The 144,179-nt window shown below is 46.1% G+C and overlaps 4 protein-coding genes across 4 annotated transcripts; all 4 read left to right on the forward strand.

The window, feature by feature from the left end:
- Positions 1–16,973: 16,973 nt before the first annotated feature.
- On the forward strand, positions 16,974–59,262 carry mast3a (microtubule associated serine/threonine kinase 3a). The gene is given in 28 exon segments (XM_079243567.1): positions 16,974–17,387; positions 20,441–20,526; positions 25,347–25,419; positions 27,450–27,470; positions 27,582–27,651; positions 30,367–30,524; positions 32,146–32,221; positions 32,302–32,511; positions 33,027–33,128; positions 34,756–34,888; positions 35,182–35,267; positions 35,347–35,432; positions 35,515–35,723; positions 37,686–37,824; positions 37,903–38,035; positions 38,104–38,269; positions 40,832–40,933; positions 41,029–41,154; positions 41,240–41,352; positions 42,642–42,823; positions 42,948–43,069; positions 43,147–43,335; positions 43,405–43,622; positions 46,520–46,642; positions 46,719–46,855; positions 57,111–57,147; positions 57,149–57,293; positions 57,365–59,262. Coding segments are annotated over 28 exon segments (4,140 nt in total). The 5' UTR covers positions 16,974–17,301; the 3' UTR covers positions 58,177–59,262.
- Positions 59,263–61,242: 1,980 nt separating this feature from the next.
- Positions 61,243–96,643, forward strand: pik3r2 (phosphoinositide-3-kinase, regulatory subunit 2 (beta)). The gene is made up of 16 exons (XM_079243572.1): positions 61,243–61,421; positions 71,923–72,699; positions 85,320–85,412; positions 86,598–86,669; positions 86,882–87,031; positions 87,099–87,309; positions 87,382–87,467; positions 87,540–87,642; positions 87,723–87,821; positions 87,901–88,081; positions 88,727–88,846; positions 88,930–89,072; positions 91,765–91,941; positions 92,017–92,088; positions 96,102–96,272; positions 96,440–96,643. The coding sequence occupies exons 2-16, from the start codon at positions 72,384–72,386 to the stop codon at positions 96,639–96,641; spliced, it is 2,196 nt and encodes a 731-aa protein (XP_079099698.1). The 5' UTR covers positions 61,243–61,421; positions 71,923–72,383; the 3' UTR covers positions 96,642–96,643.
- Positions 96,644–99,901: 3,258 nt separating this feature from the next.
- LOC306758291 (uncharacterized protein) lies at positions 99,902–100,826 on the forward strand (the record flags this gene model as incomplete). Its single annotated transcript, XM_079243574.1, has 2 exons — positions 99,902–99,958; positions 100,430–100,826. The coding sequence occupies exons 1-2, from the start codon at positions 99,909–99,911 to the stop codon at positions 100,824–100,826; spliced, it is 447 nt and encodes a 148-aa protein (XP_079099700.1). The 5' UTR covers positions 99,902–99,908.
- Positions 100,827–127,256: 26,430 nt separating this feature from the next.
- LOC306758290 (gamma-interferon-inducible lysosomal thiol reductase-like) lies at positions 127,257–130,647 on the forward strand. Its single transcript, XM_079243573.1, has 7 exons — positions 127,257–127,428; positions 128,443–128,631; positions 128,702–128,776; positions 128,884–128,970; positions 129,063–129,215; positions 130,310–130,378; positions 130,512–130,647. Exons 1-7 carry the CDS (start codon positions 127,288–127,290, stop codon positions 130,575–130,577), a joined length of 780 nt encoding a protein of 259 aa, XP_079099699.1. The 5' UTR covers positions 127,257–127,287; the 3' UTR covers positions 130,578–130,647.
- The last annotated feature ends 13,532 nt before the right edge of the window (positions 130,648–144,179 follow it).

The following is a 144,179-nucleotide window of genomic DNA, read 5'->3' on the forward strand; positions in this document are numbered from 1 at the left end:
ATGTTTATTTCTGCTGTAAACATGTTTATATCTGCTGTAAAAATGTTTATTTCTGCTGTAAACATGTTTATATCTGCTGTAAAAATGTTTATTTCTGCTGTAAACATGTTTATATCTGCTGTTAACATGTTTATTTCTGCTGTAAACATGTTTATTTCTGCAGTAAACATGTTTATATCGGCTGTAAACATACTTATATCTGCTGTAAACATGTTTATACCTGCTGTAAACATGTTTATATCTGCTGTAAACATGCTTATATCTGCTGTAAACATATTTATATCTGCTGTAAACATGTTTATATCTGCTGTAAACATGTTTATATCTGCTGTAAAAATGTTTATTTCTGCTGTAAACATGTTTATATCTGCTGTAAAAATGTTTATTTCTGCTGTAAACATGTTTATATCTGCTGTTAACATGTTTATTTCTGCAGTAAACATGTTTATATCGGCTGTAAACATGCTTATATCTGCTGTAAACATATTTATATCTGCTGTAAACATGTTTATTTCTGCTGTAAACATGTTTATATCTGCTGTAAAAATGTTTATTTCTGCTGTAAACATGTTTATATCTGCTGTAAACATGTTTATTTCTGCAGTAAACATGTTTATATCTGCTGTAAACATGTTTATTTCTGCTGTAAACATGTTTATTTCTGCTGTAAACATGTTTATATCTGCTGTAAACATATTTATATCTGCTGTAAACATGTTTATTTCTGCAGTAAACATGTTTATATCTGCTGTAAACATATGTATATCTGCTGTAAACATGTTTATATCTGCTGTAAACATGTTTATATCTGCTGTAAACATGTTTATTTCTGCTGTAAACATGTTTATTTCTGCTGTAAACATATTTATATCTGCTGTAAACATGTTTATTTCTGCAGTAAACATGTTTATATCTGCTGTTAACATGTTTATTTCTGCAGTAAACATGTTTATATCGGCTGTAAACATACTTTTATCTGCTGTAAACATGTTTATACCTGCTGTAAACATGTTTATATCTGCTGTAAACATGCTTATATCTGCTGTAAACATATTTATATCTGCTGTAAACATGTTTATTTCTGCTGTAAACATGTTTATATCTGCTGTAAAAATGTTTATTTCTGCTGTAAACATGTTTATATCTGCTGTAAAAATGTTTATTTCTGCTGTAAACATGTTTATTTCTGCTGTAAACATATTTATATCTGCTGTAAACATGTTTATTTCTGCAGTAAACATGTTTATATCTGCTGTTAACATGTTTATTTCTGCTGTAAACATGTTTATATCTGCTGTAAACATGTTTATTTCTGCTGTAAACATGTTTATATCTGCTGTAAACATATTTATATCTGCTGTAAACATGTTTATTTCTGCTGTAAACATGCTTATATCTGCTGTAAACATATTTATATCTGCTGTAAACATGTTTATTTCTGCTGTAAACATGTTTATATCTGCTGTAAAAATGTTTATTTCTGCTGTAAACATGTTTATTTCTGCTGTAAACATGTTTATTTCTGCTGTAAACATGCTTATATCTGCTGTAAACATGTTTATTTCTGCTGTAAACATATTTATATCTGCTGTTAACATGTTTATTTCTGCAGTAAACATGTTTATATCGGCTGTAAACATACTTATATCTGCTGTAAACATGTTGATTTCTGCAGTAAACATGTTTATATCTGCTGTAAACATGCTTATATCTGCTGTAAACATATTTATATCTGCTGTAAACATGTTTATTTCTGCTGTAAACATGTTTATATCTGCTGTAAAAATGTTTATTTCTGCTGTAAACATGTTTATATCTGCTGTAAAAATGTTTATTTCTGCTGTAAACATGTTTATATCTGCTGTAAACATGTTTATTTCTGCTGTAAACATGTTTATTTCTGCTGTAAACATGCTTATATCTGCTGTAAACATATTTATATCTGCTGTAAACATGTTTATATCTGCTGTAAACATGTTTATTTCTGCTGTAAACATGTTTATATCTGCTGTAAACATGTTTATTTCTGCTGTAAACATGTTTATATCTGCTGTAAACATGTTTATTTCTGCAGTAAACATGTTTATATCGGCTGTAAACATACTTATATCTGCTGTAAACATGTTTATACCTGCTGTAAATATGTTTATATCTGCTGTAAACATGCTTATATCTGCTGTAAACATATTTATATCTGCTGTAAACATGTTTATTTCTGCTGTAAACATGTTTATATCTGCTGTAAAAATGTTTATATCTGCTGTAAACATGTTTATTTCTGCTGTAAACATGTTTATTTCTGCTGTAAACATATTTATATCTGCTGTAAACATGTTTATTTCTGCTGTAAACATATTTATATCTGCTGTAAACATGTTTATTTCTGCAGTAAACATGTTTATATCGGCTGTAAACATACTTATATCTGCTGTAAACATGTTTATACCTGCTGTAAACATGTTTATATATGTTGTAAACATGCTTATATCTGCTGTAAACATATTTATATCTGCTGTAAACATGTTTATATCTGCTGTAAACATGTTTATATCTGCTGTAAAAATGTTTATTTCTGCTGTAAACATGTTTATATCTGCTGTAAAAATGTTTATTTCTGCTGTAAACATGTTTATATCTGCTGTTAACATGTTTATTTCTGCAGTAAACATGTTTATATCGGCTGTAAACATACTTATATCGGCTGTAAACATACTTATATCTGCTGTAAACATGTGTATACCTGCTGTAAACATGTTTATATCTGCTGTAAACATGCTTATATCTGCTGTAAACATATTTATATCTGCTGTAAACATGTTTATATCTGCTGTAAACATGTTTATATCTGCTGTAAAAATGTTTATTTCTGCTGTAAACATGTTTATATCTGCTGTAAAAATGTTTATTTCTGCTGTAAACATGTTTATATCTGCTGTAAAAATGTTTATTTCTGCTGTAAACATGTTTATATCTGCTGTTAACATGTTTATTTCTGCTGTAAACATGTTTATTTCTGCAGTAAACATGTTTATATCGGCTGTAAACATACTTATATCTGCTGTAAACATGTTTATACCTGCTGTAAACATGTTTATATCTGCTGTAAACATGCTTATATCTGCTGTAAACATATTTATATCTGCTGTAAACATGTTTATATCTGCTGTAAACATGTTTATATCTGCTGTAAAAATGTTTATTTCTGCTGTAAACATGTTTATATCTGCTGTAAAAATGTTTATTTCTGCTGTAAACATGTTTATATCTGCTGTTAACATGTTTATTTCTGCAGTAAACATGTTTATATCGGCTGTAAACATGCTTATATCTGCTGTAAACATATTTATATCTGCTGTAAACATGTTTATTTCTGCTGTAAACATGTTTATATCTGCTGTAAAAATGTTTATTTCTGCTGTAAACATGTTTATATCTGCTGTAAACATGTTTATTTCTGCAGTAAACATGTTTATATCTGCTGTAAACATGTTTATTTCTGCTGTAAACATGTTTATTTCTGCTGTAAACATGTTTATATCTGCTGTAAACATATTTATATCTGCTGTAAACATGTTTATTTCTGCAGTAAACATGTTTATATCTGCTGTAAACATATGTATATCTGCTGTAAACATGTTTATATCTGCTGTAAACATGTTTATATCTGCTGTAAACATGTTTATTTCTGCTGTAAACATGTTTATTTCTGCTGTAAACATATTTATATCTGCTGTAAACATGTTTATTTCTGCAGTAAACATGTTTATATCTGCTGTTAACATGTTTATTTCTGCAGTAAACATGTTTATATCGGCTGTAAACATACTTTTATCTGCTGTAAACATGTTTATACCTGCTGTAAACATGTTTATATCTGCTGTAAACATGCTTATATCTGCTGTAAACATATTTATATCTGCTGTAAACATGTTTATTTCTGCTGTAAACATGTTTATATCTGCTGTAAAAATGTTTATTTCTGCTGTAAACATGTTTATATCTGCTGTAAAAATGTTTATTTCTGCTGTAAACATGTTTATTTCTGCTGTAAACATATTTATATCTGCTGTAAACATGTTTATTTCTGCAGTAAACATGTTTATATCTGCTGTTAACATGTTTATTTCTGCTGTAAACATGTTTATATCTGCTGTAAACATGTTTATTTCTGCTGTAAACATGTTTATATCTGCTGTAAACATATTTATATCTGCTGTAAACATGTTTATTTCTGCTGTAAACATGCTTATATCTGCTGTAAACATATTTATATCTGCTGTAAACATGTTTATTTCTGCTGTAAACATGTTTATATCTGCTGTAAAAATGTTTATTTCTGCTGTAAACATGTTTATTTCTGCTGTAAACATGTTTATTTCTGCTGTAAACATGCTTATATCTGCTGTAAACATGTTTATTTCTGCTGTAAACATATTTATATCTGCTGTTAACATGTTTATTTCTGCAGTAAACATGTTTATATCGGCTGTAAACATACTTATATCTGCTGTAAACATGTTGATTTCTGCAGTAAACATGTTTATATCTGCTGTAAACATGCTTATATCTGCTGTAAACATATTTATATCTGCTGTAAACATGTTTATTTCTGCTGTAAACATGTTTATATCTGCTGTAAAAATGTTTATTTCTGCTGTAAACATGTTTATATCTGCTGTAAAAATGTTTATTTCTGCTGTAAACATGTTTATATCTGCTGTAAACATGTTTATTTCTGCTGTAAACATGTTTATTTCTGCTGTAAACATGCTTATATCTGCTGTAAACATATTTATATCTGCTGTAAACATGTTTATATCTGCTGTAAACATGTTTATTTCTGCTGTAAACATGTTTATATCTGCTGTAAACATGTTTATTTCTGCTGTAAACATGTTTATATCTGCTGTAAACATGTTTATTTCTGCAGTAAACATGTTTATATCTGCTGTAAACATGTTTATTTCTGCAGTAAACATGTTTATATCTGCTGTAAACATGTTTATTTCTGCAGTAAACATGTTTATATCTGCTGTAAACATATTTATATCTGCAGTAAACATGTTTTTTTCTGCAGTAAACATGTTTATATCTGCTGTAAACATATTTATATCTGCTGTAAACATGTTTATATCTGCTGTAAACATGTTTATTTCTGCTGTAAACATGTTTATTTCTGCAGTAAACATGTTTATATCTGCTGTAAACATGCTTATATCTGCTGTAAACATATTTATATCTGCTGTAAACATGTTTATTTCTGCTGTAAACATGTTTATATCTGCTGTAAAAATGTTTATTTCTGCTGTAAACATGTTTATATCTGCTGTAAACATGTTTATTTCTGCAGTAAACATGTTTATATCTGCTGTAAACATGTTTATTTCTGCTGTAAACATGTTTATTTCTGCTGTAAACATGTTTATATCTGCTGTAAACATATTTATATCTGCTGTAAACATGTTTATTTCTGCAGTAAACATGTTTATATCTGCTGTAAACATGTTTATATCTGCTGTAAACATGTTTATATCTGCTGTAAACATGTTTATATCTGCTGTAAACATGTTTATTTCTGCTGTAAACATGTTTATTTCTGCTGTAAACATGTTTATTTCTGCTGTAAACATATTTATATCTGCTGTAAACATGTTTATTTCTGCAGTAAACATGTTTATATCTGCTGTTAACATGTTTATTTCTGCAGTAAACATGTTTATATCGGCTGTAAACATACTTTTATCTGCTGTAAACATGTTTATACCTGCTGTAAACATGTTTATATCTGCTGTAAACATGCTTATATCTGCTGTAAACATATTTATATCTGCTGTAAACATGTTTATTTCTGCTGTAAACATGTTTATATCTGCTGTAAAAATGTTTATTTCTGCTGTAAACATGTTTATATCTGCTGTAAAAATGTTTATTTCTGCTGTAAACATGTTTATTTCTGCTGTAAACATATTTATATCTGCTGTAAACATGTTTATTTCTGCAGTAAACATGTTTATATCTGCTGTTAACATGTTTATTTCTGCAGTAAACATGTTTATATCGGCTGTAAACATACTTATATCTGCTGTAAACATGTTTATTTCTGCAGTAAACATGTTTATATCTGCTGTAAACATGTTTATTTCTGCTGTAAACATGTTTATTTCTGCTGTAAACATGTTTATATCTGCTGTAAACATGTTTATTTCTGCTGTAAACATGTTTATATCTGCTGTAAACATATTTATATCTGCTGTAAACATGTTTATTTCTGCTGTAAACATATTTATATCTGCTGTAAACATGTTTATTTCTGCAGTAAACATGTTTATATCGGCTGTAAACATACTTATATCTGCTGTAAACATGTTTATACCTGCTGTAAACATGTTTATATCTGCTGTAAACATGCTTATATCTGCTGTAAACATATTTATATCTGCTGTAAACATGTTTATTTCTGCTGTAAACATGTTTATATCTGCTGTAAAAATGTTTATTTCTGCTGTAAACATGTTTATTTCTGCTGTAAACATGTTTATATCGGCTGTAAACATACTTATATCTGCTGTAAACATGTTTATTTCTGCAGTAAACATGTTTATATCTGCTGTAAACATGCTTATATCTGCTGTAAACATATTTATATCTGCTGTAAACATGTTTATTTCTGCTGTAAACATGTTTATATCTGCTGTAAAAATGTTTATTTCTGCTGTAAACATGTTTATATCTGCTGTAAAAATGTTTATTTCTGCTGTAAACATGTTTATATCTGCTGTAAACATGTTTATTTCTGCTGTAAACATGTTTATTTCTGCTGTAAACATGCTTATATCTGCTGTAAACATATTTATATCTGCTGTAAACATGTTTATATCTGCTGTAAACATGTTTATTTCTGCTGTAAACATGTTTATATCTGCTGTAAACATGTTTATTTCTGCTGTAAACATGTTTATATCTGCTGTAAACATGTTTATTTCTGCAGTAAACATGTTTATATCTGCTGTAAACATGTTTATTTCTGCAGTAAACATGTTTATATCTGCTGTAAACATGTTTATTTCTGCTGTAAACATGTTTATTTCTGCTGTAAACATGCTTATATCTGCTGTAAACATATTTATATCTGCTGTAAACATGTTTATATCTGCTGTAAACATGTTTATTTCTGCTGTAAACATGTTTATATCTGCTGTAAACATGTTTATTTCTGCTGTAAACATGTTTATATCTGCTGTAAACATGTTTATTTCTGCAGTAAACATGTTTATATCTGCTGTAAACATGTTTATTTCTGCAGTAAACATGTTTATATCTGCTGTAAACATGTTTATTTCTGCAGTAAACATGTTTATATCTGCTGTAAACATATTTATATCTGCAGTAAACATGTTTTTTTCTGCAGTAAACATGTTTATATCTGCTGTAAACATATTTATATCTGCTGTAAACATGTTTATATCTGCTGTAAACATGTTTATTTCTGCTGTAAACATGTTTATTTCTGCTGTAAACATGTTTATATCTGCTGTAAACATATTTATATCTGCTGTAAACATGTTTATTTCTGCAGTAAACATGTTTATATCTGCTGTAAACATGTTTATATCTGCTGTAAACATGTTTATATCTGCTGTAAACATGTTTATATCTGCTGTAAACATGTTTATTTCTGCTGTAAACATGTTTATTTCTGCTGTAAACATGTTTATTTCTGCTGTAAACATATTTATATCTGCTGTAAACATGTTTATTTCTGCAGTAAACATGTTTATATCTGCTGTTAACATGTTTATTTCTGCAGTAAACATGTTTATATCGGCTGTAAACATACTTTTATCTGCTGTAAACATGTTTATACCTGCTGTAAACATGTTTATATCTGCTGTAAACATGCTTATATCTGCTGTAAACATATTTATATCTGCTGTAAACATGTTTATTTCTGCTGTAAACATGTTTATATCTGCTGTAAAAATGTTTATTTCTGCTGTAAACATGTTTATATCTGCTGTAAAAATGTTTATTTCTGCTGTAAACATGTTTATTTCTGCTGTAAACATATTTATATCTGCTGTAAACATGTTTATTTCTGCAGTAAACATGTTTATATCTGCTGTTAACATGTTTATTTCTGCAGTAAACATGTTTATATCGGCTGTAAACATACTTATATCTGCTGTAAACATGTTTATTTCTGCAGTAAACATGTTTATATCTGCTGTAAACATGTTTATTTCTGCTGTAAACATGTTTATTTCTGCTGTAAACATGTTTATATCTGCTGTAAACATGTTTATTTCTGCTGTAAACATGTTTATATCTGCTGTAAACATATTTATATCTGCTGTAAACATGTTTATTTCTGCTGTAAACATATTTATATCTGCTGTAAACATGTTTATTTCTGCAGTAAACATGTTTATATCGGCTGTAAACATACTTATATCTGCTGTAAACATGTTTATACCTGCTGTAAACATGTTTATATCTGCTGTAAACATGCTTATATCTGCTGTAAACATATTTATATCTGCTGTAAACATGTTTATTTCTGCTGTAAACATGTTTATATCTGCTGTAAAAATGTTTATTTCTGCTGTAAACATGTTTATTTCTGCTGTAAACATGTTTATATCGGCTGTAAACATACTTATATCTGCTGTAAACATGTTTATTTCTGCAGTAAACATGTTTATATCTGCTGTAAACATGCTTATATATGCTGTAAACATGCTTATATCTGCTGTAAACATATTTATATCTGCTGTAAACATGTTTATATCTGCTGTAAACATGTTTATATCTGCTGTAAAAATGTTTATTTCTGCTGTAAACATGTTTATATCTGCTGTAAAAATGTTTATTTCTGCTGTAAACATGTTTATATCTGCTGTTAACATGTTTATTTCTGCAGTAAACATGTTTATATCGGCTGTAAACATACTTATATCGGCTGTAAACATACTTATATCTGCTGTAAACATGTGTATACCTGCTGTAAACATGTTTATATCTGCTGTAAACATGCTTATATCTGCTGTAAACATATTTATATCTGCTGTAAACATGTTTATATCTGCTGTAAACATGTTTATATCTGCTGTAAACATATTTATATCTGCTGTAAACATGTTTATTTCTGCTGTAAACATGTTTATATCTGCTGTAAAAATGTTTATTTCTGCTGTAAACATGTTTATATCTGCTGTAAAAATGTTTATTTCTGCTGTAAACATGTTTATATCTGCTGTAAACATGTTTATTTCTGCTGTAAACATGTTTATTTCTGCTGTAAACATGCTTATATCTGCTGTAAACATATTTATATCTGCTGTAAACATGTTTATATCTGCTGTAAACATGTTTATTTCTGCTGTAAACATGTTTATATCTGCTGTAAACATGTTTATTTCTGCTGTAAACATGTTTATATCTGCTGTAAACATGTTTATTTCTGCAGTAAACATGTTTATATCTGCTGTAAACATGTTTATTTCTGCAGTAAACATGTTTATATCTGCTGTAAACATGTTTATTTCTGCAGTAAACATGTTTATATCTGCTGTAAACATATTTATATCTGCAGTAAACATGTTTTTTTCTGCAGTAAACATGTTTATATCTGCTGTAAACATATTTATATCTGCTGTAAACATGTTTATATCTGCTGTAAACATGTTTATATCTGCTGTAAACATGTTTATTTCTGCTGTAAACATGTTTATATCTGCTGTAAACATCTTTATTTCTGCTGTAAACATGTTTATATCTGCTGTAAAAATGTTTATTTCTGCTGTAAACATGTTTATATCTGCTGTAAACATCTTTATTTCTGCTGTAAACATGTTTATTTCTGATGTAAACATGTTAGTATAGCTGTATTTTTTGGAAAGTTGGAGAATTTAGCCCAGTTCTTTGCAACAAACTATGGTATTAATTCTTTGTAATATAATTTTTCATTTCATTTCATTTCATAACACAGGTGATATTATGGGGTGGGAAGGGAGTAAACAAACAAACAAAAAAAAAGCCTGTAGCACTTCATGGAAGGACCTGCGTCCAACTGGACAGTCCACCAGCACCTTCCTACGATGTCCTCTACTGTATGATTTCCTGCTTGTGTTGTTCTCACTCTTATGTAAGTCGCTTTGGATAAAAGCGTCTAAATGACTGTAGAATAGAATATTGCTGCTGTGAAGTTGGTCTTTTTAACATGGGAGTCTATGGGGATTTTCTCTGTTTTGGAGCCCCTAGTGGATGAAGGGAGGACTGCAGTTTTTGGCACTTCCACCCAATAACCCCCGGCTGCAGCCTGTAGAATGGGGCAGGGCTGGATATTGGGCGTGGTTTGATGTCTAATGGGCGTGGTTTGATGTCAAATGGGCGGGGTTGGATGTCAAATGGGTATGGGGGGGCGAGGTTGGACGTCCAATGCCGCCCCTCAAATTTTGATTGGATAAACCCTAAGTCTAACTCTAACCTCATATCCTCCAGGCTGCAGCCAAGACCCTCTCCTTCCACATGGGCTTCATGTTTAACCACCGGAGGTTGCTGCTTGTGGGTTAGAAAAAGAAGAGCAGTAGCCTGTTAGCTCTGGCATTGTTCTCCACTTTGGTGTCGACTTCCTGTTGTCTCTGGTTTTTATAATTCCACAATGGGGGGAATAGAAATCCAACTGGCACCAGTGTTTCTAGTTTAACAGTGACCAGAACGCACATAAACTAAGCTTTACAAGGGTTGTCTATAACAGACATGCACTTAACACAAGACCAATGGTCATCTGGTTCTGTCCTTTCTTTATCTGACATCTTCCTTTAGAGGTCGTGTCGGATCCTGGTAGTCTTCAGATGAATGTATTGTTTCTTTGTCCACCATGTTACAAACTAGAGCAGAGTTGAGTGATGACAGTAGTACTACTTAACAGTCATTTACTACACCAGACAATGAAGGTCAGATGCTGCAAACTAAGTGTATGGCTGGTCAGTATTTTGAGTTTTTGAAGATTATTTCTAGATTAAAGATAAGATAATATTGCTAAGTGGAATGGACCAGGCCTAATGCTGTGGAAACATAAAAAAAACATAACTTGATAAGGTGAGGTTGAACTTGATAAGGTACAAAAATAGACCAGAACTGAAGGGTACAGAAATGTCTCTCAAAAGAGTACACCCCCAGCGACAAGCATTTGTACCTTTTTAGGTACAAGCTGGTACCTCTACTTTTGAGTGTGTATGGTCAAAATGGTACAAATCTGTACTTTATGTCACTTTGAACCCTTTTTCGTACTCTGAAGGTGCTTCTGGTCTCTTAAAACCCAGTATTGTACTTCTGAGAGAACATTTCTTTTAAATGTACCTATAGGTACAGAAATGTCCTTATCTTGTACCTCTATTTTTGAGAGTGTAGCCTACCTTCCATCCAAAAATGATCGTGAGTTAAAAAGTTCAATTAGAATGAAAGGAGAGAAATGACCCAGTTAAAAGAGAGAGTTGACTTCATGCCTCGCTGCTTCCTCTAATGAGCAAAGAGCATTTTACAAGGAGCTGTGGAGGATCACATGGGAGCATGAAGGACAGGAGGCCTGCAGACTCACTGCTTCTGCATAGAAACATCACACAGCAGTTAGACAGCAGGGGAGTTTACCTTCCTCATCACCTGGGCGGGAACAGCCTCCCTGTAGAAGAAGAAATACATCAATAAATAAATAAACAGAAGCTGCAGAAAAAACAGAATCAGGAAGTGTTCAAGTCCCCATCCAGACCTCCATGCGTGGCTAACCCACTCTGTTTCAGTCACCAGAGAACAAGGACAGGCTGTCATCCCTCCGGCTTCCACGCGTGGACATGTGACTGCGGGACAAGAGAGCAGCTATTGTTGCCACGGAAAACAGCACGGTGCTGCGGGGTGACAGGCGCAGATCTATCCGCACCCTTCATCTCCTCCTCACAGCTGGAATGCTGCTCACCCTGCCCTTCAAGTCCACGCGCGGCACGCGCATTGTGCGTGGAACTTCCACACACTGAAGCGCCACGTTCAGCACGCGCATCCTGCGGTGAGAAACAAGCACGAGCCGTGTTTTTCTGGAGGAGGATCTTTTTATCCGTCAGATCTGCGGAGTTTTTCTCTGATTGATCCAACATGGATCAAAGGAAACGTCCACATGCGCGTGACAGCTAATCAGTAAAAGCAATCACTAAGAGGGTTTGCTTCCTGTGCATCAGTCAGATTAGGTTCCCCTCCCTCCCTCCAGGTCAGCTGATCATCCATCTGAAGGGACCACCTTTTGGAGGGAGTCTCGTGCAGCTCTGAGCGGGAGGAAGAGGAGGAGGAAGCTCAGCAGCGCGCGTGACGGAGCGCAGCATGGCCTGACTGACTGACGGACTGATCCGGATTCTGTTTTATTATCTGCCAGGATGGATGAGCCCAACATCCTGAGACGCCGCGGTCTGCAGGTAAGCCGCGAGGCAGCCTCGCGCGGACGGGTTGTCTGCAGGCAGGCGCGATGACATGAAGAGGATGATGAGGATGATGATGATGATGATTTGATTAAAAATAACCATTGATTGTGAATGAATGAATGATGATTAATCAGACCAGGACAGGTGGTCTTCAGGGTCCTGAATGCGACGTGTGTAAATCTGGTCTGAAGCAGGAATGTTTGACATCTTTGCTTTGGACAAGCTGGTTGCCGTGGTGACCGGAGCACAAAGCCCAAAGGATGCTGGAGGAAAAAAACAAATCCCTTCCATCTTCCTCTGAGTGTTTCCATTCAGGAAGGTTGTAGAAATGATTCCTGAATCTTTCTGGTTTTGTAAAAGAAGGTGATTCTGGTGCAAGATGCTTCAAACTGGGTGTTCCCCTTCGCCAACAACCACCGTCTTGTTCCTTTTGCATTCAGAGAATTTAGATTCCAGCCTCGCCATCGTGGTCTGAGTGCAAGCATTGTTCCTGGGAAGAAAAAGCGCTCGTCTTACAGATACGAAGCAGATGAAACCAGCAAATATCAGCCTCTTTTATGTTGTTGTGCCACCTAAAAAACCAGCAAGCACTAGTTTCACAGTTCTCTGAGCTCTAATGCAGCAGCCAGTTTACAGAAGACCCACTTGTTCTGCAAGTAACTAGGCCAAGCTGGAGCAAATTATATTTACACTGCTCTGGAAGCAAAACAAGTGGGAGTGATGGAGAAGCAGCCGCCTGAAAAACGGCTGTAAGCAGTTTATTCATCGTCTCGTGCATTTAAAGCGCTGCAAGAGCAAACAAACAACACCTTCCTGTTATAAATATATATTTTCTCAGCCACCGACAGAAATATCCAAACGGAGAAGTGTCCCCTGATGGGGAAATGTGTAGAGACATCATACCAGAAATGACAAAGCAAATGTTCGAAACATGTTTAAACAAATATTCTGAATCCAAACGTTCTAATCTCTTCTATTCTAGAAAGAGCTGAGTCTTCCTCGCAGGGGAAACGTGTAAGTATTGTTGTTTTGCTTCTTCTGTACAGCCTCTAACCCCCCCTCCCACACACACACACACACACACACACACACACAACAAGGCCAGCCAGATCTATCAGCTGTCAGCTTAACCGTGATCCTCTCCTGAGGGCAGTCTCAGTCAGGTCTGCATGTACCACGGCGTGGAATATTAAAGTTTACTGCTAAAAATCCACCGTTTTGGTAACATCAGAGAACCTTGTGTTTTCTTCTTTTAGCCATTCTTTGGCTGTCTGAACCCGAACCGAGCCAGCTGCTGTTAGTTAAATTGCAGTAGAACCATCTTTTACATCCAAATATTCGCACTAGCTTTCATTCCTGTAGTTATTTAAAAGACAACAACTGGGAGAAAACCATTATTTCAGTGTTAAACTGTGAAGTGAAGGTATCCATTCTACGTCCTCAGTGTCCCTGCTAAAAGGACATTTTAGTAGGACCCAACCTGTGAGGTGCTCCCTGCACCTGATTAAAAAGATCTCAGATTTTTTTTTTACTTTTGAAAAAGTTTGACATTCAAATATCCCCAAAACATGCTGTGTCATATATACATACATGTTGGCATGAAAAATGCAATTTCTGCAGGGCAGGCCAGATTTTTGTTCAGGCTGGCGCTGGCCACCCCTGGTCACCACTTGACGACATCCCTGCTCACCTGCTGCAGAGACATTACAGACGATTAGGATGTTCAGTCTTTACAAAGTTTCATCTGAGCGCTTCGTGTTTGTGACGTAAATGTCACGACTGTTTGTGGGTCTGAAGTGTCAAAACTTTCAGAGCTAAGTGAAGCCATCTCATGGTTCAGTCAACAAAACTAGGATTATTGTTATTTATCAAATAAAATATAGACACCAAGATGCTGTTAAAATGTGAATTAAACAGAAACGTAAAGAATTCCTCTTTTCTTTGCAGATGATCAACAAAACATTAGATGATAAAACTGAGACATGTTATCGTACAATAGAAACTGTGAGCTGATATGTATCTGATGTAGCAACACATCTGTAGCTTTATGGTGATGTTTAGCTTTGTCAGTAGCTGTTAGCATGTGTTAGCAGGTGTAAAAAGTAGTTCCAGGACGATGTTTAGCATTGTCAGTAGCTGTTAGCATGTGTTAGCAGGTGTAAAAAGTAGTTCCAGAATGATGTTTAGCATTGTTAGTAGCTGTTAGCATGTGTTAGCAAGTATTAAAAGTAGTTCCAGGATAAAGTTTAGCATTGTCAGTAGCTGTTAGCATGTGTTAACAAGTGTAAAAAGAAGTTCCAGGATGATGTTTAGCATTGTCAGTAGCTATTAGCATGTGTTAGCAGGTGTAAAAAGTAGTTCCAGGATGATAATTAGCATTGTCAGTAGCCTTTAGCATGTGTTAGTGGTCGTAAAAAGTAGTTCCACAATGATGTTTAGCTTTGTTCTTTGAACAAATGTTTGAAAACAATTGGGACATGCAGACACTCGTTTGGTCTGATGCAGGTGTGCAGCTGCTCGACACTTCTGGACCTTGTTGCTGGATTTCTGCTTTTTTTGATGCCTGAGATGTTTTGTGCTGGTGAAAGGTCTGGACTGCGGACAGGCCAGTTTTGTGAAGCTATGCACTGTGATGATTGCAGGGTGTGGTTTGGCATCGTCTTGCTAAAGTCTGCAAGGTCACGCAGGATAACCTCTGTCCTCTTTAGTCTGTAGGACACACCGTCCATGCTTACCACAAAGAATTTCACATTTTCATCCAGGTTTTCACTTTGCGTCAGACTGTTTTAAACAAGCTTTGGTCCAGAAAAAAGACAGTGGTGTTTCTGGATCCTGTTCACAAATGGCTTCTTCTTTGCATGATGGAGCTTTAACCTGCGTTTGTGGATTTCAGGGTGATTTTTCTCCACAGAGCTGTTTCTGGAAGTGTTCCTGGGTCCATGCAGGGATTTCCAGTAGAGAATTATGTCTGGTTTTAATACAGAAGATCACCAGCATCCAGTCTTGTTCCATACATACAGAGATTCCTTCAGAATGTTCTGATGATGTTCCATGTGATATTGTAGATGGTGGATCTTCAAAGTATTAGGAACATTTTTGTGTTATCTGGTCTCAGATAACGAAAAAAAGACATTTAATTATTCGATGGATAATAACAACCAATCTGGTGCAGCTTCAGATATGTGAAGAGCAGTTTCAGGGTGATATTTAACATCGTTAGCAGCTATTAGTGTGTGTGAAGCTTGGTGCATCTTTCCATCTGAAAAACTCTGCTTCCCTGACATTCTCCTTTTATACTCAATTACTTTACTGACCTGTCCCAACTTTTTACAGATGTGTTGCTGCATCAGATTTACAATCAGTTCAGATTTTATTTCAGATGATAACGTGTCAGGTTCATTATCTGAGATCTGCATTTATGGACAACCAGTGTTGTAGTGAATATATATCTTTAGATCCATTTCACAAGAAAATAACCTGATAACTGGACTGGATTTAAATTTATGGGACTAAGGTCGTCTAGTCCTTGATATCTATAAAATAACAAATATTTCAACAATGGATTAAAACAATGTGCAGCGTTTGTGACGTTAAAAAAATTAACTGCTTCATTTTTCCAGTAATTTTATTAAAATGTATTTTCAGCGGTAAACACATGTGTTCATTGGAACGCTCTAAAATCATAGGTTGTACATAGAGATGGGCGGAGCTTCCGTGACGTCACCCGTAGGTTTCTGAAGAGCTGAACTGAAGCTCAGTGGGCGGCTCCTACCATCACCATCTTGGCAGAGGCATGAGTGTCGTCTCGCCCGGAAAATACAAATATGGGCAAAGAGGTGGAGCTGAGAGGGGGGCTGTGATACATACATGGTGGATGATTGACATCGAGCAAACTCCGAGCTTTCTGTAGCTAAGAGCTAACCGAGCTAACCCGGAGATAACAGGAGCTAACCAGCTAACGGAGGTAAGCGGGCTAAAGCTAAGTCACGTTGTTAACCGGCTAAAAACCACGGTTGTTCTACGTTTTTCTGACTTGAAGCGGGAGATTGGGTACCTGTCAATCAAAAGGACACGCCCCTAAATATGCTGAACTTCGAGATTAAATTACTTTTAAACGGGCGAGTTAGAAAAAACTTCACTTCCCCCACAGTTTTCCTGAAGGTAAACCTGACCTATTAAACCTAAAATGTATTTTTGAACCAGACTGTAAACATATTTATTTCTGCCGTGAAGATGGCCTTTTTAACATGGATGTCTATGGGGATTTGCTCTGTTTTGCCGCACCTGATGATGATGGGGGAACTGCAGTTTTATGCACTTCCGCATAGGCTTCACCGGAGGCTCCTTCCATCTTTACAGATTATGTCTAAAATCCCTTAGTTGCTTTGTGTGATATGTAAGCCAATTTTCCGACAGCGCCTGAAGGCGTCATTAGCCCCGCCTCCCCGCGGCGCCTGCGGTCGCGGCTGCGCAGTAGGGCGAACAGCGCTGTCGCTGGAAAGTTTGTATCACTCCGTAATTTGACGAAGGTTTGTCTCCATAATGCTGCTTCTGGTCGCGGATGACGGGAAGTTTAGGAGAATCTGCTGATAGGAGGGAAATGTGCAGAAGAAACATGGCTGCTGCTGTCTCTCATGACCACCGAGCTGTCCTGCCGGGGCTCTGGGGTCAGTTTAACCCGACGCTGAGCGCAGTTTCCGCCTCTGGACTCGGCGGCGTGCCGGCCTAACAGCAGCCAGAAGTCCGGAGACGGAGAGACGGTCCAGCATGACGCTCCTGCTTTAACCAGACCACACCGATTCCTCCCTTTCATCGCGGTTTATCTGTCACCTCCACCATGTCCGACCAGAACTACTACTGGACCGTGTTGCCGAGCTACAAAACCAGTTTTGTGACTGGGGCCATGATGAAAAGATCGAAAAGGTAACGAACCGAGACCCGTTTTCAGTTATTAGGACAGAAAATATGCAGAGAATATGGAGATAAATGCCATCCAGTCTTTAATAAACCCAGGAAACGTCTGTCCTGCTGTAGGTATCATTAAATCCAGTAAACACGGTCCTACTTGGACTAAATGTTGGACCTGAGATTGACAGCACGTAAACGCCTCATGCCCAGCAACTGTAATGACATGTTGTGTTCAAGAGCCTGCAGGGTTTTACTGTTTCCTATATCCGCCCTATTTTTCTTTCCAACGGGGAAACGTGGACATTGAAGGCTTGTCTGCGTCTGCAAGCGCGTGTGTGTGAAGCACAGACAGGCTGCATTGTCTGCTGTCGCATAAAACCACAGCAAGACCCGCTGATCGATACCCCGATGCGGCCAGCGGGGTGGTCGTACGGAAGCAGGAAAGGGACAAGATGAAAAGACGTGATTAATTTGATGGCGTTCATTTATAAAAACAGAAAATGTACATATTAAAATAAATAATTACCTGGATGTGTCGTTAACAATATTGTAAATCAATTTGGTGTTCTAAAATATTTAACAATAAATTCATAAATTATTATATCGTGTGTAAATGTAACACGAGTTTGTCAAGATAAAGAATAAAGCACTGAATAAATATTAATCTAATATTTAACTTAATAAACATGTCAGAAAATAAAATGAAAATAAATTTTTTGTTAATCTAATATCATTTGTCAGTTTGCAAATAGTAAATAGATTTACTGAATAAAATATGTGTAACGTATATTTGATGTTTATTTCTCTTTATCATTAAATGTTTATATGTGCCATAAATTTATTGAATATTAACTAAACAATAGATTAATAAAATTATCAATAAACAATTTGAGAAAATGTAATTATTCAAATATATAATGAAATATGTTACAAGTAAATCAAATGATTAAATTCATATTTAATTTTGTCACTGATATGTTGACTACAGCAATAACTTGTGAAATCTCTCATTAATATTGGGGATAGATAGATTGATCGATACATCGATCATCGATAAAAATCTTTTTTACACTCATGCAGATTAGGGCTGAGGGATACGACCAAAACCTCATATGCAGATTCAGCTCATCTTATTATACCCCCATAACGATATAAATAACCATATAAAACTGTGTAATGTTGTGTCAGTCATCAGTTATGTATCAGATGTTGCTAGGCAACAGCAGCAGTGATCTCCTTCCATCTGGGGGAACTATGGCCGTATGACGTTCCACAGGTAAATACCTGCTGCAGCGTTTGGTCTGGAGTTTATTCTGAGCTTTTGTCTCCACTTGACGCTGCTTTTGCTGCTTTTATTGACTCTATTCTTTATTCTGTATTCTTTATCCTGATTCCAGGTGATAAAATGAGTTAGTTGTGTCGGAGTCCGTTGTTGGGACTGTGAGCTAGTCTGTCGGTTCCACGTCGCTCTTTTTATATCCAAACCACATTCAGACAGAAATTTCCCTCCTTTAGGAACAAGATCATCAGTTTGGGTTGGCTGCTCATCTTTTAGTGAATTATCCTCTGAAACACGTCTGCTACCGTCTTCCTACATGTTTATTTATTGCAGCGTGCCGTAAAGCGCGTCTTGATGTAAAATACAGCAGTAAAGCAGCTTATGGTGGCGAAAACGATAGAACCTCATGTGAAACTATAGACATTTTCTATCATCCAGACGATACATATGGTCATATCGCCCAGCCCTAATGCAGATTATTTCCTGCACATTCACAAACTAGAATGTATGAGTCGATCCGGAGCTAACGATGCGTCGGCAGGAAAACTCGGACACATCAGTACTTTTCTGTTTAGGTTTTACATGTTAAATGCTGTCAATAAAACACAAAAATATCCAGAAGAAGAAGAAAGACAGTTCATCTGAATGATATGTTTTTACGTAAAATGAAACAACGTAACGCAATGTTTAATAGTTTAATCATGTATATATTTCCAATGTAAATGACTGAAACACATTAGCTGTGTATGTCCCTCATCGTGGCACTTTTCCCTCCAGAGATGTGATAAATGTATAGATTGTAGCGGTGGATGTGCAGGGACTCTCCATGTCTTCAGAGACCTGACGCTGGTTTTATTATTGATTATGGCATCTTTTACCTTCCGTCCTGATCTGTATGGATGTAAAGAAGTTTAAACTTCCAGGAAGCTCTGCCTTTGTCTTTGATTAGCATGTCATGTAGTTTACCTGATTACACATGCTAGTGATTATGTGTGGAGGTGATGTTTAAATCCTGGACGGACTGAAGTCGTCATGCCTGCAGGATCTAAACAAGGCTGCACTGTTGGCACTAATCGCTGCTAATGGGAGTTAGCTGGTGGGAACATGCTCATGTGGCAACGCCGTCATGCAGCGCTGCCTACATGTATGTGTTATGATCGGGCTGCATTATCAGAGAAGAGGTTTTGTTTATTTTGTGGAGAGTTGTCGGGTAAAGTCATGTCTGCTGCTTTGGAATGGATCCACGTAGTCTGAGAATCTGCCTCAGCATCAACCCAGAAATGTCAGGCAGCGTTATTGACGAGGAGGACACATCACCAGGATGATGGGATTACTCCCAGCTTCACGCGGGACACGGGAAAAACACAGACAAACTGTGATCTGAATGACAGCGGCTGTAAAAGTGGAGCGTCTACGCTCTCTTCATCCTGTCATGTAGAAATACACACAATACGTGTGGTTTTAATCCTTAAACACGTCTGCATGGAGACGTCACGTCGATACCTCCATGGAAACATCACGTCTGCGTGGAAACATCACGTCTGCGTGGAAACATCATGTCTCCGTGGAAACATTGTCTGCAACATTGTGTCTCCATGGAAACATCATGTTAAAAACAGTAAAAAAAAAAAAAAAAAAGAAGGCTTTCAAGTTTTAAGAAATGACTATTAGATTATAAAAATGTCAGATTATCATAATTGTAGGTTGATTGTTGTTTGCTTCTAACATGTAAACAACTTTAAGTTTTCAGTGGAGATTAACAGTTTTGTTTGTTTGTTTCTTGTTACAGTTCCCGTAACAACAAGAGGCCTTTGGGGGTTGGGACCCCGTCACCCACGCTGTCACGACCGTTGTCACCTCTCCCTCTGACCACAGGTACCTGTGTCATGCTTCAGTTTGTTTTTCTGCTGTTTGGTTGTTTTTAATGACATGATTTCACACATTTATAGTGATGGAAATGAATTATTCAGAATAATCTTGATTAGTTCTGTGAAAAAAAATCCTGGTCTGTATCCGAATGTCTACACTATTCCCTACATAGTGCTCTATACCGTACTTGCGCCATTTTCTTGGGGTGTGCGAATATCCACAATAGAAATATAAAAGATAGATGTGGATCCTGGCAACATTCTGGATATTACCATCCAGAATGGGAACAACATGCTGGATACTACCATCCAGAACAGGAACAACGTCCGTGATACTACCATCCAGAACAGGAACAACATTCTGGATACTACCATCCAGAACAGGAACGACGTCCGTGATACTACCATCCAGAGCAGGAACAACATTCTGGATACTACCATCCAGAACAGGAACAATATTCTGGATACTACCATCCAGAACAGGAACAACGTACTGGATACTACCATCCAGAACAGGAACAACGTCCGTGATACTACCATCCAGAACAGGAACAACATTCTGGATACTACCATCCAGAACAGGAACGACGTCCGTGATACTACCATCCAGAGCAGGAACAACATTCTGGATACTACCATCCAGAACAGGAACAATATTCTGGATACTACCATCCAGAACAGGAACAACATACTGGATACTACCATCCAGAACATGAACAACGTACTGGATACTACCATCCAAAACAGGAACAAAGTCTGTGATACTACCATCCAGAACAGGAACAACGTCCGTGATACTACCATCCAGAACAGGAACAACATTCTGGATACTACCATCCAGAACAGGAACGACGTCCGTGATACTACCATCCAGAGCAGGAACAACATTCTGGATACTACCATCCAGAACAGGAACAATATTCTGGATACTACCATCCAGAACAGGAACAACATACTGGATACTACCATCCAGAACATGAACAACGTACTGGATACTACCATCCAAAACAGGAACAAAGTCTGTGATACTACCATCCAGAACAGGAACAACGTCCTGGATACTACCATCCAGAACAGGAACAACGTCCTGGATACTACCATCCAGAACAGGAACAACGTCCTGGATACTACCATCCAGAACAGGAACAACGTCCGTGATACTACCATCCAGAACAGGAACAACGTCCGTGATACTACCATCCAGAACAGGAACAACGTCCGTGATACTACCATCCAGAACAGGAACAACTTCCGCGATACTACCATCCAGAACAGGAACAACGTCCGTGATACTACCATCCAGAACAGGAACAACATTCTGGATACTACCATCCAGAATGGGAACAACGTCCGTGATACTACCATCCAGAAAAGGAACAACATTCTGGATACTACCATCCAGAACAGTAACAACATCCTGGATACGACCATCCAGAACAGGAACAACATTCTGGATACGACCATCCAGAACAGGAACAACGTCCCGGATACTACCATCCAGAACAGGAACAACATTCTGGATACTACCATCCAGAATGGGAACAACGTCCGTGATACTACCATCCAGAAAAGGAACAACATTCTGGATACTACCATCCAGAACAGTAACAACATCCTGGATACGACCATCCAGAACAGGAACAACATTCTGGATACGACCATCCAGAACAGGAACAACGTCCCGGATACTACCATCCAGAACAGGAACAACGTCCCGGATACTACCATCCAGAACAGGAACAACGTCCCGGATACTACCATCCAGAACAGGAACAACGTCCCGGATACTACCATCCAGAACAGGAACAACATTCTGGATACTACCATCCAGAATGGGAACAACGTCCGTGATACTACCATCCAGAAAAGGAACAACATTATGGATACTACCATCCAGAACAGGAACAACGTCCCGGATACTACCATCCAGAACAGGAACAACGTCCCGGATACTACCATCCAGAACAGGAACAACGTCCCGGATACTACCATCCAGAACAGGAACAACGTCCCGGATACTACCATCCAGAACAGGAACAACGTCCCGGATACTACCATCCAGAACAGGAACAACGTCCCGGATACTACCATCCAGAACGGGAACAACGTCCGTGATACTACCATCCAGAAAAGGAACAACATTCTGGATACTACCATCCAGAACAGGAACAACGTCCCGGATACTACCATCCAGAACAGGAACAACATTCTGGATACTACCATCCAGAACAGGAACAACGTCCGTGATACTACCATCCAGAAAAGGAACAACATTCTGGATACTACCATCTAGAACAGTAACAACATCCTGGATACGACCATCCAGAACAGGAACAACATTATGGATACTACCATCCAGAACAGGAACAACGTCCCGGATACTACCATCCAGAACAGGAACAACGTCCCGGATACTACCATCCAGAACAGGAACAACATTCTGGATACTACCATCCAGAACAGGAACAACGTCCCGGATACTACCATCCAGAACAGGAACAACATTCTGGATACTACCATCCAGAACAGGAAGAACTTTTCATCACTGCAAGTGAACAAACATGCAGCAAACACCACTAGATAAGACAATGTGGATTCATTATCAATGGATCTGGAATCTGATAGTGGATCAATATAAAATGAATGTAGGACCAGAACATGATGGACAGCTAATCTTCAAAATGGATCAAATTATGTAACTGACAGAGGAGATGGACGAAACTGTCTGTAAGCATATCGGACTCCTGCGTCCAGCAGAAATGGACATTTTAGAGGCGACATCAGTACAAAACCTCTCATAAATCAGGACCAGATCTACAACCATCCATATTTCTATACTCCTCAGCTTTAAACCATCATGGAATTTAATCAGAAAAGATATATGCTTTGTAAATTCAGTTTAGTCCTTTATAGGAGAACAAAAAACGTACGTTTATTTAAAATAACAAAACAGGACAATCATGTTTAGTTTAAAAGATTCATAGTTAGAAAAGATTAAGTTGATTTTATCCATCCACACTGGTCCAGGTGGGGTTTTCCTTCCTGTTTCTGGTCCAGGTGGGGTTTTCCTTCCTGTTTCTGGTTCAGGTGGGGTTTTCCTTCCTGTTTCTGGTCCAGGTGGGGTTTTCCTTCCTGTTTCTGGTTCAGGTGGGGTTTTCCTTCCTGTTTCTGGTCCAGGTGGGGTTTTCCTTCCTGTTTCTGGTCCAGGTGGGGTTTTCCTTCCTGTTTCTGGTCCAGGTGGGGTTTTCCTTCCTGTTTCTGGTCCAGGTGGGGTTTTCCTTCCTGTTTCTGGTCCAGGTGGGGTTTTCCTTCCTGGTACTGGTTCTGTTGAAGGGTTTTCCTTCCTGGTACTGGTTCTGGTGGAGGTTTTCCTTCCTGGTACTGGTTCTGGTGGAGGTTTTCCTTCCTGGTCCTGGTTCTGGTGGGGATTTTCCTTCCTGGTACTGGTTCTGGTTCTGGATCAGATTGAGAGTAAAATGTTTAACACCTGCTGGACAAACGTCCCTGAATCTTGACATAACGTCGTTATTTGATTCAGTGAGATTAAACTTTTACAGCTACGACACTTTAACAGACATCGTCATAATAGTCTGAATAAAAAACACGCATCATTGAAATTCCAAATAATTGTTTATATGAAGCCAAGTTTAAGGCAGCCGAATCCTCTGATTGTTTTACATTCTGAGCGTGCACATGGCGGCAGGTGACAGCGGATGGAAAACTCAACGAAAGTCGCTAAACTGCGAATCTGGACTTGTCGCCCTCCCTTAAACTCCGTCCACATGTCACCTGATCACCCAGGAGGCACGCAAGCATCAGATGATGGTCTACTTTCCGTGTAACGTGTCTTTATGGAGGACTGAATGAATTTCAGGGTTAATTTTAGCTTTGGTCATGTAAATGTTCCCCCTGCTGCGCCTGCTTTGTTATTGTGTGTCACAAGACGAGCGCTAGTTTCCCTCTGAGGACCACTGACTGCTTCTCTTATAATCATGTTTTTCATCTAGCTTCCTCCAGGCTGCTCATTCCTTCATCCAGCAGCTTTAGACTTGACATTACGACATGCTAGTGTCTCAGGGTGTAGCGGGTGTTTATCCTGAGAGAACGTGACCTTTAGTGACCTTCTCAGCATATGTGATTGGCGTGATAAGAGCTGGAGTCCCTGCTGTTTGACACATTCTTGTTCAGTTTAGTTGTAATAATGATGTTACAAATGTCATAGAGTCACTGCTGGATTTCATTGTTTTATGATGAGCCTTTCAGTAAAACCAATTAAAGGGTTATAATACCCTGCATTAGAATGATTAACATGTGACATGATCCATGTTGGGACCAGACATCAGCAGGCTAACACTTGGGGCAGCTAACAAGTGACACAGGTCAAGATAAAAATGGAGATTATTGAGGCTTCTTTTTTATTTGCTTATAAATATAGTTCCTCTTCAATTTATTGCTTTTTTGTCTATTTGAGGACGAAAGGGGATTTATGGTTGCTGGTGTCGGTATTTACTGGGATTTTCACACAAAATCATTTCTAGGGTTTCCAGAGAATGATCTGCAGGACATAAAATTTCCAGCGAGCAGCAGTTGTCTGGACCGGAATGTCTTGTTGAATGGATAGACTGGTTGGAGATGATGGAAAGCCAACAGGAAGGCAAATCAGCACTGGATGTGGTGGAACAATTGTCAAATAAAACCTATTTATCTGATAATGTGTTGTTCATGTACCGTGTCGTTGTCAGTCTAAATACGTTTCAAGGCGGTTTCGACGTCAGCTTTGACCCATATTCAGTTTGTCTTGTTTTTCTCCCCCCTCTGCTTCTCCAGCTGGCAGCAGTCCTTCAGAAAGCCCCAGAAACGTCTCTGCCAGCAATTCTGCTAATTTCCAGTTTGCTAGAAGGTAAATCAAGTGCTTTTAATATTGATCTATGTCAAAGACGTCAGAGCTCGTCCACTTTACTGATGGAAAATATGTCACACACCACTTAGGTCAGTGAAAAAACATACACTAAATATTATCCTAAAGGAATGTTTTGCATACCCAGATTTTTATTTATATTTTTATTTTATTTTTTAAAAGCTATTTAGGTTTATTTACATTTTTTATTAATCAAATTTTGTTTTGATTTAAAAAGATATCGTAGTTTAATCCGTTAATATTTTATGTATTCATTTTTTATTTAATTGAATGAAATTATTCTTTTAAATTATTCTATTAAAATATTTTTATTTATTCAATTAAAAATAGTATTTAAATTAATTTGTTTTTAAGGCTGTTTTATCCACATTTATGTACATGTTGAATTCAATTAATTTTATTTTGTTTTGTTTACAGAATTTGGTAGTTTAATCGGTTTATATTCTTTCTAATAACATTTGATGAAAAGATTGTCTAATTTCTTATTGAATTAGTATATTATGTTATAGTTAGGGGCTGCACGGTGGCGCAGTGGTTAGCACTGTGGCCTCACAGCAAGAAGGTCGCTGGTTCTATCCTTGGCTGGTTTGGTCAGTGGCCTTTCTGTGTGGAGTTTGCATGTTCTCTGTATGCGTGGGTTCTCTCCGGGTACTCCGGCTTCCTCCCACCATCCAAAACACATGCATGATAGGTTAATTGGTCACTCTAAATTGCCCCTAGGTTGTTCGTCTCTCTGTGTGGCCCTGCGATGGACTGGCGAGCTGTCCAGGGTGTACCCTGCCTGTCGCCCAAAGCCGGCTGGGATAGGCTCCAGCTTCCCCGCGACCCTGAATTGGAATAAGCGGTTCGGAAAATGAATGAAAGGATGAATGTTACAGTTATTGTATTTTATCAAATCAAAATTGTTTAATTATATGTTTGATTATACATTTTTAAAAAATTTTTTATTGTCTTATAGTCAAAGTAATTTAAAAAAAAATTGATTAATATTTGTCATTATTTGAATAAAAAGGTAAAAGGAGAATTGTATCTAGTGCAGTTTATTCCAGCTCAGCATCAGGTTTTTGCTTCTGAAAGCCAAAGCCGTGTGTGTAAAATCATGGGAACATGGAAAATGATCATGCTCCATGAAGAATCCAAGCTGAATGGCCCCGGGGCCCTTCGCTGGACATGGGCTCCACATCATTCAAGCCTGAGTGCCCCCCCGTCACGAGGCCGTTTGTGGGTAACCCTGCACCCTCGGCTGTAAACAGGAAGTCTCTTGAAGCTGCTGAGTGTAACCACTTCTAGTTTACTGGTTTTTACATCTGTGCTCCACTTCTGTTTTGCTAACGCTGAGTAGCTATGTGTTAGCGGATGAATAAAGGTACATTTCTGATAAAAATGGAAAGAAAAGGTGATGAGATGCATCCCAGTATGAAGCATAGCGAGCTGAGCTGGACCTTCACCACACCAGTAGGGATCTGGTTTCTCACACACGCCTCTTAGAACCATAACAGAACCTCACAGAACCATAGCAATGCAAGCAGTGCTGCAGGTTTTCATTGTTTCTCTGCTCCAACACACCTGACCCCAGTTCAGTGGAACCAACAGCCCATCAAACTCTGCACAGTGATTCATTGATTTTTGTGTTGGAGCAGGGAAACATTGGAAACCTGCAGGACTGGGACCTAAGTGAGAGGAGGAGCATCCAGTCTCCTTCCTTTCAGCCGTGTCATCTCGGATCTCAATGGGCCTCTCTTGTTCTAAAGGGAAGAGGAGAAGAGATGATTTGAAGCAGAGTTTTACTTATTTACATGCAGACTGAGGTCTTGTGACGTGGCGGCGGCTTGGGTGTCGCCTTGCAGTGTTTGAGCTCAGCGTCTGCAGCATGATAACAGCTTGGCGGGTGTTCAAGCAGCTGCAGGCTGACAGACCTGACAGACGGACCGACTCTGCCACCAGCATAACGCACAGTCTAATTTTCATCTCTTCTCCCTGTCTTAATCTCTGTCCGGTCCGCGCACGTGCAGCCAGCTGGCTCGAAACGAAAGGTAAGAAAATCTGGATTCAGCAGATTAAAACCTCATGAAAAGATGGTTTAATGAAACCAGTTTTGAAAGTGTAGATGTGGACTGAGGGTCTTGTTTTTGTCCATGTTTCAGCAGAGCAGAGCGAAGGTGGTCCATTCCCTCGTCTGGATACTGCACCAATGCTCCCAGTTCCTCAGTCTCTGTAAGCTGAGCCTCCGTCTCCACACAGATCTTTCTGTCCTTTCTATTAATCAGATATTCAGACTCTTGCCAAACCACTGCCATGGGAGCAGTTAGTCCCTGTGTTACATACCCAGTATCAGTCTGTTAAAATGCCCTGCAGTGATTGGCTGATGGTAGATCTCAGGTTACTCACTGTAGGAGATAAAATTTCCAAATGTCCAAGTGTAGAATTAAGTTATGTTGTTGAATAGTTAAAACTCTGAAAACCAAATGCATGCTTGTGTTGAGTACAGTTTCAGATATTACCTGTGAACCCAGTATGTGCAGGGAAAGTCCACCACTATTCCAAACAAGTTAGGACTCTGTGTAACCCTAAATAAAAGCAGAATTGTGTTAGCCATCTTTTCTTTTCAGAAGAAGATAAACATGTCAGATGATGAAACAAAGAGTTTATCATCTTATGGGACATATGAGCTGCTCTGAATCTGGTAAAAGAAGCTTCAGGGTGGTGGTGAGCATTATTAGCAGCTGTTAGCATGTGTTAATAGGTGTATAAAGTAGTTCCAGGGTGGTGTTTAGCATTGTTAGCAACTGTTAGCATATGTTAACAGGTGTAAAAAGTAGTTTAAGGTGGCATTTAGCATTGTTAGCATCCCTTTTCTTTTAACAACTGTTTGTAAATGTCTGGGAAGTGAGGAGACCAGTTGTTGGAGTTTTAAGAGAGGAATGTCCAATTCTGGCCTGCTGTGGGGTTCTAGCTGCTCATCTGTCCTGGACCTTGGTTGTGGAACGTATGCTTGCATGATGCTAAAGATTTTTTGTATCAGTTAAAGATCTGGATCCAGTTTGTAGCTACAAGCTTGTCCTATGCATACAGAGATTCCTCCACAATACCCAGTCAATTCATTGACATGTTGACTTTTAACCTAATTAGTAGTCAGAATCTGCTCCAACTCTTTGTTGCCCCTGTTGAAGCTGTTTAGATGTGTTTCCATCAGATGATTTAATGTCTCAGTTTATCATCTAGTATGTTGTTTAAATTCCACTAGAAAGAAAATATAGAAGACGAGGTCTATCAATAATTGAATTCTGGTTTTATTTATATTCATGCAGGATCCAAATGAATGAATAAAACATGTATAAAGCCTGCTTTTAGTCCATGAAGTGAATCATTCACTGGTTGCGTTTAAGATGAAATCCGACTGTTGAGTCTGCGCTGTGGCTTGTTTTCCATTTGATCTTCAGTAACTCTGCTACCTCTTTGACTTGATGCTGCTGGAGGGCAGAAAGTCTGAATGCTTTGCTGCTGTTGGCATCTTTCATGAGTCAGACAGCTGTAAAAGGATGTGATGCGTTTCTCCATCGTTTCTCATTGTGTCACATGATAGAAGCCAACATGAGTCTGGACTCTTAACAGAACTAAGATGCAGTTTTCTATCAACAAACTGATTATTTATGTCTGATGGTTTTCTGCTCTAATCCGTGGACTTGAGGGGAAATAATTCCTGAGAAAACTCAGGTCTGGATGGAAAGTCCCACTTTTCTTTCTCCTGGACCAGTCTGCACATCCATGCTTTCACATTTTTCCCACTCTCCTTTTCCTTTTGGTTGCATCCTGGTTCCACCCATTAGCTGATTCATGGTTTCCATGACGATTATCTGGAGATAGTTTCTTGCCTTGGAAGGCAGTCCAGAAGCTGTGGTTTGTGGTCAGAAAACAATCCTCCAGTTCCCGCGTCAGAGTTTTAATTTTCAGTGTCCGAGCACATGTCAGGGAGACGGTGAGGTCAGTCCTTCCAACACAACGCCGCTTTCAGCGCTGCTGTCAGAGAGCTCTTTATGCAGCCTGCACTGCGCTTCCTCTCTCTGCTTTACCACACATTCTCTCTTGTCATTGAAACAGGTTGAACCAGATTGATCTTTTAATCCAAGTCATCATGCAAACATATCTTCCGGCAAATGTGATGTTTCCAGTCAGACATGTTTCCATGCAGACGTGATGTTTTCAGCCTCAGCTGTCAGATTCTGAGGCTAAAATGATATAAAATGAATGTATGAATAGATAAAGCAGCATAAAGAGAAACCAGAAGTTTGTAGAAATAACACACAGATCAGCAGCGAGCAAGTCTTTTCTCATCTGCACACCATCCTCTCATGTCTTGGCTTTTGGGATAAAAAATATTAGAAGAAACACACACCAGTACAACAATATTCTGACAGTTTTAGCTAAATGTGAGACTTCAGCTTGCAGACAGGTTTATGTTGATACACACTGCTGCATCATGAAACCTGGAATCATCCATGTTAAAAGGAAAAGAGGTGGGCTGAGTACAGATCCCTGTGGGATTCCTGAACATCTCCAAAGAGCATCTAACCAAAACTGTTTTCCACACATTTCCTGATTTGTTGATATTCCTGCTTTTTACCTTCACTAAACCACCTCCACCCCAGCTGCATCAGAACTTATTGATCTGAAATATTTAGAGTTTTAGATACCAGAGGAAGACTCACCTGCATGCAGACAGGATTTAAAGCTCGGCAGAGGCTGAATATCTTATTAATGTATCATTTTATCCTCCCTGCACTGCATTTTTCTTATTTATATAGTCTTTTTCTTATATCTAATATATATTATATATATCTTATATATATTATATATATCTTGTAAATATCTAATATATATTATATATCGAATATATATCTTTTCTAATATATCTTACCTCTTTCCTCCTAGTCGTCCTCTTCCCATGAGTTATTGCACCAGCTGCCCCTCCAGCCCACTCAAGATGATCTCCACTTCCTCTTCAAACATTTCCGGAGCACAGAGAGCGTGGCGGACGAGGAAGCAGCCCACCACACGCCCCCCGTCAGGCTGCGCTCTCGCAGCCTCAGGTACTGATGCTTTAAGTTGTGCAGATTTCCAGCACCTCGCTGTTAGGTAAACATTTCTCACATCAGATGGAGATTTTATGAAATAATGAAGTGGTTGTCTGATGAGGAGACGGCCTCAAGGTTTTATCCATCCTCCACCTGCAGCATATGTGTGATGCTTCAGTATGGAGAAAAATCTCTGTTCAATCTGTCACACTAAGAATAAAGACGGAGGTCTGACCGGGTGCTGGTGGTCCTGATGAAGAAGACGGTGAATGTATGAGTCCATGACAAACTGTTTCAATGCATCCTGTGAGAGAGACTCTGGTTTTATGTCTGTGCTGCTCCTGGATCAGCTGCAGCCAGACAACAGGATGAAGTGGCGTCCTCCCTGATAAACAAGCGCTTTTAAATCGTCTCTCAGACTTTCACGTAGGATCAGTCAGAGTAAATACTGGCCTGAGAGCATGGAGGGGAAATGACATCCCTGGATCTGGGAAACGCCACCGTGTCATTTCTGGGTTATAATATAACCACTACTGTACTAGTGGGCCATGCCGGGCCATGCCGGGCCACGCCGGGCCACGCTGGGTAGGAGACCTCTATCCAGCAGCAGGGAATATCGTCCTGCTGGGATCCTAACAGCTGTGCTCTCTGTTAGAAATAAACATGTGGCGCAAAACAACAAATGATTGATTGACAGGTGTCACAGTTGTTCCAGAATTACCCAATAAGGAGGCGGCGTGTGCAACGGTTGTCCTCAGTCAGACATAGTAAGGCGGGCGGTTTGGCGCAGGCGGTGGGCGGTTCGGCGTGGGCGGTTCGGCGCAGGCGGCGGGCTGTTCGGCGAGGGCGGTTCGGCGCGGGCGGTTCGGCGCAGGCGGCGGGCGGTTCGGCGTGGGCGGTTCGGCGCAGGCGGCGCTTGGCCAATCACAGATATCAGATTCACTGATTGACAAGTTTGTGATTTCAGAGCTTCTGACACGTTCAGTGATCTTCTGTAAATGTCAGACTGCTTCTGGGTTGTCATGGTGATGGTCTGGTGGAACATTCTCCAGGGATTTAAGGACACAGATGCAGATCTGGGATCTGTGTTCAGAACATCAAAGCTTGTGCATCATAGTGAACATTTTTGTCTGTTTGGTCACATTTTTATCTCCGTTCGGACATTGTTTTCACTGAACTTCACAAATTTGATCACTGTAACTGTAGGCCTGATAAAAGCACAGACTTGGCTGGAATTTGGGACATCTAGCTGTTTGTGTAGAAAATAAAACGCCACACCATGCAGTTGTATTCTGTAAAAGCTTTAGATTAAAAATGTGGGTTTGATTCGACATAATTTGACATTTTTGCTTTAAAAACAGCGACATGAAGTAATAAAACTGCCATTTAAAGGGAAGATCTTAAATCCTTTTGTTGAATGTTTGGTAGTTTCTGCTGAGAAAAGCATTAAAATGTGAAAGGTTAAGGTTTACAGCTGGTGTTCGTTGTAAGCTGAACGGATGGTGAACGGTGAGATACCGACAGCTGGACTGGTACAGATGGAAATGTGTTTTGTCGGCACCATCTGTTGTCTATTGCTCCGTTAGAGATGAAGCACACGTGTTCATATGTTTCTGATCCATCGTGTTCTCTGCAGCCCCGGACGGACTTGTGGGTCATTCGACAACGAGATCGTTATGATGAATCATGTCTACAAAGAACGCTTCCCGAAGGTGAGGTTGCTGTTCAGAAACCGAGAGGACCAGAGATTTTAACTTCCGTCATAACCAGCTCGTCCATGTTGGTTTCCTAGGCAACGGCTCAGATGGAGGGTCGCCTGCTGGACGTCATTTCAGAGTGCTCTCCAGACACGGCTCTGCCCCTGGCGGATGGCGTGCTGGGCTTCATCCAGCACCAGCTGGTAGAGCTGGCCAGAGACTGTCTGGACAAGTCGCAGAATGGCCTGGTCACCTCCAGGTACTTCATGGAGCTGCAGGAGAAGCTGGAGAAGCTGCTGCATGAGGTGGGTATGAAACTCTGGACATCATTTAGTCTGTTTGGCTCGTCGTTCATCCCTCCAGTCAGTGTTAGTCCCCAGTAAAACCCCACCGAGCCCTTCAGGGACATCGTCTACAGCTGGAACACTGAACTGAATCTGTCTCTTTGATTCGCTCGTGTTTAGTTCACTGCTTAGTAACGGTGTCAGCATTTTGTGTTTTTACATAGAAGCAGCCCAAATGACTCCTTATATGATCTTCCCAGAAACCCCAGAATGAGCTACAAGTTTATTAATGCTCAAAACTCAATCACATGACGTTTCCGCGCAGACGCGACGTCTCCGCGCAGACGCGGCGTCTCCGCGCAGACGTGGCGTTTCCGCGCAGACTTGACGTCTCCGCGCAGACGTGGCGTTTCCGCGGAGATATGTCTCTATAGAGACGTCATGTCTAGACTGGACTAGTTTCTGGAAACAACTGGAACTAACCTCTCGCAGGTGTTTTCAGTCACAAACTGAATCTGTCTTTTTGTCCCAAACAGGCGTACGAGCGCTCAGAGAGTGAGGAGGTGACCATCATCACCAAACTGGTGAAGAAGATTCTCATCATCATCTCCAGACCTGCCAGGCTGCTGGAATGTTTGGTAAGCCTCAGTAAGCATCACGTAACACGTGCTCCATCACGCAGCGTCAGTAAGTCGTACCAGGTGACTCTGACATACTGGTGGCGTGCTGCTAATGCTAGTTTCTGCAGTAATAACAGGCCTACTCATGTTGGTGATTGATGTCTAGTGATGACGTCAGACATGAATGTGGTTCGCACTGCAGCCTCACAGCAGGAAGATAACTGGTTTAAGCCTGGGATTAGAGAGTTGGAACCATGTTCTCCCCGTGTATCCATGGGTTCTCTGCGGCTTCCTACCGTCCGAACACATGCATGTTAGGGGAATCGGTTCCTCTACATTGTTGTTGTCTCTCCGTGATGTACTGGTGACCTGTCCCGGGTATACCTGCCTCTCGCCCAGTGATTGCTGGGATAGACTCACAGACTCATCCCTCATAGCCTTGTACGTAACATCATGTTGTCGTCATTAAAATGACTAAGCTAGCATCTACCAAACCAGCAGACACCTGAATCATCCTCCGTTTCATCACAGCTGGTGGTGGTGTGATTCTGTCTCAGTACTTTGTCTAAAAACTTCCTTATCTCCTCGTTTCCATCAGTCTTCCCTCCAGCAGGCTGTTATCAGGCTGCTCCATGCAGCTGCTTCCTCTCCGTTACTTTTGAGAGGTTATGAAAAATGAAGCTGGGCTTCAGGGTTTTCAGAAAACATCCCGAGTAGCACCTGTTTCTCTCTGCATGCAGTCAGTCTGTCACTCCTACACTGCAGTGTGTGGACCATAGACTGTATGTAGAGATGGGCGGAGCCTCCGTGACGTCACCCGTAGGTTTCTGAAGAGCTGAATTGAAGCTCGGTGGGCGGTTCCTACCATCACCATCTTGGCAGGGGCATTCGTGTCGTCTCTCCCAGAAAATACAAATATGGGCAAAGAGGTGGAGCTGAGAGGGGGGCTGTGAGCGTCATGGTGGATGATTGACATCGAGCGAACTCCGAGCTTTCTGTAGCTAAGAGCTAACCGAGCTAACCCGGAGATAACAGCAGCTAACCAGCTAACGGAGGTAAGCGGGCTAAAGCTAAGTCACGTTGTTAACCGGTTAAAAACCACGGTTGTTCTATGTTCTTCTTACTTGAAGCGGGAGATCGGGTACCTGTCAATCAAAAGGACACGCCCCTAAATATGCTGAACTTTGAGATTAAATTACTTTTAAACGGGCGAGTTAGAAAAAAATCCACTCCCCCCACAGTTGTCATGAAGGTAAACCTGACCTATTAAACCTAAAATAGATTTTTGAACCAGGCTGTAAACATGTTTATTCCTGCTGTAAACATGTTTATTTCTGCTGTGAAGTTGGTCTGTTTAACATGGGAGTCTATGGGGATTTGCTCTGTTTTGCAGCCCCTAGTGGATGGAGGGGGAACTGCAGTTTTATGTACTTTGGAAAGGCTTCACTTTTAACTGCCGGAGGTTGCCGGTTGGTGTGAACCAGCTGCAGGTTGCTGATGATGATGATGATGATGCTTGTAGCCACCAGGATTCCAGCTGCTGCCTCCATGTCAGGACAGGATGTTAGAATCCTGTAAACTTCTTCTAACGTCCCACCTTTGTCCTTCCCGACTGCTCATCACGTCTCTCCTGACTTTCTTCCAGGAATTTGATCCGGAGGAGTTTTACCAGCGCCTGGAGGCAGCAGAGGGTCAAGCCAAGGTGGGTCAGGGCATCAAGACCGACATTCCCCGCTACATCATCCGCCAGCTCGGCCTCACCAGAGATCCACTGGAAGGTGCAGAAACTTTCTCATTTCCTCTTCTGTTTGCGTGCTGATGCTGTTGTTTGTGTTGAAACGCTGCGTCATGCTGGCCAGGTGTTAGAGATGACTCAGCGTTTCTTCGTGTTTTATGTAAGAAACCAGCCTGCAGTGTGAGCGACGCTCCTGGTCGGCGGTTTCCGTTGTGGCTCTGAGTGCAGCACAGCGGACTCCACCCGGCTGAAACAACGTTCCCGTCTTCTCCTCGGTGCGCCAGGAGAAGACGGAGCGAGACGCAGCCTGACGAGGTGTCTCCTCTGCCTCCACAGAGATGGTCCACCTGGAGCAGACCAGTCCATGTCAGAGGTCAGCGAGCAGGGAATCAGATGACTCTGGAGAGGCCACACCTGTGCAGGTAAGCTGTGTGAGGGCTCCTGGTCAGGATGGAAGCAGCGTTTCCTGCAGCTTCATCGCTTGTTTCTGGATGTGTTCAGAGCAGAGCGGGCTGCGTGCTTCCCCGCAGGAAACCGCTGGAGAGCGACTTCGACACCATAAAGCTGATTAGCAACGGCGCCTACGGGTGAGACGGCGCCTGACAGACGCCAGAGAGACGTGTTGCTCTGTGTCTAACTCTGCTCGCCGTCTACCTTCCTGCCCCGCAGAGCCGTGTATCTGGTCCGCCACACGGAGACCCGCCAGCGCTTCGCCATGAAGAAGATCAACCGGCAGAACCTGATTCTGAGGAACCAGATCCAGCAGGTCTTCGTGGAGCGGGACATCCTCACCTTCGCCGAAAACCCCTTCGTGGTTTCCATGTTCTGCTCGTTTGAGACGCGGCGCCACTTCTGCATGGTCATGGAGTACGTGGAGGGTAGGTTCCCCCTGCACACACCGGCGGTCTGATTCCCAGTTCCCACAGGCCAGGACCACAGTCCCCCCCGGAACCACAACCCCCCCAAGGACCACAGTCCCACTGGGAACATGTCGGTAACGTGACTGGTTGAACTGGGAACAGGTCGGTAACAGGACTGGTTGAACTGGGAACAGGTCGGTAACAGGACTGGTTGAACTGGGAACAGGTCGGTAACAGGACTGGTTGAACTGGGAACAGGTCGGTAACAGGACTGGTTGAACTGGGAACAGGTCGGTAACAGGACTGGTTGAACTGGGAACAGGTCGGTAACAGGACTGGTTGAACTGGGAACAGGTCGGTAACAGGACTGGTTGAACTGGGAACATGTCGGTAACAGGACTGGTTGAACTGGGAACAGGTCGGTAACAGGACTGGTTGAACTGGGAACAGGTCGGTAACAGGACTGGTTGAACTGGGAACAGGTCGGTAACAGGACTGGTTGAACTGGGAACAGGTCGGTAACAGGACTGGTTGAACTGGGAACAGGTCGGTAACAGGACTGGTTGAACTGGGAACAGGTCGGTAACAGGACTGGTTGAACTGGGAACAGGTCGGTAACAGGACTGGTTGAACTGGGAACAGGTCGGTAACAGGACTGGTTGAACTGGGAACAGGTCGGTAACAGGACTGGTTGAACTGGGAACAGGTCGGTAACAGGACTGGTTGAACTGGGAACAGGTCGGTAACGTGACTGGTTGAACTGGGAACAGGTCGGTAACAGGACTGGTTGAACTGGGAACATGTCGGTAACAGGACTGGTTGAACTGGGAACAGGTCGGTAACAGGACTGGTTGAACTGGGAACATGTCGGTAACAGGACTGGTTGAACTGGGAACAGGTCGGTAACAGGACTGGTTGAACTGGGAACATGTCGGTAACGTGACTGGTTGAACTGGGAACAGGTCGGTAACAGGACTGGTTGAACTGGGAACAGGTCGGTAACAGGACTGGTTGAACTGGGAACAGGTCGGTAACAGGACTGGTTGAACTGGGAACAGGTCGGTAACGTGACTGGTTGAACTGGGAACAGGTCGGTAACAGGACTGGTTGAACTGGGAACATGTCGGTAACAGGACTGGTTGAACTGGGAACAGGTCGGTAACAGGACTGGTTGAACTGGGAACAGGTCGGTAACAGGACTGGTTGAACTGGGAACAGGTCGGTAACGTGACTGGTTGAACTGGGAACAGGTCGGTAACGTGACTGGTTGAACTGGGAACAGGTCGGTAACGTGACTGGTTGAACTGGGAACAGGTCGGTAACGTGACTGGTTGAACTGGGAACAGGTCGGTAACAGGACTGGTTGAACTGGGAACAGGTCGGTAACAGGACTGGTTGAACTGGGAACAGGTCGGTAACGTGACTGGTTGAACTGGGAACAGGTCGGTAACGTGACTGGTTGAACTGGGAACAGGTCGGTAACGTGACTGGTTGAACTGGGAACAGGTCGGTAACGTGACTGGTTGAACTGGGAACAGGTCGGTAACGTGACTGGTTGAACTGGAAACAGGTCGGTAACAGGACTGGTTGAACTGGGAACAGGTCGGTAACGTGACTGGTTGAACTGGGAACAGGTCGGTAACATGACTGGTTGAACTGGGAACAGGTCGGTAACGTGACTGGTTGAACTGGGAACAGGTCGGTAACGTGACTGGTTGAACTGGGAACAGGTCGGTAACATGACTGGGTATAAAAGGAGCATGTAAGAGTGTCAGGTGGACAGAACTTCACCAACATGCGACAAACTGGATCTAAACACCGTCGAGCAATTTAAGAAAAATGAGAATTAGAAGGAATCTCTGTAGGCACAAGACAAGGATGGGTGCAGACATCCTCTACTGGGAATAAAACCTGCTGGTATTTATAAATCAGTGCGTTGAGCTTACATGTGTGTTTTACTGTCTCTGACGTGTTCTTTAGGTGGGGACTGTGCCAACCTGTTGAAGAACATCGGTCCGCTCCCTGTAGACATGGCCCGGATGTATTTTGCAGAGACCGTCCTGGCTTTAGAGTACCTTCACAACTATGGGATCGTACACCGAGACCTGAAACCTGACAAGTCAGTTGCAACTGCCTGTTTCCAGTGAAAGTGTGTGTGTTGAGTCGTGTTTGATGCGTGTGTTTCCTTCCCGTGTAGTTTGTTAATCACCTCCATGGGACACATTAAGCTGACGGACTTTGGTCTGTCTAAGATCGGTCTGATGAACATGACCACCAACCTGTATGAGGGACACATCGAGAAGGACGCCAGAGAATTCATCGACAAGCAGGTTGGTCTCGCCCACATCGCTTCCTTCCCGCCTCTCTCTCTCTACAGCCTCTCGTGTGTCGGATGCAGGTGTACGGGACTCCGGAGTATATCGCTCCTGAGGTGATCTTGAGGCAGGGTTACGGGAAACCAGTGGACTGGTGGGCCATGGGGATAATCCTGTATGAGTTTCTGGTGGGTTGTGTTCCTTTCTTCGGAGACACACCAGAGCAGCTGTTTGGTCAAGTTGTAAACGGTGAGAAATCTTTTCATCACATCCGACTCTTTATGCAGACACCAGACCCGTCTTAGTCCAGGTCCAGACCACTCATCTGGTCTCGGAGCAGCTACGAGACCAGACCCGTCTTAGTCCAGGTCCAGACCACTCATCTGGTCTCGGAGCAGCTACGAGACCAGACCCGTCTTAGTCCAGGTCCAGACCACACATCTGGTCTCGGAGCAGCTATGTGACAACATAAGACATGTTTTACTGCAAACAAGCTCCATCATTTCATCCAGAAGTTTAGATTTAATCGTCTGAAGATGTGATGACAACCGGAAATATCTGGAGGAAAAGGAGTAAATTATATTTAACCTCATTCACATCTTTTATTTATTCACTCATTTAATGTATTTAAAATGTTTGTTTCTAAATATAAATACATTTAAATTTCATTTTAAATTTTTAAAAAAATTTTCCTACATTTTTATAACTCCAAATGAAATTATTATAAATACTGCTTGGTCATGCGACCGCCATGCGAGTGCAGCATCCTGCAACCGCCATGCGACCGCAGCATCATGCGACCGCCATGCCAGTGTAGCATCCTGCAACCGCCATGCGACCGCAGCATCATGCGAGTGCACCATCATGCGAGTGCAGCATCATGCGACCGCCATGCGAGTGCAGCATCATGCGACCGCCATGCGAGTGCAGCATCCTGCGACCGCCATGCGAGTGCAGCATCCTGCGACCGCCATGCGAGTGCAGCATCCTGCGACCGCCATGCGAGTGCAGCATCCTGCGACCGCCATGCGAGTGCAGCATCCTGCGACCGCCATGCGAGTGCAGCATCATGCGACCGCCATGCGAGTGCAGCATCATGCGACCGCCATGCGAGTGCAGCATCCTGCGACCGCCATGCGAGTGCAGCATCATGCGACCGCCGTGCGAGTGCAGCATCATGCGACCGCCGTGCGAGTGCAGCATCATGCGACCGCCATGCGAGTGCAGCATCCTGCGACCGCCATGCGAGTGCAGCATCCTGCGACCGCCATGCGAGTGCAGCATCCTGCGACCGCCATGCGAGTGCAGCATCCTGCGACCGCCATGCGAGTGCAGCATCCTGCGACCGCCATGCGAGTGCAGCATCATGCGACCGCCATGCGAGTGCAGCATCCTGCGACCGCCATGCGAGTGCAGCATCATGCGACCGCCGTGCGAGTGCAGCATCATGCGACCGCCGTGCGAGTGCAGCATCATGCGACCGCCGTGCGAGTGCAGCATCATGCGACCGCCGTGCGAGTGCAGCATCATGCGACCGCCGTGCGAGTGCAGCATCATGCGACCGCCGTGCGAGTGCAGCATCCTGCGACCGCCGTGCGAGTGCAGCATCATGCGACCGCCGTGCGAGTGCAGCATCCTGCGACCGCCATGCGAGTGCAGCATCATGCGACCGCCGTGCCAGTGCAGCATCCTGCGACCGCCATGCGAGTTCAGGAAAAGCAGGACGTTTCTCCGGCCAGCATTTCCTCTGTAACCCTCTCAGCAAGTTGCTGATATTTACCTGGAGCTCAGGTGTTTGCAGCGATGCTACGTTGGTCTCCTGTCTTCACCTCTCCTCCGGCTGATTCAGGTCCTGCTGCTTGTTCTGCAGCAATCCCAGCTTTCCTGTTCGTCATCTGAACGGTAGTCTTCCTCTTGTCATCATGGAGACATTAAAACAGGTCTCACATTCTTAGTTTTCAGAGTGGGAAGTATTTCCTGATGGTACTTATTTAGTTTATTTAGTTTCATTCAACCAGCTGGTAACTGGTGACTGGTCTGGTGACTGGTCTGGTGACTGGTCTGGTGACCGGTCTGGTAACTGGTCTGGTAACCGGTCTGGTGACCGGTCTGGTAACTGGTCTGGTAACTGGTCTGGTGACTGGTCTGGTGACCGGTCTGGTAACTGGTCTGGTAACCGGTCTGGTGAAAGGTCTGGTAACTGGTCTGGTAACTGGTCTGGTAACTGGTCTGGTAACTGGTCTGGTGACTGGTCTGGTGACCGGTCTGGTAACTGGTCTGGTGACCGGTCTGGTAACTGGTCTGGTAACTGGTCTGGTAACTGGTCTGGTGACTGGTCTGGTGACTGGTCTGGTGACCGGTCTGGTGACTGGTCTGGTGACCGGTCTGGTGACTGGTCTGGTGACTGGTCTGGTGACCGGTCTGGTGACCGGTCTGGTAACTGGTCTGGTGACCGGTCTGGTGACTGGTCTGGTAACTGGTCTGGTAACCGGTCTGGTAACTGGTCTGGTAACCGGTCTGGTGACCGGTCTGGTAACTGGTCTGGTAACTGGTCTGGTGACTGGTCTGGTGACCGGTCTGGTGACCGGTCTGGTAACTGGTCTGGTGACTGGTCTGGTGACTGGTCTGGTGACCGGTCTGGTAACTGGTCTGGTAACCGGTCTGGTGACTGGTCTGGTGACTGGTCTGGTGACCGGTCTGGTGACCGGTCTGGTAACTGGTCTGGTGACCGGTCTGGTAACTGGTCTGGTAACTGGTCTGGTGACCGGTCTGGTAACTGGTCTGGTAACTGGTCTGTGCTCCTGTGTCCAGATGAGATCATCTGGCCGGACGGGGAGGACGCTCTGCCTCCTGATTCTCAGGACCTGATCACCAGACTGCTGAGGCAGAACCCTCTGGAGCGTCTAGGAACCGGTAGGATGGCTGCCGACACGACGTGCTGCAAAGCTCCGCTTCATGTCGTCGGTGCAAACCCGGCCTCCTTCTGACGTTAACCCTTTCTTCTCCAGGAGGTGGCGCTGCAGAGGTGAAGATGCACATGTTCTTTGTGGGCCTGGACTGGAACGGCCTGCTGAGGCAGAAAGCCGAGTTCATCCCTCAGCTGGAGTCGGAGGAGGACACCAGTTACTTTGACAGTACGTAGACGTGACGCTGTGTTTAACCGTGGTCACGGGAAAACTGAAGAACGCCATTTTTCCTCCTCCTGGATGTTCCCTGCAGCCCGATCGGAGCGCTACAGCCACCTGGGTTCAGATGAAGACGATGAAACCAACGACGATGAGTCCTCTCTGGAGCTGCGGCAGTTTTCCTCCGTAACGCACCGCTTCAGTAAGGTACGTCCCAGAAACTTCACCGCCATGTAAGGTACGTCCTGCAGCGCTGCGGGGCTGATGTCACCAGCTTCACCGCCATGAAGCCAGACATGTCGCTGTTAGCTGCTTCACACCCAGACTCCAGGATCTGGATGTGTTAGCAGCATGTGACCAACCAGACATGGAGAAAGGCAGCAGAGACTCCACCATGGAGGAGCAGACAGACAGAATGATGAAACGCATCCTCCAGGCCAGAAGCAGCTCTGTTTCCGTAGCAACAGCTAGGAAGGTTTGCTGGTTAATTCATAAATTTGTGACATTTATCAGACAATATAAACACTCTTTCAGTTTAACTTCATCACGTCTCAGATGTCAGACTGGACTTCCTCACTTCCTGTACGGTCACCACTCAGTTCTGAGGCTCCGCCCCCATGTCAGCCATCTTGTGTTGGATTAATTCCTCACCATGACAACCAGTCGTGGCTCCATAAATTCCTGGTTCTGCATGTTGAACATTATTATTCAGCTTACTGTTTCAGATGAAACGAGGCGAGGAGGAGATCTGTTGGTATTTACACCCTCATGCATCCAGACCTGCTCAGAGTTTCCAAAGCTGCCGCCATGTTTGGTGTCGTCTCCGCTGAACGACGTCCTCTCATCCAGATGGGACATTTCTCCAGAAGAAGGGAGGATTTTACAGGAGTTGACTCTTATTGGCTCGTCCCAGTTTGGGACAACGTCCCGGTCCTTGTTGGTCACATGACCCGCAACGTGCCACTCGTGTTAGCTGACGACGGAGAGCGTCTGTCAGAGACGACAGTTGCGAACCTTCCTGTTTATCCACGCAGAAGCCGATCCGTCCAGCACAGTCACGTCTCGTAGCATCATCTCCCAGGATGCAGCAGGACACGACGTCGGCTCTGGCATCAGTGTTCCCCCAAAGCCCCGCACCTGGAACCTTTCTGAAACCCAGCAGGACGTAGGAGGACTTTGGACCTGCATCCTGGCAGCTTTAATGGTCTTAGTGTTTATAGGAAGTAAACAGGATCTGATGTCTGGAAACGGTTTAGTTCTAGATCAAATATGGGCGGAGCCTCCATGATGTCCAACCCTTTCCCACAAATAGATGCAGATTCCGCCGTTTTTAGTTTAATGGTCTCATTTACATATTTAAGGGTTGAATTTCGGACATTAAATCAGGAAACGTGAGCAACAATCAGGAAAGTTTCATGCTGTCAGTTTGATATTTGACCCTTTTCGCCGCTGATGTCTGAAAAAGACATGATCAGCTGTGTCGTCCCGGTGTCCAGGTGTACAGCAGCACGGAGCACCTGTCCACTTCCACTCCATCCAATCAGAGCCTGTCGTCTTCGGATCGAAGCCACAGCGAGGAGAAAGAGGAGCGCTGGGAGGGCAGAGGGTTCCCGTCCTCTGTGGACGGACACAAACACTTGTCCAGCGGAGACAAGAGGAAAGACGGACACAGGGGGAGGTAAGTGAGACGAAAACATCCTCCTGCTGCTGATGGTCTGGATCGTCTCTCCTTCCTGCAGTTTTATTTCTGATAACAAAGGTTTGTCCTGCTGTAGACGTCATGTTCCGTCTCCTGTCCACAGTCTCCGTCCGCGAGCTTCGTCCAGCTCCTCGCAGTCGGAGCGGAGCGCCAGCCCGCTGGTGATGAACAGCACCCAGAGCCTGGACGTCATGCCTCGCTTTGCCATCTCTGCAGAGGAGGAAGGTAACGCTCGCCAGCCCAGGACCGGATGTCCACTCGGTCTCTGTTACCGTAGCAACCACTCTCTCCTCCAATCACAGACGAGGTTGTTTCCAACCTGCGGCGCATCCGACTCCGTAGCAACAGCACCGGCACCAGGCCGACCTTCCGGAGAGGAGCATCCCGACGGATCGCCCACCAGCTGGAGACCCCGGAAAAACCCAGACCGCCTGCTGGGAAAGTCCCGAAGTCCGCTTCAGTTTCTGGCCTTTCGCTCATCATCACCCCCGGTAAGACGGTCTGACACGTTAACGCCATGACAACAGGCAGGGAGCTTTTATCCTCTTCATCCTTTCCAGACGACTCAGCTGGTCCTCCATCCAGTCCCAAGTCGTCCCTGTCGTCCAACCCCTCGTCCAGAGACTCGTCTCCGAGCCGGGATCTGTCCATCAACATCAGCTGCCTCAGGCCTCCGGTGGTCATCCACAGCTCGGGGAGGAGGTTCGGCTTCGCACTGCGGGCCATCCGGGTCTACATGGGACACAGCGACGTCTACACCGTCCATCACATGGTCTGGGTACGTCTCCGGTCCCCGTCTGGTCATATGCTTCTGTTGACAGGACACCCGCCGTCCTCTTCATCAGGACCGCCCTCCTCTTCATCAGGACCGCCGTCCTCTTCATCAGGTCCACCCTCCTCTTCATCAGGTCCACCCTCCTCTTCATCAGGTCCACCCGCCTCTTCATCAGGACACCCGCCGTCCTCTTCATCAGGACCGCCCTCCTCTTCATCAGGACCGCCGTCCTCTTCATCAGGTCCACCCTCCTCTTCATCAGGACCGCCGTCCTCTTCATCAGGTCCACCCTCCTCTTCATCAGGACCGCCCTCCTCTTCATCAGGACCGCCCTCCTCTTCATCAGGACACCCGCCCTCCTCTTCATCAGGACACCCGCCCTCCTCTTCATCAGGACCGCCCTCCTCTTCATCAGGACACCCGCCCTCCTCTTCATCAGGACACCCGCCCTCCTCTTCATCAGGACCGCCCTCCTCTTCATCAGGACCGCCGTCCTCTTCATCAGGACACCCGCCCTCCTCTTCATCAGGTCCACCCTCCTCTTCATCAGGACACCCGCCGTCCTCTTCATCAGGTCCACCCTCCTCTTCATCAGGACACCCGCCGTCCTCTTCATCAGGTCCACCCTCCTCTTCATCAGGACACCCGCCCTCCTCTTCATCAGGTCCACCCTCCTCTTCATCAGGACACCCGCCGTCCTCTTCATCAGGACCGCCCTCCTCTTCATCAGGACCGCCCTCCTCTTCATCAGGACCGCCCTCCTCTTCATCAGGACACCCGCCGTCCTCTTCATCAGGACACCCGCCGTCCTCTTCATCAGGACACCCGCCGTCCTCTTCATCAGGACCGCCCTCCTCTTCATCAGGACACCCGCCCTCCTCTTCATCAGGACACGCGCCGTCCTCTTCATCAGGACACCCGCCGTCCTCTTCATCAGGACACCCGCCGTCCTCTTCATCAGGACACCCGCCGTCCTCTTCATCAGGACCGCCGTCCTCTTCATCAGGACCGCCGTCCTCTTCATCAGGACACCCGCCGTCCTCTTCATCAGGACACCCGCCCTCCTCTTCATCAGGACACGCGCCGTCCTCTTCATCAGGACACGCGCCGTCCTCTTCATCAGGACACCCGCCGTCCTCTTCATCAGGACCGCCGTCCTCTTCATCAGGACCGCCGTCCTCTTCATCAGGACACCCGCCGTCCTCTTCATCAGGACCGCCCTCCTCTTCATCAGGACCGCCCTCCTCTTCATCAGGACCGCCGTCCTCTTCATCAGGACACCCGCCGTCCTCTTCATCAGGACACCCGCCCTCCTCTTCATCAGGTCCACCCTCCTCTTCATCAGGACACCCGCCGTCCTCTTCATCAGGACCGCCCTCCTCTTCATCAGGACCGCCCTCCTCTTCATCAGGACCGCCCTCCTCTTCATCAGGACACCCGCCGTCCTCTTCATCAGGACACCCGCCGTCCTCTTCATCAGGACCGCCCTCCTCTTCATCAGGACACGCGCCGTCCTCTTCATCAGGACACCCGCCGTCCTCTTCATCAGGACCGCCCTCCTCTTCATCAGAACCGCCCTCCTCTTCATCAGGACCGCCCTCCTCTTCATCAGGACACCCGCCGTCCTCTTCATCAGGACCACCCTCCTCTTCATCAGGACCACCCTCCTCTTCATCAGGACACCCGCCCTCCTCTTCATCAGGACACCCGCCCTCCTCTTCATCAGGACACCCGCCGTCCTCTTCATCAGGACCGCCGTCCTCTTCATCAGGACACCCGCCCTCCTCTTCATCAGGACCGCCCTCCTCTTCATCAGGACCGCCCTCCTCTTCATCAGGACCGCCCTCCTCTTCATCAGGACACCCGCCGTCCTCTTCATCAGGACACCCGCCGTCCTCTTCATCAGGACCGCCGTCCTCTTCATCAGGACACCCGCCGTCCTCTTCATCAGGACACCCGCCGTCCTCTTCATCAGGACCGCCCTCCTCTTCATCAGGACACCCGCCGTCCTCTTCATCAGGACCGCCCTCCTCTTCATCAGGACCGCCGTCCTCTTCATCAGGACACCCGCCGTCCTCTTCATCAGAACCGCCGTCCTCTTCATCAGGACCGCCGTCCTCTTCATCAGGACACCCGCCGTCCTCTTCATCAGGACACCCGCCCTCCTCTTCATCAGGACACCCGCCCTCCTCTTCATCAGGACCACCGTCTCCCGTTCCACCACATCCCAAAGCTGCTCTGCTGGATGTAGATCTGGTGACTGTTGGAGCCGTTGGAGGACAGTGAACTCGTCGTCATGGTGATGTGAGCTTTGTGACATGGTGCATCATCCTGCTGGAAGTTTCCATCAGAAGATGCTACACTGTGCTCAGAAAGGGATGGACATGGTCATAGAGGGAGACCCCGTTGATCCTGACGGCAGGATGGATCCATGTTGTCATGATGTTTCCAGCAGGTTCTGATCCTACCATGTGGATGTGGAGCTGAACTGGAGACTCATCAGACCAGTTTCTCCATCTTCTGCTGCATCCTGGTCCAGACAACTGCTGCTGCTGGATCTCTTCTCTCCTTCAGACCTTCTCTGGAAACACTGGAGATGTTAGTGTGGGAAAATCCCAGTAAACACTCAGACCAGCAGCCTGAAATCCCAGTTCCTCCTCAGTCTGATGCCCAGTTTGAACTCCAGCGTGTCTACATTCCGACGTGTGATTGGCTGGTTCATGGGAAGGTGAACAGGTGGATCTGATGAAGATGATGGGAAGAGTTTATTGTAATTGTGATCCATAAAGATTCGACTGTAGAAAGCCTTTTTTCTTCACGTCCTGCTTTTTCTCCGTCCTAAAAACCAGCTGGTTCAGCTGGACTGGTCTTGCAGTAAATATGTGTTCTGGTGTGTTCAGTGTGTTGAGGATGGAAGTCCAGCACACGAGGCCGGGCTGAGGGCAGGAGACCTCATCACGCATGTGAACGGGGAGTCGGTCCAGGGACTCGTCCACACGGAGGTGGTGGAACTCCTGCTGAAGGTATGACAGCTTCAGTCCATCATGTCTGGGTTTTGCTTCAGACGTGTAAACATGTCCTTCCTCTTGTCTTTACCAGAGCGGCAACAAGGTGACTCTGCAGACTACCGCTCTGGAGAACACCTCCATCAAAGTGGGCCCCGCCAGGAAGGCCAGCTATAAGGCCAAGATGGCTCGCCGCAGCAAAAAGAGCAAGAAGAAAGATGGAGGAGACAGGTAGGATTAAGCTTTAAACCTACCGCAGGTCGACCGCCTCTAGCATCAGGACCAGCAGCGTGTAGCTATGATGGTCATGTGACCCTCCAGCTGGTCTACGGAGGTTTTCCAGCGTTTCTATCCGTCCAGGAGGTCTACAATCCAGACACAACATGTAGTGTTTATTCAGAGACTCTAGATGGTAAATCCACCGTTATTTATCACATCTTCATCACCATCACTACCATGTTGCTAAGAGACCTCTATTTTCACCTGGACATGATGATGAAGACACTTCCTGTCAGACTTTCCACCAATCAGAGAGCTTAAACTGACGGTAACGTCCAATCAGGAGCAAATGTCACGTCTGACTGGGAACGTCTGACTGGGAACATTACGTCTGATTGGGAACGTCTGACTGGGAACGTCTGACTGGGAACGTCTGACTGGGAACGTGACGTCTGACTGGGAACGTCTGACTGGGAACGTGACATCTGACTGGGAACGGAACGTCTGACTGGGAACGTCTGACTGGGAACGTGACGTCTGACTGGGAACGTCTGACTGGGAACGTGACGTCTGACTGGGAACATCTGACTGGGAACGTGACATCTGACTGGGAAGGTCTGACTGGGAACGTGACATCTGACTGGGAATGTCTGACTGGGAACGTGATATCCGACTGGGAACATTACGTCTGACTGGGAACGTCTGACTGGGAACGTGACGTCTGACTGGGAAGGTCTGACTGGGAACGTGACGTCTGACTGGGAACGTCTGACTGGGAACGTGACGTCTTACTGGGAACGTCTGACTGGAAACGTGACATCTGACTGGGAACGGAACGTCTGACTGGGAACGTGACATCTGACTGGGAACGGAACGTCTGACTGGGAACATCTGACTGGGAACGTGACATCTGACTGGGAAGGTCTGACTGGGAACGTGACGTCTGACTGGGAACGTGACGTCTTACTGGGAACGTGACGTCTTACTGGGAACATCTGACTGGGAACGTCTGACTGGGAACGTGACATCTGACTGGGAACGTGACGTCTGACTGGGAACGTGATGTCCAACTGGGAACGTCCAACTGGAAACGTCCGACTGGAAATGTCTGACTGGGATCGTGACGTCCGACTGGGAAGGTCTGACTGGGAACGTGACGTCTGACTGGGAACATCTGACTGGAAAACGTGACGTCTGACTGGGAACGTGACGTCTGACTGGGAACGTCTGACTGGGAACGTGACATCTGACTGGGAACGTCTGACTGGGAACGTGACATCTGACTGAGAATGTCTGACTGGGAACGGAACGTCTGACTGGGAACGTCTGACTGGGAACGGAACGTCTGACTGGGAATGTCTGACTGGGAACGGAACGTCTGACTGGGAACGTCTGACTGGGAACATGACATCTGACTGGGAACGTGACGTCTGACTGGGAACGTGACATCTGACTGGGAACGTGACGTCTGACTGGGAAGGTCTGACTGGGAACACTGGCTAGGAACGTGACGTTTGACTGGGAATGTCTGACTGGGAACGTGATATCCGACTGGGAACATCTGACTGGGAACGTGATGTCTGACTGGGAACGTCCGACTGGGAAAGTGACGTCTGACTGGGAACGTCTGACTGGGAACGTGACGTCTGACTGGGAACGTGATGTCCAACTGGGAAGGTCTGACTGGGAACGTGACGTCTGACTGGGAAGGTCTGACTGGGAACGTCTGATTGGGAACGTGACATCTGACTGGGAATGTCTGACTGGGAACGTGACATCTGACTGGGAATGTCTGACTGGGAACGTGACATCTGACTGGGAACGTGACGTCTAACTGGGAAGGTCTGACTGGGAACACTGGCTAGGAACATGACGTTTGACTGGGAATGTCTGACTGGGAACGTGATGTCCGACTGGGAACATCTGACTGGGAACGTGACGTCTGACTGGGAACGTCCGACTGGGAACGTGACGTCTGACTGGGAAGGTCTGACTGGGAACACTGGCTAGGAACGTGACGTTTGACTGGGAACGTCTGACTGGGAACGTGATGTCCAACTGGGAACATCTGACTGGGAACGTGATGTCTGACTGGGAACGTGACGTCTGACTGGGAACGTGATGTCCAACTGGGAACGTCCGACTGGAAACATCCGACTGGAAATGTCTGACTGGGAACGTGACGTCCGACTGGGAAGGTCTGACTGGGAACGTGACGTCTGACTGGGAACGTGACGTCTGACTGGGAACGTGACGTCTGACTGGGAACATCTGACTGGGAACGTGACGTCTGACTGGGAACGTCTGACTGGGAAATGTCTGACTGGGAACGTGACGTCTGACTGGGAAGGTCTGACTGGGAACACTGGCTAGGAACGTGACGTTTGACTGGGAATGTCTGACTGGGAACGTGATGTCCGACTGGGAACATCTGACTGGGAACGTGACGTCTGACTGGGAACGTCCGACTGGGAACGTGACGTCTGACTGGGAAGGTCTGACTGGGAACACTGGCTAGGAACGTGACGTTTGACTGGGAACGTGATGTCCAACTGGGAACATCTGACTGGGAACGTGATGTCTGACTGGGAACGTGACGTCTGACTGGGAACGTGATGTCCAACTGGGAACGTCCGACTGGAAACATCCGACTGGAAATGTCTGACTGGGAACGTGACGTCCGACTGGGAAGGTCTGACTGGGAACGTCTGACTGGGAACGTGACGTCTGACTGGGAACGTGACGTCTGACTGGGAACATCTGACTGGGAACGTGACATCTGAATGGGAAGGTCTGACTGGGAACGTGACGTCTGACTGGGAACGTCTGACTGGGAACGTGACGTCTTACTGGGAACATCTGACTGGGAACGTCTGACTGGGAACGTGACATCTGACTGGGAACGGAACGTCTGACTGGGAACGTCTGACTGGGAACGTCTGACTGGCTAGGAACGTGACGTTTGACTGGGAACGTGACGTCTGACTGGGAACGTCTGACTGGGAACGTGACGTCTGACTGGGAACGTGATGTCCAACTGGGAACGTCCAACTGGAAATGTCCGACTGGAAATGTCTGACTGGGATCGTGACGTCCGACTGGGAAGGTCTGACTGGGAACGTGACGTCTGACTGGGAACATCTGACTGGGAACGTCTGACTGGAAACGTGACGTCCGACTGGGAACGTGACGTTTGACTGGGAACGTCTGACTGGGAACGTGACGTCTGACTGGGAACGTCTGACTGGGAACGTGACGTCTTACTGGGAACGTCTGACTGGGAACGTCTGACTGGGAACGTGACATCTGACTGGGAACGGAACGTCTGACTGGGAACGTCTGACTGGGAACGTGACATCTGACTGGGAACGGAACGTCTGACTGGGAACGTCTGACTGGGAACGTGACGTCTGACTGGGAACGTCTGACTGGGAACGTCTGACTGGGAACGTGACGTCTGACTGGGAACATCTGACTGGGAACGTGACATCTGACTGGGAAGGTCTGACTGGGAACGTGACGTCTGACTGGGAACGTCTGACTGGGAACGTGACGTCTTACTGGGAACATCTGACTGGGAACGTCTGACTGGGAACGTGACATCTGACTGGGAACAGAACGTCTGACTGGGAACGTCTGACTGGGAACGTGACGTCTGACTGGGAACGTCTGACTGGGAACGTGATGTCCAACTGGGAACATCTGACTGGGAACGTGATGTCTGACTGGGAACGTGACGTCTGACTGGGAACGTGATGTCCAACTGGGAACGTCCGACTGGAAACATCCGACTGGAAATGTCTGACTGGGAACGTGACGTCCGACTGGGAAGGTCTGACTGGGAACGTCTGACTGGGAACGTGACGTCTGACTGGGAACGTGACGTCTGACTGGGAACATCTGACTGGGAACGTGACATCTGAATGGGAAGGTCTGACTGGGAACGTGACGTCTGACTGGGAACGTCTGACTGGGAACGTCTGACTGGGAACGTGACGTCTTACTGGGAACATCTGACTGGGAACGTCTGACTGGGAACGTGACATCTGACTGGGAACGGAACGTCTGACTGGGAACGTCTGACTGGGAACGTCTGACTGGCTAGGAACGTGACGTTTGACTGGGAACGTGACGTCTGACTGGGAACGTCTGACTGGGAACGTGACGTCTGACTGGGAACGTGATGTCCAACTGGGAACGTCCAACTGGAAACGTCCGACTGGAAATGTCTGACTGGGATCGTGACGTCCGACTGGGAAGGTCTGACTGGGAACGTGACGTCTGACTGGGAACATCTGACTGGGAACGTCTGACTGGAAACGTGACGTCCGACTGGGAAGGTCTGACTGGGAACGTGACGTCTGACTGGGAACATCTGACTGGGAACGTCTGACTGGAAACGTGACGTCTGACTGGGAACGTGACGTTTGACTGGGAACGTCTGACTGGGAACGTGACGTCTGACTGGGAACGTCTGACTGGGAACGTGACGTCTTACTGGGAACGTCTGACTGGGAACGTCTGACTGGGAACGTGACATCTGACTGGGAACGGAACGTCTGACTGGGAACGTCTGACTGGGAACGTGACATCTGACTGGGAACGGAACGTCTGACTGGGAACGTCTGACTGGGAACGTGACGTCTGACTGGGAACGTCTGACTGGGAACGTCTGACTGGGAACGTGACGTCTGACTGGGAACATCTGACTGGGAACGTGACATCTGACTGGGAAGGTCTGACTGGGAACGTGACGTCTGACTGGGAACGTGACGTCTTACTGGGAACATCTGACTGGGAACGTCTGACTGGGAACGTGACATCTGACTGGGAACGGAACGTCTGACTGGGAACGTCTGACTGGGAACGTGACGTCTGACTGGGAACGTCTGACTGGGAACGTCTGACTGGGAACGTGACGTCTGACTGGGAACATCTGACTGGGAACGTGACATCTGACTGGGAAGGTCTGACTGGGAACGTGACGTCTGACTGGGAACGTCTGACTGGGAACGTGACGTCTTACTGGGAACATCTGACTGGGAACGTCTGACTGGGAACGTGACATCTGACTGGGAACGGAACGTCTGACTGGGAACGTCTGACTGGGAACGTGACGTCTGACTGGGAAGGTCTGACTGGGAAGACTGGCTAGGAACGTGATGTTTGACTGGGAACGTGACGTCTGACTGGGAACGTCTGACTGGGAACGTGACGTCTGACTGGGAACGTGACGTCCAACTGGGAACGTCCAACTGGAAACGTCCGACTGGAAATGTCTGACTGGGATCGTGACGTCCGACTGGGAAGGTCTGACTGGGAACGTGACGTCTGACTGGGAACGTCTGACTGGGAACGTGACATCTGACTGGGAACGTGACGTCTGACTGGGAAGGTCTGACTGGGAACACTGGCTAGGAACGTGACGTTTGACTGGGAATGTCTGACTGGGAACGTGATATCCGACTGGGAACATCTGATTGGGAACATTATGTCTGATTGGGAACGTCTGACTGGGAACGTGACATCTGACTGGGAATGTCTGACTGGGAACGTGACATCTAACTGGGAACGTGACGTCTAACTGGGAAGGTCTGACTGGGAACACTGGCTAGGAACATGACGTTTGACTGGGAATGTCTGACTGGGAACGTGATGTCCGACTGGGAACATCTGACTGGGAACGTGACGTCTGACTGGGAACGTCCGACTGGGAACGTGACGTCTGACTGGGAAGGTCTGACTGGGAACACTGGCTAGGAACGTGACGTTTGACTGGGAACGTCTGACTGGGAACGTGATGTCCGACTGGGAACATCTGACTGGGAACGTGATGTCTGACTGGGAACGTGACGTCTGACTGGGAAGGTCTGACTGGGAACACTGGCTAGGAACGTGACGTTTGACTGGGAACGTGACGTCCAACTGGGAACGTCCAACTGGAAACGTCCGACTGGAAATGTCTGACTGGGATCGTGACGTCCGACTGGGAAGGTCTGACTGGGAACGTGACGTCTGACTGGGAACGTCTGACTGGGAACGTGACATCTGACTGGGAACGTGACGTCTGACTGGGAAGGTCTGACTGGGAACACTGGCTAGGAACGTGACGTTTGACTGGGAATGTCTGACTGGGAACGTGATATCCGACTGGGAACATCTGATTGGGAACATTATGTCTGATTGGGAACGTCTGACTGGGAACGTGACATCTGACTGGGAATGTCTGACTGGGAACGTGACATCTGACTGGGAACGTGACGTCTAACTGGGAAGGTCTGACTGGGAACACTGGCTAGGAACATGACGTTTGACTGGGAATGTCTGACTGGGAACGTGATGTCCGACTGGGAACATCTGACTGGGAACGTGACGTCTGACTGGGAACGTCCGACTGGGAACGTGACGTCTGACTGGGAAGGTCTGACTGGGAACACTGGCTAGGAACGTGACGTTTGACTGGGAACGTCTGACTGGGAACGTGATGTCCGACTGGGAACATCTGACTGGGAACGTGATGTCTGACTGGGAACGTGACGTCTGACTGGGAAGGTCTGACTGGGAACACTGGCTAGGAACGTGACGTTTGACTGGGAACGTGATGTCCGACTGGGAACATCTGACTGGGAACATGACGTCTGACTGGGAACGTCTGACTGGGAACGTGACGTCTGACTGGGAAGGTCTGACTGGGAACACTGGCTAGGAACGTGACGTTTGACTGGGAACGTGATGTCCGACTGGGAACATCTGACTGGGAACGTGACGTCTGACTGGGAACGTCCGACTGGGAACGTGACGTCTGACTGGGAACGTCCGACTGGGAACGTGACGTCTGACTGGGAACGTCTGACTGGGAACGTGACGTCTGACTGGGAACGTGATGTCCAACTGGGAAGGTCTGACTGGGAACGTGACGTCTGACTGGGAAGGTCTGACTGGGAACGTCTGATTGGGAACGTGACATCTGACTGGGAATGTCTGACTGGGAACGTGACATCTGACTGGGAATGTCTGACTGGGAACCTGACATCTGACTGGGAACGTGACGTCTGACTGGGAAGGTCTGACTGGGAACACTGGCTAGGAACGTGACGTTTGACTGGGAATGTCTGACTGGGAACGTGATGTCCGACTGGGAACATCTGACTGGGAACGTGACGTCTGACTGGGAACGTCCGACTGGGAACGTGACGTCTGACTGGGAAGGTCTGGCTGGGAACACTGGCTAGGAACGTGACGTTTGACTGGGAACGTCTGACTGGGAACGTGATGTCCAACTGGGAACGTCCGACTGGAAATGTCTGACTGGGAACGTGACGTCTGACTGGGAACGTCTGATTGGGAACGTCTGACTGGGAACGTGACATCTGACTGGGAACGTGACATCTGACTGGGAACGTCTGACTGGGAACGTGACATCTGACTGGGAACGTCTGACTGGGAACGTCTGACTGGGAACGTGACGTCTGATTGGGAACGTCTGACTGGGAACGTGACATCTGACTGGGAACGTGACATCTGACTGGGAATGTCTGACTGGGAACGTCTAACTGGGAACGTGACATCTGACTGGGAACGTCTGACTGGGAACGTCTGACTGGGAAATGTCTGACTGGGAACGTGACGTCTGACTGGGAAGGTCTGACTGGGAACACTGGCTAGGAACGTGACGTTTGACTGGGAATGTCTGACTGGGAACGTGATGTCCGACTGGGAACATCTGACTGGGAACGTGACGTCTGACTGGGAACGTCCAACTGGGAACGTGACGTCTGACTGGGAAGGTCTGGCTGGGAACGTGCCATCTGACTGGGAATGTCTGACTGGGAACGTGACATCTGACTGGGAATGTCTGACTGGGAACCTGACATCTGACTGGGAACGTGACGTCTGACTGGGAAGGTCTGACTGGGAACACTGGCTAGGAACGTGACGTTTGACTGGGAATGTCTGACTGGGAACGTGACGTCTGACTGGGAACGTCCGACTGGGAACGTGACGTCTGACTGGGAAGGTCTGGCTGGGAACACTGGCTAGGAACGTGACGTTTGACTGGGAACGTCTGACTGGGAACGTGATGTCCAACTGGGAACGTCCGACTGGAAATGTCTGACTGGGAACGTGACGTCTGACTGGGAACGTGACATCTGACTGGGAACGTGACATCTGACTGGGAACGTCTGACTGGGAACGTGACATCTGACTGGGAACGTCTGACTGGGAACGTCTGACTGGGAACGTGACGTCTGATTGGGAACGTCTGACTGGGAACGTGACATCTGACTGGGAACGTGACATCTGACTGGGAATGTCTGACTGGGAACGTCTAACTGGGAACGTGACATCTGACTGGGAACGTCTGACTGGGAACGTCTGACTGGGAACGTCTGACTGGGAAATGTCTGACTGGGAACGTGACGTCTGACTGGGAAGGTCTGACTGGGAACACTGGCTAGGAACGTGACGTTTGACTGGGAATGTCTGACTGGGAACGTGATGTCCGACTGGGAACATCTGACTGGGAACGTGACGTCTGACTGGGAACGTCCGACTGGGAACGTGACGTCTGACTGGGAAGGTCTGGCTGGGAACACTGGCTAGGAACGTGACGTTTGACTGGGAACGTCTGACTGGGAACGTCTGACTGGGAACGTGATGTCCAACTGGGAACGTCCGACTGGAAATGTCTGACTGGGAACGTGACGTCTGACTGGGAACGTCTGATTGGGAACGTCTGACTGGGAACGTGACATCTGACTGGGAACGTCTGACTGGGAACGTGACATCTGACTGGGAACGTCTGACTGGGAACGTGACGTCTGACTGGGAACGTCTGATTGGGAACGTCTGATTGGGAACGTGACATCTGACTGGGAACGTGACATCTGACTGGGAATGTCTGACTGGGAACGTCTAACTGGGAACGTGACATCTGACTGGGAACGTCTGACTGGGAACGTCTGACTGGGAAATGTCTGACTGGGAAAGTGACGTCTGACTGGGAAGGTCTGACTGGGAACACTGGCTAGGAACGTGACGTTTGACTGGGAACGTGATGTCCGACTGGGAACATCTGACTGGGAACATGACGTCTGACTGGGAACGTCCGACTGGGAACGTGACGTCTGACTGGGAACGTCCGACTGGGAACGTGACGTCTGACTGGGAACGTCTGACTGGGAACGTGACGTCTGACTGGGAACGTGATGTCGAACTGGGAAGGTCTGACTGGGAACGTCTGATTGGGAACGTGACATCTGACTGGGAATGTCTGACTGGGAACGTGACATCTGACTGGGAATGTCTGACTGGGAACCTGACATCTGACTGGGAACGTGACGTCTGACTGGGAAGGTCTGACTGGGAACGTGATGTCCGACTGGGAACATCTGACTGGGAACGTGACGTCTGACTGGGAACGTCCGACTGGGAACGTGACGTCTGACTGGGAAGGTCTGGCTGGGAACACTGGCTAGGAACGTGACGTTTGACTGGGAACGTCTGACTGGGAACGTGATGTCCAACTGGGAACGTCCGACTGGAAATGTCTGACTGGGAACGTGACGTCTGACTGGGAACGTGATGTCCAACTGGGAACGTCCGACTGGAAATGTCTGACTGGGAACGTGACGTCTGACTGGGAACGTGACATCTGACTGGGAACGTCTGACTGGGAACGTCTGACTGGGAACGTGATGTCCAACTGGGAACGTCTGACTGGGAACGAGATGTCCAACTGGGAACGTCTGACTGGGAACGTGACGTCTGATTGGGAACGTCTGACTGGGAACGTGACATCTGACTGGGAACGTGACATCTGACTGGGAATGTCTGACTGGGAAACGTCTAACTGGGAACGTGACATCTGACTGGGAACGTCTGACTGGGAACGTCTGACTGGGAAATGTCTGACTGGGAACGTGACGTCTGACTGGGAACGTCCGACTGGGAACGTGACGTCTGACTGGGAACATCTGACTGGGAACGTGACGTCTGACTGGGAACATCTGACTGGGAACGTGACGTTCGACTGGGAACGTGACGTCTGACTGGGAACGTCCGACTGGGAACGTGACGTCTGACTGGGAACGTTCGACTGGGAACGTGACGTCTGACTGGGAACGTCCGACTGGGACTGTTCAGGTTAAACGAAGCAGGTGAAACAGAAACGGCGTGGAGTTTTCGGGGTAAACGGCGTAAAAGCGACGTCTGTTGCGTCAGCAGGAGAAAAACCCGCGGTGATGAAACTGTCTTTGTTTCGCAGCAGGCGTCGCTTCCTAAAGAAGCTGTCGAAGCACACGCCCCCCCCCGCCCATGCAAAGCAGCCGCAGCTTCTCTTCGGGCTTCCAGCAGTCCTCCAGCGACAGCCTGTCTGGTTCCCCGACTCAGAGTCTGTCTCCTGGACCATCCACGCCGTGCCGCTCCCCTGCTCCGGACCACTCTGGAGGTGAGGAACTGCCTGAACCGGTTCTGTGGAAGCCTGACCTGGACTGACCTGAACTTCCTTCTCTCCGCCAGATTCCAGCTCTTCTCCGTGCTCCAGTTCTCCCAACTCCCCCGTCCCACAGACACGTCCCAGCTCGCTTCACGTCCTCGGTCGCTACACCAAAGCCGGGCGCTGCAAGTCCACCAGCAGCATCCCCCCGTCCCCACTGGCCTGCATCCCCCCACCTCAGCCTCTGTCCCCCCAGTGCTCTCCGTCCTGCCTCCCGGGACACCCCAAGTCCCTGCAGGGCTTCCACGGCAAGACGTTGTCCCCCCCCACCATCGCCCGTCACTCCGTGCGTCCTCGCAGCGTTGAACCACCACGGTCGCCGCTCCTCAAACGGGTCCAGTCGGCCGAGAAGCTGACGGGAGACAAGACGGGGGGTTACCATGGCGACAGGAAGGCTTACAGCACCCGCCGCCACACCATGGAGATGCCTCTGTCTGAGGGGGAGGGGCTGGAAGACGACGAGGGGGACACCGCCACGGGGTTCGTGTGCGTTGGCGAGCACGGTCGGCAGGGACTGCACATCGCTGGACAGAAGGATCAGGACGACGTCCACCGCTCCGCCGCTCCGCCGCCGCTCCGGGGGGCGGGGCAACACTCCAAAGACGTGGTGGTGATGAGGAAGCTGGCTCTGTCGGAGCGCAGGGACTCCTTCAGGAAACAGGAGGCTGTGCAGGAGGTCAATATGGACGTCCTGGAGGAGAAAGACGCCTCGCCGGGCTCCACGGCCTCCTGGATCAGCTCCACCCAGTCAGAAACCAGTATGAAACTGGGAGGAAGGCCATCTCAGAGCTCCATGCAGCCGAAAGCAAAGACACGAGACAAACAAGGCTCGTAGGGTCCTGCTCGCACGTCCAACGCAAGACTGACGGGTAGAGGACACGGGAAGGGTCACGTCCTGGTAGAGGACACGGGGCGGGTCACGTCCTGTTAGAGGACACGGGACGGGACACGTCCTGGTAGAGGACACGGGGCGGGTCACGTCCTGGTAGAGGACACGGGACGGGACACGTCCTGGTAGAGGACACGGGGCGGGTCACGTCCTGGTAGAGGACACGGGACGGGACACGTCCTGTTAGAGGACACGGGACGGGACACGTCCTGGTAGAGGACACGGGGCGGGTCACGTCCTGGTAGAGGACACGGGGCGGGTCACGTCCTGGTAGAGGACACGGGGCGGGTCACGTCCTGGTAGAGGACACGGGACGGGACACGTCCTGTTAGAAGACACGGGACGGGACACGTCCTGTTAGAAGACACGGGACGGGACACGTCCTGGTAGAGGACACGGGACGGGACACGTCCTGTTAGAGGACAAGGGACGGGACACGTCCTGTTAGAGGACACGGGACAAGACAGGACACGTCCTGTTAGAGGACACGGGACAAGACAGGACACGTCCTGGTAGAGGACACGGGACGGGACACGTCCTGATAGAGGACACGGGGCGGGTCACGTCCTGGTAGAGGACACGGGGCGGGTCACGTCCTGGTAGAGGACACGGGGCGGGTCACGTCCTGTTAGAGGACACGGGACGGGACACGTCCTGTTAGAGGACACGGGACGGGACACGTCCTGATAGAGGACAAGGGACAGGGCACGTCTTGTTAGAGGACACGCGACAGGACACGTCCTGTTAGAGGACACGGAACGGGTCACGTCCTGGTAGAGGACACGGGACAAGACAGGACACGTCCTGGTAGAGAACACGGAACGGGTCACGTCCTGGTAGAGGACACGGGACGGGACCTGGTAGAGGACACGGGACACGTCCTGCAGCACTGAAACCAGAACAAAGTCCTCGTGTCCCAGAACTCTTCCTGTCCACCTTCAGCTCAGTAACTGAATCATCTTATGTCTGACTGTTTGTCCTGAAGCTCGCTGTGACGGTCTGAGGGTCGGCGGATCAGAAGGTTGGGGGGACAGACCGCCCCCCCCCCCCCCCCCCCCCCCCCCCCAGATCGTCGCTGTGTGTTCATCACTGAAATGACGTCAGTGTTACTGGGAAGCACGCCGTAACCACGGCAACCCTATGGAAAACACAGCTACTGTACTTGTACATATACAGAGTGCTGCGTGCATGAACTGTCCCTCCGTCCACGTCCCGGTGTCCTCTGTCCAGCTGCTTCTGATTCGTCGTAGTAAATGTTTCTGCTGTCGTCGGCTCAGAACCGCGGCCGGACGCCGGCCATGGACGCTATGCGGCTGCTGGAAGAACTGGTGGAGCTCCAGAGGTGCTGTGGTGTCTCTGGACGTTTGATGGACGTTTCACACATTTAATCTGATGTTTATTTAAAACTTTAAGGGAGAAAAAGTTGTTTGTTTTTTTTTAAAATTCATGATCAGCGAAAAAATGTCTGAAAATATAAAATGTTTGTGATTTTTTTAGAGTTGAGAGATTAAATGAAGGGAAGTTGTGTGAAAAGTGGGATCCAGGCTGCAGGTTATAAACTCTGTCTCAGAGCTACGATGTACGTTTATCCCCACAGGTACAGATCCACAAGCATTCATCAGACCAGACCAGTGAAACCTGGAAGTATTCAGTGCAGAACTTTATAGTGGCGTTTCCAGGCTGACGGCAGGTTACAGCTGGTCTCAGACATGGTCGTCGAGGCATGTTGTGGGTTCATCGTGGCATTTGGATGTTTTTATTCTGCCCTCCAGCAGCTCGTTGGTCGTGTTGCTTCTGAAACACGGACAAGTCGGAGTTTCAGAGGGTGAAACGTGACGAGGAGCCACTCGTGTTTCATATGTGTTGCTTCCCACTACGTCATCTCTGATTGGTCAGCAGGTGTGTGTGTGGGAAACCTCTCCAGTGTGTGTGTGTGTGTGTGTGTGTGTGTGTGTGTGTGTGTGTGTGTGTGTGTGTGTGTGTGTGATGCAGATCGGTTCAACCCTCGTCTTAAAAGTGCTTCAAATAAATGAGTTGTAAAGGACTGCAAGGAGTCCAGAAACGAAACGTTGTCTGTCATCTGTCTCTCATGTAGCCTTGACCCGACAGATTCACCTGCCGGCATTCCCCACAGCCTGACATGCAGGATGGGCTCCACCAGCAGCCCAGCAGGTCTGACTGGGATAACTGGGTGTCCTCAGCCAACCAGCACACATCATCAATGCAGGAAACGTGGACCTGAAATGATATTAAACTAAAAACTGTTTCAGCAGCTGGTTTGTGTTTAATGATATTAAATGTAACTTTATCGGATTGTTTTTGTGCGTTTTATCAGAAGCTTTAGAAAACTGGACAGAGCAGAAAACATGCTGGGAGAGTTTCTACTCTGGAATAAAGTTCAGATTAAACAGAAGCAGCAGAAAAACAAGTTGTCTGTAAATAACAGATGGTGTAAATACCTGCAAAGTCACAGAAAAAATGGAAAACCAGCCTTGTTTTCCAAACTACCTTTACCTGTACCAGACGTTTAAAAGAAAAAAAAAAATGAAAAAAAATAAATAAAATATATATATATATATATAAAATTACACTCACAGCTGATGTTCTGGTCCACATACACACACACGTCAGGGTCAGTCCCAGTATTAATCCCAGTACCAGACAGATATGAACACATGTGACTGAAGCGTGTGGATAAAAACACGTTTAAATCTCTGTATCACGTGGTCTCTTGATCTGTGAACTGAAAATGAATCCTAATCGATAAGTGTGATCAGTTTAAACAGAACTTGAAGTTGATGGAATTAAATGTATTTTTGACACAGACTTTATTCATCTCTAGTTTTACAGTTTTCACACCAGTGGTCATATTTCCAGTCCTCCACTAAAACACATTTCCATGAGAATCCCTGTTAAAACTGTTCGGACGTTTCCGTCGCGCTTCGTGTCTTTCCGCGCGTCATGTTGGTTCCCACGCGCACGCTCGCGTCCCTGCGCCGTGCGGAGCTGGAAAATGGCTGTGTGCAGAGGGAGTCCTGACGGGAGAAAGCCAGTTTAAAAAGTAAAGTCGTCGCTTTGCCACCGCGCGGAGAGCCGGGCAGCGTGGCGGGCTGAAGCCGGAGCCGGACTCCCTCCCCGCGGCCTCCACGTCGCGGAGCTCCGGCGCCTGGAAACACGCAGAAACATCCGCGGTGAGTTTTCCTCAACTTATTGCACATTTCCAGATCAGACACTGTACTGGAAAATGGTGGGAGCGATGTTTGTCACAGTCACGCTGCTGTTTGAAACCTTATCAAAGCAGTTTTACTCATCAGTAAAATCATCTGAACTCTTTCCGATCAAGATGATCGATCCGTGCAGCCCACTGTCCTGGAGCTGCCCCGACATGTCCCCTCTACTGTCATTAACATGTTTTACTTAACTTTTAAACAACTAACTGAAAATAAACACGCGTAAAAGCTTTTTTTTTTTTAAATTATTATTATTATGTTTGAAGTCCAAAAAGAAAGTGTTTAAATCTGAATAAAGCGGCTGGAAGTTGGAAAAGTTGGTGGTGGTGGGAGGGGGGAGGAGGGGGGTCGTGCTGTAAAATAACAGGAATGGTGCGTTCACGGTCTACTGGAAACCCGAGGTGTGCAGGCCCAGCAGGATTTGGTATACAAGGACGTACTGGAAACTGTGCCACTTGTATAATGATGGTCTCTGCTGTGCGGAACGCCCCCCCCCCCCCCCCCCCCCCCCTTCTGTCCTGTAATTATTGGGGCTGGGACGATAGGCTTTTGTTCCAATTCGATTCGATTTCAATTTTTATTGCTGATTTTTGTAGATTAAAAACAGAAAAAATGTGTATTGCGTGTCATTTTTCTTGATTTCAATCAGGAGAAAACAACCCAGTAACCAGACCATCACTCTGCTGCTATAATGTCCAAGAAGATATGTAAAAAGAGCAATACAAACAATAAAAATTTAATTCTATTGTTAATTTTATTTATTTGAAAAAAAAATCGAAATTTTAAAATTAAAATAGATTTTTTTTAACAAAAAAAAAATCCCGATTTTTGATTTTTCGATTAAATTTTCCCACCCCTAGTAGCAAGTAAATCCAGCTTAATGCGACCAAATGTCAGTCCTGCGCTGCACCACTTTCTCTCTTGCAAAGTCCTGTAAATGTCTCTAAATGCTCTAAATGACCTGCACGGCTGCTTTAGTTTAAACTGGGGACAGTAGTGGAGCATAAACTGCCAGGTGCCCCCCCCCCCCTGAGAAAGCCAGAGAGGTTGCATGGGGGCAGCTTTAGGTTTGTTTGCTGCTGTGTGGATAAAAGCTTTGGACTTATACAGATTTATCACACCTTCTGTGATGTGGAGAAAAGCTCACCTGAATATCTCCGACCAGGTTAAGTAACTAGTCTGATTCACTGACTTGATGTGTTCCTGTAATTTCGGGATAAAAGGCTTCATAGACCTGACATTGAACGCGACAGATGAGCTGGTAGTTTAATGTGGTGTATGTGAGCTACCAGTTAAAACCAATTAGTATTGGATTTAGGTACGCTAAAGTGTGGAAAAGCTCAACCAGATCCTGTCACCCTTGACCGCCGTCAGTGTGTAATGGTGTGATGGTCATGTGACCCTCCAGCTGGTCTACGGAGGTTTTCCAGCGTTTCTATCCGTCCAGGAGGTTTACAACCCAGACACAACATGTAGTGTTTATTCAGAGACTCTAGATGGTAAATCCACCATTATTTATCACATCTTCATCACCATCACTACCATGTTGCTAAGAGACCTCTGTGTTCACCTGGACATGATGATGAAGACACTTAGTGTCAGACTTTCCACCAATCAGAGAGCTTAAACTGACGGTAACGTCCAATCAGGAGCAGCCAAAGATCAACAAGTGATGAGAAAAGCAGGAAAATAATGATCCTCTATGGCTGGAATAAAGCCAAGAAGACGTTTGGGATGCAGCTGAGGTGGAGGTGCTGCAGTGAGGAGAGCAGGTAGATAGTAGCAGGAAGAAGTGGAAATTAGGAAAAAGTGTAAATATGGAAATAGCTTCTGTTGTTTGTTTGTTTCAGTGCCAACAGGTTTCAAGTTAGATGTTCTTGGAGATGTCTAGAGGCATCCCACAGGGATCTGTACTCCGCCATCTGCCTCTTTATGCATAGTGGCCCTGTAGTCGGCACCTATTTACAAGCTCTTATCCTGCATATCTATGAATGAGGGTAGTATTTTTGTAAATACATCACTTTAGTGGATGTTCGTGAGTCATCCAATATGTTTCAGTATGTTTCTATGATATAATTATGAACATAATTACACAGGTTTGCCTTTGCAATGAATAGGAAAAGATGACGCAGCTATAGTTTTATAGAATATTTACATAATATAATTATATATTATTTTATAAATATTTTATAAAAGATTCACTGAATATAATTATGATTATAGATTATAAATATTTGATAGAAGATTTACATAACATGACTATATATTATTTTATAAATAATTTACAGAATACATTCAAATAAACCATAAATTATCATACATTCTAAATATAACTAATAAACAAAAAGTGTCATTTCATATGTCCGTAGAGATAAAATACTGTATTTAAAAAACTGTTGCATTGTTTTTAATAAATTCATGCATGAAAGGTTTAAAGTGGCTTAATGATGCTATTTCTAGTTTTCTGAGCTTTCTACAGAGTTATAGTGTTGAATACTCATCAGACATGTGAGCGGCACCATGTTTTATCACCTAAACCCATGTTTGGGTTTTCCAGCACTCTCTACGTTTGGTTCCTATGGCGACGGAAACGATTGGTTTTAGAGAGTTTTTCATCACTGCAAATTTTTAGTGATGTCCCGGGGGAGGGACTCAGTGAGCTTTCTCTGTTGGCTTGTTTCCAACCGGCAACCTCCAGCGGTTAAAAGTGAAGCCTATGTGGAAGTGCATAAAACTGCAGTTCTCCCTTCATCCACTAGGGGCTGCAAAACAGAACAAATCCCCATAGACTCCCATGTTAAAAAGACCAACTTCACAGCAGAAATAAACACGTTTACAGCAGAACTAAACATGTTTACTGCAGGAATAAACATTTTTACAACAGAAATAAATATGTTTACAGCAGAAATAAACATGTTTACAGCCTGGTTCAAAAATCCTTTTTATGTTTATTTCTGCTGTAAACATGTTTATTTTTGCTGTAAACATGTTTATTTCTGCTGTAAACGTGTTTATTTCTGCTGTAAAGTTGGTCTTTTTTAACATGTGAGTCTATGAAGATTTGCTGTGAAGCCCCTAGTGGATGAGGGGGGAACTACAGGTTTGACTGGCTTTACTGTTAACCAACAGAAGTTCCCACTTGGGAAAGACACAAGTCCACCTTGGCAAAGAACTGCCTAGTTGGAGTCTGATGGAAGACCAGTGTGGATGTAAAACTCTCCGTTTGGCTCGGTGTTAGCGGGCTGCTAAGTTAGCTCTTTGTTTGTTGTGTAAACGCGGCTGAAATGTGATGAACTTTTTCACATATTTCAGCCGCGTTTATTCAGAACAACAGCAGTAAGCGCCTGATGAGCTGCAGAACGTTGCAGAATACGTTTGTGTCTTTATTTTGCTATTTAGAAGAAGCTAAATGCGGCTAGTTGAAGCTAACTGACTACAGACCAAAGCTAACGTGACTCCCTAAACGTTTAGGAGAATGAATGATTGTGAATGAATGAATGGTCTGGTTTGCAGTAATAAATGAAATTCATGTAATTCATGTAAATATTAAAGAATTAACAGAACAATTACCGTAATTTCCAGGTGGTTGAGCGCATAGAAACATAATAATCCTTCTTCAACGGCCACAACAACCACCGTCAGCTGGAAAGCTGCATCGTACACGTTTCTCTGTTTTCCATGATGAGGGTGTGTGCATGAAGCCCAGCTAGCAAAGATTCATACATTTACTGCATCGTTGTTTAAACCTCAACATTTAATTCATGTGAAAGAAGAAGCGTCTTATAGCCTGGAAATTACGATGGCAACGGGCCTGGTTTGGTTTTATGGTTTCATTTGCTGTTCAGTATGAAGCAGAACTACCGTCACGTCCCATAGGCTAATGGCTAATGCTAACATTTTCATATCTAAAAGTTATGGACAAGACTTGTGGCAAAGTTACTGCTTCATTTCATACTCAAAACTAGAGTTAAAGTTATATTTTTAGGGCGGTTTTTGTGTGAGTGTAGTTTTTAAATAGTTTTCTGTTACTGGTTGGTGTTTCTGCTGCTAGACAGATAGACATATTTATATTACTTTAGCCTCATTCCATCACAGAGGCTGAAGACATCATGTCTACTTGAAGACATTGTTTCTGCTAGAATACATCATTTCTGTTATAAGACATCGTTTCTGCTTGAAGAAATTGTGTCTGCTGGAAGACGTTGCGTCTGCTGGAAGACGTTGCGTCTGCTGGAAGACGTTGCGTCTGCTGGAAGACGTCGCGTCTGCTGGAGGACGTCGCGTCTGCTGGAAGACGTCGCGTCTGCTGGAAGACGTCGCGTCTGCTGGAAGACGTCGCGTCTGCTGGAGGACGTCGCGTCTGCTGGAGGACGTCGCGTCTGCTGGAAGACGTCGCGTCTGCTGGAAGACGTCGCGTCTGCTGGAAGACGTCGCGTCTGCTGGAGGACGTCGCGTCTGCTGGAGGACGTCGCGTCTGCTGGAGGACGTCGCGTCTGCTGGAGGACGTCGCGTCTGCTGGAGGACGTCGCGTCTGCTGGAAGACGTCGCGTCTGCTGGAAGACGTCGCGTCTGCTGGAGGACGTCGCGTCTGCTGGAGGACGTCGCGTCTGCTGGAAGACGTCGCGTCTGCTGGAAGACGTCGCGTCTGCTGGAGGACGTCGCGTCTGCTGGAAGACGTCGCGTCTGCTGGAGGACGTCGCGTCTGCTGGAAGACGTCGCGTCTGCTGGAAGACGTCGCGTCTGCTCGAAGACGTCGCGTCTGCTGGAGGACGTCGCGTCTGCTGGAGGACGTCGCGTCTGCTGGAGGACGTCGCGTCTGCTGGAAGACGTCGCGTCTGCTGGAAGACGTCGCGTCTGCTCGAAGACGTCGCGTCTGCTGGAGGACGTCGCGTCTGCTGGAGGACGTCGCGTCTGCTGGAGGACGTCGCGTCTGCTGGAGGACGTCGCGTCTGCTGGAGGACGTCGCGTCTGCTGGAAGACGTCGCGTTTGCTCAAAGACGTCGCGTTTGCTCGTTTTTTTTGTTGAAAAAAAAATCCTTTTTTTTTTTTTTTTTTTTTTTTTTCTAATTAATAAAAATAATACATGGTAAAATTTTAGTAATTTTTATAGTGTTTATTGATCTTTTAACTTGTCGTCTTGGGCATTTTATCAGCAGAATGATGGTCTGGATGCTGTGTTGTTTTTTCCTAACTAAAATCAAGAAAAATGACGAGCAAAATAAAAGTTTTGCACTCTTTTGTTTGTTTGTTTTTAGTCTATAAAATCTGCAATATCGCTATTTAAATCAAATCTGCACCCAAAAAAATGGGAATTGAATTGAATTGGGACGAAAGCACATTGTCACAGCTCTAATATTTCCTACTTCTCAGCAGATTTTCCTTTTTCTGCTGTTGTCGTCTTAAATCTTTACCTTTCAGCGCTCGGCCATGTGAATTAGAATCATGGCAGACTGGAAGTGGCTCTGAGCTGAGCGTGTTTCTATCTCAGAGCGAGATGCTACGTGTTGCAGCAGATGTTTCTGTTTAGCCAAGCCAGCGTTCTGGCTTCTTTAAGACTGAGCAGATTCAACGTCAGTCTCCGCCAACATTTTAGAAATGACGTCTCCACAGCCGTGCTGGTGTCGGCCGGTTCTCCAGTCGCACCATGTCCAGCAGACGTCACATCCATGTGGACATGAGTGTGTTGGTGTTTGGGCGGGTAAACTGCATTGGCAGTAGAAAACAAAGGCTTTGGAAAAAGACTTATTTTGATATTAGGGCTGGGAGTTATTAGGTTTGTACTTCTTCCTACTCCTTTTTGTACATGTTAGATGTGCGTGAAGCATTTATTTAATTTGTTTGCTTTATTTGTTTACCTATTGTGTTTATATTTTCTGGGTGTACATATATTGTATGTTTTATATTTGGAGTGCACATGCACACAGAGACTCAGGTTGTTGGACTTCTTTTATTGTTTTTGTTTGCATGTATGAAATAAAAATGAAGAGATGACTGTAAAAGGCTCAGAGAGGACCAGCTATATGCATTGACAACTGTCCTTAACAAATCAATATTTGCATGTTTGAACAGCAACTTTCTCACCTCCTGTGTTTAAAAAAGAGTGATGGTCTGAAGGGTGCATTCACACAGTGTTTGGTCCACTTTAAATAAATCCACTTAAATAAATTACGGTGTGTTTGGAGTCGAGTGTACATGCAACTCTGGTGAAATATTCCTTCTGGGTCTGAAAGAGGATCAGATTTTCTACCAAATCTACCCACTAGGAACTCTGACGTGAGCTTTTTTTGGCTGCTGCCATGAAGAAAGTGAGTCACAAGTGTAAACGACGGGTCACCTGGTAGCTGCCGTACGGGAATGCCCGCCCACTGCAGCGCCTGTCGGAAATGGTTGATGCAACAGATGATGACTGATGACAACTAACTGGATACTCAGTTATATTATCAGTTTTTGTTTTTTTTAACACTACTATTAACACAATAACTGGTCACAAGTTTAATTCCTGTATTTTAATAACAGAGCTGCATTTCCATTTTTTTCAGAATATATAGGCTATACATGAAGGTAAACCTGGCCTATTAAACCGAAAATGTGTTTATTGTACCAGGCTGTAAACATGTTTATTTCTCCTGTGAACATGTATATTTCTGCGGTAAACACGTTTATTTCTCCTGTGAACATGTATATTTCTGCTGTGAAGTTGGTCTTTTTAACATAGGAGTCTATGGGGATTTGCTGTGTTTTGGAGCCCCTAGTGGATGAAGGGGGAACTGCAGTTCTTGCCAATTCTGCATTGGCTTCACTTTTAACCGCCGGAGGTTGCTGATTGGTTTTGCATGTTTCTATGTGTGATGGAAACACAACAACAGACTCAGTGAGGCTGCATCATTTCCATTAGGTCACGTGATTTGTTCGTGCCAATGTGTAAATACAAGATCCTCTCTTGCTTTCCACCAAACTAGTTGTCTTCACCATGCCTACGTGGCAAAACGAGTTGCCGGCGTGTGATTGGTCGGTTAATGGGAAGTTGAAGGGTTAACCGAGTTGCTGCCTTGTGATTGGCCGGTTGAAGGGTCAACCGAGTTGCCGGCGTGTGATTGGCCGGTTAACGGGAAGTTGAAGTGTTAACCGAGTTGCCGGCGTGTGATTGGCCGGTTAACGGGAAGTTGAAGTGTTAACCGAGTCGCCGGCGTGTGATTGGCCGGTTAACGGGAAGTTGAAGTGTTAACCGAGTCGCCGGCGTGTGATTGGCCGGTTAACGGGAAGTTGAAGTGTTAACCGAGTCGCCGGCGTGTGATTGGCCGGTTAACGGGAAGTTGAAGTGTTAACTGAGTTGCTGCCTTGTGATTGGCCGGTTGAAGGGTCAACCGAGTTGCCGGCGTGTGATTGGCCGGTTAACGGGAAGTTGAAGTGTTAACCGAGTTGCCGGCGTGTGATTGGCCGGTTAACGGGAAGTTGAAGTGTTAACCGAGTCGCCGGCGTGTGATTGGCCGGTTAACGGGAAGTTGAAGTGTTAACCGAGTCGCCGGCGTGTGATTGGCCGGTTGAAGGGTCAACCGAGTCGCCGGCGTGTGATTGGCCGGTTAACGGGAAGTTGAAGTGTTAACCGAGTTGCCGGCGTGTGATTGGCCGGTTAACGGGAAGTTGAAGTGTTAACCGAGTCGCCGGCGTGTGATTGGCCGGTTAACGGGAAGTTGAAGTGTTAACCGAGTCGCCGGCGTGTGATTGGCCGGTTAACGGGAAGTTGAAGTGTTAACCGAGTCGCCGGCGTGTGATTGGCCGGTTAACGGGAAGTTGAAGTGTTAACCGAGTCGCCGGCGTGTGATTGGCCGGTTAACGGGAAGTTGAAGTGTTAACCGAGTTGCCGGCGTGTGATTGGCTGTATGATGTTAGGTTAAACGGTGGGTATTAGTTGGTTTTTCTAATAAACTGATCATAAACGGATTAATCTGTTGAAGCTGTAATTCTGTTCTCATCGTGAAATGTGTTTTACAGAACGTGTGTGTCTTTGGAGACGGTTATCGAACGGTCGGGATGGTTTTTTCTGCTTTATCCGGGCAGAGCTGCACTCGGCAGACTAAACACTGCAGAGAGAAATCTACATGTCTGAAATATGAAAGAATTTATGAAAGTTGGGATTCGCATCATTTCAAAATGCAAATTATTCTTTTTTATTTATTTTTTTTTTAATCTTTTTTTAAAAAAAATTTCTTTATTATAATGTGTCGTATTTCTGTCTTCTGGTCTGAATCCCTTCATGTCCTCCAGTCGTTTCTACGGTCTCTGAGTATTTTCCATCCTCTGTTCTCTGCCGTTCTCACCCTGTTACTGCAAACATCTCTCTGATCCCATTGCTCCACTCCAGCATGACTCATGGAGGATCTCTCCAATCAGGCGCAGCCTTCAGTTTTTCTGTAATGTTCCCGTCCTCACCCTGAGACGGCACCGTTTATCTCCACTCAGCACATTTTCTGAGCAGTCATGGAGGTTTGGGGGGATGAGGAGGCAGCAGGGTTGGAGGAGGTGGGATTGTAGCGTTGGGATGTTTGATGGCTGCCTGGATACATTTTCTAATATTAGAACATTTCCTTGATTTGCCCGGCTTCTCCGGTGACTGCAGAGCACATGGCCGGAGCTTCGGCCAATCAGAGCGCAGGATTAGCTTTCCCTCTCTCTAGCAACAGTGAGTTACTTGCTGCCTATTCATTAATTATTTTCCTGTGGTCTCTGCTCTGCCGTTCGGACCCGCTCTCTGTTTTCCGCCGCCTCTCCCTGCAGACTGGCACACACTGACTTTTAAAATCAGGAGGATCCACTGGCGCTGATGTTGCCAGCTGCTGCCGCCGACCTGAAAACTACTTCACAACACTCTGAGACCGCAACATGACTATGTTTTCATCTCGTAGGACTTTTCCTGCTCTGGAACTGGAGGGAAAAGATGGAATATCGGACGGGAACACCAACTCTGAGCTGTTTCTTCTTCTCTCCTGCTGCTGGCTGCAGCAGCGCTCCCTCTATAAACACATAAAACTAGAAAACAAGTGGAGTTTCTTTCTGGCAGACGATGGAGGAGGGAGGTTCGGGGGGTTGGAGAGCAGGTGGAGCGAGGAGGGAGAGGAGTTGAGGGTTGGTTGTGGGGGGGGGGGAGTCCTGGTGGTGTGAGGATTGCGGGCTGTGGTTGGGTATGCCAGTGCCACGTGTCTCGCCTGGCACTTCTTGCTTGTCGACTGGAAGGATGTGGGACTGAGAGTCTGGCTCAGCCCGTCCGGCTTCTCTCTCAGCCCAAAGTGGGGGGAGTCTCTGCTGCATCCTGTCGTCACGGTAACTCTTAAAGCTTTTTATTTTGGTTGGTTTTTCTAAACCGGCGACATCGCTCGGCAGGTTTGCAGTAAATCTACATTGGCTTTAGGAATGCGGAGGGGGGGCGGTGAGAGGGAGGATCATGTAGATTAAGGACCAGAAGCGAATAATTTGGACCTGAAACAACCGAACTCCAGGCCTGGCCTCATATTTCACGTCCCTTCATTGTATTTGTAGCTTTCCTGCACATTTAGCATCAGGCCTTGCAAACGAGGCCCCAACATCCTCCGAAGTGCAAAAATAAAACTTCTCTTCACCTCTCTGCTGCTTTTCCTGGCTCCTGTCCTCACCGAACATCCTCCCATCCTGCTCCGAGACTTCAGCCAGACCATTAATCCTCAGTCGCTCCACAAAGCACAGATGTCGTACTTAACCTGGAACGCGATACGTCTTTTCCCCGCTCCCTGTCGGGCCGCATATTTTCGATTTTGGATGTTTCAGATCGGCGGTATTTTTTTCAGGATTCAGGATTTCTCTTTTTAAAATGATAGAAAAGAAGTTGTGCTGGAAGAATGAGCGACGTTTGACCCCTCCAGCTGCTCGACTGCTGTTTTACGCTGCAAACTGCGCATTCCACTCCTCTTCCATCGGCTTTTGGTAGGATTTTTGTTTGTTGCCCGTTTAATCGGGCGAAGCAGTGTGATAGGGTTGGACTGGATGTGGTGGCTTGTGATGTTGTCTCTGGTTCATACTGGGAAGGGTTTGGTACAGTATGACTGAAGGAAGTGCAGCATCCTTTCCCTCCTAGGTGGTGAGGGGGCTTGGAAAGGGTCTGCGCTGCCGGCGTGAAAAGCTCTGATGTGAAACTTCTCGATGCGTCGTCTTAAGGCTGACAGGAGGGAATGGAGGCTCCCGTCCAGGGACCCGGTCTGCCGTTGCTTATGACGCAGCAGCATCATCGGATCGCTCCATCCCAACCATAGACTGCACAGATGCACGAAGCTGTCGCAGTTCGCCATTTTCACGCGCTGCTGAAGAAGATCTCTGATCTGTCGGCGGATAAGATTTCTGTCTTTGACGAAGATTTCCTTCTTTTTTAGTTTTTCGTTGTTGTTTGTAAGAATTCTTCCCGGTTTTTACTCTTGGTGTTTCTTCTCCTCTGCAGGTCGGTGAGGATTGCTGCTCGCGTCGCTCGGTGATTGGTGAGAGGACGGAAAGCCTCTCGTCCTCCAATCAGAGCAGCGACGCGAGGCCAGAACCTCGCCGGGCTCGGCGAGCAGCACCCAGCCACTGGGATCTGCTGCTGGGAAGAAGCATGTTGCCGGCGCTCTCGCTCTGCTCCATCATCTGGCTCAACCGCGGGATCAAGCTGAGGAAAGTGCGCGAGTCCAGCAGAAGCGGTCGGGTCTGAGTCCGCCGCCAGCCGAGACGCCGCAGACACCAAACGCCTCCGATCAACGTTTAACAATGCTTTTGAGCTTCGGGTGACTTCCGCTCCTTCCCCTCGCCCCGGCCCTGTGGACCCCCGCATTGCCAGTCTTAGTGACTCAGCAGCGTTGTTGGCGGCCTCGCAGTGGGACTAAACCTCCATTTGGTGGCCATTTTTTACTTAGCTTCCACAACAAAATGGCGGCGGAAGGTTTCCAGTATCGCGCGGTCTACCCGTTCACCAAGGACCAGGATGAGGATCTGGATCTGCAGCCTGGAGACCTGCTGACAGTCAGCAAGGCGTCTCTGACCTCCATGGAGAGCTACGAGGACGGCTGCGTGGAGCATCCCGAGCGTCTGGGCTGGTTGCTCGGATACAACGAACGCACCAAGCAGCGAGGCGACTTCCCGGGGACGTTTGTCCAGTACGTTGGCCCCGTCAGGATGGCCCTTCTATCCAGTCAGCCCAGGTCCCAGAGACCCCTCCCTGCTGCTCCCAGACCAGAGTCTCCAGGTAAGAACATTCTCTCTCAGCAACATGTTTGTAAGTTTGGGATGTCGAGCCGGCGTTACCATAAAACCCCAAACTGAACAAAGTGACCACAAATAATCTGCATTTTGTTTTCTATTTAAAACTTAAAGCTTGACTTTCTGGTTTTTCTGTCTGGGTTTCCTTACATAAACCTGGAAGCCTAAAGTCTGACAGGAAGTGTCTTCATCATCATGTCCAGGTGGAAATAGAGGTCTCTTAGCAACATGGTAGTGATGGTGATGAAGATGTGATAAATAATGGTGGATTTACCATCTAGAGTCTCTGAATAAACACGACATGTTGTGTCTGGATTGTAAAGAAACGCTGGAAAACATCCGTAGACCAGCTGGAGGGTCACATGACCATTACAGAGTTACACACTGCTGGTCCTGGTGGTGGAAGAGGGAGACGTCGGGTGTCTGACGGAGGTTTAAGGGTTAAACCACGATCCACATCAGTCCAGTTTGTAATTGCTTCATTCAAGCCGGTTCATAAAAATAATTACCATCAAACCCTAACCTCCACCAGAACCAGAATCAGAACCAGAAATTTCAGGAAGGAAAAGCTGCGTCTCAGAGCCGAGTGCATCATGGAACGTAGAGCTGTGACGATATGCATTTTTTGGCTGCTGATTCAATTTAAATTCTAATTCTTATGATTCTTCGATATTGCAGATTTTTGTTGACTAAAAACAACCGGAAAAAAAAAAGGTACAAAAATTTTTCTCGTTATTTTTCTTGATTTTAACATGGAGAAAAAATCCCAGTTGCCAGACCATTGTTCTGCAGCTGTAACACCCAAGAAGATAAGTTAAAAGATCATTTTAAATGATAAAATTTATAATGGATTCTTTGTGTTTATTTGAAAAAATAATTTTTTTAAACAAAATAAATCAATTTTAAAATTGTGACCCAATTCAATTTTTTCAATTCCATTCTCCACTCTTATTGGGACGTCTCCCAGTGCATCATGGGACGTCTCCCGTCCACTTCTGGTTCCTGAAGCAGACTGGGATCTGGTTCCTGAATCAGACTGGGATCTGGTTCTGGTTCCTGAATCAGACTGGGATCTGGTTCCTGAAGCAGACTGGGATCTGGTTCCTGAATCAGACTGGGATCTGGTTCTGGTTCCTGAATCAGACTGGGATCTGGTTCCTGAATCAGACTGGGATCTGGTTCTGGTTCCTGAATCAGACTGGGATCTGGTTCCTGAATCAGACTGGGATCTGGTTCTGGTTCCTGAATCAGACTGGGATCTGGTTCTGGTTCCTGAATCAGACTGGGATCTGGTTCTGGTTCCTGAAACCAGAGTGGATCTGGTTCTACCAAGAGTTCTGAAATAACAAACCAAATCCGGAATGAAGAAGATTCAGGCAGAAAGATCCAAACCAGAAATAGAGTGACTCCACTATTATTATTATTATTATTATTATTATTATTATTATTTAATCACGAGGGACCGTGTGAAGTTTAGAATATAATTGTTGTCATTGCAAGCCCCTCACCTTATTAGCTTTACGTCTGCAGTAGTCCCCCCCCGACCTAAACACCAAGTAAAAATAGAAAAGATTATAATTTATAGATAAATCATTGTTTACAGATTCTTGTGGAAACAGTTTCAGCTGAGATGTAAAGCAGTTTGTGGAGCTGCAGGTCTTCATGAAACCACATTGTATGTGTTGGTGAAGCTTCTTCCAGGTGAATACGGAGGACATGCTGGGCGATCAGACTAAATCCAGGACCCATGAGGGTCTTTTAGGATCTTGATACGAGACTCAGGTTTTAAATAGTCTAAAACTTTACAAACTCATCAGACCGTTCTCAGTAACGTCACATAGTTATGCCGCCATGTTGGCTAACAGCTAGCTGCCGTCATGCAGCGACTCTTGTTTCTCAACAAGCATGATGCCAGCAAACGTCCCGCTTTCCAAACCAGTTCAGCTCAAGTTCAGCTCCTGTGTGTCCAGGTCAGACATGTCTACAGTAATGAGCTTGTTGGTGCTCAACACCTGCATGATGATCCAGAATCCTGCTTTCCAAACCTCCAGCTGACGTAGCTTCAGCTAGCAGATCCAGCTTCCAGCACGTTTACAACGAGACGCTCAGTTTCACAGGAACCAGAAGCTACACGTCGCCAGAGGTTTCTTCATGTCTGCTGGCTGGATGGGAATCAAACCTCCGGCTGTGGGGAGTGTTTCCTCTCCATACTGAAGTAAAACCCAGCAGACACAGATAACGTTAGCGTGGTGTAGAATGAGGGACGTCTCCGTGGAACGTCTCAGACGTTACCATGAGAAAACGTTGATATTTGACCGTTTATTGACACCATGAAGGAGAAAAAACTCTAAATTTCCTTTCAGGCTGAAAGTCTCGTCTCCACATCTGGCATTAACAACCCGCTGAAGGTTGAACTGGTCCGATATCCAGCCGTCTTCATGACAGTCGCATTTACACCAAGAGAAACTTCTTTTGCTGCTGAACAGCAACAACGTGATGCTAACGCAGCTGAGAGGCTTCCAGGTTCTGGTTTGATGCAGCAACACATTGATGCCGCCGTTCAGGATCGGCAGGCGGTCTGGAAAAGGAAATCCGTCACTGGGAAGCCGACTGGGACATCCAGAGACACAGGAGAAGCTAGCTGGAGCCGCCGACTGGGACATCCAGAGACACAGGAGAAGCTAGCTGGAGCCGCCGACTGGGACATCCAGAGACACAGGAGAAGCTAGCTGGAGCCGCCGACTGGGACGTCCAGAGACACAGGAGGAGCTAGCTGGAGCCGCCGACTGGGACATCCAGAGACACAGGAGAAGCTAGCTGGAGCCGCCGACTGGGACATCCAGAGACACAGGAGAAGCTAGCTGGAGCCGCCGACTGGGACATCCAGAGACACAGGAGGAGCTAGCTGGAGCCGCCGACTGGGACATCCAGAGACACAGGAGAAGCTAGCTGGAGCCGCCGACTGGGACGTCCAGAGACACAGGAGAAGCTAGCTGGAGCCGCCGACTGCGACGTCCAGAGACACAGGAGAAGCTAGCTGGAGCCACCGACTGGGACATCCAGAGACACAGGAGAAGCTAGCTGGAGCCACCGACTGGGACATCCAGAGACACAGGAGAAGCTAGCTGGAGCCGCCGACTGGGACATCCAGAGACACAGGAAAAGCTAGCTGGAGCCGCCGACTGGGACATCCAGAGACACAGGAGGAGCTAGCTGGAGCCGCCGACTGGGACATCCAGAGACACAGGAGAAGCTAGCTGGAGCCGCCGACTGGGACATCCAGAGACACAGGAGGAGCTAGCTGGAGCCGCCGACTGCGACATCCAGAGACACAGGAGAAGCTAGCTCGAGCCGCCGACTGGGACATCCAGAGACACAGGAGGAGCTAGCTGGAGCCGCCGACTGTGACGTCCAGAGACACAGGAGAAGCTAGCTGGAGCCGCCGACTGGGACATCCAGAGACACAGGAGAAGCTAGCTGGAGCCATCGACTGGGACATCCAGAGACACAAGAGGAGCTAGCTGGAGCCACCGACTGGGACATCCAGAGACACAGGAGAAGCTAGCTGGAGCCGCCGACTGGGACATCCAGAGACACAGGAGAAGCTAGCTGGAGCCATCGACTGGGACATCCAGAGACACAAGAGGAGCTAGCTGGAGCCATCAACTGGGACATCCAGAGACACAGGAGAAGCTAGCTGGAACCGCCGACTGGGACATCCAGAGACACAGGAGAAGCTAGCTGGAGCCGCCGACTGGGACATCCAGAGACACAGGAGGAGCTAGCTGGAGCCGCCGACTGGGACATCCAGAGACACAGGAGAAGCTAGCTGGAGCCGCCGACTGGGACGTCCAGAGACACAGGAGAAGCTAGCTGGAGCCGCCGACTGGGACATCCAGAGACACAGAAGAAGCTAGCTGGAGCCGCCGACTGGGACATCCAGAGACACAGGAGAAGCTAGCTGGAGCCGCCAACTGGGACATCCAGAGACACAGGAGGAGCTAGCTGGAGCCGCCGACTGGGACGTCCAGAGACACAGGAGAAGCTAGCTGGAGCCGCCGACTGGGACATCCAGAGACACAGGAGGAGCTAGCTGGAGCCGCCGACTGCGACATCCAGAGACACAGGAGAAGCTAGCTCGAGCCGCCGACTGGGACATCCAGAGACACAGGAGGAGCTAGCTGGAGCCGCCGACTGTGACGTCCAGAGACACAGGAGAAGCTAGCTGGAGCCGCCGACTGGGACATCCAGAGACACAGGAGAAGCTAGCTGGAGCCATCGACTGGGACATCCAGAGACACAAGAGGAGCTAGCTGGAGCCACCGACTGGGACATCCAGAGACACAGGAGAAGCTAGCTGGAGCCGCCGACTGGGACATCCAGAGACACAGGAGAAGCTAGCTGGAGCCATCGACTGGGACATCCAGAGACACAAGAGGAGCTAGCTGGAGCCATCAACTGGGACATCCAGAGACACAGGAGAAGCTAGCTGGAACCGCCGACTGGGACATCCAGAGACACAGGAGAAGCTAGCTGGAGCCGCCGACTGGGACATCCAGAGACACAGGAGAAGCTAGCTGGAGCCGCCGACTGGGACGTCCAGAGACACAGGAGAAGCTAGCTGGAGCCGCCGACTGGGACGTCCAGAGACACAGGAGAAGCTAGCTGGAGCCATCGACTGGGACATCCAGAGACACAGGAGGAGCTAGCTGGAGCCGCCGACTGGGACGTCCAGAGACACAGGAGAAGCTAGCTGGAGCCGCCGACTGGGACATCCAGAGACACAGGAGAAGCTAGCTGGAGCCGCCGACTGGGACATCCAGAGACACAGGAGAAGCTAGCTGGAGCCGCCGACTGGGACATCCAGAGACACAGGAGAAGCTAGCTGGAGCCGCCGACTGGGACATCCAGAGACACAGGAGAAGCTAGCTGGAGCCGCCGACTGGGACGTCCAGAGACACAGGAGAAGCTAGCTGGAGCCGCCGACTGGGACATCCAGAGACACAGGAGAAGCTAGCTCGAGCCGCCGACTGGGACATCCAGAGACACAGGAGGAGCTAGCTGGAGCCGCCGACTGTGACGTCCAGAGACACAGGAGAAGCTAGCTGGAGCCGCCGACTGGGACATCCAGAGACACAGGAGAAGCTAGCTGGAGCCATCGACTGGGACATCCAGAGACACAAGAGGAGCTAGCTGGAGCCACCGACTGGGACATCCAGAGACACTGGAGAAGCTAGCTGGAGCCGCCGACTGGGACATCCAGAGACACAGGAGAAGCTAGCTGGAGCCGCCGACTGGGACATCCAGAGACACAGGAGAAGCTAGCTGGAGCCGCCGACTGGGACATCCAGAGACACAGGAGAAGCTAGCTGGAGCCACTAGCAGTGTTTACCTCCACGCACGTCGCGAACATGCAAGTCACGTGATCGGTGGCGAAGGTAGAGAATGGTCAGTAGGTCACATCGCCTAAACGGCGGAACTCGCCGTTAACTGGTAAACAAGGCTGCATTATGATCCCCCCCAACGCTGTGTGTGACCAGATATTAGGAGCGGGAAAATCAAATCGGACATCAGGATTTTTTTTACACAATTTTAAAATTTTTATTTTTTTTTTCAAATAAATAAAATGAATCCACAATCAAATTTTTGTCATTTTTATAGTTTTTATTGATCTTTTAACTCTTCTTGGACATTGTCACAGCAGAATGATGGCCTGCTTACTGGGTTGGTTTTTATCATTGAAATGAAGAAAAATGATGAGCAAAAAAAAGTTTTATCCATTTTTTTTTGTTTTTCATCTATAAAAATCACCAATATAGAAGAATTGTGAGAATCGCAATTTAAATCGAATTGGAACCCAAATAATCGGAATCAAATCGGGACAAAGCGTGCCGTCACGGCGCCATCAGATATAATCTCTTTTTGTTTAGGCGGCTGAATTATGAATCTGACTGAAGGACATTTACGTTCCAGACTGGTGGATTGGCGCTCCTCGTGGTGATGGTGACTCGCCGCTGGTTCAGCGTTTTACCTCCGAGCAGGTTACCGTTGACCGCCGGTTAACCCTTTAATCTATTCATCCTGCACGTCATCAGCCCTCACCCTGAAGCACAGCTGCCCGAACTGATCTGAATAATCTATTTACTGAGACTCTACAGGTCTGACATTGGTTCTGTCCGTCTGCTACCCCCTCCCCCACATTAAACATGACGTAGAAACGAGGCTGCATGGCGCTCGGGCACCGGGTCGTACGGGCCGCGGGGTCCAGCAGCTCGGCCACCAGTGATCGGCGTCTCTTTCTGACATTCACTCATTGTGCAGCTAGGCGCTGGTCTTTTCGCACCGACCCGAATCGCGAGTCATGTGTTGCTGAACTTCCTCCACCTTCCAGGTTCTTCCCCGCGCTTCACGTTGCTTTCACACTCGCTGGATTTGGGTCATTTCTTGCTTCCCTGAACGGTGCCAAAGGGACGAGCCCGCTTGTCACCGAACGCATTCCTTCCAGTCTTATGGCAGATGGGACGAGTCCCACGGCGAGCACGCTGGCCGTGAACTCTGAGTCACCTTTAGCCACTCATCGTGTGGAAGCCAAGGCTACTACTATAAGCTAATGAGCTGTCTTACCCTGGTGTGGCCTCAGTTTGCTGTGATCATGCTGAATTAGCCGTGCATTGCTTCTACAATCTGCAGGAAAGCAGAAAGATTCCTCTTTTTGTTTGGTGAACATGTTTACCTGAGAAGCCACGTTTAGCAGCATAACAAGGGAAAAGTTCTGTTCACATATCCGGCTCCTGAACTCACCCAGACTCTCAGGTTGGATTTAATTAAAGGAAAATTCTCCTGAAGAGACGTCTCTGACAACAAAATGAAAGATTCAGGACAAAGGAGGGGCTCTTTGATGCCTTTTCTCTGTGCAGAGGCAGGTGAGGAGGACAGCGGTGTCCCGTGGGGTGACAGACAGTGGGACAAACCAGTTGGACAGCATGCATTCATGTCTGTGATGCAGAGAGACGGGAGCCCAGTGAAACTGTGACACATGAGAAAGGGAGGCATGGCGGCGGCTGCAGGAAGAATACCAAGGCTGCATTGTGAATTAGAAATGGTGGCGTCAACGCCTTCCAAACTTCACCTTCTCCTCCCTGAAGGAGCAAACCGGCCATGTTCAGAGGCGACTGTTAAACTTTCTGACTGCGGCGCGTATCCTGCTCATTTCTTCACATTTAGCTGCTGAATTCAGATCAATGTCACATTTACTTTGTTAAGAAAGGAAACTATTCAAACTATTCTTGTTTTACTGGCAGACATGTGCCGTGTTGTACCACAGCGTAGAGGTTCGGGGTGCACACGTGCACAGACGCTTCATGGCGTCTCATATGAAGCTGAGCAGAACTTCTCTGATCCTGCAGCAGAAACCAGGCTGGAAACCCCGTCTCCCTCTCCTCTCCCTGGCCTCACTTTAAATGCCTGCTGAAGTGAACCATGGCTTGGCATTTCTGCAAACTCCTCCCTTCGTCCTCCTTCTCTCAGCCTCAAGCACCCCCCTCTGGCCCGTCCTCCCTCCCTTTCTGCAGCCTCTCCGCCTGATTCGCACACAGACTTCTGATACTGTCTCTGGCCAGCTATAAACCATGTTGGCCAGTTCTCAGCAAGGAGAGGCCTCTCCTCATTCTCCCTGCTCTCCGTGCTTCTCTAAGAAAACCTTTTTAGAGGAGCCATTGAGAAGGCGGTGGGGGGGGGGGGCAGAGACGGTAGAGAATGTGAAGGAAGAGGGCTGAGACGACTGCTGCAGGAACCAACTGTGTAATGCTTTACTCTGCTGTAGTTTAGTGTTTTAGTAGCATGTCGCGGAGCAGTGAAAAAGCAGAATATGACTCTTTAAAGCTGCATATGATGCAGTCATGTTGGAGATCACATCAAGATTAACGTGAACATCTACATGAACAGGTTTATTTTCTGCCCCCTGGATCATATTACGTACCTGAAACAAATACAGTGCACCTTCACAGCTACTGGGCTTCTTTTATAAACTTGGTCTGAGATGTTAGATTACTGCAGGCGTGTCAGAATCAACATACGTGTTGCTGTGTCTGAGGAAATTCTTCTGGAACACAGCAGAACATAAAGAAAAAGAAAACCACATAACTTTCAGTGGGAACCAAGCAGCAACCTCTGGTGGTTAAAAGTAAAGCCAAAAACTGCAGTTCCCCCTTCATCCACTAGGGGCTCCAAAACAGAGCAAATCCCCATAGACTCCCATGTTAAAAAGACCAACTTCACAGCAGAAATAAAGATGTTTACAGCAGAAATAAACACGTTTACAGCAGGAATAAACATGTTTACAGCAGGAATAAACCTCCATTAGCTGGTTAGCCCCTGTTAGCCTTTGTAGCTCTTAGCTACAGGCAGGTCGGAGTTTGCTAGATGTCAACAACCCCCCCCACCACCATGCTTACAGCTCCCCTCTCTGCTCCACCTTTCTGCCCATTTCTGTATTTTCCTGGAGAGAAACGAGACGCGTGATTCTGCCAAGATGTTGACGTTAGGAAACGCCCACCAAGCTTCATTTCAACTCTTCAGAAACCTGCAGGTGACGTCACGGAGGCTCCGCCCATCTTTAATAAACGGTCCATTAGAACCGGGACGATATGCCTTTTTCACGATTCAATATTTAACTATTTTTTTGGTTCCGATTTTAGTTAAATTGCGATTCCTGAGTTTTGCTGGTTTTTACATACCGTGTAAAAAAGCTGCATGATGTTTACAGACTACAGATTTCCCCGATAAAAAACATCAGCTGTGTCAGTTTGTAAGATTTATTCAGCAGTAATAAATCTGAAGCAGCTGTGTGAACTTCTACTTTTGTTCCAGAAGCTGGACCTGCGTATAAAAGTTCTGGTTTGAGTGTCTGTCGTCTTCCTGCTGCTCCATCTTCTCCATCTGGCATCTAAACATAAAAACATTTAAAACTGAAAATAAAAGGATTTAAAAATTGTAAAATAAAAATCCCAATTTTGATGTAAAATGAGTTTTTGTCCCACCCCTACAGTCAATGGTAGAAACCAGAAGATAACAGCTCGGTTTGTCTAGGAATGAGTAAACGTATCTTAGGAATAAGTAAAGTAATTTTAGGATGAGAAAGGGAATCCACGGTCTTAGCATTAGCCGCTAAAGTGAGAGGCCATGGTGTTACTGTTAGCTGCTATTGTCATAGCACATCGTCTTAGTAAAACCATAGGCTCTTAAATTATCAGCTAATGCTATTATGTGGTAGCTTGCTGTCTTAGCATTAGCTGCTAATGTGGTAACCTGTTGTCTTAGCATTAGCTGCTAATTTGGTAGGCTGCTGTCTTAGGTTTAGCTCCTAATTTGGTAACCTGTTGTCTTGGCATTTGCTGCTAATGTGGTAACCTGTTGTCTTAGCATGAGCTGCTAATGTGGTAGCCTGTTGTCTTAGCATTAGCTGCTAATGTGGTAGTCTGCTGTCTTAGCATTAGTTTTCTATTGTGGTATCCTTCTGTCTTAACATTAGCTGCTAATGTGGTAACCTGTTGTCTTAGCATGAGCTGCTAATGTGGTAGCCTGTTGTCTTAGCATTAGCTGCTAATCTGGTAGTCTGCTGTCTTAGCATTAGTTTTCTACTGTGGTATCCTTCTGTCTTAGCATTAGCTGCTAATGTGGTAACCTGTTGTCTTAGCATGAGCTGCTAATGTGGTGGCTTGCTGTCTTAGCATTAGCTGCTAATGTAGTAGCCTGTTGTCTTAGCATTAGCTGCTAATGTGGTAGCTTGCTGTCTTAGCATTAGCTGCTAATGTAGTAGCCTGTTGTCTTAGCATTAGCTGCTAATGTGGTAGCCTGTTGTCTTAGCATTAGCTGCTAATGTGGTAGTCTGCTGTCTTAGCATTAGTTTTCTACTGTGGTATCCTTCTGTCTTAACATTAGCTGCTAATGTGGTAGCCTGTTGTCTTAGCATGAGCTGCTAATGTGGTAACCTGTTGTCTTAGCATGAGCTGCTAATGTGGTAGCCTGTTGTCTTAGCATTAACTGCTAATGTGGTAGTCTGCTGTCTTAGCATTAGTTTTCTACTGTGGTATCCTTCTGTCTTAGCATTAGCTGCTAATGTGGTAGTCTGCTGTCTTAGCATTAGTTTACTACTGTGGTATCCTTCTGTCTTCACATTAGCTGCTAATGTGGTAACCTGTTGTCTTAGCATGAGCTGCTAATGTGGTAACCTGTTGTCTTAGCATGAGCTGCTAATGTAGTAACCTGTTGTCTTAGAATGAGCTGCTAATCTGGTAACCTGTTGTCTTAGCATTAGCTGCTAATGTGGTAGTCTGCTGTCTTAGCATTAGCTGCTAATGTGGTAGCCTGTTGTCTTAGCATTAGCTGCTAATAAGTCATCCCAGGGTCTTAGCATTTATTGTTAATGTGGTTGGCCAAGGTTTTAGCGTTAGCTGCTATAGTGATCTACTAATGCACCAAAGACAATCTTTGTACCTGAGTGTTTAGCTTCTGTGGAAATGTGAATAAAAAGTTTCTGAGGACAAGCGAAGGGTTAAGAAACACATGTTGACTAAAACACCTCATCTGCTTTTGTTGGAACAGACAGAAGTCATGACTCTGCCACAGGAACGCTGTGTTATGTAAAACATCCTGCAGCTACACCCAGTCTAATGTGTGTTATACCCAGTTTCTCTGCTTTTATTAATTGTTTAGACATGTCAACATTTCGTTGGTAAAAACTGGAAACATAAGCCTCATTAAAGCATTCAAATGGTTCATAACCTGAAATGGATCAATTATTCAGAGCAAATATGGATCCTCGTAAAAAGTCAGAGAGCCGAAGCTTTACAAGCTTCAGAAACAGGAAAACTAAATCAAAACATGCAACATTAGAACCGTGGCTTACAGAAGTATCTACTGTCTTCCAGCCGGAACATCGAATAAGAATATTTTCTTTTTATTTAACTCAAATTCTCAGATTAATCATTCATGGAAAGTCAGAGCAGAGTAGAAGATGCTGTCAGGCTTTTCTGCAAAAGGAAGTCTTTGTTTTACAGTTTTCTTCTCCGTCTTGCACAGTCAGGGCAACCCCTCAGTCTTGTCAGGGTTCATGAAGAGATAAAAGCTTGTATTCAGTCATTACGAAGCATCTCTTCTGCAGACTGCATGCTGCTGGTCCTCCTCATGACCTAACGAGACAGTCACGGGTCATTTCAGGCTTCCTTCATCACATCACATGACTAATTTTAGGTTCTTCTGCCTCCAGTTTCATAAAGTTGCTGCAGTTAAATCATCAGATTTAGTTTAGTTTGTTATGAAATGAGAATGTGGACTGTAGTGTCGGGTAAAGACCCGTTGGCTCAGTCGACATTAAGAGGCTGGGAATCTGTTTCATCGGGGTGATTATGCAACATTTTGCTGGCTCTGCAACAGAAACCTCGGCCTGCTGTACAGACTCTACGTCAACTGGATTCACATGGTTTCACAGGCCGAATTAAACCTCTGGAATTTCCTCACTTTAACTCCTTAGTCTAGTGTGGCATTCACTTACCACGTAAAGAGCAGAATTTTACATATTCTACATCTTTACAGCCGATATTTTACATGCAAACATTGTTTTTAAAACAAATGTCTATGGAAAAAAGAAGCTACTGTGCATCATGACGTCACATCACAACCATGCAGGTCGTCCAGTCGTCATCTCACTGCATCCTGCTGCAGACTACACCACCGCAGCAGAACAGGTGATTTCTATCTAAAACGGTGAAAAGAAAAACGTGTTTATTCAGGATGGGAACGTAGAAACTTCCGCTTCATTTCCTACAAACAGCACATAAAACTGCAGTTTATTCTTCATCTGAGTGAAGATCCGATCGCCGGGCGTTTGGCTGCAGGTTTCCCTCCGACGCGGCGTTTACAGAACGCAGAGAGTCCGGCCAAAAGAGCAGGGCAAGGCAGCTCGACATGGAGAGGCAAAGGAGGAGAGAAAAACCTAAATAAAAAGGCCCAAAGGAGGGGAGGTGGGGAGGGAGTTCATAAAAAGTAAGTGTGCAGGAGAGAGCGGGGCGAGAGACATCCAGAGAGAGAGAGAGAGAGAGGGGGAGAGAACGGGGGAGGAATGTGCTGACATGGCGTTTCTTGTCTGAACTCTCCAAATTAATAATCAGTGGTGGTTTAACAGAGCCGGGCCGGAAACCGGAGCCTGCTGCCAAGTCCCGGCTAACAACCTGACCCCACCTCCTCCAAGCCAAAGAGGAGCCGGGCCGGATCGGGTCGGGTTCGGGATAAGGCTTTTGCTTGTTCAGTAGTTCTGATTAAATCCTTTATTGTGTTTCGTTCACGCAAAGAAGGAAGGCGAGAGTCTGAGCGGGATGGAGTAGAGGGGAGGAGTAGAGAGGGAGGAGAGAAAAGAAGGAGCGAGGAGGAAAGATGGTAGATTCTGTTCCCGGGGAGTCCTGAAGCGGACTCTGGTTCTGGTTTTACTGTGGTTTCCGTCTGATCTCCACATCCACCGTTGTGAACAGTAACTTCCCGCTTCAGGTTTTATCGGCTGCTCTGGGCGATGGCGGCGTGCGGGTGGAACTCAGGTTTGTCTTGTTGTTTCAGCTGCTTGTGCGCCAGACCTCAGCGAGCAGTTCACGCCACCGGAGACGGCTCCCCCGACCCTGATCGCTCTCGTCCAAGCGGTGGAGAAGAGAGGTAAACCCACATTCAGCCGGCTCCTCCTCCTTTCTCAGCTCCTACACGTCTCTGATCCTCCACATCTCAGCAGGACTTTTACCTGGTTTTTTCTTCTCCTTCCTGCCGTGGAGGTTTTAAATATTCACCTCAAAGTCAGAGCAAAAGATAACCTACATAACCTCCTCTCACATGACCTAAATATCTACAGAGAGGCTTTTCAGCTTAATAGAAAGGAATCTGTGAAGTTCCTCTGCTGGACATTAGCAGAGTCCTGGATTTCTGCTGTGGTTCTAACACCTACCCGGCAGACTGGCTCGTCTCTTCTGAGACGCAAAATGTTGACATTTCTATGTGTGAAGACAGAAATGATGTTGTTGGAGTTAATGTTGTTTATCAGGGAGCTTTTACAGCAAGATCAGTAGAGTCAGAGTTTACACCAGGTTTACACCATTTTTTATTTTATGTTATTTTATTAGTTGTGTTTTTTATTTTTGTTTTTTCATTTTACTTTATTAGTTATATTTTTTATTTTAGTTTCTTTTTATTTTATTTTATTAGTTGTATTTGTTATTTTAGTTTATTTTTATTTTCATTTATTTTATTAGTTGTATTTTTTATTTTTGGTTTTATTTTGATTTATTTTATTAGTTATAATTTTTATATTAGTTTCTTTTTATTTTATTTTATTTTATTAGTTGTATTTCTTATTTTAGTTTATTTTTTATTTTCATTTATTTTATTAGTTGTATTTTTTATTTTTGGTTTTATTTTGATTAATTTTATTTTATTAGTTGTATTTTTTATTTTTGGTTTTATTTTGATTAATTTTATTTTATTAGTTTTATTATATTAGTTATTAATTTATTTTACGATGTTTTGTTTTAGTTTTTTATTTTAATGTATTCTATTTTAATAATAAAATAGATACATGTTTTGAATAAGTTATTTTATTTTATTTTTTGTTTGTTTTATTTTCAGGTTATTAACTTATTTTATTTCTTAGTTTACTGTTTTTATTTTAGTTTGGTTTTTTTGTTTTTGTTTGACTTGATTTGATTTCTGTTTTTTCTTGTTCTGATTTAATGTGATGTGACGTGATGTGATTGATTCCTTTCCAAGCCGCGTTGTCTCGGCATGTATTTCAGGGTTTTTTTGTTGTCTTTTCACCCATGAACCCATGTGGCCCTGCTCTCCGCCCTTCAGGTCTGGACTTTAAGACGTTGTATCGGGCGACGTCGTCCGGCTCGGACAGTCCAGTCTACACGCTGAGCTCCGGTGAGTGAAACAATCGTATGAACCTGTAAACTGTTGTTCAGTCATCTTGGTTTAATAAACCTCAGTAGAGAACAGCAAACTAAGCAGTCATCCTATCTAATGCCTTGCTCAGCGGTTCCCAGGCTGGTTGCTGAGTCATCATAAAGATGCTGACTCATCATTTCTGTCTCTATGCTGGTTGGAGTTAACAAGTCTTTGTCTTTGTGGTCCAGAGGGCGACGTCACTGAGAGGGATGTGAGTTACCTCTGTGAGAGAGTCCTGCAGTACCTGAGAGACCTCCCGTCTCCCGTCATCCCTGCATGCGTCTACCCTCCTCTCCAGACGGCCGTCATGCAGCAGCAGCTCCTCCAGCAGTCAGCAGGTACGTCAGACGCTATGAGGCGCTTTCTCTTCAGGTTAGGACATCTGATTTAACTCATGTCTTCCAGATGGGGCTGTAGCTGGCAGCCATGGCAGGGAGGTAAGCCTGGTCCTGGAGACGTCCTCCACGGTCCCTCTCCATCACCGTCTCACCCTGCAGTACCTGCTCACACACCTGGCAAAGGTGGTCCAGGCTCAGTCCAGCAACGGCATGGACACACACACTGTGGGGAAGATCTTCGGGCCACTGCTGATTCGGACCGGTCCCTGCAGCCCGTGGTAGGTGAAGAGGAGGTGATGAAGGGCCGTGCTGAGCGTGTCTGTGCGGTTAAACGGCGTGATGTGATGCAGGTTGTCCCCGGACGACGACTTCCCTGCTGCGGTGGTGGAGAGGCTGCTGATAGAGCGGACGGCGCAGCCAGACCTCCCTCCTCCAGGTAAATACGTTCCTTAAGACCCCCCCGTTCCTTTAAAATGCCTCCAGTCATGATTTCTGGGTGTGTTTCCAGTTCTTCCAGCAAAACCAGTGAAAAGCAAGCTGGCACCGTGTGCCTTGACGGAGACCGGCAGCATGCTGAGCGATGCGGAGTGGTACTGGGGAGACATTTCCAGGTAAACGGCTGCCGTCCAGACAGTTTACAGCTGAGGCGATGAGTGCTTGTTGGGGTGTGAACCTGTTCTGGAATCTGCAGAGAGGAAGTGAACGAGAAGCTGCGAGACACTCCGGACGGCACATTCCTGGTCCGAGACGCCTCCAGCAAACTGGAGGGCGAGTACACGCTCACCCTCAGGTGAAGTGGAGACAAGCATGCAGGCAACGTGTCTCTTCATGTCCTCACATGTCAACCAGTCCTCTGTCTCCCCCTGCAGGAAAGGCGGGAACAATAAACTCATCAAGATCTACCACCGAGAGGGTCGCTACGGTTTCTCAGAGCCTCTGACCTTCCTGTCCGTTGTGGAGCTCATCAACCACTATCGCCACGAGTCCCTTGCCCAGTACAACACCAAGCTGGACACCAAGCTGCTGTACCCCATCTCTAAATACCAGCAGGTTGGTGACCCCCCCCCAAATCCCCCGGAAGTTGGGTAGATATGTGAAAACCAGAATCTCATCAGGTCACGTTTTGTTCCGTGAAGATAAAACATGATAAACCTGAGATGTTTTATCATCTGATGGAAGATATGAGCTGTTTGTGAATCTGATGCAGCATCACATGGAGGAACTTCTACTGGTTTAACTGGGAACTGGTTGGTGACATGACTGGGTACAAAAGGAGTATTTCAGAGAGTCTCTCAGATGCAAAGATGGACAGAACCACACCTATCTGAGACAAGCTAGATCTGAACATCAGAATAAAGGACTGAAGATCCACAATCTGCAGCGTAGTGTATCATAAGATTCAGAGGGAATCTCTGTATGCACGGGACATAACTGGATACTGGGGATCTTCTGCATTGATAGACATCATTCTCTGCTGGAAACTCTTTAGCACAACATGTTTGTGACACTATTTCCTCCTGTGGTGCAATTTTGAAGAAAGCATTTTACAGAAACGTTTCCGAGGTTAAAAAAAAAAAAAAAAAAAAGAAAAACACTTGAATGTGCCTAACCTCAAATTCAAGTTTAGAAAATTTGGGACAGAATTTAATGGTTTAAATGTGAGTTTGCTGCTGTTTGTTATGTTTGGTGACTCAGCTGGTGAAGGAGAACAGCATCGAGGAGGTGGGAGAACAGCTGAAGGTCTATCACGAGCAGTTCCAGGAGAAGAGCCGCGAGTATGACGCTCTGTACGAAGATTACACCCGAACCTCGCAGGTATGAGCACCACGCGTCGACACGTGAAGCTCCGTCGTCGACTTGGGAGGAAAACCGTCCAAGTCTCTTCCTCTTCTCTGCAGGAGCTGCAGATGAAGCGCACGGCCATCGAAGCCTTTAACGAAACCATCAAGATCTTCGAGGAGCAGTTTGAGACTCAGGAGAGATACAGCAGGGAGTCTTTGGAGCGATTCCAACGTGAAGGCAACGAGAAAGAAATTCAGAAGTAGGTTTATGTGCAGAGAATGACCCAAGCTGCTGAACTATGTTGTTGGTGTGGGTGCTAGGCGATAAGGAACACGTGTTGTTTGTCTACGTACTTTCTGAGTAATTCCACGCACTTTGCACTTTTCAGCATTGACTTCCACCTGCTGCTTCAACTCGAACCAATAAAGTTATAACGTGTATCTCCATCAGGATTAGTGGCTTTGCTCTACAAAAGTCTTGCATCTTTTACAATTATCGCAATAAACTGCGAAATTGTGGGGTTTGTTGAAATGAATGCTGAACCCAGCCGACTAGGAGCCCGATAAGTCAGCTGTACGGTCACTTAAAACAAAATCAGTTCAAATGGCCATGAAAGATAAAACTTTCACTCTGAGAGAGCATTTTCATATTTTTGATGAGTTTTAAGATGCCGCAGTTCAAGTTTTATAAAAACTCAGAAAAAATCTCCCAACATCACACACACACTTAATGTGGCCCTCAGTTATTCTGTTACGCCTCTTTTCCATTAGTGTCAGCTCATCTCATCTTAACTCGCCTCAACTCGTCTCAGCTTGGTCCTGTTCCTTTTCCATTACAGTTTAGTACCAGGTCTAAAAGGGGCGGGGTTTGTGTGAAATCGCTGTGACGTCAGTGTTGTGCATGACTAGCTCCATAACAACACAGGACCTAGAGACAATCTGCTACTTGGCCTGCGGCTTACTGGTCGCTGACCATAAATCGTTTCCATTTGTTGGAACCACTTCTAGTCTTGTCTGTTTGATCCACTCCGACCACTGTGGTCCTTGACCTGCCGATAGTCACTTTGGAGCTTTTTCAGCTTCTCTCAACGCTGCTGGAAACTCCGTTGCTAGCTGTAGACATGGAGTCGGAAAGCTCTTGATAGATTTTATCAATTCGTGTCGCTCCATCTAGTTCCCTCTGTATCCTTTCCTCAGCAACCAAGCAGAGAAATGTTTCCACCTCAGTGTTGGACCACGGGACGGACTTTTGTTGTGTCATTGGTTGTCACGTAATGAGTCGCTCTTCCACTGATGTCCCCTCCTGACCCTGACTTGTGATTGGCTGCACCCCTGACCAATAGCAGCGTGCAGTCTGGCGACATCACACACAACCCAACTCAGCTCGCCTAGAACCTGGACTGAGGAGTTACAAAGAAGTACTGGTAAATGGGTACAAAAGCCGAGTGGAAAACCCTGCAAACCAAGCCGAGGCGAGATAAGTTGAGACGAGCTGATACTGATGGAAAAGGGCTATAACTTTCTGAAACTTTTCTCAAGGCAACTGTTTTTCCTCTATATACACAAGTTATGCATCAAAATGCTGGAATTTCTTCTGGCTTCCATCCAACGTGACCACCATTGTGATAAGTCTGGTAGTTTTCTGTCAGATTACTGAGTCCTGGCTCCATTCAGTTCCTCGACTCAGGAGGTGAGGGGTGTTTTTAAGCGGCCTAAAAACTACACAGACAGTTTGAATGATGAAAACGACATCTGTGTGTTCAGGAGACCCTTCTGTTGCACTTGGTTAGAGAACTTTTTCGATGGGATCTCCCTCCTACTTTAATACCATCAAGAGTTGTTATGTTTCGACAAGTTTCCATGACAACCGAATGGTAACAAACTGATAAAAAACAAAGCTGTTATTGTTTCAGTAGCCTGGGTTTTGGATGTATTTCTGAATTTGTCTTCAGTCAAACCAATAAAAAATAAGAAAAACCTAAGAACCCAGACAGCCCCTCCCTTCATTTAAACAAGAAGCCAGTTAGGCCCTCCCATTTATGTCAGATTCCATATAGCCCCTCCTCTTTATCTGAATGAGAAGCCAGATAGCCCCTCCCCTTTATGTCAGATTCCATATAGCCCCTCTTTATCTAAACGAGAAGCCAGATAGCTCCTCCCCTTTATGCCAGATTTCATATAGCCCCTCCCACAGCATGAAGATACTAAACGGAGGGAAGGGGGTTAAACGGTAGAAATGAGACTCTTAAGGTCCATTTATGCTTCCTTACGTATGTAAATATGTCATACGTCTCTGTCTTCATCCTTCCATGCGTCTTTTATGTTGCCATGGTTACTAAATCTGTTCATCCACTAGTGGGCGGAGCTGAGTTTACGTCCATATTCTGACACCGGTTGGTAGCGCTAATGCACTGCTATAAAGTTACGATCCAAAAACACAAGAAGAAAACGTCGTAGCAGCATCATAGAGCAGTTGTGTGTGTGCTATTGGAATCATACACACACCATGCAACAACAATGATTTAGAGGAACACGATGCATTTTTTCAACCGGTTTATATTAGGTTTTTTTTTTTTTTTTTTTTTAATATATATTGTTTTCTTTACTTTGCACACTCTTGTATCATACGGCACATTACATTTGCTTAGTATTGTATATTGTACTGGTTTTTATTCTGTTATTTTATATAACACTTTTAATTCAATTAAATAAAATTTTGTTTTGTATACGCTTGTGCATGTATATGAATGATAATAAAGCCTGTCTAAGTTATTTGCAGCCCGTCCCTCACACTCATTCATTATAAACACCAGCAGCTGCTTCTTCCTGACATTTTCCATCTGTTTTGCTCCCGTTGCACGTTTCATGCAGTTTTATGTACATGTCAGCAAACAGTAGCTACACTGGCATCCATCAAACCTCGTTCTCTGTTGGTTGGTTTGTCTCCGGTAGGATCCAGAGCAACTCAGAGCGACTGAAGTCTCGTGTGAAGGAAATCCACGACAGCAAGTGTAAGCTGGAACAGGACCTGAGGCAGCAGGTGTCTGAAAACAGAGAGATTGATAGGAAAATGAACAGCCTCAAGCCGGATCTCATGCAGCTTCGCAAGATCAGAGACCAGTACTTGATGTAAGGACAAAGTAAAAGGTTCTTCCTCCAGCTTTATATGCACCCAGCATGACCTTGCTGTGTTCTCCCTATCAGATGGTTGACACAGAAGGGAACCAGACAGAAGAAGATCAATGAATGGCTGGGAATCAAAAATGATGCTGATGAGTAAGTCACTGATTTCATTCTTTCATTTTCTTAATTTATTTTGCTGCCCGTTAGCTTGCAGCAACTGCAGTGATGTGTCCCTTCATTTAATGCCATGAACTGTTGTTAAATGATGTAATCCTTGCACATAAACACATACACATCCAATACACATATCTTCACACAGATATGCACACATAAACTTTGTCATATAATCCGTGCTTTAATAAATTCTGCCATTGTGCTTTTTTTTTTTTTTTAAATCTATTTGTGATGCCAGGATCCGGCGACTAGTCGTGGTAATGTCGACTAGTAAAACTGTGGAAAATAATTTAATATTAGACGTAATTTTTAAAGCTTTTTTTTCTGTCAGTCTGTTGCTGGACATTTTGCTGCCTCCTCTGGCGTGCAGTACGTCATGCACATGCTCAGTTGGGGCATAGGGGCCGGCCGTGACGTTACCAGAAAAGCTACACCCAAACAAGAGCATAGTTTCCAACGGCAACGGAGCTCAAGAGTTTGGGAACATTTTATAAAGATTAGAGAAGGTTGTGTGATGCAAATCTGCAAGCTAGTACTTTCCCTCCATGGCAATACAATGGCAAAATGGTGGCTGTATGATGGCGGTACGACGGCAGTACGATGGCGGTACGAAGGCGGTACGATGGCGGTATGAAGGCGGTACGATGGCGGTACGATAGCGGTACGAAGGCGGTACGATGGCGATACGAAGGCGGTACGAAGGCGGTACGATGGCAATACGAAGGCGGTATGATGGCAATACGAAGGCAATACGAAGGCAATACGAAGGTGATACGATGGCGATACGAAGGCGGTACGGTGGCAATACAATGGTGGTACGAAGGCCATATGATGGTGATGCGATGGCGATACGAAGGCGGTACGATGGCAGTACGAAGGCGGTACGATGGCAGTACGAAGGCGATACGATGGCGGTACGAAGGCGATACGATGGCAATACGAAGGCGGTACGATGGCAATACAAAGGCGGTATGATGGCAATACGAAGGCGATACGAAGGCGGTACGAAGGCGGTACGAAGGTGATACGAAGGCGATACGAAGGCGGTACGAAGGTGATACGATGGCAATACGAAGGCGGTACGGTGGCAATACAATGGTGGTACGAAGGCCATATGATGGTGATGCGATGGCGATATGAAGGCAGTACGATGGCAGTACGAAGGTGGTACGATGGCGATACGAAGGCGGTACGAAGGCAATACGAAGGCAATACGAAGGCGATACGAAGGCGGTACGAAGGTGATACGATGGCGATACGAAGGCGGTACGGTGGCAATACAATGGTGGTACGAAGGCCATATGATGGTGATGCGATGGCGATACGAAGGCGGTACGATGGCAGTACGAAGGCGGTACGATGGCAGTACGAAGGCGATACGATGGCGGTACGAAGGCGATACGATGGCAATACGAAGGCGGTACGATGGCAATACGAAGGCGGTATGATGGCAATACGAAGGCGATACGAAGGCGGTACGAAGGCGGTACGAAGGCGATACGAAGGCGGTACGAAGGTGATACGATGGCGATAGGAAGGCGGTACGGTGGCAATACAATGGCGGTACGAAGGCCATATGATGGTGATGCGATGGCGATATGAAGGCAGTACGATGGCAGTACGAAGGCGGTACGATGGCGATACGAAGGCAATACGAAGGCGATACGAAGGCGGTACGAAGGCAATACGAAGGCGATACGAAGGCGGTACGAAGGTGATACGATGGCGATACGAAGGCGGTACGGTGGCAATACAATGGTGGTACGAAGGCCATATGATGGTGATGCGATGGCAATACGAAGGCGGTACGATGGCAGTACGAAGGCGGTACGATGGCAGTACGAAGGCGGTACGATGGCAGTACGAAGGCGATACGATGGCAATACGAAGGCGGTACGATGGCAATACGAAGGCGGTATGATGGCAATACGAAGGCAATACGAAGGCGGTACGAAGGCGGTACGAAGGTGATACGAAGGCGATACGAAGGCGGTACGAAGGTGATACGATGGCGATACGAAGGCGGTACGGTGGCAATACAATGGCGGTACGAAGGCCATATGATGGTGATGCGATGGCGATATGAAGGCAGTACGATGGCAATACGAAGGCGATACGATGGCAATACGAAGGCGGTACAAAGGCAATACTAAGGCGATACGATGGCAGTACGAAGGCGATACGATGGCAATACGAAGGCGGTACGATGGCAATACGAAGGCGATACGATGGCAGTACGAAGGCGATACGATGGCAATACGAAGGCGGTACGATGGCAATACAATGGCGGTACAAAGGCGATATGATGGCGATGCGATGGCGGCACGATGGCGATTTGATGGCGATACGAAGGCGGTACGATGGCGGTACAAAAGTGGTAAGATGGCGAAACGATGTCGATACGATGGGGTTACGATGGCGATGAACTTGCGTTTTAATAAGAAGCACGTTGTGGCTGCTTCAGGGACACTTGTCTCAGTTAGCTAATTGGCTAGTTAGCCACAAACAGTAAGCTAAAAATCTTTTTTTTTTTTTTTTTTTTAATTATCTTCAGTTTTAGGTACCGACTACATTTGATTTAGTAAAACTATTCAGTACTTAAAGAAAATACTGTTTGATTCCTCAGACACATGAAGTGAAGAAAAACCCTTACAACTATTTAGTTTCCTTAACGTCTTGTTTTCCTTATTTTACTCCGAGCTGCAAAGTTCATCCACAGTTGTTGAATGAGATTTCTTCGTAAATGTCTTTATTGGAGAAAACACTTCTGGAATCTAATGATGAGTTTTTCCCCGCAGCTGCATGCTGGTACTACAAGCTACAATTTACATCGTGTTTCGTCCACTAATCTCCTAAATGACTGGCGACTGGTCCATTTGCAAAATAATCTTTTCTGTTTGTCCTAAACTCAATAATAGCATATCAGTATTGATATGTGATTTGGTAAATGACTCCACTCATACATTCCTCTATAAAAACATATTTTTAATTGCTTTGGGTAATATATAACATTTTCCCAGCTGCTTGGCTTGTCGTGTAGCCATGTACTGAAGGTTTTTATGAAGTATCACCAGTGTTTTTGTTCTGAAGACAGCTGTCTTTAACCAATAACCCATTGAAATGATTATTGGACCAACATTTGACCTGCAATTACACTTAATGTGCTGCTCGGTTTGAAAGTATTTGAAGTTTCATAAGTATTTCCTTTGATGCGCTGCACCAGATGACTGAACAATAACTCAGGTTAGAATATATTAGTGATTGGATTATTTCCTTCATTGCATTTGTTAGAAATGTTGTAGTGATCACTTCTCCCATGATAGACACTATTCTATTAACAGGTTTGGTCAATAATACCAAGAAGTTTCCTTTTTTGTACTTGCTTGATGTCTATGATCTTTATTTTCTTTTTTTATATTGTTTTATATTTATTGTGTCCATTTGAACCGATGTTATTAATGACATTTTTGCCATTTCACAAAAGGACAATATTTTAACATCCAGTGAGTTAAATCATACATATCTGTAGGCAACCACCCACAAACCCAGTCCATATCTATAATGTGTATCCATGAGGTTACATACATGACAAACAAAGGAAATGTGTCTACATACAACCTCAATTTTCAGTTTAGTTTCAGACTGAAACAGATTTCAGGCAGTTATCATACAACTGGTCTTTGTTACGTTGAGAACTAGTTGATTTTCTTCAACTGAGTCGCAACTTTCACTTCATTATTTAAGATTTTGTTCAGTTCAGTCGTTGTAGGAGCCGAGAAATATGGTGGGAATCATCAGCACATCATAGTTTTGGCCATTTTCAAAGCCAAATAATGGACCTAAGCAGCTTCCCTGTGGCACTCCACGTCACACCGCTGACGTGAGAAAAGCGTCCGCTGAAGTACGGTGTTGGAGTTACAGCTCAAAGTCTTGGGTCGAAGCTGAAGGGAAGCAGATATTCGGCTAGATTTCTGATCTACTTCTGTCCTCAGCTCCTACTCGCTGGAGGAAGATGAAGGCTCGCCGCATCATGACGAGTGCACCTGGTATGTTGGCGATATCAAACGGACCCAGGCCGAAGAGATGCTGAGAGGCAAATGTGACGGGACCTTTCTTATCCGGGAGAGTCAGTCCCAGAAGGGCTCCTACGCCTGTTCTGTGGTGTAAGTTTGTCCCCGTCTACAGGGAAAATTCAAATTAAAGCCAGATTCACCAGGAGGGTTAAAAGCTGAACATATTTATCTCTGTTGTGCCGACGTTCTGCTCAGTAAGCATTCCTTCTTGTAGGACGATGCCGAGCCTGACTTTGACCCAAACTCTTCCTTTTCAGGGTGGATGGTGACACGAAGCACTGCGTCATCTACAAGACCAGCACAGGTTACGGCTTCGCTGAGCCCTACAACCTGTACTCGTCCCTCAAAGACCTGGTGCTCCACTACAAAAACGTCTCCTTGGTCCAACACAATGACCAGCTGAATGTCAATCTGGCCTACCCGGTCCTGGCCCGCTCCCAGAACCAGCATCCCAGATGAATCCTCCACCAGCCAGGGTGGGAACCCTTCCCTCCCTCACAAAACAAGCTCATGGACGACACTTGTTGCAGGAAAAACCGACTAACTGAAGAAGAAATGGTATATTTTCAGCTGGAGCCTGGTGCTTATTTTCCACACCGGTCCCGGTCCAGTTAGGAGCACTCCTTGCTTAGCAGCATGGCCTCATATAAGCACACTACTACTGATGACAGGACCCTGCACAGTTTCCCTGTTCACGGTCTGCAGCTCAACTTTTATATCAGCCAGCATCTCACAATTCACACAAAACACGTTAACAGAAAAATAAGCACACAGGGACGTTTTCCCAAGATCGCAGGGAAAGAAGTGGAGAGTCTGGACAGTGGGATGATACAGGACGGGGTTTTTGTCTTTATTTTAGACTCAATCTGTCATCCCCAGACTGCCTGCAAGCTCTCTGCTAGACAACAGCCTGAGCAGCTATCGGCTGAACAGACCAGGTGGGCAAAAGCAGGCTGCTCGCCTCTCCTGGCGGACTGCAGGAGATCGGAAGATTCAGTTAAAAGCTTGCATAAGTGCCATAGCTCTAGCTTTGAGCCTGTTGGTGTCGGGTTGTCCAGGCTGGACAGAAAGGCAGTGATTAAGCACATGTCAATATGGACAGAGCTAAAGCTTTAAGATATATTCATACTGGTATATTTTTATCTAATGGTCTTTGTGTCCCAGTAAAACATCCAGTGAATCTTGTCTTAGAGGAAATGCATGGTACATGAATTTCAAAGGATTTTTAAAACCAAGAATGAATCCCAGTTCAAATCTCAGAGCAAATCCCAGTACAAATCCTGGTATGAATCCCCATATGAATCTCGGAACAAATCCCAGTAGAGTCCTGGTACGAATCCTGGTTTGAATCCCAGTACAAATCTCGGTACGAGCCCCATTACGAGTCCCAGTACATATTGTACGACAAATTCCAGAACGAATGCTGGTACGAATTCTAGTACAAATTAATCCCAGTATGAATCCTAGAAAAATACCAGTACGAGTCCCAATACAAATCTCAGAAAGAGTTCCCAGTACAACTCCCAGTACGAATTCCAGAACGAATACCGGTACGAGTCCTGGTACAAATCTCAGACAAATCCCAGTATGACTCCTACAAAAAGTCCCAGTAAGAGTCCCAGTACAAACCGAATGATTTCCTGTGTCGGTCACAGGACCGACACATTTCCATCTCTAACACTGCAGAACCTGCAGCTGTCAGCTGGTTTCGGTGTCAGCTGATCATGTTGGGCGCAGTGTCAGCCGGAAGTGGCATCTCCCAAGTGCTCTGTTAATCCGAAGTAGCGACTGGGGCAGGAATGGTGCATGTAACAGGTCCAGGTGCGTGTAACAGTTCCAGATACATGTAACAGCCCCAGGTGCGTGTAACGGGTCGAGGTACATGTAACAGGTCCAGGTGCATGTAACGGGTCCAGGTACATGTAACAGGTCCAGGTGTGTGTAACAGGTCCAGGTGCATGTAACGGGTCCAGGTACATGTAACAGGTCCAGGTGTGTGTAACGGGTCCAGGTGCATGTAACAGGCCCAGGTGCGTGTAACAGGTCCAGGTACATGTAACAGCCCCAGGTGCGTGTAACGGGTCGAGGTACATGTAACAGGTCCAGGTGCGTGTAACGGGTCGAGGTACATGTAACAGGTCCAGGTGCGTGTAACAGCCCCAGGTGGGTGTAACAGCCCCAGGTGGGTGTAACAGGTCCAGGTACATGTAACAGCCCCAGGTGCGTGTAACGGGTCGAGGTACATGTAACAGCCCCAGGTGCGTGTAACGGGTCGAGGTACATGTGACAGGTCCAGGTGCGTGTAACAGGTCCAGGTGCATGTAACAGGTCCAGGTGCATGTAACAGCCCCAGGTGGGTGTAACAGGTCCAGGTACATGTAACAGCCCCAGGTGGGTGTAACAGGTCCAGTTACATGTAACAGCCCCAGGTGCGTGTAACGGGCCGAGGTGCGTGTAACAGGTCCAGGTGCGTGTAACAGGTCAAGGTGTGTGTAACGGGTCCAGGTGCATGTAACAGGCCCAGGTGGGTGTAACAGGTCCAGGTACGTGTAACAGCCCCAGGTGCATGTAACGGGTCGAGGTACATGTAACAGGTCCAGGTGCGTGTAACGGGTCGAGGTACATGTAACAGGTCCAGGTGTGTGTAACAGGTCCAGGTACATGTAACAGGTCCAGGTGCGTGTAACAGGTCCAGGTACGTGTAACAAGCACAGGTACATGTAACAAGCACAGGTACATGTAACAGGCCCAGGTGCGTGTAACGGGTCCAGGTGCATGTAACGGGCCCAGGTGCATGTAACAGGTCCAGGTGCATGTAACAGGTCCAGGTGCGTGTAACAGGTCCAGGTGCGTGTAACGGGTCGAGGTACATGTAACAGGTCCAGGTGCGTGTAACAGGTCCAGGTACGTGTAACAAGCACAGGTACATGTAACAGGCCCAGGTGCATGTAACGGGTCTAGGTACATGTAACGGGTCCAGCCAGAAGGAAAACGACTGGATTCAAGATGTAATTGAGGAGAAACTTCTTGCTTAATTTTGTCGTTAGGTGTGTAAAACATGTAAAACACAATTCATGTTTTGTACTTGGACAACTGAACATGAATTTTTTTCAAAAATGGACTTCTATCCCTAAACTGGTTTGTTCTGGTTAGAGTACTTAAACTGGACATACTGGTCAAGCAACCTGTCCGTACCATCGCTGCTCCTCGTTTCTGCAGAGCATCAACTTGTGATTATCGTATCATAGCTACTAGATTCGCTTTGTGTAGTTAGACTGTTATGATACTGTCAGATGTTATTTTAACTCTTCTGGAGGTCCTCCTGCTCAGCCATTTAGCGTAGATCTGTAGAGGACGTCTGTCAGAGAAGCAGTAATATAACTGGTGTACAGTACGTCCATGCAGTTGCTGCATGCCACTTGACATTTTCAGGACGTTAGTTCTTCTGAGAATGTAGATGATCCACCTGATGTGAGCCCAGGAAAGCTGTTCTCAAGTAGCAGGACGGAGTCAGTCCTACCCATTCAGCGTGGTCTCATGGTGGTCTCAGATATTACACCGTATCGTATGCATGGACTTCTTTGTTTGGATTGTTGTTTATAATCTTTTTTTTACATAGATTCGTGGTTGATCTTTGTGTTTTTATGAGACGTTTTAGGTCCACGGATAAGCTCCCCCACTGTCCATTGTGGTTTCTGTGTTTTGTTCTGGTTGGAGGGAAGCAGCATGGGTTTGGATGCAGCGTGGATCGGACGCAGGGTGATGCAGTTCTTAAGGTCAGTTTGACTCGTGGCTCATTTCTTAAGATGAACAAATATATAGATCTTTAATATTTCTTACACAGGGAGGTAAAAAGAATATTTTTCTAGGTGAGTGTAGCTAAACAAGCGTGTGCTTTAAGAGCTTGTGTGTGTTTCTTCCCATTTCTGCTTGTAAACATGATTTACTCCTGAACATTAAGATGAATCAGGCTGACTGCTGTCAGGAAGAATCTACTGTCTTCAGCTGCCATGATGATGATGATGATGATGATGATGTAGAAGGATATGAAATAATCATTAGAAGTGCCTTCAGTCCTTGTGATGATCAGCTGGTCTCTCCACCAACGCTGTCATCACGTCATTCACCATGTAGCTCACGAGTAGAGAGTGTGTGTGTGTGTGTGTGTGTGTGTGTGTGTCAATAATATCTCAGCAAGGCAAGCAGCTGATTTAAGACTCGTTACTTTCACCTGTTATTGTCTGCAGGATGTTGGTTGTCTCGATGCTGGCATCCATGTTGGAATCCATTCTGGTGTCCAAGATGGCGTCCATGTTGGTATCCAAAATGGCGTCCATGATGGAACCCATGATGGCATCCATATTAGTATCCAAGATGGCGTCTATTCTGGCATCCATACTGGAGTCCATATTGGAACCCATGATGGCATCGATACTGGAGTCCATGTTGGAATCCAAGATGGCATCCATGTTGGCGTCCATGATGGCGTCCATAATGGTGTCCTTGATGGTGTCCATTCAAGTGTCCATAATGGCGTCCATTCTGGTGTCCATATTTGGCATCCATGTTGGCGTCCATCTTGGCGTCCATGTTGGTGTCCATTCTGGGTCCTGGAGGAGGTTCGGGATGGTCCTGGTTCTGTAGGGAGACATGATGGTGCAGACATCTCTTGGGACAGATCTGGAAGACCAGTTCCAGTCTTCTATCGGGGCTGAAACCACCTGGATCTCTGAACCAGACTGAAACCAGGAGGATCTTCCAGGCATTCTGGAGGGAAAACACTGAGAGGGACATTAAAGGACGGAAGACGTCCTCCCCGTCCCGACCCGACATGTCCGCTGTTAAACTGTGAACCGACCCAGAGGTCCACGTACGGTTGTCTGTGTCCGTAAAGGTTTGATTCCTACAGCTGAATGGGATCGCGCTCGAAACAAATCTCATGTAAAAAGAATATTTCTAGGTTTCTGATTGGACGGCGGTCCTTCCTGCCCGCCGCAGTGAGCTTCATCATCATCATCATCATCATCATCATCGTCATCATCAAACATGTAAAGCATTTAGTGTGACGAAGCTTCTCCTGCAGACACGTTCAGACCCGACTGCATATATGACAAGTTTCTTCTTTCTGGATGTTGGAGTCTGTTGTTTGTTTGTTGTGTGTAGAAGCAGTTTTAAAGTGTTAAATTTGCACCAGAGAAGAAGAGCGTGTTGCTGCTGCAGATGCAGGAACGCGGAGTGTAAACGGCGCCCTCTGGGGGATCTCTGTGGCTGCAGACGCTTGTTGGTTTGTTTGTTGGCGTGGATCAGCGTTCGCAGGCAGGAGGGAAGAGATGGACGGCGTGAGGAAGTGATCTTTTATGGTGCCTGATTTGTTTTTGTTTGGCTTTTGTAAAAAGCAGATAGGTCCGTCTGTCCAGGTGTTTTTGTTTGTTTCTATTCACAACAAACTTTCAGAGCCTGAAAAGAAAATATAAGCTAGCTTGACATTTCCTCCACAACGCAAAACAAATACAAATGTTTACATCATGTAATGAACCAAATAGTACAAACTGAGCTCAAGGATGGAGCTGCAGGCCTCCGGACGGCCGCGCAGACCAGCCACATTTCATTTCCTTTGTTTTAAACTTGAAGATGTTCCAACTGCTTGTTCTGTTTCCCGATTTTTCCTTTTTTTACGTTAAACTTGTGAGAACAGTGCTCCCTCAGAATAAAGCCAGGTGGGTTTGTCACCGTCCCCAGCCAACCCCAACCCCCAGTCCCCGCTCCCTGACCCCAACCCCCAGTCCCCGCTCCCTGACCCCAACCCCGAGTCCCCGCTCCCTGACCCCAACCCCCAGTCCCCGCTCCCTGACCCCAACCCCGAGTCCCCGCTCCCTGACCCCAACCCCGAGTCCCCGCTCCCTGACCCCAACCCCGAGTCCCCGCTCCCTGACCCCAACCCCGAGTCCCCGCTCCCTGACCCCAACCCCCAGTCCCCGCTCCCTGACCCCAACCCCCAGTCCCCGCTCCCTGACCCCAACCCCCAGTCCCCGCTCCCTGACCCCAACCCCCAGTCCCCGCTCCCTGACCCCAACCCCCAGTCCCCGCTCCCTGACCCCAACCCCGAGTCCCCGCTCCCTGACCCCAACCCCGAGTCCCCGCTCCCTGACCCCAACCCCCAGTCCCCGCTCCCTGACCCCAACCCCCAGTCCCCGCTCCCTGACCCCAACCCCGAGTCCCCGCTCCCTGACCCCAACCCCCAGTCCCCGCTCCCTGACCCCAACCCCCAGTCCCCGCTCCCTGACCCCAACCCCCAGTCCCCGCTCCCTGACCCCAACCCCCAGTCCCCGCTCCCTGACCCCAAACCCCGAGTCCCCGCTCCCTGACCCCAACCCCCAGTCCCCGCTCCCTGACCCCAACCCCGAGTCCCCGCTCCCTGACCCCAACCCCGAGTCCCCGCTCCCTGACCCCAACCCCCAGTCCCCGCTCCCTGACCCCAACCACCAGTTCCCGCTCCCTGACCCCATCCCCAACCTGGTCCCCATCCCTGGTACCTGGTCCCCGCCCCATCTCCCTCTACCTGCTGATGAACTCTAACTCCAGCCTTCCTCTGTTTTTCCCGCCCTGTCGTGTTTCTGGAAGCGGCTGGACGGTGAAAACAAACGGCCTGGATGACAAACTTTGTCCTCCTGGCTGGAAAACACGTCTCTAAGACCAAACTTGCTTTTTTCTCTCTGCATCCAGATTTTTCATCAGTGAATCAAACTCAGCCTTCTCCCAGTAAACCTCTGGTTGCTAAGCTGCACAGCTGGCAGGGATCCTCTCATGATGGGGGGGGGCTGGGTGGGCCAGGCGGGGATGGGGGGGGGGGCGGTCGCAGGAAGCTACTCTACACCAAAGTGCAATTGAAAGGCGAGGGAGCACTGTTGTTTCCGTGCAGCAGAGGCCTGCTGGTCGTGGCGAGCCTCGTCTCCCTCTGCTGGTCTGTCTCTCGTCTACAGCGAGCTTCACAGCTGTTTGTCCTCAGACAGGTTCTCTGATCCGTTCGGTTCTTCTGTAGGCTGATGCCATGATTTTAAAAGACAATAAAAGGTTTAAGATGAAGCTGAAGTCCTGCTCTTGTTTTTTTATGTGAGCTAATCATTACCCCTCATACCTCCACAGTCCTGATCATCCAGACGACACATTTACAGAAGCAGCCGCGAGTCCAGAAAAAGCCACAACCAGAAAACCTTTACAAACCTCCTCAGGTCAGTTTTATCCCCAGTAGAAGAAGAAACATTTTACCATCTGGTGGAAAATGTGAATCTGATGCAGCTACTCATCTGTAATCCGCTGCAACGGGAGAAACTGGGAAAGTGACTCAGAAACAGCTGGTTAAACTGGAAACTGTAACATAACAGGGTATAAAAGGAGCATTTTTTTCTTTATTTACACAACAACAGATCATTTCATCACAAAAGAAAAGATCAGGTGCAGGAGAGAAGACCAACCAGGTCTTAAAGCCGCCTCCTCAGACAACAAACATCTTACGCTACTTCACATCACAAGCACTCTGTTTCCCATGGTTTTAATAAAAGCTGTTTTAACTGTTCAGACAAGTGCAGACGGTCTGTAAGGAACCGAGAAGGTTCCAGAGGGAACGGCCTTTAGATCTTTATATCTGAGTATTTTGACTGGAAGAAGTTCTACTGGGCAGACGCAGGTCTTTGCAGTGTGAACATCAGAAGGATTCATAAAAATGTATCCTTAACACTGGGTGTAAACAAATAAACATGAAGAGACAAAGGCAATAAACATTGACATGAAATACATGAAGAGAGGAGCAGATGAATTTTATATATTTATACAACAGAATGTCATTCAGACACGTTCAACATGCAGCATGTCGAACCATTTTACAGTCAGTTAAATGATGAATTAAACTAAAATATTGTGTTATTATACATGTAGTAAGGAGTGAATTCTCCAACAGATTTTCCTACAAACATGTTGACGAGGATATTTCCAGTTTAAATTTTGGTTACAAATAACACCTAAAAGTTTTAAGTTTTAATTCCTTTTAGTGAAACTGGATTTTTCATCTGATTTTCTTTTTAGCTAAAAATCATAAAATTAGTTTTTTGTATTTTAAAAGAGTTGATTTTCTTCAAACCACTCAAAGATATTGAATAAATTCTTCATTTGCTTTTCTCACCAGACTGTTGAGGCTTTCATGACATAATAAAAGACTGCAAACATAAGTAGAAATACATTTTTACAAACATTTCCTAAACCAATGATATAGATTATAAATAAAAGAAGCCCTGCATATCGGTCTCTCTTTATCTGAGCTTATTACCATAAACACATCATTCCTCTTCCAGAGAGTTTCGCCTTTTTAAGGCACAGTCTTTCATCTTACTTTTCTCTAATCTTGTCCAAAGAATAATATGATTAATTGTGTGAAAAACCTTTGACAAGTCCAGATATATGCTGATCTTATTCTATTTATCATCTAAATCTTTGGTAGCTTTATGAGAAAATAGAAAAAGGTTTCAGTCGACATGTCTGTAGACACCGCCGTACTGATGGTTTTACAGGATACACTTTCAGACAATCTAATGTAAACTAGTTTTTCAGCCACTGTAGAAAACAGGTAAAGCAGAGATAGTGAACAAACGCGAATCACCAGATTTAAACTCTGGAATTTCTTCGGCTAACTTCCGGTCTCTCGGTTCAACACCTGCTTTGAGGGACACAGAGAGAGAAAGGCTCCATTTCAGTCTCTCAGATGGGAAGATGGACGGAGCTTCAGAGACAAACTAGATCTAAATATTCACCGTGATGGTCCGACTTTACAGAGTAGATAGTGGGAGGAATCTCTGTATGCACGGGACAAGGCTGGTGATCTGCTGCGTTAAAAGCAGACGTGATTCTCTCTGCATGGACTGATGGCAGCTGCACATCTGTAAAAGTAGCTCCAGGCTGTTGAGCATGTTGTTGTATAAAGTAGTTCTGATTGGTGCAAATCAGTCCTTTCTGGCTCGTACCAGGTGCCTTTTGTTCCTGCTGTTTACAGATGATTCCCATTCAATCCTACAGGTGTACAACAACCGTCTGACCAGGAGACTCCGGTCTGATCCGGTCTGATCCAGTCTGATCCGGTCTGATCCAGTCTGATCCGGTCTGATCCGGTCTGATCCAGTCTGATCCGGTCTGATCCGATCTGATCCGGTCTGATCCAGTCTGATCCGGTCTGATCCGGTCTGATCCAGTCTGATCCGCTCTGACCCGCTCTGATCCGGTCTGATCCAGTCTGATCCGGTCTGATCCGGTCTGATCCAGTCTGATCCGGTCTGATCCAGTCTGATCCAGTCTGATCCGCTCTGATCCAGTCTGATCCGGTCTGATCCGCTCTGATCCGGTCTGATCCGGTCTGATCCGCTCTGATCCGGTCTGATCCACTCTGATCCGGTCTGATCCGCTCTGATCCGGTCTGATCCACTCTGATCCAGTCTGATCCGGTCTGATCCACTCTGATCCGGTCTGATCCGGTCTGATCCGCTCTGATCCAGTCTGATCCAGTCTGATCCGGTCTGATCCGCTCTGATCCGGTCTGATCCAGTCTGATCTGGTCTGATCCGCTCTGATCCGGTCTGATCCACTCTGATCCAGTCTGATCCGGTCTGATCCGGTCTGATCCAGTCTGATCCGGTCTGATCCGGTCTGATCCAGTCTGATCCGGTCTGATCCACCCTGATCCAGTCTGATCCAGTCTGATCCGGTCATTGATCCAATCTGATCCGGTCTGATCCGCTCTGATCCGGTCTGATCCACTCTGATCCAGTCTGATCCGATCTGATCCAGTCTGATCCGATCTGATCCGGTCTGATCCGGTCTGATCCGGTCTGATCCAGTCTGATCCGGTCTGATCCGGTCTGATCCGGTCTGATCCGGTCTGATCCAGTCTGATCCGGTCTGATCCGGTCTGATCCAGTCTGATCCGGTCTGATCCACCCTGATCCGGTCTGATCCAGTCTGATCCGGTCATTGATCCAATCTGATCCGGTCTGATCCGGTCATTGATCCGGTCATTGATCTAGTCATTGATCCGGTCTGATCCGGTCATTGATCCGATCTGATCCAGTCTGATCCGGTCATTGATCCGATCTGATCCAATCATTGATCCAGTCATTGATCTGGTCTGATCCGGTCATTGATCCGGTCTGATCCGGTCATTGATCCAGTCTGATCCGATCTGATCCAGTCTGATCCAGTCTGATCAGATCTGATCCAGTCTGATCCGGTCTGATCCGGTCTGATCCGGTCATTGATCCAATCTGATCCAGTCTGATCCGGTCATTGATCCGGTCATTGATCCACTCATTGATCCGGTCTGATCCGGTCTGATCCAGTCTGATCCGGTCATTGATCCAATCTGATCCGGTCATTGATCCGGTCATTGATCTAGTCATTGATCCGGTCTGATCCGGTCATTGATCCGCTCTGATCCGGTCTGATCCGGTCTGATCCGCTCTGATCCGATCTGATCCAGTCTGATCCGATCTGATCCGGTCTGATCCAGTCTGATCCGGTCTGATCCGCTCTGATCCGGTCTGATCCAGTCTGATCCGGTCTGATCCGGTCTGATCCAGTCTGATCCGATTTGATCCAGTCTGATCCGGTCTGATCCGATCTGATCCAGTCTGATCCAGTCTGATCCGGTCTGATCCGGTCTGATCCAGTCTGATCCGATTTGATCCAGTCTGATCCGGTCTGATCCGATCTGATCCAGTCTGATCCGGTCTGATCCGGTCATTGATCCACTCATTGATCTGGTCTGATCCGATCTGATCCGGTCTGATCCGGTCTGATCCAGTCTGATCCGGTCATTGATACGGTCTGATCCAGTCATTGATCCGATCTGATCCAGTCATTGATCCAATCTGATCCAATCTGATCCTGTCTGATCCGATCTGATCCGGTCATTGATCCACTCAATGATCCAGTCTGATCCGGTCATTGATCCAGTCATTGATCTAGTCATTGATCCGGTCATTGATCCGGTCTGATCCGGTCATTGATCCAGTCATTGATCCACTCATTGATCCGATCTGATCCGGTCTGATCCGGTCTGATCCAGTCTGATCCAGTCATTGATCCAATCTGATCCGGTCTGATCCGGTCATTGATCCGGTCTGATCCAGTCTGATCCGGTCATTGATACGGTCTGATCCAGTCATTGATCCGATCTGATCCAGTCATTGATCCAATCTGATCCAATCTGATCCTGTCTGATCCGATCTGATCCGGTCTGATCCGGTCATTGATCCACTCAATGATCCAGTCTGATCCGGTCATTGATCCAGTCATTGATCTAGTCATTGATCCGGTCATTGATCCGGTCTGATCCGGTCATTGATCCAGTCATTGATCCACTCATTGATCCGATCTGATCCGGTCTGATCCGGTCTGATCCAGTCTGATCCAGTCATTGATCCAATCTGATCCGGTCTGATCCGGTCATTGATCCAGTCATTGATCCGGTCTGATCCGGTCATTGATCCAGTCATTGATCTAGTCATTGATCCGGTCTGATCCGGTCATTGATCCGATCTGATCCGGTCTGATCCGGTCATTGATCCACTCAATGATCCAGTCTGATCCGGTCATTGATCCAGTCATTGATCTAATCATTGATCCGGTCATTGATCCGGTCTGATCCGGTCATTGATCCAGTCATTGATCCAGTCATTGACCCGATCTGATCCGGTCTGATCCGGTCTGATCCAGTCTGATCCGGTCTGATCCGGTCTGATCCGGTCTGATCCAGTCTGATCCGGTCATTGATACGGTCTGATCCAGTCATTGATCCGATCTGATCCAGTCATTGATCCAATCTGATCCAATCTGATCCTGTCTGATCCGATCTGATCCGGTCTGATCCGGTCATTGATCCACTCAATGATCCAGTCTGATCCGGTCATTGATCCAGTCATTGATCTAGTCATTGATCCGGTCATTGATCCGGTCTGATCCGGTCATTGATCCAGTCATTGATCCACTCATTGATCCGATCTGATCCGGTCTGATCCGGTCTGATCCAGTCTGATCCAGTCATTGATCCAATCTGATCCGGTCTGATCCGGTCATTGATCCAGTCATTGATCCGGTCTGATCCGGTCATTGATCCAGTCATTGATCTAGTCATTGATCCGGTCTGATCCGGTCATTGATCCGATCTGATCCGGTCTGATCCGGTCATTGATCCACTCAATGATCCAGTCTGATCCGGTCATTGATCCAGTCATTGATCTAATCATTGATCCGGTCATTGATCCGGTCTGATCCGGTCATTGATCCAGTCATTGATCCAGTCATTGATCCGATCTGATCCGGTCTGATCCGGTCTGATCCAGTCTGATCCGGTCTGATCCGGTCATTGATCCGGTCTGATCCGGTCATTGATCCGGTCATTGATCCAGTCATTGATCTAGTCATTGATCCGGTCTGATCCGGTCATTGATCCGATCTGATCCGGTCATTGATCCGGTCTTGATCCGATCTGATCCGGTCATTGATCCAGTCATTGATCCGGTCATTGATCCGGTCTGATCCGGTCATTGATCCAGTCATTGATCCAGTCTGATCCAGTCTGATCCGATCTGATCCAGTCTGATCCGGTCATTGATCCAATCTGATCCGGTCATTGATCCGGTCATTGATCTAGTCATTGATCCGGTCTGATCCGGTCATTGATCCGATCTGATCCGGTCTGATCCGGTCATTGATCCGGTCTGATCCGGTCTGATCCGCTCTGATCCACTCTGATCCGGTCTGATCCAGTCTGATCCGGTCTGATCCGGTCTGATCCAGTCTGATCCGATCTGATCCGGTCTGATCCGGTCTGATCCAGTCTTATCCGGTCTGATCCGCTCTGATCCAGTCTGATCCGATCTGATCCGGTCTGATCCAGTCTGATCCGGTCATTGATACGGTCTGATCCAGTCATTGATCCGATCTGATCCAGTCATTGATCCAATCTGATCCAATCTGATCCTGTCTGATCCGATCTGATCCGGTCTGAACCGGTCATTGATCCACTCAATGATCCAGTCTGATCCGGTCATTGATCCAGTCATTGATCTAGTCATTGATCCGGTCATTGATCCGGTCTGATCCGGTCATTGATCCAGTCATTGATCCACTCATTGATCCGATCTGATCCGGTCTGATCCGCTCTGATCCAGTCTGATCCGGTCTGATCCGCTCTGATCCGGTCTGATCCGGTCTGATCCGCTCTGATCCGGTCTGATCCAGTCTGATCCGGTCTGATCCGCTCTGATCCGGTCTGATCCACTCTGATCCAGTCTGATCCGATCTGATCCGGTCTGATCCACTCTGATCCAGTCTGATCCGGTCTGATCCGGTCTGATCCAGTCTGATCCAGTCTGATCCGGTCTGATCCGGTCTGATCCGCTCTGATCCGCTCTGATCCGGTCTGATCCGCTCTGATCCGGTCTGATCCGGTCTGATCCGCTCTGATCCGGTCTGATCCAGTCTGATCCGGTCTGATCCGCTCTGATCCGGTCTGATCCACTCTGATCCAGTCTGATCCGATCTGATCCGGTCTGATCCGGTCTGATCCGCTCTGATCCAGTCTGATCCGGTCTGATCCAGTCTGATCCGGTCATTGATCCACTCTGATCCAGTCTGATCCGATCTGATCCGGTCTGATCCGGTCTGATCCGCTCTGATCCAGTCTGATCCGGTCTGATCCGCTCTGATCCGGTCTGATCCAGTCTGATCTGGTCTGATCCGCTCTGATCCGGTCTGATCCACTCTGATCCAGTCTGATCCGATCTGATCCGGTCTGATCCGGTCTGATCCAGTCTGATCCGGTCTGATCCGGTCTGATCCACCCTGATCCGGTCTGATCCAGTCTGATCCGGTCATTGATCCAATCTGATCCGGTCTGATCCGGTCATTGATCCGGTCATTGATCTAGTCATTGATCCGGTCTGATCCGGTCATTGATCCGATCTGATCCAGTCTGATCCGGTCATTGATCCGATCTGATCCAATCATTGATCCAGTCATTGATCTGGTCTGATCCGGTCATTGATCCGGTCTGATCCGGTCATTGATCCAGTCTGATCCGATCTGATCCAGTCTGATCCAGTCTGATCAGATCTGATCCAGTCTGATCCGGTCTGATCCGGTCTGATCCGGTCATTGATCCAATCTGATCCAGTCTGATCCGGTCATTGATCCGGTCATTGATCCACTCATTGATCCGGTCTGATCCGGTCTGATCCAGTCTGATCCGGTCATTGATCCAATCTGATCCGGTCATTGATCCGGTCATTGATCTAGTCATTGATCCGGTCTGATCCGGTCATTGATCCGCTCTGATCCGGTCTGATCCGGTCTGATCCGCTCTGATCCGATCTGATCCAGTCTGATCCGATCTGATCCGGTCTGATCCAGTCTGATCCGGTCTGATCCGCTCTGATCCGGTCTGATCCAGTCTGATCCAGTCTGATCCGGTCTGATCCGGTCTGATCCAGTCTGATCCGATTTGATCCAGTCTGATCCGGTCTGATCCGATCTGATCCAGTCTGATCCAGTCTGATCCGGTCTGATCCGGTCTGATCCAGTCTGATCCGATTTGATCCAGTCTGATCCGGTCTGATCCGATCTGATCCAGTCTGATCCGGTCTGATCCGGTCATTGATCCACTCATTGATCTGGTCTGATCCGATCTGATCCGGTCTGATCCGGTCTGATCCAGTCTGATCCGGTCATTGATACGGTCTGATCCAGTCATTGATCCGATCTGATCCAGTCATTGATCCAATCTGATCCAATCTGATCCTGTCTGATCCGATCTGATCCGGTCTGATCCGGTCATTGATCCACTCAATGATCCAGTCTGATCCGGTCATTGATCCAGTCATTGATCTAGTCATTGATCCGGTCATTGATCCGGTCTGATCCGGTCATTGATCCAGTCATTGATCCACTCATTGATCCGATCTGATCCGGTCTGATCCGGTCTGATCCAGTCTGATCCAGTCATTGATCCAATCTGATCCGGTCTGATCCGGTCATTGATCCGGTCTGATCCAGTCTGATCCGGTCATTGATACGGTCTGATCCAGTCATTGATCCGATCTGATCCAGTCATTGATCCAATCTGATCCAATCTGATCCTGTCTGATCCGATCTGATCCGGTCTGATCCGGTCATTGATCCACTCAATGATCCAGTCTGATCCGGTCATTGATCCAGTCATTGATCTAGTCATTGATCCGGTCATTGATCCGGTCTGATCCGGTCATTGATCCAGTCATTGATCCACTCATTGATCCGATCTGATCCGGTCTGATCCGGTCTGATCCAGTCTGATCCAGTCATTGATCCAATCTGATCCGGTCTGATCCGGTCATTGATCCAGTCATTGATCCGGTCTGATCCGGTCATTGATCCAGTCATTGATCTAGTCATTGATCCGGTCTGATCCGGTCATTGATCCGATCTGATCCGGTCTGATCCGGTCATTGATCCACTCAATGATCCAGTCTGATCCGGTCATTGATCCAGTCATTGATCTAATCATTGATCCGGTCATTGATCCGGTCTGATCCGGTCATTGATCCAGTCATTGATCCAGTCATTGACCCGATCTGATCCGGTCTGATCCGGTCTGATCCAGTCTGATCCGGTCTGATCCGGTCTGATCCGGTCTGATCCAGTCTGATCCGGTCATTGATACGGTCTGATCCAGTCATTGATCCGATCTGATCCAGTCATTGATCCAATCTGATCCAATCTGATCCTGTCTGATCCGATCTGATCCGGTCTGATCCGGTCATTGATCCACTCAATGATCCAGTCTGATCCGGTCATTGATCCAGTCATTGATCTAGTCATTGATCCGGTCATTGATCCGGTCTGATCCGGTCATTGATCCAGTCATTGATCCACTCATTGATCCGATCTGATCCGGTCTGATCCGGTCTGATCCAGTCTGATCCAGTCATTGATCCAATCTGATCCGGTCTGATCCGGTCATTGATCCAGTCATTGATCCGGTCTGATCCGGTCATTGATCCAGTCATTGATCTAGTCATTGATCCGGTCTGATCCGGTCATTGATCCGATCTGATCCGGTCTGATCCGGTCATTGATCCACTCAATGATCCAGTCTGATCCGGTCATTGATCCAGTCATTGATCTAATCATTGATCCGGTCATTGATCCGGTCTGATCCGGTCATTGATCCAGTCATTGATCCAGTCATTGATCCGATCTGATCCGGTCTGATCCGGTCTGATCCAGTCTGATCCGGTCTGATCCGGTCATTGATCCGGTCTGATCCGGTCATTGATCCGGTCATTGATCCAGTCATTGATCTAGTCATTGATCCGGTCTGATCCGGTCATTGATCCGATCTGATCCGGTCATTGATCCGGTCTTGATCCGATCTGATCCGGTCATTGATCCAGTCATTGATCCGGTCATTGATCCGGTCTGATCCGGTCATTGATCCAGTCATTGATCCAGTCTGATCCAGTCTGATCCGATCTGATCCAGTCTGATCCGGTCATTGATCCAATCTGATCCGGTCATTGATCCGGTCATTGATCTAGTCATTGATCCGGTCTGATCCGGTCATTGATCCGATCTGATCCGGTCTGATCCGGTCATTGATCCGGTCTGATCCGGTCTGATCCGCTCTGATCCACTCTGATCCGGTCTGATCCAGTCTGATCCGGTCTGATCCGGTCTGATCCAGTCTGATCCGATCTGATCCGGTCTGATCCGGTCTGATCCAGTCTTATCCGGTCTGATCCGCTCTGATCCAGTCTGATCCGATCTGATCCGGTCTGATCCAGTCTGATCCGGTCATTGATACGGTCTGATCCAGTCATTGATCCGATCTGATCCAGTCATTGATCCAATCTGATCCAATCTGATCCTGTCTGATCCGATCTGATCCGGTCTGAACCGGTCATTGATCCACTCAATGATCCAGTCTGATCCGGTCATTGATCCAGTCATTGATCTAGTCATTGATCCGGTCATTGATCCGGTCTGATCCGGTCATTGATCCAGTCATTGATCCACTCATTGATCCGATCTGATCCGGTCTGATCCGCTCTGATCCAGTCTGATCCGGTCTGATCCGCTCTGATCCGGTCTGATCCGGTCTGATCCGCTCTGATCCGGTCTGATCCAGTCTGATCCGGTCTGATCCGCTCTGATCCGGTCTGATCCACTCTGATCCAGTCTGATCCGATCTGATCCGGTCTGATCCACTCTGATCCAGTCTGATCCGGTCTGATCCGGTCTGATCCAGTCTGATCCAGTCTGATCCGGTCTGATCCGCTCTGATCCGCTCTGATCCGGTCTGATCCGCTCTGATCCGGTCTGATCCGGTCTGATCCGCTCTGATCCGGTCTGATCCAGTCTGATCCGGTCTGATCCGCTCTGATCCGGTCTGATCCACTCTGATCCAGTCTGATCCGATCTGATCCGGTCTGATCCGGTCTGATCCGCTCTGATCCAGTCTGATCCGGTCTGATCCGCTCTGATCTGGTCTGATCCACCCTGATCCGGTCTGATCCGGTCTGATCCAGTCTGATCCGGTCTGATCCGGTCTGATCCACCCTGATCCGGTCTGATCCAGTCTGATCCGGTCATTGATCCAATCTGATCCGGTCTGATCCGGTCATTGATCCGGTCATTGATCTAGTCATTGATCCGGTCTGATCCGGTCATTGATCCGATCTGATCCAGTCTGATCCGGTCATTGATCCAGTCATTGATCCGGTCTGATCCGGTCATTGATCCAGTCATTGATCTAGTCATTGATCCGGTCTGATCCGGTCATTGATCCGATCTGATCCAGTCTGATCCGGTCATTGATCCGATCTGATCCAATCATTGATCCAGTCATTGATCTGGTCTGATCCGGTCATTGATCCGGTCTGATCCGGTCATTGATCCAGTCTGATCCAGTCTGATCCGATCTGATCCAGTCTGATCAGATCTGATCCAGTCTGATCCGGTCTGATCCGGTCTGATCCGGTCATTGATCCAATCTGATCCAGTCTGATCCGGTCATTGATCCGGTCATTGATCCACTCATTGATCCGGTCTGATCCGGTCTGATCCAGTCTGATCCGGTCATTGATCCAATCTGATCCGGTCTGATCCGGTCATTGATCCGGTCATTGATCTAGTCATTGATCCGGTCTGATCCGGTCATTGATCCGCTCTGATCCGGTCTGATCCGGTCTGATCCGCTCTGATCCGATCTGATCCGCTCTGATCCGATCTGATCCGGTCTGATCCGGTCTGATCCAGTCTGATCCGATCTGATCCGGTCTGATCCAGTCTGATCCGGTCTGATCCGCTCTGATCCGGTCTGATCCAGTCTGATCCAGTCTGATCCGGTCTGATCCGGTCTGATCCAGTCTGATCCGATTTGATCCAGTCTGATCCGGTCTGATCCGATCTGATCCAGTCTGATCCGGTCTGATCCGGTCATTGATCCACTCATTGATCTGGTCTGATCCGATCTGATCCGGTCTGATCCGGTCTGATCCAGTCTGATCCGGTCATTGATACGGTCTGATCCAGTCATTGATCCGATCTGATCCAGTCATTGATCCAATCTGATCCAATCTGATCCTGTCTGATCCGATCTGATCCGGTCTGATCTGGTCATTGATCCACTCAATGATCCAGTCTGATCCGGTCATTGATCCAGTCATTGATCTAGTCATTGATCCGGTCATTGATCCGGTCTGATCCGGTCATTGATCCAGTCATTGATCCACTCATTGATCCGATCTGATCCGGTCTGATCCAGTCTGATCCGGTCATTGATCCAATCTGATCCGGTCTGATCCGGTCAAAGATCCAGTCATTGATCCGGTCTGATCCGGTCATTGATCCAGTCATTGATCTAGTCATTGATCCGGTCTGATCCGGTCATTGATCCGATCTGATCCGGTCTGATCCGGTCATTGATCCACTCAATGATCCAGTCTGATCCGGTCATTGATCCAGTCATTGATCTAGTCATTGATCCGGTCATTGATCCGGTCTGATCCGGTCATTGATCCAGTCATTGATCCACTCATTGATCCGATCTGATCCGGTCTGATCCGGTCTGATCCAGTCTGATCCGGTCATTGATCCAATCTGATCCGGTCTGATCCGGTCATTGATCCGGTCTGATCCGGTCATTGATCCGGTCATTGATCCAGTCATTGATCTAGTCATTGATCCGGTCTGATCCGGTCATTGATCCGATCTGATCCGGTCATTGATCCGGTCTTGATCCGATCTGATCCGGTCATTGATCCAGTCATTGATCCGGTCATTGATCCGGTCTGATCCGGTCATTGATCCAGTCATTGATCCAGTCTGATCCAGTCTGATCCAGTCTGATCCGATCTGATCCAGTCTGATCCGGTCATTGATCCAATCTGATCCGGTCATTGATCCGGTCATTGATCTAGTCATTGATCCGGTCTGATCCGGTCATTGATCCGATCTGATCCGGTCATTGATCCGGTCTGATCCGGTCTGATCCGGTCTGATCCAGGGTTGGGACCAGGAGGCAGAATTGTAGTCCTACACACTTTTCTGCAGCTTCCCACCTGCCGCCGCCCACCCAAAACCCCATTCCGACCTTATACAACTTCCCAGCAGTAAGAATTAAACAACACAAAAACACTTCTGGGGTTAATCGTGAAAACCTCATAAAAATAAAAACAATGGATCTAATAAAATCTGAAAATAAGACAATAAAGTGTGGCCTACTGAATATTAGATCCCTCCCAAATAAGTCTTTATTAGTCAATGACTTGATATGTGATCACCACATTGATTTATTCTGTCTTACGGAAACCTGGTTACAGCAAGAGGATTATGTTAGTATTAATGAAGCTACGCCAGCTAACTATTTAAACTTTCACATTCCTAGAACTACAGGCAGAGGAGGAGGTGTTGCAGCTATTTTTAAGTCAGAATTTTTAATTAATCCTAAGCACAAAACTAACTATAAATCCTTTGAATTCCTGACATTAAATTTATCTCATCCAAAATGGAATTCAGAGAAACCGCTCCTTTTAGCATTAGTGTATCGCCCACCTGGACCTTACTCCGAGTTTCTGACCGAATTCTCTGATCTCTTGTCTGAGTTAGTGCTGACTACTGATAAGGTCATTGTACTAGGTGATTTTAATATTCATGTTGACGTTGAAAATGATAGTTTAAACATTTCCTTTAGCTCTATTCTAAACTCAATTGGGTTTTCACAAAATGTCAATGGAGCCACTCACTCTCATGGTCACACTCTTGATCTTGTTCTAACATATGGTATTGAGACTGATGAGCTCAAAGTATTTCCTCAAAACCCTGTCTTGTCCGATCACTTCTTATTAACCTTTGAATTCACTTTATTTGATTACTCACTGACCAAAAATAAATTCTACTATAGTAGATGTTTATCAGACAATAATATTACAAAATTTAAACAATCAATTGAATCAATTTTTTCACATCTACCATGTGTTAGCATGACTGAGAGTCCCCCTTTAAGCCTTACTCCTGCTCAGATTGATCAACATGCTGATACTATAACAGCTTCAATGCGTACAACCTTGGATAATGTTGCTCCCCTAAAGAAGAAGAAATTAGGTAAGATTATGAAGGCTCCCTGGTTTAAATCCCAGCTTCGAGCTCTAAAACAGGCATCAAGGCGTTTGGAAAACAGATGGCGTTCATCAGGACTAGAGGAGTCTCACTTAACCTGGAAAGAAAGTTTAAGCATATACAAAAAAGCCTTACGTACGGCAAGAACAGCTTATTATTCATCATTGATAGAGGAAAACAAAAACAACCCTCGGTTTCTTTTCAGCACTGTAGCTAGGCTTACTAGGAGCCGGAGCGCTGTGGAGCCATGTATTCCTTTCTCACTTAGCTGTGATGATTTCATGTATTTTTTCAGGAATAAAATTGACACTATTAGAGATCAAATTGACAATACTCTTCCTTCTACCTATAATGTTGAGCCTGTTTTGGTCTCCGAAGCATCCTTAGAACCAGGATCTGACTTGTGTCTAAATAGTTTCTGTCCTGTCCAACCCTCTGAATTAACTAAAATAATAGCTTCATCTAAACCATCCACCTGTATCTTAGACCCTCTCCCAACGAGCCTCTTTAAGGACATTTTCCCTTTAATTAATACATCACTACTAAGTCTTATCAATATGTCTTTAGTGACAGGATATGTACCACAATCATTTAAAACTGCTGTAATCAAGCCTTTACTTAAAAAGCAATCTCTGGATCCAGAGGTGATAGCAAATTATAGACCTATATCTAACCTCCCGTTTATGTCCAAAATTCTGGAGAAAATAGTTTCAGCTCAGCTACATGCCCACCTGAGCAGAAATAATTTATGCGAGGAGTTTCAGTCAGGATTTAGAGCTCATCATAGCACTGAGACGGCATTGGTGAAAGTTACTAATGACCTTCTTATGGCCTCAGACAAAGGACTTGTGTCCGTACTTATCTTGCTTGATCTTAGTGCTGCATTTGATACAGTCGATCATAACATTCTGTTACAAAGACTAGAACAGGTGATTGGAATTACAGGTACAGCGTTAAGCTGGTTTAAATCATATTTATCTGATAGACTTCAGTTTGTTCATGTAAATGACAAGTCCTCCTCCCAAACTACAGTAAGTCATGGAGTTCCTCAAGGTTCTGTACTTGGACCAATACTCTTCACACTATATATGCTCCCTTTAGGCAAAATTATTAGACAGCATGGAATAAACTTTCATTGTTATGCAGATGATACTCAACTATACTTATCCTTTAAACCAGATGAAACAAATCAGCCCAATAGGCTACAAAATTGTCTCATAGACATAAAGACTTGGATGTCTAGAAATTTTCTCCTCTTAAACTCAGATAAGACTGAAGTAATTCTCGTTGGATCTGAAAAACTCAGAGCTAAATTTTCCGGTTTTGTAATGAACCTGGATGGCATTACTTTAGCTTCCAGTGCTACAGTGAGAAACCTTGGAGTAATATTTGACCCTGACCTGTCCTTTGGCCCACATATTAAGCAGGTTACTAAAACAGCCTTCTTTCATTTACGTAATATAGCCAAAATTAGGGACATTCTGTCTCGGAGTGATGCAGAAAAACTGGTTCACGCTTTTGTTACTTCGAGACTAGATTACTGTAACTCTCTATTACTGGGCTGTCCTAAATATGCCCTGAAAAGCCTTCAGCTGATCCAGAATTCTGCAGCCAGAGTCCTGACCAGAACCAGCATGAGAGATCATATTTCTCCAGTTTTAGCCTCTCTTCATTGGCTGCCTGTTGAATCTAGAATAGAATTTAAAATCCTTCTCCTTACATATAAAGCCCTCCACAACCAGGCACCACTATATATCAAAGACCTCATTGTTCCTTATATACCAAGTAGAGTACTTCGTTCGCAGACTGCAGGCTTACTTGTGGTTCCTAGAGTCTCAAAGAGCCGAGCAGGAGGCAGAGCCTTTGGTTATCAGGCCCCTCTCTTATGGAATAAGCTCCCAGTTAGTGTTAGGGAAGCAGACACCCTCCCCACCTTTAAGACTAGGCTGAAGACTTATCTTTTTGATAAGTCCTATAGCTAGGGATGGTTAGCATCCCTTAGTTATGCTGCTATAGGTTTAGACTGCTGAGGGACATTTCCTGATACACTGAGCTTCTTTCTTTTTCTCTTTATCTCTTTCTTTTACCACCCCCCCCCCCATAACAGTGTTGCATCATTAACATGTATGTCTCCTGTCTCAGCAGGTCTCCCTGGCCGGGAGTAGCAGTTCCTGTTGTCTGTTGTCTCTCTGTCCTCTTCCCCCCACACAGCAGAGGCAGATGGCTGCCTGTCCTTGAGCCGGGTTCTGCCGGAGGTTTCCTTCCTGTTAAAAGGGAGTTTTTTTCCTTCCCACTGTTGCCAGTGTGCTTGCTCAGGATGGGAGATTGAGTTGGACTCAACTCAATCTGTTGGTTTCCTTATATAGGCTGTTATGAATTGGCCTTCATTATGTTTTCCCCTCTGTCTGTAAAGCGTCTTGAGATGGCATTGCCGTGATTTGACGCTATATAAATAAAGTTGAATTGAATTGAATTGAATTGATCCGCTCTGATCCACTCTGATCCGGTCTGATCCAGTCTGATCCAGTCTGATCCGATCTGATCCGGTCTGATCCGGTCTGATCCAGTCTTATCCGGTCTGATCCGCTCTGATCCAGTCTGATCCGATCTGATCCGGTCTGATCCAGTCTGATCCGATCTGATCCAGTCTGATCCGATCTGATCCAGTCTGATCCGGTCTGATCCGGTCTGATCCAGTCTGATCCGATCTGATCCGGTCTGATCCAGTCTGATCCGATCTGATCCGGTCATTGATCCGATCTGATCCAGTCTGATCCGGTCTGATCTGATCTGATCCAGTCTGATCCGGTCTGATCCGGTCATTGATCCACTCATTGATCCAGTCTGATCCGGTCATTGATCCACTCATTGATCCGGTCTGATCCGATTTTATCAGGTCTGATCCGGTCTGATCCAGTCTGATCCGGTCTGATCCGGTCATTGATCCACTCATTGATCTGGTCTGATCTGGTCTGATCCGATCTGATCCGGTCTGATCCGGTCATTGATCCGGTCTTATCCAGTCATTGATCCGATCTGATCCGGTCATTGATCCAATCTGATCCAATCTGATCCTGTCTGATCCGATCTGATCCGGTCTGATCCGGTCATTGATCCACTCAATGATCCAGTCTGATGCGGTCATTGATCCAGTCATTGATCTAGTCATTGATCCGGTCATTGATCCGGTCTGATCCGGTCATTGATCCAGTCATTGATCCACTCATTGATCCGGTCTGATCCGATCTGATCCGGTCTGATCCGGTCTGATCCAGTCTGATCCGGTCATTGATCCAATCTGATCCGGTCTGATCCGGTCATTGATCCGGTCATTGATCTAGTCATTGATCTGGTCTGATCCGGTCATTGATCCGATCTGATCCAGTCTGATCCGGTCATTGATCCAGTCATTGATCTGGTCTGATCCGGTCATTGATCCGGTCATTGATCCAGTCATTGATCTAGTCATTGATCCGGTCTGATCCGGTCATTGATCCGATATGATCCGGTCATTAATCCGGTCATTGATCCGATCTGATCCGGTCTGATCCAGTCTGATCCGGTCTGATCCAGTCTGATCCGATCTGATCCGGTCTGATCCAGTCTTATCCGGTCTGATCCGCTCTGATCCAGTCTGATCCGATCTGATCCGGTCTGATCCAGTCTGATCCGATCTGATCCAGTCTGATCCGGTCTGATCCGGTCTGATCCAGTCTGATCCGATCTGATCCGGTCTGATCCAGTCTGATCCGATCTGATCCGGTCTGATCCGGTCTGATCTGATCTGATCCAGTCTGATCCGGTCTGATCCGGTCATTGATCCACTCATTGATCCAGTCTGATCCGGTCATTGATCCACTCATTGATCCGGTCTGATCCGATTTTATCAGGTCTGATCCGGTCTGATCCAGTCTGATCCGGTCTGATCCGGTCATTGATCCACTCATTGATCTGGTCTGATCTGGTCTGATCCGATCTGATCCGGTCTGATCCGGTCATTGATCCGGTCTTATCCAGTCATTGATCCGATCTGATCCGGTCATTGATCCAATCTGATCCAATCTGATCCTGTCTGATCCGATCTGATCCGGTCTGATCCGGTCATTGATCCACTCAATGATCCAGTCTGATGCGGTCATTGATCCAGTCATTGATCTAGTCATTGATCCGGTCATTGATCCGGTCTGATCCGGTCATTGATCCAGTCATTGATCCACTCATTGATCCGGTCTGATCCGATCTGATCCGGTCTGATCCGGTCTGATCCAGTCTGATCCGGTCATTGATCCAATCTGATCCGGTCTGATCCGGTCATTGATCTAGTCATTGATCTGGTCTGATCCGGTCATTGATCCGATCTGATCCAGTCTGATCCGGTCATTGATCCAGTCATTGATCTGGTCTGATCCGGTCATTGATCCGGTCATTGATCCAGTCATTGATCTAGTCATTGATCCGGTGTGATCCGGTCATTGATCCGATATGATCCGGTCATTGATCCGGTCATTGATCCGATCTGATCCGGTCATTGATCCAGTCATTGATCTGGTCTGATCCGGTCATTGATCCAGTCATTGATCCAGTCATTGATCCAGTCTGATCCAGTCTGATCCGATCTGATCCAGTCTGATCCGGTCTGATCCGGTCATTGATCCAATCTGATCCGGTCTGATCCGGTCATTGATCCGGTCATTAATCTAGTCATTGATCCGGTCTGATCCGGTCATGGATCCGATCTGATCCAGTCTGATCCGGTCATTGATCCGGTCATTGATCCAGTCATTGATCTAGTCATTGATCCGGTCTGATCCGGTCATTGATCCGATCTGATCCGGTCTGATCCGGTCATTGATCCGGTCATTGATCCGATCTGATCCGGTCATTGATCCGGTCTGATCCGGTCATTGATCCAGTCATTGATCCGGTCTGATCCGGTCTGATCCGGTCATTGATCCACTCATTGATCCGGTCTGATCCGGTCATTGGTCCGGTCATTGATCCGGCTGTGTCAGAACTTCCTTCAGCTAAATGAAGACCAAAGTGGAAGAAGTTACATTTTGACGAATATGAGCACAAAGGTTGACGTAAAACCTGTAAAGGCAGCGAGTCCACCTTGTATCTCATGGAGTCATCATGTCCTGCTGGTCTTATCAGTCCCTCACATGGTTCTGGAGGACATCCGGCCCTCTTCAGCTTACAGCAGGTTTTTATGAACCGGCTCTGAAGGGTTTTATTCGGGGTAAAGTCTTGACTTTGGACCGTTGCACCACCTCGTGACCCAGTTTCAGCCAGTAAACCGCCTCATCTGACGCTGCAGGTTTGGTCTCTGGAGGAGTTCCTGATCCGCTTCCTGGAGGCCAGACCATCATACCTCCACCACCGTGCCGACAACTTCTGTAAGGCGAACAGAATCCGGTTTAAACTGGAAACTGTTGCATAGATGTTCCCATTTCTTTATTTTACCCTGAAAACCAGCAAAGACCTGAACCAGGACCTGAAAGATCCATCTGGACCTTCAGCTGATTTTCTACTGTTGGCTGAAATGGTCTCTATGGAAACATGACCGTCAAGGAGCCAGAAGCTGAGGAAGACCAGTGGAAACAGGTTCGACCGAAGTCTGGATCCTCCCCAGAACTCGGACCTCGTCGAGTCCGATGGAGGTCTGGATCCTCCCCAGAACCCGGACCTCGTCAGAGTTTTTTATCCTACTTGTGATAATATTATCTGTACTTCCTGTTTTGTGAGCAGTTCGATCAGCAGGGACTGTTTTTCGTGCCATATAAATAAAACTTGAATTGAATTGAAATTTACAAACCAAACTAAAAGTCAGATTTAATTTGATCCTAAAAAATTCTGCAGATAAATTTGTTTCCATAAAACTTTGTGGGAACAATAAAACAAAAATCTTTAGTTTCTTTTTCATTAAACTTTGTCAGCTCAGCGTTCCAAACATTTTGTGTGATAACATGAATATTAATATATAAAAACACTTGACAAACAGTTCTGCTTTCTTATTTCTGAGTTCTTATCGTCGCTACGCGGACGGATCCACTTTTAGCTGCGTCTCTTTTAGGCCTTGTGTTCCTCTCAGAGACGAGCTGGACAGAAAACACTGATTCTTCTTTGTCCACATGAGAAACTTCCAGCTACCATGGAAACTGGGGCTGAAACAATACATTGATCTAAACTTAAATATCAGTTATGTTGTCAATGAGCCAATCACATTGATCCAAAATGCAAATATTGTTTAACAAATCAATACAATAACTATTTATCCAGTGCAGATTTATTTATAAGAACTTTTTAAAATATTGTAAATGAATCAATTTAAATGTCTCAGAGGTAAAATGTGTAAAATGATGTTTGAGTTACTTTCAGGATTTTATTATGAAGGGAAATGATGGCGACATTGGTTTATCGGTCCGAATCCGAATCAGATTCAGACTGAATTTGAGATATTGGCAATCATCGAATCACGTTCTGCTGAATCAGTAAAATCTCATACGACGATCGAGCTGGTGGTTTCCATGGAAACGCTGGGTCCATCAGGCACCACGCGGTCCATCAGGAGTCTTGGGGTAAACAGTGACTCAGAAGGCTCCGCCTCCACTCCATCCCCGCTCCATCTCTACCCCGCCTCCGCTTCGTCCCCGCTCCGCCTCCGCTTCCTCCCCGCTCCGCCTCCGCTTCCTCCCCGCTACGCCTCCGCTTCCTCCCCGCTCCGCCTCCGCTTCCTCCCTGCTACGCCTCCGCTTCATCTCTTCTCCGCCTCCACTCCACCTCTGCCCCGCCTCCGCTCCGTCCCCGCTCAACCTTTGCTCCACCTCTGCCCCGCCTCCGCTCCACCTCCGCCCCGCCTCCGCTTCGTCCCCGATCCGCCGCCGCTTTGTCCCGCTCCATCTCTACCCCGCCTCCACTACATATCCGATCCGCCTCCACTTCGTCCCCGCTCCGCCTCCGCTCCACCTCCGCTTTGTCCCGCTCCGCCTCCGCTCCATATCCCGCTCCATATCCCGCTCCCTGGCTCTCCATCCTCCTCATCCTCTTTAGAGATTATGTAAAGATTTTGATCCTCATTCAATCACTGACTGGTCCAACACCTGCTTAACTTTTTTAAACTTTTTTTTTTTTTTTACAGCGGCCATAGTTACATGATACATTATAACCACGCCCCACTTGACATTACGTACGTAACAAGATGAAACATAAATATCAGGGGTATGAAAAATCTGATATTAAAGCAAGACAAAATACAACAATAATAAAAAATTTTAAAAAAAAAAACCAAACAAACACACACACACACACACACACACTGACAAGGAAAAAAACCCCTGAGAGGATTGTTTTGATATTAATACACGGTAAAAAATAGATAAATAAATAAAAATAGACCCAGGATAACTTTACATGTAAATTTTATCAGCAGCACATACCAACCTAATATATATGGTAGATGTTCCAGTCTCATCAAGTAAAGCTAAATAAAGGTTTCCACACCTTCTGATGGTAGTTTTGTTTATGTCGCCTGCTAAAACAAATCTGTTCCATCCTGGAGACAGAAACCATTTCATATACTTAGCCTCCTGACTACCAGTAGTTCAATTCCTCCTCTGTGGAGGACCTTTGTCAACCAAAATATTTTCATCTCCCTGAAAGCTACTGAACTGAATATCTTATAAACACATGAAATTGTTTCTTAGATAAATTTAACTACATTTTACCACAATACTTAAAAGTTTAAGTAATGTCCTCCATGGTGGACATTTGTAGTTACTTCTTTCATTTTGTTGCGTTTTTTTTTTTTCAAATAAGAAGAAAGAGATTCATGGTCAGAGGCAGAGAGGATGTTGCTGCAATGACTGATGGGAACTCAGATATTGAGTTGTCTGATGAAGAAGATCAAGATGCAGAGTTTGAACCAGAAGCAGAGGATACAGAAAGCTCTGAAGAAGAAATTCAGGCAGGGCGAGCAGAGACAGAAGAGTCAGAGCAAGCAGGACAGTCCATCTATGACCAGTCGCCGTCCACCGCGGAGCAAGACTACAATGTACACCTTGAGTTTTTATTCTCAAGAAAATACACTTTTTAATCAAATGGTATGAGAAGCAACTTCCTCTTTTTCTTCTCATTTCTTTTTTACTTAAGATTTGACCCCCAAATGGTTGATCCTGTTGCTCAGGACAATGATGCAATAACACGCCAAAACTGGACTCCAATCGTCAACTCATGGCTTCAGTATAAAGCTGACTGGGAACATATGGGAAAGAAACCACTGAAGTTCCTTGAGTTCAAATTGCTTTCTCTGGCCCAAGCAGGAATGGCGAGTGACAGTGAAGATGACTACAGTCCTCCACATCAAAAGTGGAACCCTCAGCCAAATACAGTTGTTAGACACAACGGGGCAGAGATGGTGGATGAAACACATGCATCAAGGTGTCGCAGGTCCGGTTGCAAGAGCAAAACATACAAGATGTGCACTAAGTGCATGGTGTTCGTTTGCATATTGAAGAAATGGAATTGCTTCCTCAAATATCATACCCCGTAGAGCAGAAATCCATCAACAATTTGGCATAAATGAACAAACTCATAGTTTCACACAAGTGTTTTCACTTATTCTTATGTTGACTGTTTGGTATGTATAAATACACCACAGAAAAGTGGTAAGGGGTTTTCATTTCAATGTTATGTCAACTTTTTGGCATTTTTATACACTGAGAGACAGTGAAGCTGAAATTTCACTTATTCTTATATTTACTTTTCAGTATTTTAATGCAGAACTGAGAGTCAATGTTTTCACTTGTTCTTAAGTTGACGTTTTGGGTATTTTCTTTAGTATTTTCTGCATCTTTTTCAATGTTTGTTTTTTCACGTATGGCGTTCCAATGTCCACTGTAGTGGACACATGATATCTTAAAAACAAAAACTTATTTTTTTAAAAAAAACAAAAAACCTTTTCATTGTCCTTATTACCTTTAAATTAACCAGGAAAGTTAATAAAATTAGTTATTGCACAACAATTTTTTCCTGGTAGTCAGGAGGTTAGATTGGTAAAGAATTTAGAAAAATCTGTTTATGTGACCTTTGCATTACAGGAGTAAAGTTCCTTGTAGGAATATCTAAACCGCGTATTTATCTCTTTGGATTAGTGATCCGCTGACCAGATTTAGATTTTATTCTATGAATGGCTTGGTTAACTCTTTCCCCTGTAAGTTGGTTAGCCAGGAATTTCTCTGGCTTGTCACCAAGCTCAAAATGTTTTCGCTCGACTAACCTGTTTATTCCTTTGTATTCATACTTTAGTTTTAAAATCTTGTTACAATCAGGTGGTGAGAGAGAGGATTTGTATGTCTCTTCAAGTATGGAAAGTATTCTCTCAATTTCCTGAAGACGACAATTAAGTTCCTTTTTTCTTAGCGGAGTCAAAAGAAATCATATGACCTCCCATCACTGGTCTCCCATCGAGTGGAATCAGACACTTCTCCATTATCATTTATGGCATCTGTGCAGTCATATACGCCATGAGTGGTCTTCAAGAAGGCTGGAGTTAAAACGCCGGTTATGTTGTGGTTTAGACAGAGTCATTTTAAGCATAAGATAAACTGGACTATGATCAGATATTGTTATGTTATGGTAAGTGGAGTTGTCAACCCCAGAAAGTAATTCAGAAGAATAAAGAAATAGTCAGTTCTATTATAAGATCTATGAATATGTGAGTAAAATGAAGTCTTTATCAGTAGAGGGAAGCAATCTCCAAATCTCCACCAACTATCTAGTTGTAATCAGATCATTTAAGGTTTGGACGGAGGCTGTGACAGGAGGTGGTTTTATAGAAAATCTAAGATCGGATCAAGATAACTATTAAAGTCGCCTGCAACAATAACATTAGGGGTAAAAGGTGGTATCAAATGAAATACTTTGTGAAAGAAACTGGGATTATCTTCATTTGGACAATATAAGTTCAGTAACGTTACTGGGAGCGAATTTACATTTCCAGATATCAAATATCTACCGTATGGGTCTGCTGTCATGCAGTCGAGATGGGATTTAATTTAATGTTCATATTACTGTGCGCTTTAAGGCATTTTTGTCTTCTAGATTTGAATCAGACTCAGAGAAGTTTATTAATTTCATTCATACGCGACAGAAAAGTTGTTAAAACATTTAGAAGCCCAATACCAGTGTTTGTAAACTTTACTAATGGTGAAAAACCAGACGAAACGCCTTCAGGGAGAGGTTTCTGTTTTTTAGATCATCTGCTGGATACAGATGACGTCATCTCGGCAGCCAATCAGAAAATCGGACGCCTGCACGCGGAAGCTGCAGCTGTATTTAAACTGATTCCCAACTCTGCGGCCGACAGAAACGTCTGGGAGGAGTTGGACCACAGACCAAGCTGGAGAAGAAGATGATGAAGATGGAGATGAAGGTCCTGTTGCTGCTAGTTTTCTCTGCCTGCTTTCTGACCGCGCGCGGCGCCTCCTCTTCCTCATGTAACCTTCCTCCTGCCCGGTGGTGTTCGTCCCTGGAAACAGCTGCTCGGTGCGGGGTGAGTTCCTCTGGAAAACAGCTGGAAAATGTCAAACAGCTGGAAAGTTAGCTTAACTTTACCACAAACAGTCACGTGTCTGTAGACGGAATGACGCGACTTTATTTTCCCCAGAGAGAAACTCACTTTCTGTCATAAACTCCACACTAAATTATTATTATTATTATTATTATTATTGTTGTTGTTGTTGTTGTTGTTGTTGTTATTATTATTATGTGGAGAAAGTCAGCTAAACTTTCAGCTTGTTTGTTTGTTGTTTTTGGAATCACTTTGAGGAAAAAGCTGTGATTTACTGCAGGGGAAAATAACGAGTAGTACCAGGAAGTAAAACTCCAAATTCCTCTTTTTCACACCACCATAATGTCATATACTACTAGTTCTCCCAATATACCACTAACCGCTTAATCCAATTCAGGGTCAACATACTATTACTTTACCAAATATACTACTAGTTTACTCAATATACTAGCAGTTTACCTAATATACCACTAACCACGTAATCCATTTCAGGGTTATTATACTACTAGTTTACCTAATATACTACTAGTTTATTTAACTATCAGTTTACCTAATATACTACTAGTTCATTTAATAACTGTTAGTTTACTTAATATACTACTAGTTTACTTAACATACAACTAATTTATCTAATTTTCTATTTTTGAATATATAGTTGTATGTGTTTATATATAGATATACATGCATATTTGTGTGTAATATATGTATGTATGTATGTGTGTGTGTGTATGTGTGTGTATATATATATATATATATATATATATATATATATATATACATATATATGAAGGTAACGGTGTGTTTATGATGTGTCAGCATCAGGAGGCGTAAACATGACCAGAATAAATAAAGTGTGACGTGCACGTACGTGCATGGAAGGACTCGTCTGCAGGACATATGAGGGGACGTCTCATAGTGTGACACGGTGTGGATGGGATTTCTGTGCATCCGGGACGGAGGATGTGGATCAGAAGCTGAGTCTGGTCTCTGGTTCAGGTCCTGAAACAGTGTCTGGAGTCGGATTTCCTCAGGTCCCGGCAGACATCAGAACCAGTCCAGGTGGCTCTTTACTACGAGAGTCTGTGTCCTGGATGCAGAGGGTTCCTCACCGGGATGCTGTTCCCCACCTGGGTCCTCCTGAACCAGATCATGTCCGTGACCCTGGTTCCCTACGGCAACGCCCAGGTGAGTAAGGACCAGGATACTGCGATGACGCCGCCGAATCGTAGCTTCATCCTGCTGCTGTCTGTTCCAGGAGAAGCCGGACGGACAGAAGTACACCTACGAGTGCCAGCATGGAAAACAAGAGTGCCTGGGGAACATGATCGAGGTAACGATGTTGTGAAGTTGCGTCTTATCTCGTCCAATCAGCATCAGGGACGATGTTTGTTGTCTTCCTTCCATGTGAGATCTGATCAGCGGTCCTGTTCTTCCCAGACTTGCATCCTGAACATGACCGACGCGGCGTTCCCAATCATCTTCTGCATGGAATCCTCCTCTGACGTCATTGGATCAGCTGAGAGTGTGAGTGGTGTGTGTGTGTGTGTGTGTGCACGCACGTGTACGTGCTCATCTGGTGTGCTTCTCCCTGTTGATGCGTCCTTTCCTCCGCTCAGTGTGTGAAGCTGTACGCTCCCGAGCTCAGCATGGACAAGGTGATGAGCTGCATGAACGGAGATCAGGGGATCCAGCTGATGCACCAGAACGCCATGGCAACCAGAGCTCTGAAGCCTCCACACCAGTATGTTCCCTGGGTGACCATTAACGGGGTAAGTCGTCATCGCCATCAGAACTCTGTGATGGTCATGTGACCCTCCAGCTGGTCTACGGAGGTTTTCCAGCGTTTCTATCCGTCCAGGAGGTTTACAATCCAGACACAACATGTAGTGTTTATTCCGAGACTCTAGATGGTAAATCCACCATTATTTATCACATCTTCATCACCATCACTACCATGTTGCTAAGAGACCTCTATTTTCACCTGGACATGATGATGAAGACACTTCCTGTCAGACTTTCCACCAATCAGAGAGCTTAAACTGACGGTAACGTCCAATCAGGAGCAGCCAAAGATCAACAAGTGATGAGAAAAGAGTGGAGGTGGTGATGGAGATGAGTGGTAGCAGAACAACAGCCGGTTCCTATGACGACGGTTCGTTGTGTAAAACGATGATCCACAAAGATATTTAATGTACAGGTACACGTCAGAAAAGTAGAATATCATGAAAAAGTTCAATATTTTCCGTCACGTATTTCAGAATGTGAAACCCAGATATTATATAGATATTATATCAATATATAGATATTATATAGATATATAGATATTATATCAATATATAGATATTATATCAATATATAGATATTATGTAGATATATAGATATTATATAGATATATAGATATTATATAGATATATAGATATTATGTAGATATATAGATATTATATAGATATATAGATATTATGTAGATATATAGATATTATATAGATATATAGATATTATGTAGATATATAGATATTATATAGATATATAGATATTATATAGATATATAGATATTATGTAGATATAGATATTATATAGATATATAGACATTATATAGATATATAAATATTATGTAGATATATAGATATTATATAGATATTAAATAGATATATAGATATTATATAGATATATAGATATTATATAGATATATAGATATTATATAGATATATAGATATTATATAAATTTATTACACATAGAGTGAAACATTCTGAACCAGAAATTCTGAATGTTTAGAATTTACTGAGAAGAGATTTTATTTTAGCTATACTGGGATGAATATGCAGACGCAGACTTCATCACCTCTCTGCTCTTCTGGTCTTACAGGAGCACACGGAGGACCTGCAGGACAAAGCCATGTCTTCTCTCTTCACCTTGGTCTGCAGCCTGTATAAGGTACGCTTCTCCGGTCGGTGCTGCACCTCCAGGTTTCACTCCGCAGCCTCTAACAGGCTCTTCTTCTTCTTCTTCTTCTTCCTCTTCTTCTTCTTCTTCTTCTTCCTCTTCTTCCTCTTCTTCTTCTTTAAAGGGTCCGAAGCCTGAAGTCTGTGGAGGGACTCCGAAGCAACACTACAGAAGTTACTGCAACCAGTAGTGAGGAGCAGAACCCGCCTCAGGACCGCCTCAGGACCGGATCATGACCGGATCAGGACCAACTGTGCCTTTAAAACTACAGACACTGTGGAATGTTTAAATTTCTGTATTTTTCTTTGTGATTTCCTGCATAATGTCTGTAAAACCCGACAGAAAATAAAGTTTTTCTTGCACTTTTAACGTTTGCGTCGCGTCATGTCTCCTTCCCTCCACTAGATGGCGCCACATCTCATAGATCATGTTGACCCAGTTTCTGTTGAGCAGGGCTCCTCAAACCTGGTCCTGGAGGGTCCTGCAGGTTTTAGGTGTTTCCTGCTCCAACAAGCCGGATTTACAGAAGATTCGTGCACTTGCTTGTGAAGTTCTGCAGGATGAATCTGTTGAAGCAGGAAACCCTGCAGGATGCCGGACCTCCAGACCAGGTCCCATGCAGTCTTTGTCCAGCCTGAGTCTCCTGCTCTGAGTCCAACATCTCCAGCTTTGGTTGGCGGTTGACAAACTGCAGACAAGTGGAGCTGAAGGAGTTGTTGCAGACATGGGCTGTGTTTGGTTTGTAAACGATGGCCTGATGTGGGTGTGCATCCGCAAGATTCTGCTCAAACTGAAACTAGTTAAAAAGGCCAAACTGACTGCTGGGGAGGAAATAAAAAACCAAATGAACGACTAGTTTAATCAGAGGCGTGATCTGCCCGGTCCAACCAGAAGGTCTGGAAGTATGAGGTCCAGAGATGCGGCCATCAGATAGACACACATGACTGATGGCCTGTCATGCAGGCTGCTCTGCTCTGCAGGACTTCCTTCTCTTTATGCTCCTCTTTCAGCAGATCAGCGGCCTGATCGGGTTCCCGTCAGCAGGAAGTGCAGAAGAAGGTTTGTGAGGAGCAGACTGAAGAGGCGGGGAGATGTTTCCATACTGACAACCCTTCTATCTCATCTTAAATGTGGTTCCTGTACCCTCCTCCCTGGCATTTCCTTCCCAGCTGATACAGCAGCTGAAAGTATGAGGAGGAATAACTCGTCAAAGTTTTTCGACTTCAGCGAGGTAAGACTCTGAATCCAGAGAAATGTTTTTACTTATTCCTCTGCTTGCTGTCAGCGACTCCAGCCTCCTGGTGGCTCTTCTGTCCTGACCTGAAGTTATAAACAGGTTAAGTCGCCGTCCTGGTCGGAGAAGGTGGGAGCAGGAGGCAGCTTTTCATGGAAAGGTGAGGCATCCAGGCAGATGGAGCGATAGGGTCATGAGATGCAGCAGAAAACAAGGAGTCTTATCTGTATCTGCTCAACGCTGACGCTGAAAGAGAGATGATGCCCCAGAGCCAAATCCCCAGCACCGTCCGTCTCTGAAAACCCTTTCTGTTGGCGCTGAGGCGACGATGAGGCTCTCGCAGAAACTCCCATCAGGGAAAAGCTTCTAAAAATAATCCTGAGTAGCTTCCAACAAAGCTGCTCCCAGTTTTTACCTTTAAATCTCCGCTAACTGCATGTCTTAATCACGGTTTTCATGTCAGATCGCTGATTATCACACTTCCTCCTGCTGATATTCTCATTTTCCCTGTTGTTTTAAAACCTTAAACCTTGATTTATCACTAAATACTGTACAACAAGGGTGTCAAACATATGGTCCGGGGGCCAAAACGGGTCCGCCAGGAGGTCCAGTCTGGTCCGCAGGATGAAGCAGAGGGATGACTGTAACAATGAGTCAATGACACTGATCCAAAATGCTAATTTAGTCTAAAAATCAATAAAATATTATTAATAAAAATGCACTTTTATTTTTAACAAAGCTGTTTTTGGAGTTTAACAATCATGTTTCCAAATTATGACTCATCTGTCTTTGTTGTAATTTATTTATTTTTAATTTAAATGAATTCATTTCAATGTCTGAACTCAGGAATGAAAAAGTTAAATGATATTTTAGTTGCTTGTAGGGATTTATTTATGAATGGGAGGATTTGTTCCATAACCTGATATCATGTCATATCAGTCAGTGGATGTTAAATTACATCGCAAACATCCAATCAGCATCCGTTAAAGCGATGTATCACGATCAAACCGGTGATTTACACCACCGGGGGATAACTGCACGATTTCATGTTGATGAGTTAGAAAGGCTGAATAAAATATTCAAGTAAATAAAATAAATATATGTAAAATTTAACATTTAACAAAATATAAACATTCATTTATTACAAACGCATAAAAAATTATCTAATTTTATAGATAAAAAGAATTTCATAGAAAACATTTTATGAATTAAGAACTTCTAAAATTTAAGCTTCTAAAACTTATATATAAAAAAAAGCTAAAATCTTATAAATATACATGTGTACTTATAAAAACAGATTTAAAAGACATGTCTATTTAATCCTGGTTAGAGGAGCATTTTATTAAATATAAAATATGAATAAAACAAGTTAACGTGTTATTGAGGAAAAAATAGTTTCATGTCTTCATGGTATTTTTTTAAAGTGGAACTATTCTGTGCATTTCAGGCTAACTTATTTTTATTTCTGAGACCAGAAGGGCTGGGATTGATGGAGTTATTGTCACAAATGGCTTTATTTACTTCAGACCGACCCTCTCCGTAGGCTGTCAGATCAGCCTGCGGGCAAAACGAGTGGATTGAGACTCTTCCGCATTAAGCCCCGCCTCCCGCCACTGCACTACATCGGGAGCGCGCACCGCAACTGCTTTCACCGTCATTGTAACATCTCATAAACAGAAGGATTAGGCTCATATGAACTCAATAAAAAAACAAACTACAATGTCAACACATAGCATACAGCCCTACATGTTGGAACCTGAATCAGAGCCTGAAAACGAAGTGGAAAACAGCAACCCACAGCAACGAATGCAGCAGGATGTCTCTCTTTGGTAAACTCACCAGCCATCGTTGGAAATAACTTTATCCCACGTTTTCCACCCTCCTGATGTATTTGTACATGCCCTTGTTAACCAGTAGAAGGTAACCAATCACCGAACCTTATCCCCCGGGACGTCACAAGGATTTCCAAGTAGAAAAAACTCTAAAACCACGCGTTTTTCGTCGCCATGGAAACCGAACGGAGAGCGTGCTGGAACTCAAACTCAAACTCAAACATGCGTTTAGGTGATAAAAAAACAGTGCCGTTCACATGTCTGATGAGGATTCAACACTGTAATACAGTAGAAAGCTCAGAAAACTCCAAATACCATCATAGCACCACTTTAAATAAATGGAAACATGTTGATTTACTGCTAAACGGAGGAATTTGTTGGATTTGCATCGTTCGTAAATACCTGCAACGTTTTGTGCCGTGGGAGTGAACGGGATTTTTAAAATCCTGCCTGCTTGGAAACCTGCTTTCACCTGGAAGCTTCATTCAGAGTTTAAACCCATCATGAAAGATGAAATCTTACCTGACTGGAAAGAAATCTTAGAGTCGTTTACGGGTTTGACGCAATCGCAGGTTACGTTTTAGGAAAAATCTGGAAATTACCAAAGATCCCTCCGCACTAAATCTGACACAAAAAATCATCTAAACATTTCTGAAACAAGTTTTTCACACCAGTGTTTTCACAGGACTTTCACAAATTATATGAAAATGTCAGAAATAATGTCGGCTTAAAAAGCATCTGGTGTGTGGAGGAACTGCGACTTCCAGACTTCCAGCTAACGTCCTCCAGGAGAGTTTTTAACGGTTGTTTTGATATGAAATCTTCTACGTTCTGTTAGACAGCTCATATTTCCGTACAACTGCCGTTCCATTAGTAGCACTGAGATATCGTATTGATGAAGGGATCAATGCTTTTCTGATAAAATAATAATTTGTATTATTATGTACAAGGCTGTGAGAGACCTCTCTTCTGGGACCTTAAAACACGCAAAGAAACAAAACCGCGACATCTTTGCACAACACTGTGTCATCATCACTGCAGTGGCCCGGGGATGGCCCCCAATGGTGGCCCCCGATGGTGGCCCCCGATGGTGAGCCCCTGGTTTTAGATGGGGTTTAAGATGCATGTCCAGAAGGTCAAGAAATAAAACATGTTTCACAAACCCCTTCATTCATTTTAGATCCTCGCAGATCTGCCAGAAACAAGAAAAGAGAAAGCCCCGCCCAAAGTGCCGCCCTAAACCCTGCCCTAAGCTCCGCCTTCCCCTGCTGCAGGCTGCGTCTGATTGGTCACGTGCTGGGACTATGTCCTGAACGTGCACATCAGCTGTTTTCTTCATATAAACAGGCAGAAACGGTAAACAAACTAAAGTATTTAGTCTGGAAATAACATCAACACCAGACATCCAGCCGTACGTGTTCGAGCTGGAATCGGACCGAAAACCAGAGAGAACAATTTAGCAACCTGCAGCAGCGACTCCAGCAGAATGTATCTGTTTGGTAAATACTGGCTTTCCAGCTGCAGTCAGAAATAACGTCGTTTTTCACTCGTTTTTTATGACGGTAAACGTCCCTGTTGTCATGTTTCCATGTGGCAAACGTACCACGATGCCGTCTATATCTACATCTATTGTTCCACGCAGCTCATCACAGGGATGTTCCAGCCGGATCAAAACAGAACCAACATTTCTGGGTACTTTGGTTTTACTTCCAGCTTGTGTTTCAGGATCTAACACTGAGCAGGGAAGGTGGGCGGGGCTTTCACGGGATCAATCACGGGAACGCCCCCGGAACGTCACTTAAATCTTTTAGAAGAAACTCTCTAAAACCAGACTTTACATCGCCATGGAAACTGCATCTAGACATGTTAAAAAACTCAAACATATGTTTATGTGATAAAAATGGCGCCGCTCGCTTGTCTGATGAGTATTAAACTCTGTAAAAAGCTCAGAAAACCCCACATGGCATCACACTTTAAGGTTAAGTTTTCCACAAGGTTTCTGAGAAATAGGGATGTACTGACTCCACATCCGTTCAAACCGAGTACAGGTACTTACATTTGAGTATTCAGTGCTGATATGAGCACTGATAAGTCTCAGTACAGTGGCCAAGGCTGGATTATCCAATGGGCATTATGGGCACAGGCCCAAGGGCCGACAACCATTAGGGGCCCACGTCGGGCAAACACCAGCAGTTTGGACATGAAACAAACTCTACATAAAAGCCAGATAGTTCCACCACAGTGTCCAGTGTGTTGCTACTGGTACCGTTGGCTGAGAGATGTTAGAAATGTGGTTTCACACAGAATCATTTACACTTTTCACAATGTTATGGTGTGGAACGGGGCCCCTGGAGCACTCTGGGCCCAGGGCTCTGTGCACTTTTAACCCGGCCCTGATAGTGGCGAGGAGTGGACCAGATGGTGACTGACAGGTTAATGTGTCTGCATCATGTTTCCTCCTCTGAAGCTGGAAACTGCCAGAAACTTGCGAAACAAGCAGGATAAAGTGGTTTTGATGGATCCGTGACCCCTTCCTGCCTAAAACCAGCTTCTTCTGCCGACAGCCTGGTCTAGTCAGTGTAAGGACTACTGGATGTTCTGATTGGATCAGCTGCAGCAGAACGTTGTTGGACGGAACCATATTTTGGTGCACTGTGTGTGTGTGTGTGTGTGTGTGCGTGTGTGCACGTGACTTGTGTGTATGGCAGCTCCAGGATGAGTCGGACCTTGTTGGGGGCCGTTGGCGCTGAGTCGTGTGCATCAAACATGAGATGTGTGGCGTGAGAGTAGCGACCGGGGTGGAAGTGAGGGCTTGTAACGCGACCAGGATGAACCGTCTCACCTCAGTTCTGTCCTGGTTTGTCCCCCCCCCCCCGTCCCCCCCGTCCCCCCGTCCAGAGACAGTGGGACTCTTCTGAGCAGGCCTCAAGCAGCGAGCCCGTCCAGGACCCGGAGATCCGATGTGCTGTGAAGAGGCTCTTCTCAGGCACCCTGCAGCTGCCCCGACTCTCCTGCAGACCCTCCATCCAGGACGGCCCCATAGACGGCTCCGGGGCCCCGTCTGAGGCCCCTGCTGCCCGCCCCCTCATACACTCCCGGAGCCTGGGGACCCTGACCAGCTGCGTCTCCAAAGCCTTGTGAGTCCAGATCATCATGTTTTCATTCATTCCATTTTCATCTTTGTTTATTTCAAGCTTAATGTAAATAAAAACAAAACAACAACAAAGTAAATAAATTAAATGAGCAAAATGACGGATTAGAATAATAATATAGTGATGATATGAGAATTTCTCCAAATTATTACAAACATAATACATCAGGTAGTTCATGTGTGTGTGTGTGTGTGTGTGTAATTAAAATTCTTTAGAATTGTATTATAATGCTTTTTAATCTTTTTTAGCACATTTAAGAGATATTTTTTATTTCTTATTTTCATTTCTAAGAAATGTTTGTCGCAGGAAGAATGTGACCGAACCGTCTCCACGTCACCGTGGTGATTGTTGTCATAACAACATTTTAAGCTGCACGTTGTAGATTTATGCTTTACAGTCTGCGTGTGTGTGTGTGTGTGTGTGTGTATACGGTCACGTGTGTTTGTGTATGTGTGTGTAGGAGTGTGTGCACCAACAGCATGGTGTTTCCAGCACGTATTGAGGGAACCAGCCTGACCAGTCTGGGTAGATCCTGCAAAGGGATCAGATCTGAACTGCGTTCAGGTCGTCGCAAACGTGACGTCCAGGAGCAGCTGGGTGGAAATTTTACCTGATTGGCTCAAAGATTCCCTGGATGTGATCACAGATCCCTGAAACCGGACCAAACTGGTCTTTGATCATCCTGAATGTTACAAGCCTTATTGGAGGATCTATGTGGACTACAGAGTTTACATCAGGACTACCGTAGACCTGATCGCCCTGCAGGTCTGCGTCAGGACTACCGTAGACCTGATCGCCCTGCAGGCCTGCGTCAGGACTACCGTAGACCTGATCGCCCTGCAGGCCTGCGTCAGGACTACCGTAGACCTGATCGCCCTGCAGGCCTGCGTCAGGACTACCGTAGACCTGATCGCCCTGCAGGTCTGCGTCAGGACTACCGTAGACCTGATCGCCCTGCAGGCCTGCGTCAGGACTACCGTAGACCTGATCGCCCTGCAGGCCTGCGTCAGGACTACCGTAGACCTGATCGCCCTGCAGGTCTGCGTCAGGACTACCGTAGACCTGATCGCCCTGCAGGCCTGCGTCAGGACTACCGTAGACCTGATCGCCCTGCAGGCCTGCGTCAGGACTACCGTAGACCTGATCGCCTGAACTTCCTATATTTACATAAAGTTCAGCTTTATTCATACAGTTTCACTTCACAACCTTTCTATCAACCCATTCATTCGTCCTTCCATCCGTCCATCTGTCTGTCTGTCTGTCCGTCCATCCATTCATCCGTCCATCTGTCTGTCTGTCTGTCTGTCCGTCCATCTGTCTGTCTGTCTGTCCGTCCATCTGTCCATCCATCCATTCATCCGTCCATCTGTCTGTCTGTCTGTCCGTCCATCTGTCCGTCTGTCTGTCTGTCCATTCATCCGTCCATCCGTCCATCTGTCTGTCTGTCCATCCATCCGTCCATCTGTCCATCTGTCTGTCTGTCCATTCATCCGTCCATCTGTCTGTCTGTCTGTCTGTCCATCTGTCCATCCATCCGTCCATCCATCCATCTGTCCATCCATCTGTCCATCCATCCGTCCATCCATCCGTCCATCCGTTTAGAAGCCGGCGGCTGTGACTGAGTGAAAGCGATGGAGGGCCTGCTCAGCATCAGCAGAAACTGAGCTGGTTTACTTTCTCTCGTATCTTCAGCTCCACGACACATTAAAGCTCTTTGTTATGTTGTCATACATGTTCCCAGTAGTCCCAGTAGTCCCAGTAGTCCCAGCATTCCCAGCAGTCCGTGTTCTTCCTGACCTGTGCCTCTTTAACGTGTTTTTGAACACACGGACATGTCAGGACATCCTAGAGTCTGAACTGGGAGGTCTAAGAGCTACTCTAACCAGCCGTCAGAACAAATTAAACTTTCCAAAGAACCTCCTGAGACGGATCTCAGAGTCCAAAAATAACCTAATAAACATTCATCATATTCCGTCTGCAGAGACAATCCCTCGTCAGTCATCAAAAAGACGTCTCATGGGGGACAAAAGCAACCACAACCCTCCTCTCGCTTCATACTGAGTGGAGCTGTGAGAGGGAGTACTCTGATTACTAAATCCACAGAAAGGAGAACTTCACCTGACGGTTTCCATGGTGACTCGGCTGACAGAATGGTTTTCATGGTGAAATATATGATTTCTAAATGATGAGGCGTCGGCATCCTGATGAACTGGAGCAACCTTTATCTGCAGCCTGCAGGGGTGTTACCACAGGAATGTACACTTCGTTCCCGCCTCCATACTTGGATGTGCGAGAAGCTCACCTCCGCCACGTTGTCCACATGACTGGAATGATGAGGAGCTTCAAGGCCAGGACTGGTCTGGTCTGGTCTGGTCTGGTCTGGGTCCAGAGTTAGCTTCATGTGTACGGCGAGGAGCGTCGTCAGTGCTGAGAGGAGCTCAGAATAAACCTTATGGGACGTTCCAGCTGATGCAGGGAAACTTTTCCCAACCATGAGACTAACAGGACCAGCTCTACCTGCTCCAGCCTGGTTTGGCCTGGTTTTACCTGGCTCTACCTGCTCCAGCCTGGTTTGGCCTGGTTTTACCTGGCTCTACCTGCTCCAGCCTGGTTTGGCCTGGTTTTACCTGGCTCTACCTGCTCCAGCCTGGTTTGGCCTGGTTTTACCTGGCTCTACCTGCTCCAGCCTAATTTGGCCTGGTTTTACCTGGCTCTACCTGGTCCAGCCTAATTTGGCCTGATTCAGGAGATGGGTTTGAAGCTGGTAGAACTCCTGCAGCCGGTTCAGGATCTTTGTCACGCTGCTCTTTCTGCTGGAAATGGTCTCTGCCGACTGGGTCCAGTTAGTCCAGTGGGCTCTGCCGGCTGGGTCCAGTTAGTCCAGTGGGCTCTGCCGGCTGGGTCCAGTTAGTCCAGTGGGCTCTGCCGGCTGGGTCCAGTTAGTCCAGTGGGCTCTGCCGGCTGGGTCCAGTTAGTCCAGTGGGCTCTGCCGACTGGGTCCAGTTAGTCCAGTGGGCTCTGCCGGCTGGGTCCAGTTAGTCCAGTGGGCTCTGCCGGCTGGGTCCAGTTAGTCCAGTGGGCTCTGCCGACTGGGTCCAGTTAGTCCAGTGGGCTCTGCCGGCTGGGTCCAGTTAGTCCAGTGGGCTCTGCCGGCTGGGTCCAGTTAGTCCAGTGGGCTCTGCCGGCTGGGTCCAGTTAGTCCAGTGGGCTCTGCCGGCTGGGTCCAGTTAGTCCAGTGGGCTCTGCCGACTGGGTCCAGTTAGTCCAGTGGGTACGTTAACTGGAAAGACATTCCCGCTGGACGTGTTCAACAGTCAGAAGGTTCTGGTAAAGTTCTGTGTTGCACAATGTATCCCACCTTCCTTCTTACGGACAAACTTACAGGAAAATACAGCAAATGAAGAAACTTGCTGATTATTTTATGGAACTTATGGAAACATCTGCTGTCGTCTGGAACCAGCGGTTCCGATGAGCCGACTGATGCACTGGTCTGCAGCTGCATCTCTCAGCTCCTTCCAGACACTTTGGAGCATCTTGTGTTCTGTTCTGTCTGCTTTATTTCATCCCTCCATCCGCCAGCTGCTTGCCGTGGTGAACTCCATCCACTAGGGGGCAGCGCAGAGTCGCTCCGACATCGGTTGGTAGAGCTAAAGCACCGCTAGAAAGTTGTTTACAGCTGTCAAAAAAACCAAAAGAAGAAGAAAACCTCTGTTTTTTTCTGTTCTTAACTTCTTGTTCTTTTTATTTCACGGTTTCTTGTCGCCTTCTTTCTGTTCTTCTTCTTCTCTGGTTTGTTTGTTCCTCTGGTCATGTGTCGGCTACACAACTCAACGCTGCCTCTGTGGTTTCTACTGGTGTTGCTCCGTTTTCTGTGTTCAGTGACAAATAGCTAGGCGCGTCCAGCATAAATGGACGCCGTGTTTTTCCCACCGCAGCGTCCTGAAATGCTTCTCAGAAGCTGTGAATCTACCTGCAGCTCTGTCTCAGGTTGTCCATGGTGGACTGCTACATGTGGACACAACATTTCCAGGGAAACAAGCTGAAAAACATCAAATCAATCAGTTATCTGACCAAACATAACCAGACTATGCAGTCTACATGATGCTAATAATCTGATTACTCCAGGAACAGATAATGGTCAGAGTTTAGGCGTGCATGTAAGCTGGCTCGGTATCCATGGATCTGTGATTGCGTGGTCATGTGACCTCCTCACAGCACGTAACAGAAGAACCAGTTCACCTGGAGCTGCGTCACTGGAACCAGATCTGAAACAATCCTGGTTTTTGTCTGAAGCTGATCAACCATGAAAATCAGAGATTTCATCAAAATATCCATAATTCACAGAAACACCTGAAGCGTGAGCGGGGAATTTGCTGTTTCTTCATCCTACCACTAGAGGGAGCGTGAGCGCTAGCATGGATTCAGTTTGTTCATCTGAGGACAGATTCTCAGGGTAAACTGTAGTTCACTGACCATTAATGACCCTCCAGAGAAAATCCGGCTTTGTCGGCATGTTGAGTCTGAAGGGTCTGCAGCTTCAGAAGAAGGGTCAGCTCTGACTTTTCCTCTGTCCTCTCCAATCCTTGGAGACGCTCTTCCGTGACAGACGGCTCTGTGGTGGAAGTGCAGGTCTGCAGCACCAGAAGCCGTGAGCAAAATGCCCACAAAAAGATTTCAGCCCAAGATGTTTGCTCCCAACCAGCTGTTGGTCATAGGTTCAGTCCTGTGTCAGATGTTCCAGCTCCCTAGGTTATTTTAGCTCCTCCAGACAGCACCGGTGTTTGGCTGTGAGTCCCTAATCACAGGAGGACCTTTTCTCACTCTCCAGCAATAAACAAAGATGTTCAAGGTGGGGGGGTGGAAATGATGTTGCCTCTGGTCACAGATAGAGAGCGCCATCGTGACAGCACCCATGCTCGCTGGAGCTTTTATCTACCTCTGCTTTTTATAGTCAGAGGCTGTCCATGTGACTCCTCCTGGTGCACTCGGAGCATGTGAACGGCATGAGGAAATGGCAACTTCACAACAAACACCCCCTCAGGGGGGCAGAGGCAGAGCTGGAGTATGCAAAAGTAAAATGAAAGTGAAGAATGTGAAAGTTGGCGTGAAGTTGGGCTGGAAGGCCGAGGCAGGCCACAGCTCTGTGTTTGTGCTCCGCAGGAACGTAGAGAGGAAGCAATTACAGAACGCAGTTTGGACTTGATGAACAATATGTTCCTGAAGATTATGAGTGAGGGAGGAGGAAGGCAGAGGGCTGGAAGGAGGTGATCCGTCTCCGCTCCCTTCACTGTAAATCAGACGTCCATATTTAGCTGGAGAGAGGGAAGGCCCAGCAGAAATGTAAACACAGCCTGGAGGAGGAGGGAGGAGAGTACATCATGTTTGAGTCCACTGCCCAGCACTTATCATGGCCATTAGAGGAGACCAGACAGGCTACAGATCTGCTGGAGAGCTTCTAACTTTAACAAGACGTGCACATCAAACTCAGATGGGAAGCGCTGTCCTTCACAAGCATCTTTAAGACGTGTCCAGAGCAGAGCGACCACCTGCCGGCTGACCATGAGTGACCCGTGCTCGGAGAGCTCCGGAGACGAGCTGTGTGAAGCTGATGAAGCGTCGTGGAAACGAGGAGCCACCCGTCTACCCATCATTCAGCTCCTCTCCAGGTCCAGAGCTGGCTCAGCGGCTGGCTCCCCAAAGATCTCCCCCAAGGATTCGCCACGGGGGTCTCCCAGAAACTCCCCGCTGCTCTTCAGGAAGCTGCTGATGAACCGCAGCATCAACCTCCAGAGACGCCGATTCACCCTGGCTCACACGCCCAGGTAGAGCCCCTAACTCTGGAGCCGAGATGGCAGGTTTCACAGCCTCCAGTCAGCTTTCCAGATCCACTATCTGTTGCTTCAGGGCCTGGAGACAACCGAGATGATGGACATCCTGCGTCCACCTCAGTTAACTAACTCTGTTTCATTTAGTCTCACCTGAAAGATTCAGGACACACGAGAAGGTTTGACTTTATCTAAACTCTTCAGAAGCACATCACAGCTTTATTTTATGACTGAAGAAGAAACTAACACTTAAATCACTTCCATTTGTTCCATAAAACTAAATTACTGTCAGAACTTGGCTCAATTCCACAAAGCTAAAAGCAAAAATGATACCTTTTTTTCTCTAAATTAATCATCGCCATCTTAGCAGGCCCTTATTATTTATTTAAATAACAAAAAAGTTGATTCAATGAATTTAATATAATTTTTTTTTGTAAAAAAAAAAAAAGGGCAACAGTTGTAAAAATGAAAAAAAAATAAAAATAACTGAAAGAAAATAAAATGAAAACTAAGATTAAATGTAATAAAAAAAATAATAAAACAAACTAAAATTTGAATATAAATTAATTTAAAAAAAAAAAAAGGGCAACAGCTACACAATTAGATATGCAAAAAGATAAAAAAAAAAAGAAAGGAAAGTAAAGAAAAATAAATTAGAAGCTATAAAAATTGAAAAAATGTAAGCTATAATAAAAGATTCATTCATTCATTCATTTTCCGAACCGCTTATTCCAATTCAGGGTCGCGGGGAAGCTGGAGCCTATCCCAGCTGGCTTTGGGCGACAGGCAGGGTACACCCTGGACAGCTCGCCAGTCCATCGCAGGGCTATAATAAAAGATGAAAAATAAAATAAAAATAAACAAAGGTAAATAAAAATATATTATTTAGAATATAGATAATTAAAATTAAAATGTCAAACATTAAAAATCAAACAAACATTTATGTTTGTGTTTATGACTAGTTTAATGAAAAAAGTTAACTGAGAATCAGTTCTTCTGGTTTTCTCGCTGAAAGTGGTTTTTGACCAAAACAGAAACAAACTCTGTTGCACATGTCTATCAGAACTTGTCCAACTGTCCCGACTCTGGAATTAAAATGTCTTGTGAACAACAAAGTGTCCAGAGATCAATACTTAATGCTCAAAAATGATTATAAAAAAAAGTTTTAAGTGAATCTGAACAAGCCAAAAACTCATGAAGTCTTTTCCTTTCAACAAAAATGGTTGGAAAATTCTCAGCTGCTGTAAAAATGTCTAATGCTGTCATGCTGTGTGATTCTGCATGGTGTAATTTATTTTTCATTTTCCTGATAGTTCCTCAGCTTTTGTTTAAACAGTCTTATAGACTGGTCAGAGCTAAGCTAATTTAAGCTAAGTCTTTAGCATGGCTGTGGTGGATGTTGAAGCTAAGTCTTTAGCATGACTGTGGTGGTTGTTAAAGCTAAGACTTTAGCATGGCTGTGGTGGATGTTGAAGCTAAGTCTTTAGCAAGGCTGTGGTGGATGTTGAAGCTAGGGGTTTAGCATGGCTGTGGTGGATGTTGAAGCTAAGTCTTTAGAATGGCTGTGGTGGATGTTGAAGCTAAGTCTTTAGCATGGCTGTGGTGGATGTTAAAGCTAAGTCTTTAGCATGGCTGTGGTGGATGTTGAAGCTAAGTCTTTAGCATGGCTGTGGTGGATGTTGAAGCTAGGGGTTTAGCATGGCTGTGGTGGATGTTGAAGCTAAGTCTTAGGCATGGCTGTGGTGGATG

Source organism: Telmatherina bonti, assembly GCF_933228915.1.
Source record: "Telmatherina bonti genome assembly, chromosome: 7".
NCBI classification, from domain to species: domain Eukaryota; kingdom Metazoa; phylum Chordata; class Actinopteri; order Atheriniformes; family Telmatherinidae; genus Telmatherina; species Telmatherina bonti.

Bases quoted from the DNA above. Each gene is read 5' to 3' on its own strand.
- pik3r2 (XM_079243572.1), top strand. From the start codon at position 72,384: ATGGCGGCGGAAGGTTTCCAGTATCGCGCGGTCTACCCGTTCACCAAG. The intron at 86,670-86,881 runs GTGAGTGAAACA...TTTGTGGTCCAG, and splicing joins AGTCTACACGCTGAGCTCCG to AGGGCGACGTCACTGAGAGG. The intron at 88,847-88,929 runs GTATGAGCACCA...TCTTCTCTGCAG, and splicing joins ATTACACCCGAACCTCGCAG to GAGCTGCAGATGAAGCGCAC.
- LOC306758290 (XM_079243573.1), top strand. From the start codon at position 127,288: ATGATGAAGATGGAGATGAAGGTCCTGTTGCTGCTAGTTTTCTCTGCC. The intron at 128,632-128,701 runs GTGAGTAAGGAC...TGTCTGTTCCAG, and splicing joins TTCCCTACGGCAACGCCCAG to GAGAAGCCGGACGGACAGAA. The intron at 128,777-128,883 runs GTAACGATGTTG...TGTTCTTCCCAG, and splicing joins GCCTGGGGAACATGATCGAG to ACTTGCATCCTGAACATGAC.